At 40.9% G+C, this 144179-nt stretch overlaps 4 protein-coding genes, 1 non-coding gene and 1 pseudogene across 5 annotated transcripts in view; 2 read left to right on the forward strand and 4 right to left on the reverse strand.

The window, feature by feature from the left end:
• Window positions 1-13878, reverse strand: part of DNAH12 (dynein axonemal heavy chain 12) — a 260066-nt gene extending 246188 nt beyond the window's left edge. Inside the window, 6 exon segments of the mRNA XM_055135991.1 lie at window positions 1116-1188; window positions 2493-2682; window positions 9957-9983; window positions 10615-10696; window positions 12814-13016; window positions 13793-13878. Of these exon segments, the coding sequence (XP_054991966.1) occupies window positions 1116-1188; window positions 2493-2682; window positions 9957-9983; window positions 10615-10696; window positions 12814-12983 (542 nt within the window). The 5' untranslated portion in view covers window positions 12984-13016; window positions 13793-13878.
• Window positions 13879-20723: 6845 nt separating this feature from the next.
• On the reverse strand, window positions 20724-23948 carry LOC129404322 (Y-box-binding protein 1-like; annotated as a pseudogene).
• Window positions 22189-22322, forward strand: LOC129404696 (small nucleolar RNA SNORA51). The gene has a single exon (XR_008630064.1). It is a non-coding gene; the product is annotated as a small nucleolar RNA SNORA51 (small nucleolar RNA).
• A 167-nt stretch (window positions 23949-24115) lies between the features above and the next one.
• Window positions 24116-30839, forward strand: PDE12 (phosphodiesterase 12). Its single transcript, XM_004616487.2, has 3 exons — window positions 24116-25484; window positions 27133-27211; window positions 28387-30839. Exons 1-3 carry the CDS (start codon window positions 24201-24203, stop codon window positions 28827-28829), a joined length of 1806 nt encoding a protein of 601 aa, XP_004616544.2. The 5' UTR covers window positions 24116-24200; the 3' UTR covers window positions 28830-30839.
• A 15327-nt stretch (window positions 30840-46166) lies between these two features.
• On the reverse strand, window positions 46167-65268 carry ARF4 (ADP ribosylation factor 4). Its single transcript, XM_004616486.2, has 6 exons — window positions 64864-65268; window positions 56376-56456; window positions 55503-55612; window positions 51862-51933; window positions 48874-48999; window positions 46167-47101 (listed from the first exon to the last, which is right to left on the reverse strand). The coding sequence occupies exons 1-6, from the start codon at window positions 64928-64930 to the stop codon at window positions 47015-47017; spliced, it is 543 nt and encodes a 180-aa protein (XP_004616543.1). The 5' UTR covers window positions 64931-65268; the 3' UTR covers window positions 46167-47014.
• Window positions 65269-73789: 8521 nt separating this feature from the next.
• DENND6A (DENN domain containing 6A) lies at window positions 73790-120851 on the reverse strand. The gene is made up of 20 exons (XM_004616485.2): window positions 120536-120851; window positions 113422-113460; window positions 113284-113326; window positions 107004-107116; window positions 104018-104098; window positions 101909-102014; window positions 100694-100773; window positions 99557-99619; window positions 97997-98052; window positions 95393-95515; window positions 94815-94910; window positions 89474-89568; window positions 83092-83157; window positions 82943-83007; window positions 81821-81910; window positions 80404-80457; window positions 80183-80292; window positions 79484-79586; window positions 77613-77687; window positions 73790-77043 (listed from the first exon to the last, which is right to left on the reverse strand). Exons 1-20 carry the CDS (start codon window positions 120770-120772, stop codon window positions 76912-76914), a joined length of 1827 nt encoding a protein of 608 aa, XP_004616542.1. The 5' UTR covers window positions 120773-120851; the 3' UTR covers window positions 73790-76911.
• Window positions 120852-144179: the final 23328 nt, after the last annotated feature.

A 144179-nucleotide genomic window follows, 5' to 3' on the forward strand; every position in this document is an offset into this window, starting at 1 on the left:
TTATTTCATTTCATGCTCTTAGCTCCTTTGTCAAAAATTAGCTAAACTAGGGATTTATCTTTGGATATTAAATTCTGACCCATTGGTCAGAAAGTCTTTCTTTATTCAAATACCATGATGTTTTGATCACAATAACATAGATTCAAATTAGGTAGTGAGATGGTTCCCAGTTTCTTGTTTTTCCAGTATGGTTTTGGCTATGTGGGATCTTTTATGGTTGAACACAAACTTTATATTTGACTGTTCTAAGTCCTAGAAGAACATTGTCTAAATTTAGATGGGGACTGCATTGCATCTATGTAGTAGTTTAGGTAAGACAGTCATCTTAACAATGTTGATTCTTCCAATCCATGAGCATGGAATGCCTTTCCATTTCTTAAGTCTTAAATTTCTTTCTTGGGACTGGAGCAATAGCACAGCGGGTAGGGCGTTTGCCTTGCACGTGGCTGACCCAGGTTAATTCCCAGCATCCCATATGGTCCCCTGAGCACCGCCAGGAGTAATTTCTGAGTGCAGAGCCAGGAGTAACCCCTGTGCATCGCCGGGTGTGACCCAAAAAAGCAAAAAAATAAAATGTCTTTCTTGAGTGTATGACCTAAAATTTTTAAGTGAGAATACTTGGTATTGAAAAGATGAAATGTGATAGGCAATGGGGCTCTTGGGATATATATAGATATTTATACATATATATACATATATATGTAGTATAAACACAACCAAGATCTTGAAACTGCATTATCTTCAGAGAGATAATGAAAATAAAGTGATTGAGGCAGACTTAGAGACCAGGCATGAATACCCTAATAACTTCCCAAGTGTTCTTCTCCAATTAATATGGCTAGAAATAAACAAATGTAGGATTCCTTACAATTGGGAAATGGAAAATCCTATCTGGAATATACAAAAGGTCACTTAAGGCAAAGTTGAAATATAAATCTTAAAAAAAAATTGGGGTAGAGGGTAAGCTGCAGAGAAAATAACAGTGGTACTATTTTTTTATAGCTATGTTCAAAATAACTCTATGCTTTAATATTTTATTTGAATATATGATTGTTTATTTTTAAGTCTGTCATAATCACCTAGGTATAATGCTATTTTAAAAGTAATATACTCACAGCGGGGATTCAGGTAAAGGACCTCCTTCATCTTCAAGCCATTTAACTTTCGGTCTCACAAGCACACTCTGTACTAAGATACATATCTATATTAATACTTCTTGAAAACCTAAGACCTACTAATATCAAATTTTTTAACTTTAATATTTGATGGTATACCTTACTGTGGATTAAATTTTTTTAATTATATGAAATAAAATCACACTTCTATTTTTTTTGTTTTGTTTGGGTGGTACACCCGCAGTGTCCAGTGCTTATTCCTGGCTCTATGCTCAGCCAGGGGCAATGCTTGGGGGACCACGCGGGGGTGCCAAGAATCAGAATCAGAAGAATCAGAGGGATATTGACAGTTGATGGTAAGAGTAGTAACACAGTAACCCTAAAACACATAAAGTCAACAAAAAATTAAGTAAAATTTAAAATTAAGTAAAATCTTTAATAAATCTTTCCCAATACATTAAAATTTTCTTACAGTCCTGTAAATAGTACAGTGACAACTGTAAAGACAAAATAAAAAATGTATTAATTATTAAGCACATAAAATTTACAAACTTGGGCCAGAGAGAGTACAGCAAGTAGGGTGCTTGCTTTGCCCACTGCCGATTCAGGTTCCATCCTCAGCACTGCAAGCAGTCACCCAAGGACCTCTAGGAGTGATACCTATCTCAACACAAAGCCAGGAGGAAACCCTGGGCACAGGCAAGTGTGGCCATAAAAAAAAAAATTACAAATATGCTCTTAAATTACAATAATTTTTATTATTAGATTATAGGCTCAAAATAAGGAGCTTTGGGGCTGTAGCAATAGCACAGTGTGTAGGGAGTTTGCCTTGCACGCCAAAAACCAGGGTTCGATTCCCAGCATCCCATATGGTCCCCTGAGCACTGCCAGGAGTAATTTCTGAGTGTAGAGCCAGGAGTAACCCCTGAGCATCGCTGGGTGTGGCAAAAAAAACACACAAAAAAAATAAAATAAAATAAAATAAATAGACCCTAGGGGCTGGAGTGATACCACAGCGGGTAGGGCGTTTGCCTTGCACGCGGCCAACCCGGGTTCAAATCCCAGCATCCCATATGGTCCCCCGAGCACCACCAGGAGTAATTCCTGAGTGCATGAGCCAGGAGTGACCCCTGTGCATAGCCGGGTGTGACCCAAAAAGAAATAAATAAATAAATAAACCCTTAAAAAATATAAATAAGGAGCTTAAGTAAAAGGAATAGAAGGCTGGAATTTCAGACCTCAGAACCAAAACAAGCATATCAAAAAATACAGATAGTGTGATTGCCATCAAAAATTTTCTACTTTTGATTGAGAGGACCAGATAAGCAGATTGCCCAGCAAATGGCATTGTGCTCATTTTAATTCAATGCTACTTACCCATATATCTCTTCATACTATTTTCAAAGTCACTTGATACTTCATTTATTAGACTTTCAATGAGTTTTTCTCTTTCTTTCCCTTCCTTTAGAGACTCAGGTATAAGATTCAGCATATGTTTCAACCATTCTGGCTGAATAGGTACTATGGGACTACTTTCTACACTTTTCTTCAAATAAAGATAGTTGAGCTGAGAACATGATAAAAAAAAATTTAAATACTTTAATGGGTATCATTCCAATATAACTGCTGATCCCTGTCTTCTCAATACAACATTTTTAGAATTAAAATACTCTGACAATGTTTTCAGAATTAAAACATGCAATCCAAAAATATGACCTATATAGAAACCAGTTTATATTTTTATGAGTTCTCCCCAAATTAGTGCCATTAGTATATGTTTTACTTTCTAAAATCAAAATAAATATTCATTGGGGCTGGAGTGATAGCACAACAGGTAGGGCATTTGCCTTGCATGCGGGTTCGACCCGGGTTCGGTTCCAAGCATCCCATATGGTCCCCTGAGCACCACCAGGAGTAATTCCTGAGTGCAGAGCCAGGAGTAACCCCTGTGCATCACCAGGTGTGACCCAAAAAGCAAATAAATAAATAAATAAATATTCATTAATTTATCCTTTATTCAACAAACATTCATTAATTCAACAAATATCCATGTTTACTTAACAAAGTATTTAACAAAAAATACAAAGCCCTTACTCCCTTGGAGATTATTTTCAGCACTGTAGCAAAATAATTTCATAAATTGTTATAATATAATTTATAATAATGAGTTCTGTAACAAAAATTGACATAATAAAATGAAAAAATACTATCTTGGTAAAAACATCTCAACATTGTAAAAAATTTCAATTTATCTCAAAATTAACTGATGTAATGTCAATAAAAACATTTATATATTTTCATAAATCTGAACAAGTTTATCCTAAAGTTCATGGGGAAAAACTAACATACATTATTGCATCACTGTTCACAAAAGCCAAAATCTGGAAATAACCCAAATGCCCAAGAACAGACAATTGGTTAAATAAAGTTTTGTACATCTACACAAGGGAATACTATGCAGCTGTTAGGGGAAAAAATGAAGTCATGAAATGTGCTTATAAGCAGATGTACAAGGAGAGTATCATGCTAAATGAAATGAGTCAAAGAGAGGGACAAACATAGAATGACTGCATTCATTTTTGGAATATAAAATAACATAGTATGAGACTACCACCCAAGGACAGTAGAGACAAGGGCCAGGAGGATTGGTCCATGATTGGAAGCCTGCCTCAAGTGCTGGGGGAGAAGGCAGTTGGGATAGTGAAGAGACCCCCTCAGTCAGTGATGGTTGGAGGGATCGCTTGGGATGGGAGATGTAGGAGATGTATGCTGAAAGTAAATAAAGGAACAAACATGATGGCCTCTCAGTATCTGTATTGCAAACCATAATGCCCAAAAGCAGAGAGAAAGAAGGAAACTGCCTTCAATAGAGACAGAAGGTGGGGTGGAATGGGGTGACAGGAGGGATACTGGGGATTGGTGGTGGAAAAGTTACACTGGTAGAAGGACGGGTGTTCAATCATTGCATGACTGAAACTCAATCATGTAAGCTTTGTAACTGTATCTCACAGTGATTCAATAAAAAAAAATTTTAATTAATGTACAAGATTGCAAAGGAGCAACTAGGTGGCCCTGATACTGAAAACCATCACCAGGGTAGCCCTCATGACCCCCAGCACCTGAACAAATCCACATCACTAAGGCCTAGCATTGAAGCATATGACCTGATTGTCCAAGCATATGGCTAGGAATAATCCCGTAGCTCCATGAGCACCCACAAAAAAATTTTGCATTGAAAAAATTTATAAATTCAGTAGCAAGTCTCACAATAGAGACGTTACTGATGCCCACTCGAGCAAATTGATGAGCAAGGGGATGACAGTGATAGTGACAGTGACAATGTAAAAATTAAGATGTTTGGATGGCGGGGCTGGAGCAATAGCACAGCGGATAGGGCGTTTGCCTTGCACACGGCCAACCCGGGTTTGATTCCCAGCATCCCATATGGTCCCCTGAGCACTGCCAGGAGTAATTTCTGAGTGCAGAGCCAGGAGTAACCCCTGTGCATCGCAGGGTGTGACCCAAAAAGAAAAAAAAAAGGATGTTTGGATGGCATAAAATCCTAACTTTTTAAAGTTCTAATAAAATTAAAGACAACTGCAATTTATATTCAAATAAAGTTAGATATTGTTTAAAAGTTTTAGGGAGTGGGATCAGGAATATGGCATAAAGGGGTGGAGAAATTACCTGGCAGGTGAAAAACCCTGAGTTCTATCCTAAGTACCTCATGCACCCCCCAACCCCAGGACTGCTGTGTATAGCCCTACTACACCTTGAGCACTGCTGGGGTGATCTTAGTGGCCCTTAGTACAACCAGGCTCAAGTACCAATGTACTGGCCAAAACACACTGAACCATGATAGAAGGGAGCTACAAACATGGAAAACAAAATTAGAATTAAATCCTGTCATGTAGATTCGAAAAGAAAGTATTGCAATCATAATAGTTTTTGAGAGAGATAATTCAACAGAATGATCACATACTTTGTATGCAAGAGACCCAACTTTAATCCCTGGCACTGGTACTGATTGCTAGGTTTTCTTTTTTTTTTTTTCTTTTTGGGTCACACCCAGCGATGCTCAGGGGTTACTCCTGGCTTTGCACTCAGGAATTACTCCTGGCGGCGCTTGGGAGACCATATGGGATGCCGGGGATCGAACCCGGGTCGGCCGCGTGCAAGGCAAACGCCCTACCCACTGTGCTATCGCTCCGGCCCCAGATTGCATAGGTTTTCAAACACAGATCTGAGAATAGCCTCCAAGCACTGCCAAGTATGTCCCCAAAACAAAACAAAACAAAGCAAAATACCCCCTGCACACACACACACACACATACACACACACACACACACACACACACATACACACACAAAACTTCTAAAAATTGCAACTAAAAAATTGAAGGAATTTTTTTAATGTCTATTTGGAAACTACTACAGTAATTACTCCATATAAGAAAATCAACATTATGAAACAGGTCAAGATATAGAGGAAGTCTCTGAACTTTATTTTTTTTTTTCAGTGAAGTAACAGACTTTATTTAGAAGGTCCTAGGGAAGGAGGAAGGGATAAGTGGAAAAGGAAAACCAGTAGGAGTAACGCGCTCAAGAAAGAACGCGGGCTCCTCCAAAGATGGAGAGAGCTCTACACACACCCTAGCACTGGACACGAAAGCATGAAAGTACACATCTCAAGGGGGGAGATGCGGGCGACACATGTGCTCGGCCACATGGCACAAGCAGCACATGGGCTCAGGCAGCATATGCGCGAAGTCTCTGAACTTTAAAACAATATTTTTGTAAGTCTGGAATTACTTGAAAATAAAAATGTGGGTTTGAAGAGATGGAGTGGTTAAGGCACTTGCCTTACATCTGGGTCACCCCAGTCAAATCTTTAGCACCATATGCTCCCCAAACGCTTCCAGAGCCAAGAATAGCCTCTACACACTACAGGGACCCAAAACAACAACAACAACAAAATGTTTAAATGTTATAGTTTTGTGTTTTTACTATGGTTCCTTCAAAAGATCTCTAATAGTTTTATGTTTTTAATTTTATAACCTATTTTGGTTAATTTTTATATAAAGTTTAAAACTTACGTTTGATTAAAAAACTTATTTATTTTAGTTTTTATTTTATTTTATTTCTAGTTACTTCACTTGTTGAAATACTATCCTTTTATTGAATTGATCTTTAAGCCTCGGTGATAATTGGATGTACTCGTGTGTGTCTATTTAACAGAAATCATCTGTCCCACTGATCCAGGTGTACAATTATTTTAATTTTGTTTCTGGTTTTTTGGCGCCACACCTGGCGATGTTGAAAGGTTACTTCTAGCTGTACACTCAGGAATCACTCCTGGCAGTGCTCAGGGGACCAGAGGAAATGCCATAAATCGAACGCAGATCAGCCACATGCAAGGCAAGCGCCTTACTCACAGCCCTATCTCTCAGGCCTCCGGGGTCCAATTATTTTAACGAGTCTATTATGTCTATTAAGCCAGGGAGATGGCTTTAAGGGCTAAAGCACATGCTCTGCATGCTGAAGTTCAGGATTCTTACCTCATGGTACCTTGAGCAGAGTAATCCTTAGCACTAGGCCAGGAATAGATTCGAGCATCCCAAAATGACCTCCCAAAGAAAGTCAGCTATAGAAGTCTAGTAAGAGAATGCTGAAAAAAATCTTTGAATTTGGCAATTACTGATCACCGGTGACATTAACGACAAAGTAGTGGAGATCCTAGAGATCAAATTTCAAAAGCAGTGAGTTCCGAAGTAATTTACTATTTTCATGCCAGGTTCCCTTCTTAAGATTGTAAGACACTGGGGCTGGAGCAATAGCACACAGGATAGGGTGTTTGCCTTGCACAAGGCCGACCTGGGTTTGATTCTCAGCATCCCATGTGGTACCTTGAACACCACCAAGAGCGATTCCTGAGTGCAGAGCCAGGAGTAACCTCTGTGCATCTCTGGGTGTGACCCAAAAAGCAAAAAAAAAAAAAAAAAAAAAAGATTGTAAGACACTTAAAAGGCAAAAATCTTGCATGTGCAGACATGCAAGATTACTAAATTCATAGACAAATTAGTCTTCCAACACAGTCAATCTTGAGTTAAATATTCTAATGTTTTAGGATTGTCTTGCATCAGTTCCCATACACAGTAAATAGGCAAGTCTGTCTCAAATATATGATCACTTAATCTTTGACAAAGGAGCAAGAAATGTGAAGTGGAGCAAGAAAAGCCTTTTCAACAAGTGGTGCTGGGAAAACAGGGAAAAACTGGACTGCTACCTACAAAAAAATGAACTCTGACCTCTGTCTAACGCCAGGCACAAAAGTCAGATCAAAGTGGACTAAAGAGCTCAATATCAGACCTGAATCTATAAGGTGCATAGAGGGAAATGTAGGCAGAACTCTCCACGACATTGAAGCTAAAAGCATCTTTATGGATGAAACACCACTGACCACGCTAGTGGAAACAAACATAAACAAATGGGACTACATTAAACCAGGAGGCTTCCGAACCTCAAAAGGAACAGAGACTGGGGCTGGAGTGATAGCACAGCGGATAGGGCGTTTGCCTTGCACGTTTGCCAGGCCGACCTGGGTTCAATTCCCAGCATCCCATATGGTCCCCTGAGCACCGCCAAGGGTAATTCCTGAGTGCAGAGCCAGGAGTAATGCCTGTGCATTGCCAGGTATGACCCAAAAAGCAAAAAAAAAAAAAAAAAAAAAAAGAACAGTGACCAAAATACAGAGAGCCCACAGAATGGGAAGGAATATTTACCCAATTCCTATCTGATAAAAGATTAATATTCAGAATATACAAGACACTAGTAGAATTGTTCAAGAAAAAACCTCCAACCCCATCAAAAATTGGAAAGAAGAAATGAACAGAAGCTTCCTCAAAAAAGAAATACAGGGGCTGGAATGATAGCACAATGAGTAGGGCATTTGCCTTGCACGCGGCCGAACCGGGTTCGGTTCCCAGCACCCCATATGGTCCCCCGAGCACCCCCAGGAGTAATTCCTGAGTGCATGAGCCAGGAGTAACCCTGTGCAATGCCAGGTGTGATCCAAAGAGAAAAAAAAAAAGAAATACAAATGGCCAAAGACACACACTAAAAAATGCTCCACATCAATAATCTTCAGAGAGTTGCAAATCAAAACAACAATGAGTTATTATCTCACACCACAGAGACTGGCAGACATTCAAAAGAACAAAAGCAACCAGTGTGAATGTGGGGAAAAGGGACGTTCTTTCACTGCTGGTGGGAATGTCGATTAGTCCAGCTGTTTTGGAAAACAATATAGACATTCCTTCAAAAACTAGAAATTGAGCTTCCTGTATGACCCCACTATACCACTTCTGGGAATATACCCTGAGGGTGCAAAAAAGCACAGTAGAAATAACATCTGCACCTGTATGTTAGTTGCAGCACTGTTCACAATAGCCAGAATCTGGAAACAACCCAAGTGCCCAAGAACAGACAACTGGTTAAAGAAAATGGAATAGTATGCAGCTGTTAGGAGAGATGAAGTCATGAAATTTGCTTTTAGGTGAATGGACATGGGGAGTATCATGCTAAATGAAATGAGTCAGAAAGAGAAGGACAGACATAGGAGGACTGCACTCATTTGTGGAGTATAAAATAACATATAATATGAGACTAACACCCACAGACAGTAGACACAAGGGCTACTGTCATATGGAACTGATTACACAAAAGAGGAAATGGCATAGTATGTTCCCAGATGTGTGTCTGCTCTCTCTCACTCTCACTCTCTCTCTCTCTTCCCTCCTCTCTTTTCTCTCTCTCGCTCAGGGGATACTCCTGGGGTACCGTATGGGATGGCGGTTGTGGAACCCGGATTGACTGAGTTCAAGGAAAACACATTACCTGTGGTACTATCGCTCTAACCCCTCTCCATCTCTTTTTTTTTCTTTTTGGGTCACATCCAGCGATGCACAGGGGTTACTCCTAGCTCTGCACTCAGGAATTACTCCTGGCAGTGCTCAGGGGACCATATGGGATTCTGGGAATCGAACCTGGGTCGGCCGCGTGCAAGGCAAACACCCTACCCGCTGTGCTATTGCTCCAGTCCCGTCATTTAAAAAAATTTTTTTTGGTTTTTGGGTCACACCTGGCGATGCACAGGGCTTACTCCCGACTCTGCATTCAGGTTTTACTCCTGCCAGTGCTCACAGAACCATATGGGCATTGAATTCAGGTCAAGGATGTGCAAGGCAGGTGCTTTACCCACTATACTCTCTCTCTCTCAGGCCCCCAGAATCTTTCATTTAAATCTCTAGCATTTAGAGACTGGAGCAATAGCACAGTGGGTAGGTCATTTGCCTTACACGCGGCCAACCTGGGTTCGACTCCAGCATCCACTATGGTCCCCCGAACACCGCCAGGAGTAACCCCTGTGCATCAGGGTGTGACCCAAATGGGAAAAAAATCTCTAGCATCTAGCCTGTGACTAGCATACAATATATTATAAATAATTATAATATCAATATTAGGAAAATTCATTATTTCATTAATTATAAATTAGATACATTTCCTATGTGAGTCACTTTTGATTTTTCTTTTGTTTTCAGAATAAGAACTGACATATTTATAAATAATACTGAAATAATAAACGGTATCAAAAGTAAAATTCAAATATTAGGGTCATATGCATTTTCCATTGTCAGAAAATACTAAAATCTGTTCCAAGTTTCTTTTTTTGTCTACAAATAAAATTATCTTCTCCATCTGCATTTTGACTTCTCAGAAAGAAGCACTTTGTAATAATTTTTTGAAGATTTTCAAACAAGAAATACGAAAAATCTAACTCACCCCTCTCTTTTTAAGGTCACTGTACATCTGTCAAAAGCAAACAGACATAATTAAATCAAGATAAAAAATTTTTAAGCAATTAAATATTTTTAATTTTTAAACTTTTAAGCAGTTTAAAACACTTTTCTGAAAATATTTGCTATCTTGAAACATTCAAAATAATTAAAAATTGGGGCCGGAGCGATAGCACAGCAGGTAGAGCGTTTGCCTTGCACACGGCCGATCCGAGTTCGATCCTCGGCATCCCATGTGGTCCCCCAAGCACCGCCAGGAGTAATTCCTGAGTGCAAAGCCAGGAGTAACCCCTGAGCATCGCTGGGTGTGACCCAAAAAGCAAAAAAAAACAAAAAAAATTAAAAATTAAGATAGTATAAGGATAAACCTGTTCCCCTGCCACACTTTGGAAGCTTCAAAGATGAAGTCTAAGGCCTTATGCATGTAAATCTGCCTACTAAGTGATATTCCCAATCCTTAAGAATAAATTTTAAGCACCAAAAGAATGACTCAAAGGCTGAAATGTATGCTTTTGGTGTGGGAAGACCACTCCCACTCCACCTCACCTCAGTCAGCAATTCTCTGCTAGGAGAGACTTCCAAGTACTGTGGGCCATATACCTACACCCCCCAAAATAAACTTTTTAGAGAAAACATGAACTTACAGTTGCAGGATACTCTGGCTCTGGTGTTGGAGATCTTCTTCTATCTAGTGTCTTATCTAAATTTACTTTGGCTTGTTCAACTCTGAAATTTATAGTTAGAAAATATATGATGCTCTCGAAGTGAATATACCAACATATCAAAACATTACCACCAGTGGAGCTGGAGAGATAGCACAGAAGGTAAAGCACTTACCTTGCATGTGCCTGACCTGGATTCAATTACAGGAACCTCATATGGTCCCTCGAGCCCCATCAGGAATTATCCCTGAACACAGAGCCAGGTGCAGCCCAAAATCCAAAATTAATTAAGTAATTAATTAAGCAACCCACCATATAGGGTTACTGTGAAGAAGGTAATGTGACCTAAAATAATGCTTAAAGTAAGCACTGATTAAAGTACTATAAAACATTTACAAACACTATTTTTCCATTTTTTTAAATAATGTAGGAGTACTGCTATTTATTCAGCCATTGATTAAGCTGATTGAATTGGGCATGAACTCCACATTACTTTTTTTAAATTCTATTCTGAATGTTAACTTTATTTTATTATTTTATTATTATTTCTCCCCACTTTTTTTTTATTCACCACGAGATACAGCTACAAAGCTTTCATGTTTGAGCTTCGGTCATATAATCATCAAACAACCATCCCTTCACCATTTCACACTTCCCACGACCAAAATCCCCAGTATTATCCCCCCAACCCCATTTCAAACCTTCCCCTGCTTGTGTGGCAGACAATTTCACCCATACTCTCTACTTTGGTTACATTCGATATTTCAACACCAGTCTCACCACCACTCAAACCTGCCAAAAAGGCAATGCTAGATAATTTGTTTTGTATTGCTTGTTATGGATGGAATATACATCATCATCATCATCATCATCATCATCATCATCCCGTTGATTGTTGATTTTCTTGAGCAGTCTCAGTAACATCTCCATTCATCCCAGGCCTGAGATTTTAGAAGCCTCTCATTACTCATCCTTCCCAATGGTGCTGCATTGGAGGCTCTTTCAGGGTCAGGGGAATAAAATCCATCATTGTTACTGGTTTTGGCATATGAATACACCACAGGGAGCTTTCCAGGCTCTCCCATGTGGGCAGAAAACTCTTGGTAGCTTGCCAGGTTCCTCAAGAGAGAGAACTAGGCTATAAGATGTTGTTTTCAGGAGTTTGGTTTTATAGTCTCCGGATGTTGGCCATTGATGGGATTACACGGGTGCCAGGGGCAGTTTCTGGGCTTGGCTGCCTAGCTACTAGAAAATGAGGGATCTGGGCGGAAGAGTCCTGATCCAAGCAGGCTTAGAGATCTCAGCCCCAGGTCCCGCACACCTGGGTTCCTGGACCGGTTCCTTCATGCCTGAGGTTTGTCCGAATGCACAGAGAGGGGCCCAGAGCATGACTGTGGCTAGGTTCCAGTGGTCTTCGGCTGCCGGGGCTCTGCTCAGGGCAGGGATGGAAACTCAACCCACCCCGTCTGAGGGGCCCCGGTGAGGACAGCCAGGCGCGGGGGCAAGAGACTCCATATAGAATACTCTATTCTATATGGATAGAATATAATGTCCAAAAAGTTCTGTGTCATTCTCTTCTGGGAGCTTTAGTTTATAGTCTCTGGGTCTTGGCCATTGATGAGATTACATGGCGCCGGGGGCAGTTTGTGGGTGTGACTGCCAAGCTACTGAAAAACTGGATACCTTTGGGGAGGAGGCCGAGTCCTGATCCAAGCGAGCCTGGGGCTCTCAGTCATGGGTTCCCACCTACCTCTGCGCTACAGGCCCTATCTGCATCTTTTGATCTCTTTTGAAATTTGAAGGTCTCTGAAATAAGGACAATAAATGAGCTTATATAGCTGCGTCAGAGGTGGTTTGTGGGTGTGTCTCCCATATACCTAACTTTTGGCCATTTAATTCTTGGTAAACTTGGCCCCAAGTTGTTGGGGTCTGGCCAAAGGCACAGCAGCAATTTTGGGGTATCTGGAAGTCTGAAGGCATCATCAAACTGCTGATGCACTCACCCCACAGGTACAGGTTTATCTGCTGGCGGCACCATATCCCCTATTTTTCCATTTTTTATAATTTATTTGAACATGGTCTTTTGCCTATGAACAATCTACCAAGTTAGTTTTTTATAAGAATATAAACACAAATTTATTCAAATTTCAAAAAAGACTTGTTTACTAATTTTCTACTTACACTAGCTGATTAACTGTCTTCACTTGCTCCTTGGATTTTCTGTAATTCAGCAGCTTACTCTGTGCAGGTGTGTCAACACCTATGTTTTCAGGAGGGTGAACAATGGGAGGTAATTTCAAGTTCAGAGCCGTCTTTTCTGCTGCAATGGCAGTTTTGCTTGGATCTGACATTTTGGAGCCCTAAACATAAAAATATGATATACTCTAAAGAGAAAAAGTTAACAAAGTCATGGTTATAAATCATCAATATATTCATAACTTATTTTACATATCAATACTAAAATTAAATTCTTAACCTTTCTAGATATTCCTCGTAAGAGTAATATATTAGTCTTAAGAATAGCAGATGAGACAATGAGATAAGTGTTCCTTTAGAATTTGTCCAATCACTTGATATTAAGAAATGAAGCTAGGGGCTAGAGTGATAGTACAGCAGGTAGGATGCTTGCCTTGCAAGCAGCAGACCAAGTTCGATCCCCAGCACCCCATATGATTTCCTAAGCATTGACTGAATGCGCAGTCAGTAGCAATCCCTGAACTTTAATGGGTGTAGCCTCAAAATAAACAAACATAAAGAAAAAACAAGAAACAAGAAAAATTAAGGAACTAAATGAGCCACTCTCTGAATATACTTAGTTTCAAAATTCTGAATTCAAATTTTTCCCTAAAATGCAACAGCAGCTAAAATAGTTTTTGAGGTATAATCCCTCATGTCAGGCAAAAACCCATATTTAACACCACTGATATTTTTAAACATCCATATTAACTATTTTAGTTAGCCTTCCTGCCTTTCTACAAAGTGATTATGATCAGCAAAAACAGGTACCTTTGATGAAATAGCTAAATGTAAATGCCATATAAATGTTAAACCAGCAACATTTGCAGCAGTTGTCCATAGCATTTGGGTATTTTGAAAAGAGTGTTTGTTCAATTCAGTTCTACCATGAAAAGCACAGGAAATGGCAGAAGACGAGAAATACCTGTCTGATGGCTTTTCACTACTTCCTGGCTTCAAAGAAAGGAGGCATAATTGAGATTCTCCTCAAGTGAAGAAGGGAAATGAGGCACAAACCCTCCAAAACCCACTGGTTTCAGCTAGAGGAAAGGGGCAGCCTCCTAATGCGACTTTTTCAACTTCTGTAGAAACAAAGTTGTCGTCATGTAAACTGTTGGGGCAACTGTAGAGACTAGAGGAAGGTTGCCTGGAGAAGCAGTTGCTGAGCTGCCACAGACTAGGATTATCTGTCACAACAATTCATTACACAACTGAGCAGCAAAATTGAGTAACACAGTGCTTTGCCTAACTGCCTTTCCCTTGGCACAGGGAATCCAGATCTTCAAATTGTGGGAAACTGCAAAGTCTGGACATTTGGATCTGTGAGGAAACAGATTTTTGTAAACACTTCTCAAGGAAGGATCAAGTCTTCAAATATCATAATTAGTGACTTCCTGTTCATATTGTCACTAATCAGCAATATAATTTATCTTGTAATTATATTTGGCATTTGTTTGACAATGTAATATTTTCCTTTGGTAAATCTTTTGACAAGATCAAAGAATAAGGTGCAAAATTTTGTGAGTATACTTATAGAGAGAAATGTGAGACTTGATATTTAAGGTGGTACAATGCATACTCTAAACAATACTAGTCTACACAAATAGGTGTGCATCTGTACAAGTGAAAGCATCAGCAAAATGAAAAAATTCCCTACAGAATGAGAGAAAATAAAATCATAGAAATGACAACGGTTTAATACTCAAAAATATATTAAGAACTGATATAATACAGTAGCAAAATAATAATTGCTTATTTTGAACCTATAATAAACATAGGTTCTAAACAGTTTTCCAAAAATAAACAAATCGTCAACAGGTACTTTAAGAACTGCTCAAATTCAGGGCTGGAGTGATAGCAGAGCGGGTACGGCATTTGCCTTGCATGCGGCCGACCTGGGTTTGATTCCCAGCATCCCATATGGCAGCCTGAGCACCACCAGGAGTAATTCCTGAGTGCAGAGCCAGGAGTAATCCCTAAGCATCACTGGGTGTGACCCAAAAAACAAACAAACAAAAAAAAAGAACTTATCAAATTTTCTGATAAGAGAGATATAAATCAAACCACAATGTGATATCACTTCACATTAGTTACAATGGCTTTTATCAAAATGACAAGAAATAATAATTGGTTGGAAAAGAGCGGAATATCCCTACACACAATCCCAAATGTATGATCATCTAATCTTTGATAAGGGGGCAAGAAATGTGAAGAGGAGCAAGGAAAGCCTCTTCAACAAATGGTGCTGGCATAACTGGACAACCACATGCAAATGAATGGACTTAGAGCTTGACTTGACACCATGCACAAAAATCAGATCAAAATGGATTAAAGACCTCAACATCAGACCACAATCCATAAGGTATATCGAAGACAAGGTCGGCAAAACCCTTCACGATATTGAAGCTAAAGGTATCTTCAAAGAGGACACAGAACTAAGCAATCAAGTAGAAACAGAGATAAACAAATGTGACTATATTAAACTAAAAAGCTTCTGTACCACAAAAGACACAGTGACCAGAATACAAAGGCAATCTACAGAAGGGAAAGGATATTCACCCAATACCCATCCGATAAAGGATTGATATCAAGGGTATATAAAGCACTGGTTGAACTCTACAAGAAAAAAACATCCAACCCCATCAGAGAATGGGCCAAAGAAATGAACAGAAACTTTTCCAAGGAAGAGATATGAATGACCAAAAGGCACATGAAAAAATGCTCAGCATCACTAATCATCAGGGAGATGCAGATCAAAACTACCATGAGATACCACCTCACACCACAGAGAATGGCACATATCCAAAAGAACAAAAGCAACCGCTGTTGGAGAGGATGTGGGGAGAAAGGGACCCTTCTACACTGCTGGTGGGAATGCTGACTGGTCCAGCCCCTTTGGAAAACAATATGGACACTACTCAAAAAAATTAGAAATTGAGCTTCCATTTGATCAGCAATACCACTTCTGGGAATATATCCCGGAGAAACAAAAAAGTGTAGTCGAAATGACATCTGCACTTATATGTTCATCGCAGCACTGTTTACAATAGCCAGAATCTGGAAAAAAAACCCGAGTGCCCTAGAACAGATGACTGGCTAAAGAAACTTTGGTACACCTATACAGTGGAATACTATGCAGCTGTTAGAAAGGATGAAGTCATGAACTTTGCATATAAGTGGATCAACATGGAAAGTATCATGCTAAGTGAAATGATCCAGAAAGAGGGACAGACATAGAAAGAATGCACTCATCTGTGGAATATAGAACAACAGAGTAGGAAACTAACAGCCAAGAATAGTAGTATATAATACCAGGAGGTTGGCTCCATAGCTTGAAGCTGGCCTCACACGCTGGGGGAAAGTCATCCCAGATAGAGAAGGGAACACCAAGTAATATGTGATTGGAGATCCTGCGCGGGAAGGGAAATGTGTGTTGAAAGTAGACTAAAGACTGAACAGGATGACCACTCAGTGCCCCTACAACAAACCACAACACCCAAAAGGAAAGAGAGATATCAAGTTGGAATACCCCGCTACAGAGGCGGGGTGGGGTAGGGGGGTAGGATTGGGGGGGTGGGAGGGATACTGGGTTCATTGGAGGTGGAGAATGGACACTGGTGGAGGGATGGGTTCTCAAACATTGCATGAGGGAAAAACAAGCACGAAAATGTGTGAATCTATAACTGTACCCTCACTGTGACTCACTAATTAAAAAATAAATTAAATAAATAAATAAATAAAATATCACTTGAAAACCAAAAAAAAAAATATTTGAAGTCTGATAACTAAGATTCCTTATCATAGAATTCTTGGCAAAGTAAAAAAAAGAAAAAAAAGAAAAAATAATTGGTCAGGTGTTGGAGAAAAGAGAACCCTAGTAGTATCTGTTGCCAGAATGTAAACTGATATATCAACTATGGAAAACAGTAGAGGTTCCTCAAAAAAATTAAAGTAGAATACCATAAGATTTAGCAATACAACTTCTGGATATATATGCCACAAAAGAAAAACACCCTGTAATTTTATGATAATTAAAATGAACCAAAGCATATACCATATGATCTCACTTACATCTGAAGTCAAAAAAAAGAGAAAATGTGCTTTTAAAAACTTTTTAGAAATAAAATAAACTTCGGAGCCGGAGAAAGAGTACAATGGGTAAAGTGATTGCCTTGCATATTGCCTACTTAGATTTAATGCCCAACACCACAAACAGTCCCCTGAGCCCCGCTAGTAGTGATCCCTGAGCACATATTCAGGTGTAAGCACTGAGCATTGCGTAATGAGACCCCTAAACTAAAAAGCAATAAAATAAACTTTTGAAAGTAGAAGAAATGAATGAAGGAGATCAAAAGATACAAACTTCCACTTATGAGTAAATAAGTTGTAGGAATATAGTATTCATCATGGTGATTGTAATTAACAATACTATACCATATATTTGAGAGTTGTTAAGAAAGTCTTAACAAATCATCAAATTAAAAATTATAACTGTGAGGGGCTGGAGCGATAGTACAGCAGGTAGGGCGTTTGCCTTGCACGCGGCCAACCCAGGTTCTATTCCCAGCATCCCATATGGTCCCCTGAGCACCGCCAGGAGTAATTCCTGAGTGCATGGACCAGGAGTAATCCCCGACCATCGCCAGGTGTGACCCAAAAAGAAAAAAAAATTATAACTGTGAGATGATAGATATTAAACATACTGGTAACTATTTGCAAATATGAACACATAACATTATGCTGCATACTGTATACCAATATAGTATATGTCCATGTCTCAAAAAAACTGAAAAAAATTAAATTTTCAAAACAAATAAATAGAAGTTCCCTGAGCAGTCCTAAGAGTGACTCCTAAGTATAGAGTTGTGAGTAGTTGACCCCAATCTCCTACTCCCTACAAAAAGCAAATAAATCTGGAGATTATTTAAGAAGTAGTTTGAACAACTGGATCCTACTTTGAAGTAAGAAACATGAGATTTTCAAATGTTCACTTAAGTTATAAATTCATATGATAGGGTTTTGGGCCACACCCAGCTGTCCTGGCTCTGTGCTCAGGGATCACTCCTGATGCGGCTCGGGGAACCATATGGGCTACTAGGGACTGAACGTGAGCCACCCATTACATGCAAAGCAAGTACCCTTCCTGCTGTACTATCTCTCCAGCCTCAAGATTAATTTTTTGGGGGGTCACACCCGGCGATGCTCAGGGGTTACTCCTGTTTCTGCACTCAGGAATCACTCCTGGCGACGTTCAGGGGACCATATGGAATGCTGGGAATAGAACCTGGATCAGTCGCATGCAAGTCAAACGCCCTACCTGTTGTGTTATCGCTCCAGCCCCCTCAAGATAAATTTTTATTAGTGTTATATATACTGTGTTGTCAGGCCAATGAAAACATCTATTTTTTTAAAGAAAGAAATAGAAGAAATAGTTTGCTTGAGGAAAAATAAGCATATGGAAATGATTGAATTTGAACACACGAATATATAGCAGATAACCCTGAGGAGTTATATCATGAGGCACTGCTCAAAATTCTGAGTGCTACCACTGAAAACTACAATATCATTGGTATCACATTGACCTTAAGCTAAAGAAAAAAGTCTTTTGAGAATTTAGCTAAGGGTTAGAGCAATTGCCTTTCATGTGTGAGGCCCTGAGTTTGATTTCTAGCACCAAATGGTCCCTTGTAGCCCCTCTCAGAGAAAACCCAGAGCATAGTTGGATATGACCCCAAATATAAAATTTTTATGTTTACTTGCTGCCAATTCTATCAACCAAAGTGAAGTTCATCACAAGAAACTGCACTGTAGCACTGTCATCCCGTTATTAATTGATTTACTCAAGCAGGCACCAGTAATGTCTCCATTGTGAGACTTGTTGTTACTGTTTTGGGCATATCAAATACACCATGGGTAGCTTGCCAGGCTCTGCCGTGTGGGTGGGATACTCTCGGTAGTTGCCGGGCTCTCCAAGAGGGATAGAGGAATCAAACCCGGGTGGGCCGAGTGCAAGGCAAATGCCCTACCCGCTGTGCTATCACTCCAGTCTACGGCCATACCACTCGCTCAATCTTGTCTGATCACAAGAAAATAGCCCTTAAATACTAATAATTGTAGCACAGTGGGTACAGAGTTTGCCTTGCACGTGGCCGACCCGGGTTCGAGTTCTCTGTCCCTCTCGAAGAGCCTGGCAAGCTATTGAGAGTATCCCACCCACATGCAGAGCCTGGCAAGCTCCCCGTGGCATATTCGATATGCCAAAATCAGTAAAACCAGTCTCAAAGTGGAGATGTTACTGGTACCCACTCAAGCAAACTGATGAACAATGTGACAATAGTGTCACAGATAAGTGTATAAGCAACAAGAATAACTCCACCAACCATACTTTTTTGATTATGAAAATTGACTGGTGTTTCTTGGTATGGGCTAAAACCTCTTTTATTAGTATCAGGAAATCAGTGCTGGCTCAGTCTTCCAATCTCAAATTTCAATAAAATGTAGATTATAAAGTAATAACAGCCTCATTAAAATATAGCTTTGGGAGCAAGAATTTGAATCAGTAGTAGATAACATGAATAAGGCTTATAATTAAATCCTTGGCATACTCCCTCTTTTAAAATATATAACTATAAAGATAATTAAATACACCATTTATTATATATTATTTTTTGAGGAGTAATAGCACAGCGGGTAGGGCATTCATTCGCCTTGCATGCGGCCGACCCAGGTTCGATTCCTCCACCCCTCTCAGAGAACCCGGCAAGCTACCGAGAGTATCTCGCCCGCACGGCAGAGCCTGGCAAGTTACCCATGATGTATTCGATATGCTAAAAACAGTAACAAGTCTCACAACGGAGATGTTACTGGTGCCCACTCCAGCAAATCGATGAACAAGGGGATGACAATGCTACAGTGCTACTGAGTTCAAAGTGAACATTTTATGGGAAGTTGTGACACTTTTAGGATACCTCTTTAAAGGGCTGGGAGGGGGGAAATAGTAAGACAAGGAAGATACAAGCATGGATATACAACAAAGTGTTACTTTGAAAAGGGTGAGGGGAGATAACTTAAAGGGCTGAGCACATACTTCAGACAGGCAGCCAGATTTAAATCTCTGGCACCAAGTGGTACCTGGGCATTGAGGTAGAAATTTCCCATGAGCACAGCTGGATCTGGCTCCAATTTAAAAAAATAAATAAAATGAGTGGGAATAAGAGCATATGGTCATAATTGTTTGCTATGCACAAAAGTCATTGTTGAAAGATAGTCATTTTTATTCTGGGCAATTTTACTTTTTTTTAAAAAAAAGATCTTTTTCACAGGTGCTTGAAGTTTAACCTTTTTAAAATTATTAAGTTGTAAACTTTTTATTACAAACTAAAAATGAGGGGCCGGAGCGATAGCACAGCGGGTAGGGCGTTTGCCTTGCACGCGGCCGACCTGGGTTCGATCCCCGGCATCCCATATGGTCCCCCAAGCACCACCAGGAGTGATTCCTGAGTGCAAAGCCAGGAGTAACCCCTGAGCATCGGTGGGTGTGACCAAAAAAGCAAAAAAAAAAAAAATGAGGTTCTTAAAAATCTCGACCAGATATGAAACAATTTAAAAATCTTCGAAGGTATGTTGGTTTTCCCCACTAAAAACATGCATATTAACCAAAAAGAGTCATGTTTAGGTAAAAAGTAATAAAATCCCATGCTGCATAGATAATGCAGATAGTTCTGGTTATCTGGTCAATGGGAAAAAGCAAGCACTTCAGGTCTTCAGCTCCAATCTTTTGTTCATTTCTTATTTCTGGACTTCCATATTTATTTCTTCTTGTAGGGTGAGTAAACCTATAAACCAAAACCAGATGATCATTTCATGGACGAATTCTCAGCTAGTGAATCGGCTGCTTTTGTCTCTTTGCCATCTTGTGACTTAGCATTTTCTGGGCACTTGTGTGGATAATTGAAGAAGTGGCTGCTGACCTTGGGTCTCATTGCCTTGATTTCCCTTATCTTCATTTCCTTATCTTCTCTGAGAGGCTGTCTTTGGTGAGGAGGGCCCCTTTGGCAACAACCTCAATACATATACTGCTTCACTGATTGACCTTGCTCTTTTGCACCCCGGTTGTTAGCTCCTCCATCACTTCTCCCTGTACAGGAGAGTTGGAATACTGTGGTCGATGCCCCTAGGGTCTCTGCATGAAGTAAGACTGGGAACAGAACCTTTGGATGGGCCTTTGCTACTGAGTCCGAGAGCTGCTGGTAATTAAGTGGAAGACCACTGCGATGTGAACAGTGTCTATAATGGTTACAATCTACAAGTTCCTGCCTTGCATTGGAACTCCACCAGGACCAGTAATATTTTCTGCCTCCGTCCCCTTTTCTCCTTCAAAAACATCAAACTCCACAGCCTCTCTCCATCTCCTACACTGCAAAGATACTTCCTGAAGCTATTCTTTATAGCACTGTCACTGTCATGTCATCCCGTTGCTCATCGATTTGTTTGAGCGGGCACCAGTAACGTCTCTCATTGAGAGACTTAATGTTACTGTTTTTGGCATATCCAATATGCACGGGTAGCTTGCCAGGCTCTGCCCTGGGGCTCCATACTCTCGGTAGCTTGCCAGGCTCTCCGATAGGGGCGGAGGAATTGAATTCGGGTCGGCTGCGTGAAAGGCGAATGCCTAACTGCTGTGCTATCGCTCCAGCCTGGTAAATAAATACATCTTCCATGGTTTCATTACTGTTGATGAATCCACAACTGTTCCTTACATGGAACCATTTTACTGTTCCCCAAACTTTCCTTCTCCCAGCGCTGCTGCCTGTGGTATGGCCTTGGTGTCTGCAGCACTGAGGGCGAGGCCGGCTGCGTCTTGGCCCTGCTGTTCATAGTTGCAGTGATGGTGACTGGCCGGCTCCTCCCCAGGTGTGATGGTAACTGGACCAGCTCAGTGGTTTCTGGGGTTTGCTCTCCCCTCCCCATCAAACTTATCTTTTTCTTTTTGTTTGGGAACCACATCCAGCAATGCTCGGGGGTTACTCCTGGTTCTGTATCCAGGTTTCATTCCTGGCAGTGATCTTGGGACCATATGGGATGCTGGAAATAGCATCTGGGTTGGTTGTATGCAAGGCAAGCACTTTATTTGCTATAGCCTCTTTCCAGCCCCAACCCTTATTTAAAAAAAAAAAAAAGTCACAATACTTTAAAGCATCTCCCTCAAAACTGGATTGTCTGCTTACAGGGTTAAAGTAGTTAATTTTGCCAAAAGAGAAGTCACATTTCCAATCATAACTTTTATGTTTTTTTCAAGTAGCTGATTTTGAAGCGAGTTGGAGACTCCCAGTGCTTACCAGAGGCTGTGTTAACACTGACTGACTGTATAGAAAAAGGAGGCACAGTAAAATCACTCCATATACATCTCAGCCCAGGCTCTTTGCCTGGTCTATATTATTAGTGGGAGCAAAAGGAAAAATAAATAAATAAAATTGAGTTGGGCCTGGGGTATAGCTCTGCCTAGCAATTGTGCTTGCCTAGCAATTGTGAAGCCAAGTTCAATCCCCAGCAGCACAAACATAAATTAATTAAATAATAAAATTGAACTAATCAACTTCTAGGGAGAATGAAAACTTCATTTTAAAATTTGCTTTTTGGTACTTCAAACTGAAGTTCTCTTCTTTTGTGTGTGTCAGCTGAAATAATAATATGCTTTTTACTCTTAGACTTTTTGCTCCTGACATCCTGGACTAGATATTTATCATCAGTGACCAGGCACATGGTGAACTGTTTGGTGGGGGGTTGGAGCGATAGCACAGCCTTGCACGCTGCTGACCCGGGTTCGATTCCAAGCATCCCATATGGTCCCTGGAGCACCGCCAGGAGTAATTCCTTGAGTGCATGAGTCAGGAGTAACCCCTGTGCAACGCCCAGTGTGACCCAAAAAGCAAAAAAAAAAAAAAAAAAAAAAAAAAGTTTGATGGATGGGGCAGAAGAAGATAGAAATAGGGGGAAATACTCTCAGTGGTCTACAAAATTTATCCTTTTTAGAACACAGTTTAAAAGACTTGTTTACATTCCAGGTAGCAGCCAGGGGAGATAGTCGAAGGTACTCGAGCCTGCGGGTTAGACTTCCACAACTGCAAAAAGAGTACCAGCAAGCACCAGAAGGAGTACCCCACTTGGCCCTGAATACCATTGAAGGACCAACCCACAGACTGTCTAAACAACCCAGAAGAATAAGGAAACCAAGGATTTAAATAAATACTTGTTGAAAATTTGTTCTTTACATCTTCAAGTTCCCTTCTTTCTTCTTATCTTTAGGTTTTGGAGCCACACCCAGAAGTACTTGGGGAACATGTGGTGCCCTGATGAAACTGGGCTCTCATATGCAAAGCATGTGCTCCACCCCATTGCACAATCTCCCCCATCCTGGATTTTTCCCCTTTTAATCACAGAATTCTAATTATGCTCTCCCCAAAGTCACTTTTACCTTTGGGATCCAACCAATGTGGTGCTGAAGGAAATACTAATTTCCTCTTACTATTTCTTCTCAATCGCCAGCCCTGTTTTCAGCACTTCGGCACCCTGATCTTTTCAGCAGTGCTTATTTGGGGCCGGGATCTAGCCCAGGGGTCTCCTAAACACGCAGCTTGTGCTCTACGGGGCTACATCCCTGCCCCGATAAATTGAACTCTGAGTCCCACACTGTAAAAAGCTTAAAAAAAAAAAAAGTCATAGGTGACAAAGAGGAAGTTATGATACTTGGCTCATTATTAGTCACTACCAAAACGGCGGAGTTCCACACGTCAGCACGAACACTACCTAGGGCGAAACCAGCTAGTCTCGGAAGAGGGCGAGAGTGCCTGGAAAGCGGACTTGGGAAACTCCGGGAAGCAGATGCCTAAGACCTCGCCCACCTCAGCCCGAGGCAGCGAGAGGAAACGGTAGGCGTTTCTCGTCAGGGCAACGCGCCGACTCGTTTTCCGGAGCCAATCAAAGCGCTTCCGGCTGGGCGGACTGGCCTTTCCTCCCCGCAACTGCACTTTCGATAAAGCCGTGCGGTTGAATATTTTCCGCTGGCACGCCTGTATTTTCATTTACTCCTCTTTCTGACTCTTATTGAAAAAATAAAAGTGAGGTCAGACGCCGTGAGATTCGGGCGCGGCTGAGGAGAGGAGGGGCCGCCGAGCCGGTGTGGCGAAAGTGCGGGAGGGGGAGAGCCTGGCGGAACCCCGCCTCGCTAACCGGAAGTTGCGAGTCTGAATGGGGCCGGAGCCGGCGGCCGCGGCTCTTTTCTGCACTTGACGTCTGACCGCGGCTCGGCTGCGGAGCTGGTCGGCCCCGGGTACATGTGGAGGCTCTCGGGCGTCCGCGCCGTGCTTCGTGGAGTGCGCACGGCGGTGGAGCGGCGCAGCCAGGCGGAGGCGCCGGCCGAGGGGCCCGCGATGGAGCGTGCGGTGGTCCGCTGCGTGCCCTCGGAGCCGAAGCTCAGCCTGTCGTTCGCCTTGGCCGACGGCAGCCACAAGAACATGCAGCGCGACCAGAGCGAGCCGCTGGGTCGGGCCCTCAGCCGCATCGCCACCAACGCCCTCAAAGGCCACGCGAAGGCATCTGCCGCCAAGAGGAGGAAGAACCGGCCCGCTGCGAGCGGCGCCGGAGCCGGAGCCGAGCCGACGGCCCCCAGCGAGCCGGTGGTGAAGCTGTACTACCGAGAGGAGGCCGTGGCGGAGGACGTGCTCAACGTGGACGCCTGGCAGGACGGGGCGGTGCTGCAGATCGGCGACGTCAAGTACAAGGTGGAACGCAACCCGCCCACCTTCACCGAGCTGCAGTTGCCGCGTTACCTCATGGCCGGCTTCCCCGTGTGCCCCAAGCTCAGCCTGGAGTTCGGGGATCCCGCCAACTCCCTCTTCCGCTGGTACAAGGAAGCCAAACCCGGAGCTGCGGAGTCGGAGGGCGGGGGACCCTCGCCCTTGTCTCCCTCTTCGCCCTCTCCTGTTTGGACGGAGACGGGTGTAGATGCACGCGTCTACACCCCGTCTAACGCCGACATCGGTCTCCGGCTCAAGCTGCACTGCACCCCCGGCAACGGGCAGCGCTTCGGGCCAAGCAGGGAGCTGGAAAGTTGCCCCGTGGAGGCCGGGCCCGGCACCTGCACCTTTGACCACCGGCATCTCTACACCAAGAAGGTGGCGGACGATGCGCTCATCCGCACCGTCTCCTACAACATCCTGGCCGACTCGTATGCCCAGACAGAGTTCTCGCGGACGGTCTTGTATCCGTATTGTGCCCCTTACGCCCTGGAGCTCGACTACCGCCAAAATCTTATCCAGAAGGAACTCACGGGCTACAATGCCGACCTCATCTGTCTGCAGGAGGTTGACCGTGGCGTGTTCACTGACAGCTTGATGCCTGCCCTGGACGCGTTCGGGCTGGAGGGTGTGTTTCGAATCAAGCAACATGAAGGCCTGGCCACTTTCTACCGAAAATCCAAGTTTAATCTCCTGAGCCAGCATGATATTTCCTTCCATGATGCCCTGGAGTCTGACCCACTGCACAAAGAACTGGTGGAAAAACTCGTTTTGAACCCATTGGCGCATGAGCGGGTTCTCCAGAGATCTTCCGTCCTTCAGGTCTAGTAGCTCCACCAGGCTCCTTCCCTCCTACACTTTTCAGGTGTCTCAGGCGCGGTGCCTATAGTTGAGAAGAAACCATCCCAGCCTACTGAAAGGTGTCTGTTCGTATATCTTCAGCCCAAAGTTTGGCAGTCATTCATTCATTGAGTACGTACTTGTTGAGCACCTACAGTGTGCCTGGCATACTGCAGGTTGCCTTGAACAAGACCAGCGGGGATCTAGTGCTTACAGTCTGGTAGGAATGCACATGCTAAAATGCAAGGATAAGAGGAATGACTAGTATTCTCCGTTCTTGTCAATCACTGGACTGACCCTTTATTTGTTTTTTGTTTTTTGTTTTTTGCGGGGGTGGGAGGTGCATACTGGCAGCATTCAGAACTTTAATCCAGGCTCTGCACTCAGGAATCACCCCTGGTGGGCTGAAGAGACCATAGTCGGTGGTTGGTCAAACCTGAGTACTGCTTGTAGGGCAAGCACCTTACCGCTGTAATATCTTTCCAGCTATAGCCTACACATTTTTGAAATATGTATAATAGTAACTGGCATGTTTTAAAGGTGTTCCATAAGTATTTTGCAGTGGAATGTTGCTGTTCTCATTTTATAAATACTACTCTTCCTAATTTATAAGTAGAGAAGTGTACTAGCTTACTTACCCAGGTTCACAGGAGTGTGGGGCCAGGATCTTAACTGGTGTAGTTGTATTTTCTATCATCACTGGTCAGAGAGTTAAACTGCTATTTAGTTTAAGTTTAACCTTCATTTTTAGAAGTAAGTTCATTGGAGGGGTAGCAAGATAGTACATCAATTTAGGTGCTTGCCTTGCATGCTGATTAGGATACTGGCATAGACAAAATGTCTCTTCAAGTCACACTCCCATATAGTAGAGTGGGCATTCAGACCTAGTGGTCCCTGACTCCAAAACCTGCAATGGTTTGTTAATATGTTTTATTCACACTCAAAGATACATATAATATATAAATATATATATATAAAATAAATGTGTGTATGTGTGTATATGTGTCAGGGCCACACCTGACTAAGTTTAGAGAAAATGTTTTTTAAGTGCATAAATATAGCATTGGTCTTCCTGACTCTGGAGTCCTGGAGTCAGCACTTAAGAACAGTCTCCAAGCTGGAGAGACAGCTCAAAGGGCTAAGATCTTGATTTGTATGTAGGAGACCCAATTGGATATTGGATTTCCTGGTTCCTCAGACACCCTCTGGGCACCACTGGTGTGGCCTGAAAAACCAAAACTTCAGACACTGCCCAGCCAGAGAAATAGCTAAAATGTTCCACTGATTCCTGTCCATGTAGTATAGTCTAAAACTTGTAAGAAAAAATTAGGATTTTGTTGTTGTTGTTTTATTTTGAAGGTGACACCTGACTTTGATCAGGATTTACTCCTGGCTCTGTTCTCAGGGATCACTCTTGGCAGGCTCAGGAAACCATATTGCTGCACTACCTGATATGGTGCAAATTTAAGATTTAAGGCCCCCAAATTTAAGGCCCCCCAAATTAAGATTTCTTAATTGCAGTCATCTTATGAGCAAGAAAAGGCAGTTCTTAATATCCCTCAGATTAAAAGTCAAATATATTCAGGATTGGCAGATACTAACTGAATGCTACGCTTTCTGTTTATTTCAGGTTTCTGTCCTTCAGTCTACAAAAGATCCTTCTAAAAAGATATGTGTTGCTAATACCCATCTGTATTGGCATCCAAAAGGTTAGTTTCATTTGTTTTTATGCATAGCATTACCATGGTTAACTAGGGTCTTAAGATGGTTTAAAGCTGTTTCACATGGATATATATATATTTAATGTCATATGTATATATTTTTTCTTAAGAGTTTTGATAGAACCATAAGTTTAAGGTGTATAGTATAATGACAATATATTATCTAAAATAATTATTAGATTTAGTTGACATCCATTACCTCATATAAATACCAAAATTTGGTTGTTGGAGAGATAATACAGGGGCAAAGTCCTCCTTTATATGTGACCAACCACATTTGACGTCAGGCCATGGGAACATAAGTGACCCTCCAAGCCAGACCTGGGAGTAGCCTCCAGCCCCAATTTTTATTATTTTGGTTTGATGTAACCCCAAAACCAAAATAATAAATAGAAAAAAAAACTAAAAGTTTTAAAAATGTTATTACTGAATCACTGAAAAATATATTTTTTTTTTGCAGGGAGGCGGGGGGACTTTTGTAGTCACATCTGGCAATGCACAGGGGTTACTCCTGGCTCTGCACTGAGGAATTACTCCTGGCATTGCTTGGGGGACCATATGGGATGGCAGGGATCAAACTTGGGTCGGCCACATGCAAGGCAAAGACCCTACACACTGTACTGTTGCTCCGGCCCCCTGAATTACTGAATTACAAAGTTTCTCATGATTATGTTTCAGGTGTACAATGTTCCAACACCAATCCCTTCACCAATTTTCACTTCTCTCCACCAAAGTTCCAGTTTCTCTCCCCTCCCCCAACCTGCCTCTATGACAGGCATTTTTAAATTGTTCTTTTTAAAAATGTATTTATTTTTGGTTTGGGGGCCAGACCCAGCAATGCTGAGGGGGCTACTCCTGTCTCTGAATTCAAGAAATACTACTGGCGGTGCACAGGGGACTATCTCTTAGGTCCCTATTTTTCCTCTTTTCCTTTTAGACACAGTGTAGTACTGTTAACAGTAGGGTATCGTGCATATTACTTTACCTCTTTTCAGCACCCAATCCTTGTCCAGAGAAAATCTGGAGGTTTTATTTTTGATCACTTTCATGTAATTCCCTCACCCTACACCACAAATAGTATCTTACTTATCACCCAGATACCACAATTTGTTATCTTTCTTCCTTTTTCTTTTAACTTTAAAAAAAAATTTTTGTGTTCACAGGTGGGTACATTCGTCTCATTCAAGTGGCGGTAGCCTTGGCTCACATTAAACACGTCTCATGTGATCTGTATCCTGGCATACCAGTTATATTTTGTGGGGACTTTAACAGTACCCCATCAACAGGAATGTATCATTTTGTCATCAATGGCAGTATTTCGGAGAACCATGAAGACTGGGCCTCCAACGGGGAGGAAGAACGTTGCAACATGTCTCTTACCCATTTCTTCAAACTGAAAAGTGCATGTGGTGAACCTGCGTACACAAATTATGTTGGTGGCTTTCATGGATGTCTGGATTACATTTTTATTGACTTAAATGCTTTAGAGGTTGAACAGGTGATTCCATTACCTAGTCATGAAGAAGTTACCACCCACCAGGCCTTACCTAGTGTTTCCCATCCTTCTGATCACATAGCACTGGTATGTGACTTAAAGTGGAAATAGAATTACATTTAATTGATTTTTTAAGATGTCTTTAATAGGAAATTAATATAAATCAAACCTTACATGTAACTTTCAAAAAGGAAAACTAGACACTAAGCTCAAATGTTCTTGCCCTACTTGTAATGTCCCAGTATCTTCATTACATGACTGTTCATGTTTGCGTAGATAGTTTCTCTGACTTTTTTTTTCTACACTTAGACAAAAAACTTATATTTATGACTATCAGGAAGAAAACTGAATTATTGTGTATCTTTTATAAGTACTTTTTATTTAGCTAGTAAATAATTTTAAGTGCCATATGAATGAGTCTACCATTTTTCTGTCACGATACCTTTCCAATTGAATCATGTTCGTACAGAGGGAAAGTACATACAAACTGGAGTGAGAGGCCTAAGTTGTGATCCCTGGAAGGAATAACATTAGGATCTACCTCTACCTCAATTTGATTAACAATTTAAAACACCTTCAAAGCTTTAACAAAAGATTAAAGTATACTATCAAAATTGTTACTGCTTCTTTTTTTCAATTAGCATAAATTGTCTGTTTTTAGGAGTTTAACTTTTAATGGATGGTATAGAAGAACTTATATTTCCATTCTTACTGCAGCTCATTTTAAATTTTGGAATATAATCAATTTAAAATTCAGTTGATAGCAGTGAAGTTAGCTTGATCCCATTGTTTTCAATTACGCTCACCTGTAAAAAACAAGTCAGTAGGGCCTAGACCATTTGATATTAGATAAAACATACAGCACAATACATTACTTACTGAGAAATTGACCTACTGAAATTTTTGATGAACTATTGATCATATCTTTCTATACTACAAATATTTTCAAAATTGTTTATGAATAGAAATGAAAGTAGGGCTTCTGAACATCTCAAAATTTCAAATAAAATATATATATACTTGGAGCATTTTAGGTTAGTTAGGAGGAATCACTATATACATAAAATCTATATACTGTAAGAAACAGTAATATATATTAGAAGTCAAACTTGTGCTAGTCTTGAGTGGTAACCACTTTTTTGACTCGGTATCACCATACTTTATTTAACTGTTGGTTTGTTGATATTCAAGATAGCTGTAACTTATCACATTTCTGCAATTCCTGATTTAGGTATTAAAAACCCACTAACCTTGGCTTTGCTTTTTCTTGTGGGGGGCCGTATTGGTGGTGCTAGGGGTTACTCCTAACTCTGTGCTTAGGAATCACTCCTAGAGTGCCTAGGGGACCATATGGGATGCCAGGGATCAAACCTGGATCAGCAGTGTACAAGGCAAGCACCCTACCTGCTGTCCTATCACCCCCGTCCAAAGCCCACTAACCTTGGAAGAAACTTTGATTTTTCCATTCACGAAAGCCTCTGTTCTAAATTCTTTTATCTTTAAACCCAGTCTCATAAGAACTTTGCTCCTTTGATAGTACTCTGTACTTTTCATATTTTGTCTAATGTATTGTTAACTCTTAGTTTAACAAGTTTGACAAACAGAGGACTTTGCTTGCACTTCTAAATCAAACCTTGAAGACTTAAAATACTTTTTTTTTCTTTTTTTTTAATTTAATAGTTTATTTTTAATTAGTGAGTCAACGTGAGGGTACAGTTACAGATTTATACATTTTTGTGCTCATGTTTCTCCCTTACAAAGTTTGATAACCCATCCCTTCACCAGTGCCCATTCTCCACCACCAGTAAACCCAACATCCCTCCCCCCCCTCCCCAGTCCTGTCTCCCCCCACCCCACACTGCCACTATGGCAGGGTATTCCCTTTTGTTCACTCTGATTAGGTGTTGTGGTTTGCAATAAAGGTGTTGAGTGGCCATTGTGTTCAGGAAGACTTAAAATACTTGAAAAGAAAATTAAGGTGAACAATTTGGGGATTGAGGATCTTGTTTAGAAAAAACTATAAATGAAAATTTGATGCTACCAAATTGTGCCTTCTTAAAAATAAGATCATTTTTATATCATTTACAAATATATACATAATCTATTAAAGTCATAATCTGATTATTTTGCAAGATATTTTCTTCCTTTCTGAAATTTGTCTCCAGTATTTTTTCAGACTTGTTGACAGGACTTTTAAAATAACTTGAAAAATCAAAAACCTTATAAGCAAAATGTTACAAAAAATTCTAACTTGTCATGCTCATACTCGTAATTGCTTGCAGGTCCTTTACTAAAATCATGACTGGTTATGTTGAACTCTGATCAGAAAAACTCTTAAGTTTAATAAAATATGAAAGTGTGGCAACTGATGGACCACATTTCATACTGAAGGATTTGACATTCAAACATTTTATGTTTTAAAAAGTGTTATAAGACACATTATGATTTAACAAACTCATTGTCAACAGACATACATTTACAGTAGTCCATAGCTCATTACAAACATCATTTCTAGTTATAATATAACATCCTAAAATCCTGAGAATTATTTGCAGTTTCAAAGAATTCCACTGGGTGGCAACTCTTCTAAGAATTAATGCCTCCTTTCATCAAAATGATCTAACTTCAATTTAGAGATAGGTCTCTGAAGAACATAATTCAAGGGAGGAAGGGCCAAAAAAATAACTGTGGAAAGATCTGTAGAAATTGACACCTTTAGATTTTAGTCTCTGACTATGAAGAGCATGTAGAGGTTCCTTGCAAACTAGTTTGAGACAAAACCAAAATCCATATATAAGGTCAAAGCTTGCACAAACTCACGTGATTCTTAGTAAAATATTTTATTTCCTCTAGGAAATTATAGCCAACAATTATCAGGTATTTTGTTTTCCCCCATATGGGAACCATATTGGGTGCCAAGGATCAAACCTGAGTCAGCCACATACAAGGTAAACGTCCTTCCCACTGTACTATCTCTCCAGCCTCCTTTAGTCATCAATTTTCTAAATAATTCTGATGGAATATTTGGAGAACCCAAAGAAATATGCCCCTAGAACTAAGATGATATTTTTTGTTTTTGTTTTTGCTTTTTGGGTCACACCCGGCCATGCTCAGGGGTTACTCCTGGCTTTGCACTCAGGAATTACTCCTGGTGGTGCTCAGGGGACCATATGGGATGCTGGGAATCAAATTCAGGTCCGCGACGTGCAAGGCAAACGCCCTACCTGCTGTGCTATCGCTCCATCCCTGTACTAAGATGATCTTTGCTGGTCTTAAGAGAGACAAGATATTGCGTATTTGAGACAGATAACATTTTAATGAAATGCTCTTGCAAATTAAAAAATAGTTCTAAACCAAAGCTGCCCATGTCAAATACTCATGTTTAAAGAAATTATATTTGATCTTTCTTGATCAGGTTGTAATTAAATATTTATAAATAGAAAAAAATTTTAAATATAAAATGCCAAAGCAGACTATAATATAGCTTAGTGATAAGAGCATGTGCTTTGCATATATGATGCCACATCAACAACAAAAAGGTCATTTTAAAGTCAGCTGGATTAAAGAATTGAATGTTAGACCTCCCAAACCATAAAATACTAAAAAAAAAAAAAACAAAAAAAACTGGGCAAGAGTGATTGTACAACAGGGAAAGTGATTGCCTTGCATGCAGTCAACCTAGGTTCAATCCCCAGCCTCCCATATGGTCCCCAAGCACTGCTAGGAGTGATTCCTGAGTACAGAGCGAGGAATAACCCCTGAGTATTGCTGGGTGTGACACAAAAAGAAAAAAAAAAAAAGAAAGAAAACCTTTATGGTCTCACCCAAGGGATGTGGTCAGGGGTGGAGTACCTGCCTTGCCCATCCATTGGAGGCTGCAAGTTGAATCCCTGGCTCTGCCTACCTTGATAAGTGTGATCCTCTGTATTCTGCAGCAACAAACAAAGCTTTGACACCAAGTGGGCAAGCAGCAGCATCACATAAGTGTCCAAACCATGGCTATCGCAACAAGAAAAGGAATAGGGGAAAGGTAAATTTAAATGGGGGTGGAGGGGTGGGGAGGAGAAGCTCCATGATATTAGCTTCAATGATGTCTTTAGGAATTAAATTCCAAAGCAAGGGAAATAAAAGTAAAAAATAAACTATGGGCTTATTTGATTTAATCAAGCTAAAAACCCACAGCAGGTCCCAGAGAAATAATGGACAGGGGCACATGCTTAGCATGTAGGTTAGAGTTCGATCAGATCCCCAATCACCACCAAGAGCAACCCCTGCTACTCCAAGCAAAGAGCTGGGAGTAGCCCCAAGCATCATTATAGCCCCAAAATTTAAAAGATAGTAATTAAAAAAGTAATTTTTATAAGTAGGGGCCATGGGCTAAAGAAAGTACAGCAGGTAAAGTGCTTGTCTTACATATGGCCAACTTGGATTTAATCCCCAGCACCCACATATGATCCCCCAATCTCCTCCAGGAGTGATTCCTGAGCACAGAGCAAGGAGTAAAATAAAACAGTACAAAAACATGAAACTGGGTCCATATCTCACACCATACATAAAAAGTGGATTAAAGATTTGATTTGACCAGAATCCATAAGTTTTGTTTGGTTTTGTTTTTTGCTTTTCGGGTCACACCTGGCGATGCACAGGGGTTATTCCTGGTTCATGCAGTCAGGAATTACTCCTGGCGGTGCTCAGGGGACCATATGGGATGCTGGGAATCGAACCCGGGTTGGCCGCGTGCAAGGCAAGCGCCCTACCCGCTGTGCTATCACTCCAGCCCCCAGAATCCATAAGTATAATGAAAACAAGCAAAAGTCTCCAAATATACAGACCTCAGAGGTGACTTCTGTGACAAGATTCCACTGCTAAAGTTAACAAAACCAAAAATAAACAAGTGTGACTTTATCAAATTGAAGTTTTCCTATGATACTAGAAACTCAAAGCATATAACCCATAGTTTTAAAAATAAACTTCTATTCGCTTTCTTGTAATGTAAAATGAAAGTCAGGATCTCACAGCCACTGCCATGTAAATTCATTCATCGGCTCAGTTTTACAGATTCACAACTAAATCTCTGAGGAGATGCAAGCCTAGCCACTAAAATTTATGGGTATACTGGTCCAGCTGAAAAATCTGTGGTGCCTTCACCCACACCACACAGCTGCCACCATGCAAATGGTCCAACTCCACCACTTCATGACTTACCTCTTCAGAGACACCAAACCGAACATTTCAGATACACCAGTTTCCAGGCTGAGGATACCAGGGTTTTCCTCCACTCCATCTCTCATAAACTTCCTTCTGAAAGCCCTGGCAGCAACATCCCTTGTAAATTCACCAGCCTAGTTCTATAAATCCTAAAATTTCTGGAGTGAGTGGCCACATATGCAGCCATGAAACACTTCCAAATTCAACAATACTAACATTCAAGTAGGAACAGACCAAATTAAGATAGAAAGTAACATAGAAGCCAACTAAGCTCAATAAACAAAATTTTAACAGAGGACTCAACTAGCAACAGAATGACTTAGTAAACCCTCAGACAAGTACTTAATGACCCCAAGGTGAGATATAACAACTTTCACAAAGTTTCTTTTACTAAAGTATTTTTTGATAATTCCATTAACCATTTACTTGTAACAAGCAATATAAAATAAATTAGTTTGTACCTGCTAAGGGGGTAGGTTGAAGGGGACAAAGGAAATGGGGACAATGGTGGAACTGCATTACGAACAACTTATGGTAGCTCAACCATAACAAAATTAATAATCCCATCCAAAAATGGGGAAATGGGATTGGAGAGATAGTATAACAGGTGCATAACTTGCCTGCCTTGTACAAAGCCAAGAGTAAACTCTGAGCACAGCAGAGTGTGGCCCAAATCTTCCCAAACCCCCAAACACACAGTGTGAGTTTCCAAGAAAGGCAGGGGCACGAGGGACTCAAGCATTCAGTGGCCAAGAACTGTTCCCCTGGCTGGCCCACAGCGACGAACGACAAAAGACTTGAGGAACAGAGAAACAAGGCCTGGGCCCCAGGATGATCGGTAGTCAGTTTATTTCTCTCTCCTTCCCAGTGTAGTCGGATCTCTCCCCTTACAGCACAATCATAGCCGTAGTTTGGGTCGTAGTCCCAGTCATCATAGTTCCATCATCCTAGTCTCCTCGTAGACCTCAAAGTCCTTGCTTCCTAGTCCCTCTTTCTAGCTGCCATAGTTCTCATCTTCTAGTGCCCTCTTACTCCTTACAGCATAGTTATATAGAAATCATGAAGGATGAGGGTACACATAGGTGTGGTTGAACATTATCATAACAACAAACAGATGTAAAGCCACTCCTTCAGGGGAAGTTCTAGGAAATTAACTCAAGAACAAGATCTCATTTGAGGGTTCAGCTCTCCAGATTATTAGGAGAACCACTCAAAGACGGAATTCCATCTAGGGTGTATTGCTTTCTGCTTTCCTCAGCAAGTAATCCATTTAACCAATCATAGTAAATTTACTTCTTATAATATTTCTAGTCACTTTGTATGAACACAGTAAGAGATATATTAAGCTTAAAGGTTGGCTCTTTCGAGGGTCATCTCGCTGTGTATCCCAGACCACAGTCCTCAGGCCAGGTTAGTCTTTCCTAACACCAGCAGGATGCTTATGCAATTATTTCTTTTTGGGTCGTAACAGAGTTTGTCCCATGACCATGCTCTTAAGTTATTATACTTATGGTGCTTAGCTTGTCCCCTTTCGATACCATGATAGCTTACAGCTTGCCCTGGGTTCATCCAGTCCCATGTCGGGATACTGCTTTTGAAGTGCTAGGAACTCAGCACAACTGACGCTTAAGTCAAGGAAATATGGATGCCCAGGAGTAAATATTATTTTAGAGTCAATTAACTCCCATGTTGCAAAAGCATAGAACAAACTGTCTTCCTCTGTTTATACAAAAAGGCCATTGCTAAACCATGCAAATGACATATAGAGAAAAGCAAATGGGGGGGGGCTGGAGCGATAGCACAGCGGGTAGGGCGTTTGCCTTGCACGCGGTCAACCCGGGTTCGAATCCCAGCATCCCATATGGTCCCCTGAGCATTGCCAGAGGTAATTCCTGAGTGCAAAGCCAGGAGTAACCTGTGTGCATTGCTGGGTGTGACCCAAAAAGAAAAAAAAAAAAGAAAAGCAAATGGGGCAGGAGTCATAGCGGGTGGGGCGTTTGCCTTGCACACGGCCAACCCAGGTTCGATCCCCGGCACCCCATATGGTCCCCCAGGCACCGCCAGGAGTAATTCCTGAATGCAGAGCTAGGAGTAACCCCTGAGCATCGCTGGATGTGACCCAAAAAAGAAAAATAAAGCAATATAGGATTATTAGTGTTTGATAGAAGTGGGTGTGCCTCGGGGCCCTGTTGTGGGAGTAGCACAATAAATCTAAGCTCCCTGGGGGAGGAGCAAGGACTACCCAATGCTATCCAACAACACAGAATTGGGAGATAAGATGAAACAGACACTTCTTTGAAGAGGACATATGTTTGTTTGTTTATTTGTTTTGCTTTTTGGGTCACACCCGGCGATGCCCAGGGGTTACTCCTGGCTCTGCACTCAGGAATTACCCCTGGCGGTGCTCAGGGGACCATATGGGATGCTGGGATTCGAACCCGGGTCGGCCGCGTGCAAGGCAAACGCCCTACCCGCTGTGCTATCTCTCCAGTCACCTGAAGAGGACATATGAATGGCCAGTGAGTTTAACATAAAAAGTTCATTGTTTTTCAAAGGTGACACGGAACTAAGCAATCTAGTAAAAACAGAGATCAACAAATGGGACTACATTAAACTAAAAAGCTTCTGCACCGCAAGAGATACAGTGACCAGAATACAAAGACTATCCACAGAATGGGAAAGGATATTTACACAATACCCATCAGATAAGGGGTTGATATCAATGGTATATAAAGCACTGGTTGAACTCTACAAGAAGAAAACATCCAACCCCATCAAAAAATGGGGCGAAGAAATGAACAGAAACTTTACCAAGGAAGAAATACGAATGGCCAAAAGGCACATGAAAAAGTGCTCTACATCACTAATCATCAGAGAGATGCAGATCAAAACAACCATGAGATACCACCTCACACCACAGAGACTAGCACACATCCAAAAGAACAAAAGCAACTGCTGTTGGAGAGGATGTGGGGAGAAAGGGACCCTTCTTCACTGCTGGTGGGAATGCCGACTGGTTCAGCCCTTCTGGAAAACAATTTGGACGACTCTCAAAAAATTAGATATTGAATTCCCATTTGACCCAGCAATACCACTGCTGGGAATATATCCCAGAGAGGCAAAAAAGTACAATCGAAACAACATCTGCACATGTATGTTCATCGCAGCACTGTTTACAATAGCCAGAATCTGGAAAAAACCCGAATGCCCCAGAACGGATGACTGGTTGAGGAAACTTTGGGACATCTATACAATGGAATACTATGCAGCTGTTAGAAAAAAGGAGGTCAAGAATTTTGTAGTCAAGTGGATGGGCATGAAAAGTTTCATGCTGAGTGAAATGAGTCAGAAAGAGAGAGACAGACATAGAAAGATTGCACTCATCTATGGTATATAGAATAACAGAGTGGGAGACTAACACCCAAGAACTGTAGAAATAAGTACCAGGAGGTTGACTCCATGGCTTCGAGGCTGGCCTCACGTTCCGGGGAAAGGTCAACTCAGAGAAGCGATCACCAACTACATTGTAGTCGAAGGCCATGTGGGGGAAGGGAGTTGCGGGCTGAATGAGGGCTAGAGACTGAGCACAGCGGCCACTCAACACCTTTATTGCAAACCACAACAGCTAATTAGAGAGAGAAAACAGAAGGGAATGCCTTGCCACAGTGGCAGGGTGGGGTGGGGGGGGAGATGGGATTGGGGAGGGTGGGAGGGACACTGGGTTTACGGGTGGTGGAGAATGGGCACTGGTGAAGGGATGGGTTCCCAAACTTTGTATGAGGGAAGTATAAGCACAAAAGTGTATAAATCTGTAACTGTACCCTCACGGTGATTCTCTAATTAAAAATAAATAAATTAAAAAAAAAGTTCATTGTTATTTATTATTAGGGAAATCCAAATCAAATTGATAATGGGTTAACATCTCAAACCAGTGAGAATGACATTTAAAACAGTGGAGGCATCTAAGAGATAGTACAGAGATTAAGGTGTTTACCTTACATGAGGCTGATCCAGGTTCGATTCCCAGAATACATTTGGTCCCCTAAGCAACAGCAAGAGTAATCCTTGAGCACAGCTAGCTACACTCCCAAACCATGAACAAAATTACTGGAAAACATTGGTGTTGATGGTGATGTGATGGAAAAGGAACCTTCTTCATTCACTGGTGATGTGAATGTCCTCTGCTTTAGTCTCTATAGAAAACAGTATGTGGAAAAAAGTATTCAATAAAGTATTTCCTTGTGGAAATGCAAAAATAGTACAGTCACTCTGAAAACAGCTGGGTTTTTAATTTTTTTTTTACAAAACCAAATATACTTTTATGTGCATAGTAACCATATCCCTTGGTATTTACCCAAAGTTAAAAACTAATTTGCTTTTGTTTGGGGGTCACACCCTGCAATGCTGAGGAGTTACTCCTGGTTCTGTATTTGGAATTACTCCTAGCAGTGCTCAGGGATGTAATTACTTGTGGTGTTCATGGAATAAATGTCAGGGATCAAAGCTGAGTCAGTCACATACAAGGCAAGCGTCCTGTATGCTGTACTAATGCTCTAGCTCCAGAAGCCAAAAATTTATGTACATACAAAAATCTATACATGGAAATATGGTGCCACCAGCAGTTCAACATGTACCTACGGGCTAAGTATATCAGCAGCCTAATGGTGCCTTCAGACTTTCTGTCATCCCAAAACTGTCACTGTGCCTCTGGCCGGACCCCAACCACTCTAGACCAAGTTTCCCCGCCAAGTTAGGCATTTGGGAGCCATACTCACAAACCACCTCTGGTTCAGCTATACAATCTCATTTATCAGCCTTGCTTCAGAAATCCATAAATGAATCTTGAAGGAGATCATAAGCCGCAGTTAATCATCTCAGAACAGACCTCACCGAGATATTACCTGCTGAAAATTCAGATATGCAGGTTTTGTGACTGAAATCTCCAGGCTTTCTCAGGGTTGGGGTGGGCAACCTCTCCCCACTTTCCTGCACTCCTGAGAGCACCAGCAATCACCCCTATAAACCAACTTCAGCGCCACCATATAAGCTCTTCTACTGGCTTTGCTTCAGAGAGCCATAAATAAATCTCAAAAGAGATCAAAAGCCGCAGTTAATCTCAGATTCTCACAAGGCTGAACAGACCAGGAAAATTGGAGGGGGTTGCGGGTTTGCCTGGTGCTACCCAAGCAGAGCTCACCTGGCAACCACCTGCTCCCACAACCCAAAATCACTGCCATGCCTCCGCTAGAGTCTACCTTTTCGGGTCAGACCACCGAGATAAAAACTGAAAATTCAGATATATATGGGGTTTGTGACTAAAATCTCCAGGCTTTCTCGGGGGTCAGGATGGGCTACCTCCGCCCACCTCCCTGTACTTTCTGAAGCCCTGGCAATCACGTCCATACTCCAAAGCTGCCACCCAGTTAAAAAACTACTCCAGCCTTACCTTCCCAATAAAAATACTTAATGCCTTGAATAAACATGATGACTTCTTAGTACTTGTATTGCAAACCGTAATGCACAAAAGGAAAGAAAGAAAAGTGCCTGCCATAAAGGCAGGCTAGGGGTGGAGGTAACTGGGGGATGGTAGGAGGGAAATGGGGACATGGGTGGTGGGAAATATACACTGGTGGGATGGGTGTTGGATCATTAAATAACTGAAACTCAATCATGAACAGCTTTGTAATGGTCTCTCTCACAGATATTTTATTAAAAAATGTTTAAAGGGGGCTGGAGGGGCCGGAGCGATAGCACAGCGGGTAGGGCGTTTGCCTTGCACGCGGCCGACCCGGGTTCGATCCCCGGCATCCCATATGGTCCCCCAAGCACCGCCAGGAGTAGTTCCTGAGTGCAAACCCAGGAGTAACCCCTGAGCATCGCTGGGTGTGACCCAAAAAGCAAAAAAAAAAATAAAAATAAAAAAAAATAAAGGGGGCTGGAGCAATAGCACAGTGGGTAGGGCGTTTGCCTTGCATGTGACTGACCCGGGTTCAATCCCCAGCATCCCATATGGCCCTCAAGCACCGTCAGGAGTGATTCCTGAGTGCAGAGCCAGAAGTAGCCCCTGTACATCGCCTGTACATTGCCGGGTGTGACCCCAAAACAAAACAAATTTTTCTTTAGAAAAAGATGGGGCTGGAGCTATAGTACAGCAGGTAGGGCATTTGCCTTGCATGCACGGACAACCCGGATTCGATCCCCAGCATTCCATACGGTCCCCCAAGCACTGCCAGGAGTGATTCCTGAGTGCAGAGCCAGGAGTAACCCCTGAGCACCACCGGGTGTGACCCCCAAAAAAACCCAAACCCATACATAGGGAGTACATAGGGGTTAAGACACTTGACTTGCACACAGTCAGCCCCCGTTTGACTCTCAGCACTGTCTGTAGTTCCCTGAGCACTTTCCAGAGTGGCTTCTGAGCACAGAGAGATCTTTGTGGTGGGGGCGGTGGGGAGGCCCCAGAGGGGCATGCCTGACAGCTCAGGGCTTACTTCTGCTCTAAGTTCAGGAATAACTGGGCAGAGTTTAGGGGACTAAATGTAATGCTAGAGATGTAAACTGGGACAATTATTTGCAAGGCAATTTCCTCACCTGCTCCACTCTGACTCTAGCAGCATTATTTTCAATTGCCAAAACTTAGAAACACCATTCAGAAGATGAATAAATCAAGGTTCACGAGCTATCATAACTTGAAAAGACATGAACACATACTATTGACTAAAAGATACATTTTGTATGACTCCAAATACATTATATTCTGGAAAAAAGCAAAAGTATGGAAAGTGAAAACAGTGGTTTCCAGAAAGTATAATTGGAGAAGAGGAATAGGTAGAAGACATGTTTTGTAGTGCAACAATGCCCTAATGTATTCTCTAACAGTGGGTGTATGTCATTCATCCATTTGCCAAACCCATAAAATATACACCAAGATATAATATAAACTATGAATTTTACACGATGATATGACATCATTTGGAATAATCTTACCGCTCTAGTAGATGATTGATAGTTGGAGTTGGCCTTTAGTGGTGTATGGGAAATCTCTTTACCTTCATTCAATTTTTTTGGTGAGTTTTTGTCTATACTTTTTTTTTTTTTTTTTGCTTTTTGGGTCACACCCAGCAATGCTCAGGGGTTACTCCTGGGTTTGCAATTATTCCTAGCGGTGCTTGGGGGACCATATGGGATGCCAGGCATCGAACCCAGGTCGGCCACAAGCAAGGCAAACGTCCTACCCTCTGTGCTATCATTCTGGCCCCATACTTTAAAAATATCCTTTAAAAATGCAAAAATGGGGCCAGAGGGGCTGGAGTGATAGCACAGCGGGTAGGGTATTTGCCTTGCACACGGCCAACCCAGGTTCGATTCCGCATCCCATATGGTCCCCCGAGCACCACCAGGAGTAATTCCTGAGTGCATATAACAATAATAATAATAATAATAATAATAATAATAATAATAATAATAAGGCCAAAAAGATAGTCTAGGAATTAGATGCTTGCCTTGCATCAGGCCAACCTTTTTTTTTTTTTGGCTTTTTGGGTCACACCTGGCAATGCACAGGGGTTACTCCTGGCTCTGCACTCAGGAATTACCCCTGGTAGCGCTCAGGGGACTATATGGGATGCTGGGAATAGAACCCGGGTCGGCCGCATGCAAGGCAAACGCCCTCCCCGCTGTGCTATCGCTCCAGCCCCCAGGCCAACCCTTTTTGAAATCACCAGCACTACATATAATCCAGGAGAACTGCCAGATATGGCTTCTAAGCGCCCCCCCCCCACAAAAAAACACACATATTTGGAAAGGGAAGATAAAAAAAGGGTTAAGGTGCTCACCTTGCATTCACGCATTCACTTTCGCTGGCACCATATGTGGTCCCCAAGTGCCACCAGGGTAGATCCACCAGGGTAGATCCTCGAGCAGTCAGGAGTAAAAAAAAAATAAACCCTGAGCACTATCAGGTGTGGCCCCCACACACAAAACAAGCAGATTAACTGTAGTAATTTCCGATAAAGCAGACTTTAAAATGTGACCAGGGATTTCATGATGAAGGGAAGGAGCCAGCATTCCAAGAAGACCACTGCCACATACATATACATACATATATGTGTATATATATGCATATATATATACATACACACATTCACACATGTATAATGAAAATATCAAATTATTTGAAGCAAGAATTACCAATAGAAAAAAATAAAATGGTTAAATCAATCTAAGCAGAGGGAAGAAACAATATAAAATAGAAACAAATGAAATTGCAAACAGTAAAATAATAGATAAAAATCATATAAAACAAAAGCTGTTTTCCTGAAAAGAATAAAATTGATGAGCCTCTAGACTGGCTGAGTCACAGATTACTAATATCAGAAAGGAAACAAAAAGGTGGGTTGCTATCTCTAGAGTCCATGGGCTTTAAAAAGCCTGACCCTAGTCAATGTCAAAGCAATTACTATTACACCTAAGATAATTTTGCACATAGGCTGAATTCTCCATTAAGAAACTCATAGTCTGGAAAATAAAAGTCGCATATTTCAATTATTATAGTGCCAATAAGGTGAATGGAAAAAATAAACACACAGAAACTGGCAGCAAAATGTCCAGATTACTGAAAAGCAACTCAGACAAAAGACAATGGGAAACATTGTGCACTCAAATTCAAAATAAAAAGCTTAAGGGACATAAGGATAAACAACAGCGTTGTCTCTAACTCTGATTCTGTTAGACAATTCCTCTTCAGTTTCTGTTAACATACTTAAGAATTATTTGATGGAATACATTTTAATCTAGGGTATAATCAACTGTTATGTATACTTGGGAACGCCACAGAGACCTCTTATTGATCGATCAACACTAAGCTCAATTATTGTATAACAGTAAGCATTGGATCTTGATAGTGTCAAACATTTTATGAGCATTGAGCACGCTGATTAGGTCAGACAGTGATTTTGTTTGAATACCTTGCAAACTGCTTTAGCAAATAATACAAAAATCTCAAGTTGGGGAGAACAACAAAACACATTTCAGGCCATGGAGGAGGGAGGCGGGGTATAGTGCAAAAACAAAGGAGAAAATGAATGTTTACATGTTTGAAGCTGTATTAGATCTCTGCCACAACCTTCAAAAACCTATCATCAGTAGCACTGAAGAAAAAAGTGTTTTGTTTTGTTAATGGGTCATACCCGGCAATGCTCAGGAATTACTTCTGACGGTAATTGGGAACCATATGGAATTGAACTGGGTGAGCCTCGTGTAAGGCAAATGGCAGCCCTACTATTGGCTCTACTTCTGGCTCCTGTAGAAAAAGTATTTTTTAAAGACTACATAAAGTAGCTTACTGAGGTAGGAGTGGGAAGAATCCCCAGCAGTGGTGGAAACTGTATCTGGGGCCCTGTGTGCATAGCAGGTATGTGTTCCAACCCTCTGCGTGATCTCCCTAGCCCAATGCTTCCTTGGAAAAAGAAAAAAAATATTGTAACACTTTGACCCATTTTGTGCACATTAGGCAATTTTAATTTTGCTTTCTCAGGGGAGGGGGGTGGTGGCTTGTGCCACACCCAGTAGTACTCAGGGAGAACACCTGTCAGTGCTTGGGAGGACTACTGTGTGGGGATCAAACTGGGTGGCTCCTTGCACAATTTTGTTTTGAGGTTACGTCCAGTGATGCTCTGGGCTTAACTCCTGGCTCTGCACTCAATCATTCCTGGCAGGGCTCAAGGGACCATATGAGGTGTCAGGGACGAAACCCAAGTTAGCCACTTGCAAGAGTACCAAAGTACCCTGTCTGCTGTACTATCATAGCGCTGCCCCCATAGTGTTCTGTCTAGAAAGAACTGGAGGCAGGGAAGAGAGAACTCATCCAAGGGGCTTATCAAGCAACTTAAATATACATGTTGTCTATTTTGATAACATACTAATTCCAAATTCCCTTTCACTTGATACAGCAGTTTTTTTTTTTTTTTTTTTTTTTTTGCTTTTTGGGTCACACCTGGCGATGCACAGGGGTTATTCCTGGCTCATGCACTCAGGAATTACTCCTGGCAGTGCTCAGGGGACCATATGGGGTGCTGGGGAATCGAACCTGGCTCGGCCGAGTGCAAGGCAAATGCCCTACCCACTGTGCTATCGCTCCAGCCCCTACAGCAGTTACTTTTTGAGGTAAAATCCACATGCCTTATTTTTACCCTCCTCTCTGTCCCCAACACATTTTACACACATTAAAAAAAAAAGAGACGAGACCCCAAATGGCCCCACACAACTGCTTCCTCTGCTCCTGAACAACCATGATCCCCAAGGCCCACTACTTTCAGTACCCAGCGGCTTCTTGCAGAAATGCCTCTAGACTGTGAATTAAGCTAAGACCCCATTCCGCCCCAGGAGGGTAAAGGTTTTTCTCTCTCGGCCTTTCCTTATAGCGGCAGCCGCGGAGTGGTGACCGCCATCTTTTAGAGCCCACTAAACAAAGGTATGAGCTTGCGGTCATGAGACTTCTGAGAGAAATTTCTCTGGACTTAATTACTGAAACACCAGAAATGCGGTCGTGCGAACTCATATGCTCTTTATTCCCAGCAATGGAAAACAAATTATCAAATGATGCCTTTTCGGCAGGTCTGATTGTTGGGGGAAAATTCCAAATAATAGTGTTTTTTGTTTAAATATTAAATGTAATCAGAGTAAAGTGAAAATCATCAGCCACACAGTCGATGGGCGGGGTGGGGAGAATTGGGAAGTATACTGGGGTTCTTGGTTGTGGAACATGTGCACTGGTGAAGGGATGGGTGTTTGATCATTGTGTGACTTGGACTTAAACGTGTAAGCTTTATAACTTTTCTCATGGTGATTCAACAACAACAACAAAAAAAGCAAAAATAACTCCAACCTTATTCCCGTTCTGTAATTTTGTTGTTGAAATGCCTGGGAGTCATACACACTTATTTGTGGTGTACCAGGTTTAACCTAGCAACATCAGCCTGATACAATACTTCCTATAACTGAATTATCTTTTGGTTAATTATATTTTAGTTAATAAAATTATATTAACCTTATTATAAGGTTATCAAGTTAAGTCCCTAGCAACTTAATAGCTATAGTCAAGTAAAAGCTTTTATTACTTTGATAAATGTAAAAGACTTAACAGTAACAAAAAAATGTAAAAACTAGTCACATGCAGCTTTCTGCTTTTTTTAAGGTAAGACGAAAAGTGCTTATGACAAGCTGGAGAGATAGTGCAGCAGATAGGACTCTTGGTTTGCACATTGCCAACCCAGGTTTAATCCCCAGCACCCCATATGGTTCCCTAAGTCCGGCCAGAGCCAAAAGTCCTGAGCGCCACCAGCTGTGACCAATAAACCAAAAACACCTTTGCACCTTATCTGCTATTTCTCTGGCTCCTCAACTTTGTCCTTCTATGAGGAACAGCAGCACACTAAACATCGAGGCAATTCATCAGCATTTAGCTTAGTAATAGCATTACTATGAACATACATATGCATTTTGGCATTTCATGTTATTACTGCTTTTTACTTCTGATTTAATTTTAGAAATGTATATAGAGGGGCTGGAGCCATAGCACAGCAAGCAGGGCATTTGCCTTGCATGTGGCCAACTCGGGTTTGATCCCCTGCATCCCATACAGTCCCCCCGAGCACCACCAGGAGTAATTCCTAAGTGCAGAGCAAGGAGTATCCCCTGTGTATTGCTGGTGTGACCCAAAAAGAAAAGTATATCAAACATTGGGGCCAAGGAAATAGCATAGATGTTCGGGAGTCATTACATACCCAAATTCTGGTTTGATTACTAGCACTGCATATTGAGCCCCAAGCACCACCAGGTCTATCCCTAGAGTTCCCCTAAGCAAGGCTGAGGTGGCCCTGATGGACCATGGATCATCAGAACTACTGGTCAGAGCAGAGCTGCATCCTTGGGTCTTCAAATTGTCTGGCCCAGTTGTCACTGGGCATGGCCCCCAGAGCTCCTAAACATTGCTTGGGAGCTCCAACTCCCCCACTCCAAAGAAAAAACATGGCATAAAAGTAGTATTTTATCAAAGAAAACCAGTAATTTGAAATGTTTCCCCATTACTATAAACATGTATGATAGCATTCCATACTTTATTTCCAATTAAAACAGTATATAAATTCTCTGGAAGTCTGCTTAGAATAAAAACTATGTAGATCAACTTTTCTAATAAAATTAACTTCAATCAGCTTCAAGACACAAAAAGAACATACACAATTACATGTTTTATCATTTTATTAGGAATAATTTCAAATGGGTTATGAAGAAAACTTACTGAGTTTAATGAGTTTTCCAAAAACTCTTTAAGGAAGATATGTTCACCAATAAACAATAAAACATCAGCAGAACTATCATACTGGGCAAAGAGTCAGGCTGATACCAAAAGCAACATGCAACATAAAAAAGATACAATATAAAGACAATCTGCTGATAATTAAAAATCATCTCAATATGAACTCTTTGCAACCAGCCCAGGACTAATAAACTATCAAATCCAAACCACACCAAGCTTGAGTGAGGAAGTCAGGAGTCAATAATGGGGGGCAAAATAAGTTCCTCAGTGCAAGAGATCTAGTGTTTTGGTGAATTTCCTTGGCTGGTACAAGCAGTATTAGAAAATCTTTTTGGCAAGGGAGAAAAATAAATACAAATGGAATGCTACATTTTTTAAATCAGCAGACTGTCCCAGGAATGATAAAGGTATCAGTAGAGTAGCAAGGGAATAACTTTAAAACATTATTTGTTGTGGGCTCAAAAACATTCAAAACAGATTTATTTGAAGTTGTCACAATAGCTATGTCCAGGCATTTAGGTTTAAGGATAGGTAAATTAAAAGAGGATACTTTTTCCCAAGTTAAGGAGAATTTCTTAAAACCAAGTATATTGCTAAATAGTAGCATTATACGTGGTAAACAATAATTGGCAACAAAATAAGTTTAAACGTTGTAATATTCTGCCCAAACCAGTCCCAGATACTGTTTAATAACCAAGATGCAACTAATTTTGTTGTAACAAGCCTAGACCAATTCTATCAATCATGTCCTTGGTTAGATATCCAGCTTCATTTAACGTTTTGAAAGTTCATTTGACAGCCAGTCAAGTCCTTCGTACAGACCAGTTCCTTGTGTAGCACAAGTGGCTTGAACATACCACTGCGAACAAAGGATAAGAAAATACTTGATTAATAAAAGACTATAACCTTGGTTTTTTAATTAGAAAAAGTAGCTCTTGATATTTTAGATATTTCACTATTTTTAGTTTTATGCATCTTAACAAACAAATTCTACCTCATAAAATAATGTATAGTTAACTTTATGGGGAAAAAATTGTAAAAGTAACTAGTACCCCCCCACACACACACGCGTGTGTGTGTGTGTGTGTGTGTGTGTGTATATATATATATATATATATATATATATATGTAAAAAACAATGTAATTACCTCTAAGACATTTAAAAAAAATTGTTTCAGGAGCCACTACAGCTAGTGCTAGGGGGGGGGGGGTCCCACCAGTCATACCTAGAGGTGACTGGGGATGATTTAAGTCAAAATTTTGTATATACAAAATCTGTGGTTCTATCACATCCCCAGCACAGTATTAATTTTCTTAATGTCACAGAGTCATGGCAAGTATATAATGCTACCGATTTCTGTTTGAATACAAACACCCAAATAACACCAAACTGTAAAAAGGCATGAATTCCTATCTTCAGAACACGGAAAATTGGTATCATTTCATTTACTTTTTATAACATGCATGGGACATCCCAAACAGTTAATAGTTATTGTCACTGCATAGTACTCTGCCCTTGTTCACTAACAGTTAAGCTTGACAAGAAAAACTACAATAAAATACAAGACATGTTAACAGTTTATGGTATCTATTTAAACAACTGATCTAAAGTGATAAGCTAAATTCAAAATCTATGTAACAGCTATAGGTCCTTTGATAAACTTTGGATTTTAACTTTGGGTTTAAAATATTATATTAAATGTTAGGTAGGGCTGGGGAGATAGCACTGAGGTTAATGGTTGTCTTGTGCATGTACAGGAACTCATTTCAGTCCCTGGCACCACATGTCCTCCCAGCATCCTGGAGAGCCCAGGACACTGCCAAGGGGGCCTTCAAGATTCTATTAAAAGAAAAAAAATAAAAAAGAAGGATGGTGCCAGAACGATAGTAAACTGGATAGAGCATTTGCCTTGCACATGGCAAACCCAGGTTTAAGCCCCGTAACCCCAATGGTTCCCTGAGCACCACTACAAGTAAATCCTGAGTGTAGAATCAGGAGGAACCCCTGAGCACTTCAGATGTAGCCAAAAAATCTAAACAAAACAAAAAGAGCTAAATCCTGGGGGAGTTTCATTAGACGAGAAAATCCAACTATAATGTATTTGCTACAAAGCAACTTAAAAGATATTAAGAGGACCAGGGAGACAGTCCAAATGGTCAGAGCACATGCCTACCAAGTACAAGGCTTACTCCCCCAAACCAGATGCTGCTGGAGCATCGGGGGCTACTGCCCCAGCAGCCTCCAGCACAGCTCAAGCTAAATAAGAAACGACAAAATTTGTAAGACCCTATTAAAAAGTATCAATAAAATCTGGTTACAGTAATTTTTTACATTCATCACTACACTTTGAGAATAAAATTAAGGGTTAATTTACATGGTGCTAGAGATTGAGAGGCTTGGCTATATGCTAGGTAAGTCTGCTAACCCCTGCACTCTCTCCATTCCCTCAACATGCTGAAAGTCAATTTTTACAGAAGTCTGAAATAAATCCTGAAAGGACTCTATATATGAAAAGCGTTTATTTATTTTAATGCTGTGTTCGTCTGTTCAAAGGGACAATCAATCAATGCTTCAATAGCTTTAACAATCCCTCCAATAATTCTAATAGACAATAACCTCCAAATACTTACTGTTCTGTTACGAAGAGACTGAAGACCTAATTTATCTGTCATTTCACTGATGGCCATGGCATTTGGCAAATCTTGTTTGTTTGCAAAAAGCAGTAATACTGCGTCTTGCAACTCATCTTCCTGAAGCTGGAAATAAAGACATCAAAAGTCAGCAAAATGGAATCAAATCATTATTAACAAATCAGGTTATATACAATCTTCTTAAATATTATACACATTTTACATGCATTTTAATCACATTATATTATATAAATCTTTATCTACATCAGTTTTTAAGTCCAGAGCAAACTAAAATTACATATATGCCTTCATGTAAAGCAATAATGTTTTCAAGTATTGTTTGAAATATCAAATATTCCATCCAGGTTGGCCTTCCATGATCAACTAATTGTCAGAAATGTCAAGGACAAACACATACAGAAGTACACATTTACAGCTGGATCCTATGGTACCTATCTACTTACCCATAGTAGTTTAAAAAACGGGTTCTGGGGGGCCCAATCCATATTATAGCAGGTAGGGTGCTTGCCTTGCATTCATTGACCCAGCTTTAATCCCAGGAACCTCATAAGATCCCCTGAAAATTACCAGGCCTAATTTCTGGGTGCAGAGACAGAAGTAACCCCTGAGCACTGCGAGGTGGATGACCAAAATAAACATATATATTAAAAAAATGTTTCTCCAAGTGAAATGGAGAAACAAAGTACTCCAAAATTGGGGGCAAAAGTCTCTAAAATTCAATTTTGGTGATGCCTGTACAATTCTGTGTATTAAAAAACTTTCGCAAAGGAACCATGGGGAGGGGGTGGGGGGAGGAAGAGTGGGTTTAAGTTAGTTGCCATATATGCGATCAACCACAGTACTGTACATGGTCTCTGGAGCACTGTCAGGAGTGAACTCTGAGCACCATCAGATATATCCTTCAAACCAAGATAAATACATAAAAAGCATTCGATCTTTCAATTTTGGGGACCGCACACAATTATGTTTAGGGAACCACTCAGTGCCAGGGATCAAACCTAGAACTCCTATATGCTCTAATCTTTTAGGACTATCTCCCTGGCATTGGTTGGTTTCTACATTTTTAATGAGTAAAGATTATAGTATATGAAGTATATCTTGCTTCAAGCAATTTATTGAAAAAGTGAAGTGTTGAAATTAAAATATTTAAAAAGAAAACAAAGCATAAGTGACTTTTACTTACATACTGGCCTAATAGTTTTACAAATGGCAAAAACTGCACTCTAGCATTAGGAGCAATAAATGGTAAAGTTTTATCTCTCAAAAGGACATATGCACATCATTATTCACTGCTGCACTCAGTACAATAGCTAAGATATGGAATCAAGCTATGTGTTCAACTACAGAGGAATGGATTATGAAGATGTGGTATTTATACACAATGGGATAGTATGCAGCTGCAAGAAACAATGAAATCATGCAATTTGTTGGAACTGGAAGATACATCGAGTGAATTAAGTCAGAAGAAGAAAAGAAACACAGGATGATCTAATCTATCTAGGTATAAAAAATACTGGATGAGGAAATTTACTGTAGTAAAAGAGGGATGCCTAGATCACCCCAGTGTTAAGAGAGGAAAAAACGAAGAAGGAGAGGCAGTCTGGTGAGCAACGCGGCCGGAGAAATGCTCCGGACCCGAATCCGGGCCAACAACACCAGGGATCCAGACGGAGGAGGTACAGCAGGCACACCTTCTCCGGATGGAGCCCTGGCGACACTGAGAAGCAACTAACACGGCTCCAGGTTGCGGGGACTGGAACACATCCGAGCCGCGCGGCCGCTGATGCGGCCGCGCAACCTTTTCTAAAAACTGAAAACATACAATCTTTTAATGACAAACCAATTATCAAATGCTTCCTTAGTAGGGCTGTCTTCATGGGGGGGAAACTCCAACAACAATAGTGAGTTTTGTTTTGCAATATGGAATGTAAGCAAGGTAGAGAGAAAATGGAGTGAAATTCATCAGTTATACAGTTGGGGGGGCTGTGGCGGGGGGTATACTGGGGATTTTGGTGGTGGAATATGGGCACTGGTGAAGGGATGGTGTTTGAATATTGTATAACTGAGACATAAACCTGAAAACTTTGTAATTTTCCACATGGTGATATAATAAAAATTAAAAATATAAAAAAAAAAAACGAAGAAGGAAGGAAAGAAAACAAGGGGGGGCAGAAGATAACAGGAAGTTAATAGATGAATTAGTATCAGGGCTTGAATTATACTGGGGGACTGAGTCATATATCCAAAACATTACAACCACTGAAACTTTCGAATGTGCCTGTCAAGTTGACAGGCAGAAATATGGTCGGGATTGGGGTGGAAAGGAAATAAGGGAACACTGATGGAGGGAAGTGGACACTGGTGGTCGACTGATGTTTAAATTTATATGCCTAAAACTCAACTATCAGTAACTTTGTAAATCACAATTCTTTAATTAAAAAAATAGGTAAGGGTTTTGTTTTAGGATACATTTTTAAATTTGTTGCTATACAAGGTTCCTCTAATAAGGATCTCAATAATTCCTAACCCCACCAGGATTTTTATTAACATATGAAAGCATTAATCCATCAACCCACAATCAAATGCTTCTACTTTCCAGTGAACTTTCCTTATGATTACTATTGCAAAACATTTCAAAGTAATTATAAACACTCCGTAGAGAAAACAGCATCTGACCTTGGCAAAAAAGGAATATGAACCAGGATTCCTATGCATAAGGTTTCAAAACTATAGATTTCTATTTTAAAATTACAAATGGACTAAGTAGACATCCCCTCCACAGATGTGCATCAAAATAACCTGAAGAGAATTCTAAATGCAAGCTGTGCCCTCTTTCCACTATGTAATTTCATCAGTTAAAATGTACTAATTGATCCTATCAATATACCAACCAATACTATCACAACTACATGCCAAAAGATTTTTATTTAAAATATTTTAAATAAAATTAAAATACATGATTCATACCATTTTCCGCAGCTCTTCTGCTCCTTCCTGAATTCGTTCACGATCATTGCTATCTACCACAAAAATAAGACCCTAGAAAAAAATTTTTATAAATTTTAAGTTAGATTTAAAGATCACATTAACTCTGAAACTAAGCATAGGTGTTTTGTAAAAACCACATCAAGAGCTAGGTGTTAGGAAGAAAACATCATATATATATATATATATATATATATATATATATATATATAACTGGGCTCTAAATACTAAAAATTTTTTTTAAAAAACCCAAATTGTAGGGCCGGAGCGATAGCACAGCGGGTAGGGCGTTTGCCTTGCACGCGGCCGACCCGGGTTCGATCCCCGGCATCCCATGTGGTCCCCCAAGCACTGCCAGAAGTAATTCCTGAGTGCAAAGCCAGGAGTAACCCCTGTGCATCGCTGGGTGTGACCCAAAAAAGCAAAAAAAAAAAAAAAAACCCAAATTGTATAATAGTATTTCTAATTTTATCACATTTATTTCAAATTAAAAAAAATTTTGATAGCCTCAAGTATGTTTAGAATAAATTTATCTTTTGCTCTCACATTTATGTGTTGGCATGTATAAGTAAAGGCATAGACACACATGATTTTTAAGCGGGGATGGCAAAGAAATAGTTGAGTGTACGCTTTGCATCCAGGAGCCCATTTCTGATCCGAAAGACAAGTTCTGAGCATTACATGGCCCTTAAGAGAGTCAGGAGTCAGGACTGTCAGGCGTTTACCCTCCAAAAAAGGAGGGGGAGGCAGGTGCACAAGTGAGAAAGGGGCCTACTACAGTTCTTCATATGCAAGATTAAGTGCCTACATCTCAATACTATCTCTTTGGTCTAGATAAGCAAATTTTAAAAATATAAGCAAAATTTCAGAACACAGCCAGCACAGGGCTGACTCAGCTCCACACTCAGGGATTATTCCTGGTGGGCTGAAGGGACCATATGAAGGGTATTGGGCATCAAGCCCATGTTGACCACATGCAAGGTAAATGTCCCACCTGCTGTACTATCTCTCTAGGCCCAGAAGTAATTCTTAAAACTCTTCGTGAAAAATACAAGGTCCACTTGAAAAATTCTTAAAGGGGCTAGAATGATAGTATAGTGGATTGGACGCTTGCCTTGCACATGGCCAACCTGGGTTTGATCCCCAGCACCCCTACGGTCTCCTGAGCACTGCCATGAGTGATTTTTCTAATTTTGGAGCCAGGAGTAATCCCTGAGCATCATCTGAGGTGTAGCCCCAAAACAAAACAAAATAAAAAACCCAAAGAATCTTGGAAGAAAGCAATAATCTGCAAACATATATAGAATTAGAATTCTATGCTACCAGAAATGAGTGAAAAAAATTTTTTCCAAACTTTCAAATGAGGAAGAATAAAATTTCCAACTAGAGAGCAAGTTAAATTTATCACTAAAATTTACTTCTATCATACAAACATTATACTATAAAGATAAATTCAGCTACTGTTAAGAAATGACTTGAAAAAAAAAAGATTAATTGAAAGGACAAGAATTTACTTGTTTGTATTTACTTGCAATTTTTGAGACTGGCAAAATAATAAAAAATATCTATGAGGGAAGAGACAAATACTACAAAAAGCACCGTGTACTGGATTATTAAATAAATTAGAAAAGAAGTTGAAATTGTATAACTAGCTTATTTTAAATTTTATAACCAAAAGAATTGATTGCAAATTCTGGAAAAGCTGGCTGAAGATCTAGCAGTGATTTTATCAGATAACAACCTAAAGCTTTCTCGGAACAGGTATGAATGCTCCAAGGAAGAAATGCCTGTTTCCAAAATGATAACACGGATCTTCCCCCCTCACTCACCACCATGATTTTAAATTAAATTAAACTTTTAAGTGTAGGGAGTTGGAGCAATAGCACAGCGGGTAGGGCGTTTGCTTTGCACAAGTACGACATGGGTTGATTCCCAGCATCCCATATGGTCCCCTGAGCACTGCCAGGGGTGATTCCTGAGTGCAGAGCCAGGAGTAACCCAAGCATCGCTGGGTGTGATCCAAAAAGCAAAAAAAAAAATTAAAGGTTATTATAGAGCATTCTAAACAACTCTAGGAATATGACTATTAAGACTTAGTCAAGAATTGCAAGGCTTAGGATCAGTCAAGTTTCACCTCCATAGCTAATTTTATTCAATTTCAAAAGTTATGTTACTTAAATGAAATTCCTTTGGCTTAATTTTTTACAGTAAATTTTTAAATATGCGACTCATTTCAAAATCTCTTTCCAGGCTGGGAAGAGAGCTCAAAGGGCTAATGCACATGATCTACATGCAGGAGACCTGGACTGGATCCCTGGCACTGTACTGTTCCCCAAGTACCACTAGGGAACAAATGCTCAACAAAGCACCAGTAGCCCAAACACAAAAACAAAATAAAAACTGCAGTAGTAACAAAAACTTTTTTTTTTTTTGGTTTTGCTTTTTGGGTCACACCCGGTGATGCACAGGGGTTACTCCTGGTTTTACACTCAGGAATTACTCCTAGTGGTGCTCAGGGGATCATATGGGATGCTGGGATTCGAGCCCGGGTTGGCCGCGTGCAAGGCAAACGCCCTACCCGCTGTGCTATCACTCCAGCCCCCAGTAACAAAAACTTTTAAGAAACTGAATACCCTGTACTGAAGATCTGCTACTGAAAGGTCCCAAGTCAGTATCAACTATTAACATGCTAGAAATGCAGAACGGAAAGACAGAATGTTGGGTCTTATTCAGTCAGGCCCTGCTGTTCAACATATTTTAACAAATTCCTCAGGTGATTCATATACACAATGAAGTTTGAGAAGCACTACTGTTCCCTAGCATATATCAGAGTCCAGGTTTTGATCAGGTATGTGGGATTAGTAAAGCTCTCCAGGAGGTTCTAATGTGAAACCAAATTTGAAGACTGTTACTCTGAAGAATCACTAAAGACCTTTCCATGCCAATAGTCTACACATGATACTATAAAGTATCTTCATATCAATAAACACATCTTTTCTCCTTAATGTGTGTGTGTATATATGTATATATATATAAATAATGTAGGAGTACTGCAATTTGTTCATAATGTATTTTTAATAAACACTAACTGGACCAGAGAAAGTATACTAGTGGACTGGTGAGAGAGTACAGTGGGTAAGGCACTTGTCTTGCTGTGGCTGACCTGGGTTCCATTCCAGGCATCCCGTATAGTCCCCTAAGCACCACCAGGAGTGATCCTGAGAGCACAGCCAGGTGTGGTCCCCCAACAAAAAAACAACAAAAGAGGCTGTTGGCTTACAGGCATTAAAAACTACAATAACATAAACTTAGAGAAATCTCCCTTTCTAAAATAAGAATGAAATCAATACAACTAAGATATTTAACTCAATCTTGAGAATCAAGCTCACCCATCCCCCAACCAATCTTACAAGATATTACTCTGATGACTATTAAACTCTTCTACCTTAAGAAATTTCATCTCCAAACTCATAAGCAAGAGTTCACTGAAGAATATGGCAGTAGTGATAAGAAGAATGCTAACTCATAGTAAATGGCAGCATTCAAGTAAACAGCAGATAGGAACATAAACCTTAGAGCATAAAATACATAAAGCTATGAAAAAAAAATTTAGTACTCCTTACCTGGGTATTTTGGAAGTAATGCCTCCAGAGAGGTCTAATTTTATCTTGACCACCAACATCCCACACCGTGAAACAAATGTTCTTATATTCGACTGTTTCCACATTAAAACCTACAGGAAAAATAAGTATGACTGCTTTGCACAATGGCAAGAAAATGAACCTCTAATTTTCTCAGAATAGCTTTTTAAAAATACTGCTAGTGGGTCCAAGAGTTAGACTCAACAGGCCTGCCCAATGCAGGGGGTCCAGCACTGCTAAGATTACCCCATAATACAGAGAAGCAGTATTAGTCCCAGAGCACCACCAGAGATGTGGCCCCCCAAAACAAGGGCTGAAGAAACTCGAGTTAAGTTATGCCTCAGAAGTGGCTAACTATGGTCTTATCACCAGCACCATATATAGCTCCCCGTCCCCTCCCCCAACTGCCAGGAGTGACCCCTGAGTTCTGTTAATATCCACAGAATACCAAGAGAGTGATCTCTAAGGTAAGCCAGCCAGCCAGCCACACACGCATGCATGCATGCACAGATGCACGCAGCACACTGCCACATCTATAGAACATTTATTTCACTAAGAATGAGTCCTTAGGTAAACTATGGACTTTGATTATGAAGTGGCAATAAACTTCATCAGCTGTAACAAATTTACCACTCTGAAAGTAACATCAACAATGTGGAAACTATGGGAAGAGGGAGGAAAGGTGTAAGGCAAATCTCTGCATTATCCTCAATTCTTGTCTCTTAGTACTACTCTAACTAGAAGTAAAAAAATTAAAAAGGAAAAAGAAAAAGTAAAAACCAAAGCTTCAAAAGTAAACAATTTTATTTCAATTAGGAAAAATACAATACAGATTAAAACCACCTGCAAACTTACCAATGGTAGGAATGGTGGTGACTATCTCCCCTAACTTCAGTTTATACAGAATGGTCGTCTTGCCAGCAGCATCCAATCCAACTAGAAGAAAATTTTTTAGATTTTAAATATGGAACAAAAGCACACATTAATAATTTATCTTTTAAAAAATTGACAAATTTTAAAATCAAAGCACAAGCTGGACTAGTCAAGGTAAAAATGAAATGAAAGGACCAAATATCTAAGTAAATAAGAAGACCAATCATTACATTATTTTTTGGATCTAGGGAGAAATAATGTAGTAGTAAAAAAAGAAGACTAAATGACCAAATGACGTTATAATCTTTAGGTCTATTTTGCCAGTTAAGCAAGTCACTTTAGGAAACTGAAGTAAGATACACATTAATATAAAAACAAGGGTCTCATTTACATACCCTAACATCTCCGCCAATTCCTTCTTAATTCTATCTACTATCCCTTTTTAAAAATGACAAATTTGGGGCTAGAAAAATACAAGGTTTAAAACCCTTGCCTTGGAGGTGCATCCACACTCCACAGTCCCCTTGAGCACTTTCAGAATGTGGCCTAAACCATGCCCTACCCTATAAATAAAAACACAAATTCGGGGGCTGGAGGGATAGCACAGCGAGTAAGGCATTTGCCTTGCACGCAGCCGACCTGGGTTCGATTCCCAGCATCCCATGTGGTCCCCTAAGCACCACCAAGAGTAATTCCTGAATGAATGAGCCAGGAGTTAACCCCTGTGCATCACCGGGTATGACCTAAAAAGGTGGAAAAAAAAATTCAAAGTCGAATCAGAACTAAAATATTTTGCACCTTTTACGTAAGCATAAATTTTAGGTAAAAGTCATGTTGCAAACAAAAAAAGTCATGTTACAGGAATTTACTATGCACTAGGCTCCTTTTATGAAAATGAAGATCAGACCAGTTTTATAGCTTATATTTTAATTAGTTTTACTAGATTAAATATGCAGAAAAAAGGATTAATTTGGGTTGAAAACTGGCCTAATCATTTATCTCATATCTAATGTCTATATTTTAAAATAATCCTTTGAAGCAGATACAAGTAGGGAAGAATATTCCAGTTTTGTCAGGGGTGAGGGGAGACTATTCATAGTAATCAAGTATAACCTTTGTTCTAATGAAAGTGAAGAGCAAATTAAATGCTTATTCAAACTGTGAATCTCTCAAAAGCTAAAGCTTCCGTAAATGAAAGATCACCAGTAACCTCACTGAACCATTGTTCTCAGGACATCCATCATATTTGACCACTAGATCCACATTACTAAGGATTTTTAAAATCAACTGAAACAGTAAAAGATGCTTTTTTAAATATGTAACTGAAAGCATGACTTGAAAGGAGAACTAATGTTACAAAGTTTACATAAATTACCTTTTCCCAAAGGCTAGAGGCAATTCTTCCTGTTACTTACTAGGGGTAGTTTTAAAATCTCAGGGGAGGGAGCAACTGCAGAAACAGACCTGTGGGTGGGAGTGCATTCATTTCATACAATAAGCCTGGGTAAAATCTCCAACGTCACATGGTGTATATACACCCCAGCACCTCAGGAGTGAATCCTTAACATCAATCTGGAAACAGACTGTGAGCTGCTGAATGTGGATATGGCTCATAAGTTTTTAAAAATATAAAATATCTCAGAAAATCAATTATGTTATATTTTGATTTTGTTTCTGGGCTACACTAGGCAGTGCTCAGGGCCCACTCCTGGCTCTGCACTCAGGAATCAATCGTGGGATGGCTGTGTGCAAGGCAAGTGCCCTACCAGCTGTACCATCTCTCTGGCCCCAGTACTATGTTTATCAAGTCCTCTAACAAAATGTTTTCCACTTCTTCATACAAAATTGAGGTTTTATTCTTTCCAAAATACTGAGACATTAAGTGATCATTCCGTTCTAAACCCTCATCCATGGATAAAAGAAACAGGAAATGTTTTCGAGCCTCAGTATCAAAAGATCAGAAAACATAATCCTAAAAAAAGAATTACACAAAGAGCAACCTTAAAATGTGCATCTTCAGTAAAATTAACGCAAATGAGAAGGAAAAACATTAGTAAAATAAACAAGTATATTTACTTTCACTTAAAAAGAATAAAATTACCCAAGCAGAGTTTTTGGATTTGGGGTCACTCCCAGCTATGCTCAGGGCTCTGTGCTCGGGAATGATTTCTAGGGTGTTGGGAAATCATATGAGGTGCCAGGGATTAAACCTGGGTCAGCACTATACTATCAGTATAGTCCAGATTCCATTTTTAATTAAAATGCCAGGCTAAGCCTTGGTTGTGGCTTAAGTGGTAGAGCGCATGCCTTTGAACTCATGTGTTGCGTTTGATCCTTGGCACTGCACACCTCCCATCCCCCCAGCAGATGTGGTCCTGGTGGTCACTAAGGACCTCTAGGTATGTCCCTAACAACAATAAACAAATGTTAAGCTGGTTATATGTCCTGATTATCAAGATGACTGCTGGCCTGTAATACATTCTACAGACTGATTTTTATTGTTTTGGGGTGGGAAAATGTTTACAAAACAACAACTGTAAATTGGAGCCAGGGATGCAGCTCTAAAGCAGCCTACAGATTTGCCCAGCAGATGTGAGACCCTGGGTTGGATCTCCAACATACCCAAAAACACTTAAGACCAAAAAAAAAAAAAAAAATCTGACAATAACACAGTATGCATAATTATTTTTCACAGTTGTCTTGGTTTTAGTCCACATCCGGGATACAAAGGTGCTGCTCCCAGCTTGGTGTTCAGAATAGCACACAGTGCCAGGGACTGAATCAAGGCCTACTACATGCAAAGCATGTGCTCTAGCCAATTGAATTATTCCTCCAATCCCCAGAAACTAGTTTTAAAAATTAAGGGTCAATGGGCTGGAGTGATAGCACAGCAGGAAGGGCATTTGCCTTGCACACAGCCGACCTAGGTTCGATTCTCAGCATCTCATATGGTCCCCCGAAAACAGCCAGGAGTAAGCCTGAGTGGATGAGCCAGGAGTAATTCCTGTGCATCACCAGGTGTGACCCAAAAAGAAAAAAAAAATTAAGGGTCATGGGCCAGAGAGATAGTACAGCTGGAAGGGCATTTGCCTTGCATGTATTATCCTGGGTTAAATCATCAGTATGTAGTACCCCAGTACCACTAAATAAATGCAAATCAGACATTTTCTTTCCAACAGATATTTTGTACTAAGAGATTCAAGATTCACAAATTAATGAATAACATCAAGACTTGTTACATACTTATTAAAACATGTTGTCCTAATAATCCTTTTCTAAGTTTTGAATGTTACAATATTTGGCAGTGAGATTTAGTCTCCAAACTATAGCTCTCAACTACCCGAGATAAGACTCTAATCTAAATTGTCCAGTAATGTACCCTCCCCGACCTTCCACCCCGGTAAACAAGTCACTACACTGAACGATATGCTGGAATTACTTGTTTGCATTAACTAGAAGTACACTTTGACCAAACTGTCAAAAGTAGAACCCCCAAAATATTTGCCAATCATCAGATGTGTACCACCAATTTATGGCAGCAAGATATATTTACAGTTTGAATGAAGAAAACTTGATTCCAATGATCTCAACTCTAGGTTGTTACAAATAAATTAAGAACCCTCATCCACTGGGGTTGGAGAACAAAACAACAGCCAGAGGGAGCTTGCCTTGCACAAGGTTGAACTGGGTTCATTCTCCAGTATCCCATATGGTTCCCGAGCCCCACCAAGAGTGATCCCTACCTCATAGTCAGAAATAAGCCCTAAACACCAGAGTGTTGCTCAAACAACAAACCACAAACACAAAGAAAACCCTCATACACAGATGAAGGGAAATAGTGTAGCTACTTTGAAATACTATGTAAGTTCTTCTCAAATTAAAATAATTCACATCTCCCAGTAATTCGTAATAATTCCCAACAATTCCATTTGTAGGCATTTACATTTTTTAGAACACAATTTGTTCCGTGAATATTCATAGAATTACTATTTGAAGACAAAAAATGTAAACAATCAGAACTTCATCAACTGATAAATGGATAAAAATATGATAGATCCACACAAGAGAATTACTATTCAGCCATAAAGGGGATTAAATGCAGATACATGTTATAAAATAGGAATAAACCTTAACATTATGCAAAGCAAAAGATAAATAATATGAAAGGTCATGTACTATGATTCCTTTATATAAATAGTCTCAAGAAACAAGTTTATGAGAATAGTAACTACTGAGCCAGAGAAGGAGACTCAATAGGGCTTTGTGTGTGGATGGTCTGGGTGTGCTCCCCAACACCTCATCTCTCCCTGAACACTACCATCAGCACTGCCGGGTGTGGTCCACAAACGTAACAAAAAACTGTGATTACAAGAAAACTGAGGAAGACTAGAGGTACAGAGTACAAAAAAAAAAGTTACCCTTAATGATAGAAGGTTTCTTTCCGGGATTACAAAAATGTCCTACTATTAAGACATATATATGAAATTATAGTTACACAACTTGTGACTATAATGAAAAAAAGTCACTGAATTACACACCTTAAAAGGATGAATTTTATGCTAAATTATATCTTAATTTTAAAGAAGGGGAGGGGGCAGGAAGATGGCTCATAGAGCCCCGAGAGCCTGTCTTTCGCATAAAAAAGCCCTGGGAGGGGGCTGGAGGGATAGCACAGCTGGTAGGGCGTTTGCCTTGCACGAGGCCGACCCGTTCGATTCCCAGCATCCCATATGGTCCCCTGAGCACCGCCAGGAGTAATTCCTGAGTGCAGAGCCAGGAATAACCCCTGTGCATCGCTGGGTGTGACCCAAAAAGGAAAAAAAAAAAAAAAAAAGCCCTGGGAGTCTATTCCCAGAACATCACCACTCTGACCCCAAACAATGTATACCTGATGCAAGAATGTCATACCCCCATCCTGGTTAAATTTCTTCTTGAAAACACAATGGGGGGGGAAGGGCACAGCCAGAAGTGCTCAGGGTTTACTCCTGGAAAGGGTTACTATAGGTGGTTCTGGGAATCAAACTTAGGTCAAGATTGTACAAAGTAAATACCCTACCCTATATATCTCTCCAGCCCCAAAACATAATGTTTATTTTATCTAATATCTTAGAAACTGACCACCGAAACTAAAAATGAAGTTGTATAGTAAAATGATAATGACCTTATACTTTTCTTTTACTCAACACAACAGGAGTATTTGTGTTTTGATCAGTGTATCAGCAAATTATCATCTCTGAAAGGCACGCTTTGTAACAATGCAGGAGGATGCATCTAAGAATGAAGGTTATATCTAACCTTTTATCTTCATTCTGGCACTAGAATGAAACTTCTAATGTCAGACACTAAAGATTTCTCTCTCTTCTACTATTTTTCTGTATTTGCATGACTAAGAAGAATGAACTTTTAAAAGGCTGGCAATATATTTTCAACTAGTGACCTAGGAAAATGTTCATAAAAAGTTAATTTAAAAAGAAAGCACACAACACTATATTACAACTACAATTTTAAAGGAAAAAAACTTCCTCTTATGGATGAGTAAATAGAATAAAATATTAATACTGTGGGATGATAAGTTCCAGGCAAACACTTTATTCCTTTTCGTGATTACTGAATTTAACAGAAAGGACATGTGTTATTTTTAGATTAAAAAAAACTTAAGAAATGTATTTACAAAATATGGCAAATAAGAACAGCACTCTTTAGTTTGAAGCCTCTCGTAAAAAAAATTATTAGTAATATTTTCTAAATTGGCAAACAAGAAGTTTCTAGTGAATCTCTTTCGGTCTCCAAATAACATTCTGCAGAGGTGACACAGAACTATACTATTCTGGAACTACTCTCTTACGAACATTTTTTTCCCCAGCTTTCAAACATTACACAGGACGGGGTGGGTGGGTGTCAATCCCCAGTATTCCTTATGTTCAGAACCTGTCAAGAGTAATTCTTGAGTGCAGAGGCAGGAGTAACCCGAACACCATCGGGTGCAACAACAACAACAAAAAAAATTAAGGACTCTGTGACAAAAATTACACATCTTATCATAGATCAAAATATGGACAGTGAAGAAAAATGTAAATGCAGGGCCAAATGAGAAAACTGAGACAAAAACTAATGTCTGGATTTTAAGCCAACAAATGCCCACAAGTGATTTGTTTTTAAATCACAATCATTTGTTTTTAAATTCATTAACTATACTGAGGTGTAACTCTAAACACCTCAACATAATTTGATCTTTTAGCAGAGTATAGAAATTAAAGCTTCGTCCAGCTCCTTGGCTTGCTCTTAATCTGAATATACTTAATACCACTTTAAAATGGCAAAACTCAGGGGCTAAGAAGTAGTAGAGCAGGTATGGTGTTTTCTTTGCACAAAGTCTGCTAGGTTCAATCCCCAGCAGTCCATATGGTCCCGAAAGATGTCATAAAGGAATATCAGCACACATACCTGCCAGAAAACATTAATATGGTAAAAACTATTTACTGATTCTGCTAACTATATTATTTGAATGAGGGTAGACACCTTATGAATGATCTACTGTTTATCCTGTCAAAGTGGTCAGAAACTTTTTAAAAAATCTAAGAAATATCAAGCTTTTGGATTCCCTTCCCTTTGTATGTATAGATCCTTTTGTATGGTTCTACTTCATTTAAGAAGTTAGCATAAGGACTGACCTTGTGACTCTTAAATTGTAGTTTAGCTAACATGGTAACAATAACGTTTATGCCTATGATACTGATGAACAAAGTTATTGCACATTCAGCACACCAGTGCCCAAGATCCTCCACCACTGTACTCAGTCACTTCTAGTCTGCCTCTTATTCTCCCCTCCAAGGCTACTGATAATCTGTTTTGTAATCAGAGGCCAAGGACTTGTCATCATTTGGTATTATTTCCCTAGAAGTGTTTTTAACAAGAAAATCTTACCCGAAATTAAAGTATAAAACAAGAAAAGCAAATCTGGGTGATATTTTGAACATAAAATCACTTATTTCAAAAATGACTTCTGTCCCTAGCTCAGATGCAAAAATGTATATACTGTCGCCTTGCTTTCCTTCCATGATTTACAGTGTAGGAGAAATAATTGCTCCCTTAATACGGCAAATGCAGAATACTTTCTTCCTGTGGAACTTTCAGCCATCACAGAAGACTAAAGAAATGAATAAAATAATTACTTGCAATCAATAAAAGAAACGACTACTTCGAACAGGCTGTAAATTTACTTAGCACATACTCAAAAGTCCTCCCGCTGAATCCAAATTTTACCCGTGCCAATTTTCAGTCACTTTAAAGACTAAATATTAAGCTTGCGCTTAAAACATGACACTAGAACGAGACAAAAACATGACTCTTGTAAAAGAATCATGCACAATTGTTTCCAGAACTCAAGCTGCATTAACAGGAAAGTGAAAATAGAACCAACTGCGTCCGCATTTCACCTTCACACATCCTGCACTACCTCTGAACCTTGCTTAGGAAAACTTCCGACGGTGCAAGGACTCTCCCCTAGAGGGAGAGAGTCTTCCTTTAAAAATTCCTTAAGTTCGGTGCGCCAAGCTTGGGTGCAGGGACTGATTCACAGTACAATGGGGTAGGCGGTGCTCACATCCCCCAGATGACGACCACTAGCCCCAGAGTGCAAACACCGCCGCCCAAATGCAACTTTCCAACCGCCCGCGTCCTGAACGAGCGGGCAGCAACTGAACAGCTCTGCAATCAGCAAGGCTATCCTGAAAGTCAAGCGACACGACATTCGGTCACTGAAAGCGTGTTCCCGACTGGGGAGGGAAAATTTAAAAAGTTCCCCCACTTTTGTTTTGTATTAGACCGCAGTCAGCTGGCCGAGGGAAGGGAACAAATACGAGTTTTTGAGAGGGGCCCAAGAAAGGCAGAGCTCCGCGATCAACGCGGTTCTCGGGGACGCTGAATTCGAAAGAGAACAAACAAACGAACAAACTAACCAGAAAAATAAAAACCAAACACACCAACTTTCGGAGCTGACTTCGGCGAGGCCAAGCGCGGAGGCCGCGGGGCTGCCGCCGGTCACTTCCTGCGCGGCCCCGCTCACTGGGCGGAGACCGCAGGAGGAAGCCGCGGCCGCCTGCTGCCCAGCGCCGGGGAGGGGGGCCCGAGTGGACCCTCACGACGGGCCTCGCCGCCGTGCCTGGGCCCCGGCGAGCCCAGCAGAAGGTGCTCGTCCTCCTCCGCGCCCGTCGCACCGGGCTCTTCCGAGGGTCGCCGAAAGCGAAGCCAAGCCCGGAGGAAGAGGAGAAGGAGGAGGAAGCTGTGCCCAGAACCCGGTCCGGCCTCTCCCGGCCGGTGGGGCCGAGCGCCCCTCCCGCACACACCATTGTTCCCCGCAAGAATTCTCCCCTGCGACCCCCGGCCCGCCGCCCCTCCCCCACCCAGGGGCGGCGGCGAACAGGCCCCGGAGACCGCTCCGAGTCCCGGCCTCGGCGGCGCCTCCACTCACCCATCAAAATGCGCATCTGCTTCTTGCCAAAGAGGCGCGAGAAGAGTGAAGAGATCGTGAGGCCCATGGCGGTGGGTCGGGGCACCAGCGACCGGCAGAAAGTGTTGTGCGGGGCGTCCCCGGGGCCTCTCCTTTCCCGCTCCCGGCAAACGGCGCCGAGGTACCGCCGCTGAGGAAAAGAGCGCGGCCGAGGAAGCTCGAGGGCTGGGCGCGGCGGCACGAAGCTCCAGAACCCGAAGGCAGCGGGGCGACGACCTGCTCGGCGACTGGCGGGGCAGCTCCGGCTCTCGGCGTTAAGGCTTCGGCTGTGCCACGTCACGCGGCAGCCGCGGCGACTCCGGCGGAGGCCCAGCCCCTCCAACGCGGACAGAATCGCGTCACCGCCGTCCCATCCCCCTGCGCTTCCGGTCCTGCTCGCACCACTGCGCCTGCGCGCGCCGGGGAGCCGCCCCTTTCCCTGACGTGCCTCTCAGGCCGCCGTCACCTCCCGGACGTGGCTCCAGGAACCGAGAGGCCACCCCGCACATGCGCACGACGGCAAGGCTTAAGCTCCCACAATGCTTCGCTTCGTCTCTGCCAATCAGACCGAAGACGAGAGCCCTTCCGCCCGGAAACCCGGGCCAGGAAGGTGTCGTTCTTGCTTCCGGAAAGGCGGATTGTGTATTGTGGGTTACGTGGTGTACCTCCGGTGTCTCTGCCCTTTGGGCGCACTAACTGCAGTTGCTGTGCCTATTCGGGAATTCCCCGGTCCCGAGAACGTACACATTTCACGCACGGGACGTCCGGGACGAGTGCGCCCTCCTGGAGGGGTGGAGACCGCGGCTCTACCTTCCTACTGGATACGTTTTTAAAAATTCAAGTTGCTTTTCTGTTACCCAAAAGGTTCTCTCATACTCCTTTGTAGTCAACCTCTTCCCTAAACCACAGCCCCTAACCCAGTAGTGAACTGCTGTCATTATAGCTTTCCTATTATATAAGCGATGTAGTTTTTTAATGTATAACTTCTAGCATAATTTTGAGATTCGGCCATATAATCACTGTCACTGTCACTATCTTCGCGTTGCTCATCTATTTGCTCGTGCGGGCACCAGTAACGTCTCCATTGTGAGACTTGTTAACTGTTTTTGGCATATCAAATACACCACGGGTAGCTTGCCAGGCTCTGCCATGAGGGGGAGAAAATTCTTGGTAGCTTGCCGGGCTCTCCGAGAGGGATGGAGGAATCTAACCCCGGTCAGCAGCATGCAAGGCAAAGGCCTTACCCGCTGTGCTATGACTCCAGCCCAGTCAATACCTTTAGAAAAACTTATTTGTATTTGGGCTATACTCTGCGGTGCTCAGGATACTGGGTGGGAACAGGGATTGAAGCTTGGCCTGGCAGGCAAAGCATTTGCTTAGCACATAACCCATGTAGCTATCTCTGGCCTACAATAATTGCTTTATATGACATCATGTGAACTTACCATAATTTATTTTTTTTTATTGAGGGAGTTTTAGGGCCACATTTTTACAGTATTTGGCTACACCCAAGCTCGTTGCTTGGGGAAGGGAGTATCTTCTGGTCATGGTTGGGAGACTTGCAGTGCTGGGAATCAAACCCCAAATTCCACATACAACAAATGTGTGCCAGCCCATTGAGCCAGTTCTCCAGTCTGACCATCTTTACTTTTTCCATTACCTATTGATGACCTTGCTAGTGTTTAAAGTTTTGGGCTTTCAAGAACAAAAGTGAACATTTGAGTGTATTTTTTCTAACGTTTGAAACTTTAAACACCATGAGTTACAAAGTTGTTTATAAAACAATTGTTTTATATATTCAGTGTTCCAGCACCGATACCCCACCAGTGTGATCTTACCACCATCATTGCCCCCATTTTCCTGCTTCCCACCCCAAGCATGCCGCCTTAGTAAGCACAAAATATTTTGTGTCAAATTACAACATGTATCTCCCAATTGTATTGCTGAAGTCATTGAGGATTTACTGAGCTGTTAGGTGCTGCCTGGGCCTTCTGTGTTATTGTTTCATTCATTCAGTTTAGTGGGTTCTATGCAATTTCCCCATCTGATTTGCTGTGCTCCTACTGGGCTCTACAGCCACGTGCTCCAGGCAGGAGCTGTGGAACTGGGATGAATCAGCAACTTAGATCTCTCTGAGATTAGTTGTGAAGCTGGGTTGTTTGTAGGCCAGAGGAGGTTCAGTATGGGTGGGGTGCTGGGCCTTCTGACAAGAGATTGATTGCCCGGTCTGATGAAGGCACCAGAGATGTCAGCCAGAAGACTTACAACACAGCTGCATCATCTATTTTGTTATTTTTTAAAATTTATTTAACTTTGGGGCTACACCCAACAATGCTCAGGGGTTACTTCTGGCTCTGCATTCGGGAATCACTCCTGAAAGGCGTAAGACCATATGGGATGCCCAGGATTGAACAACAGGCCAACCACATGCAAGGCAAGCATCCTATCCACTGTACTATATCTCTGCCCATTTATATATTGGTTTTTGGACCACAACCTGTGATGTTCAGAGGCTACTCCTGGCTTTGCACTTAGGAGTCACTGCTGGTGTTCCTTGGAGGACAATTTAAGATGTTGGGGATTGAACCTAGTTCAGGTGTGCACAAGGCAAGCATACTACCCACTGTACTATTTCTCCAGCAGCATTTTATTTTATTTTGCTTTTTAGGTCACACCCGGTAATGCAGAGGGGTTACTCCTGGCTCATGCACTCAGGAATAACTCCTGGCGGTGCTCAGAGGACCATATGGGATGCTGGGAATTGAACCCGGGTCGGCTGCGTGAAAAGCAAACACCCTACCCACTCTGCTATGGCTCCAGCCCCGTATTTTGTTATTTCTTAAATAAGATGCCCTGCTTATAATTTGTTTTGGCTTTTTGGGTCACACCTGGAGATGCTTAAAGATTACTTCTGTCTTTGCACTCAGGAGTTACTACTGGCGGTGCTCATGGGACCATACAGGATGCCAGGATCCAGCCCAGGTCAGCCGTGTGCAAGGCAGATGCCCTACTTGCTGTACTATTATATTAATTTTAAGAGTAATCTGACTTTAGTTTATTAACCATTGTTTTAGATATATTTCACAATTTCCTGTCTGGAGTACTAAATTCCTAATAAGTCCTAGTAGGATATTTATTCAATACCTATTTGGGAGGCCTGGGGGTGTGTGATTTTATTGTTCTCTCTGTGCTCAAGGATCACTCCTGGCAGTGCTTGGAACATACGGTGCGCCAGGGATAGAACCAAGTTGGCTGTGTGTGTGTGCAAGGCAAGTGCCCTACTGTCTATATTACCTCTCTGGTCCCCCAACACCTTTTTTTATTTAATAAATACTTTGTGCTTTCTTTTTTTTTTTGCTTTGTTTTTGAGTCATACCTGGCCATTCTCAAGAGTTACTCCTGGCTCTGCTGTCAAGAATCTCCAGGCAGTGTTCTGGGGACCACATGGGATGCCGGAGATTGAACCCAGGTCAGCCACATGCAAGGAAAATGTCCTACCTGCTGTACTATGGCTTTGGTCCCAAATTTTGCCTTTTCTTTGTATCTCTTCAGCCCCAGTTTTTTTAAATCCTTTTTATTAATGCAATGTGATTTACAAGGTTATTCATAGTGAAGGAAGAGCAATAGTACAGCAGATAGGATGCTTGCCTGGCATACAGCCAACCCAGGCTGGATCCCTGGAACCCCATATGCCCCCTGAGCATGTGTTTGGAGCCAGAAGTAAGCCCTTCTGGGTGTGGCCCCCAAACAAAACAAAGTAATTCATAGCTGAGTATCAGGCATACAGTATTCTAACACCAACCCTACCACCAGTAACAGCTTCCCTCCACCAGTGTCCCGTTTCCTTCCCACCCCTCAGCCTGCCTCTTTGACAGCCTTGTTTATTATAATTTAGATGTCATATTTCAATTTTGTTGGACCTATGGCACAGCTCTACACAGCCAACGTGTCTGAGAACCTGCCCTCTGTCCCTCTTATCTCCTATCCACCTCTCTCACTTCCTCTTTTGATTTCTTTCCTTCCCTGTCCTGTACAGTTTACAGTTCTGTAATTTAGGGCCAGGGTGATCTAGGTATTCCCCTTTGATGTCATGTATATCACAGATAAGTGAGATCATCAGAATTTTTCTTCTTCTAATTTATTTTGCTTAATTAAGTTAGAAGAGATCCTCCAGCCAGGAGGACTGACCCATGGTTGGAAGCTTGTCACAAGTCAGAAGAGATAGTTAGAATAGAGAAGGAACCACTATGACAATGATAGTAGGGAATTTTTCAGAACCTATACTGAAAACCATAATGCAGAGAGAGACAGAGAGAGACTGAGACAGAGAGGGGCCTGTCATAGAGGCAGATGGGGGCAGTGGGTTGGGATGTAGAGGGAGGGAAACTGGGATATTGGTGGTGGGAAATACACACTGTGAAGGGATGGGTGTTGGAACATTGTATGACTGAAACCAATCATGAATAACTTTGTAACTATATCTCACTGATTCAATTTTTAAAAAATGATACTCCTCTAGTTCCATCCAAATTGTACTGAATTGTATAATTTCATCATTCCTTGAAGCTTCATAGGATTCCATTGTGTATATATGTCACACCTTCATGATCCACTCATCTGGGTTGGCCATCTGTGTTGACTATCTTGGCTCTTGTACTAAGTGCTGCAGTGAATAATGGTGTGCATATGTCCTTTTGCATGTATGTTTTTGTGTCTTGTGGGTAGATACCAAGCAGTGGGATTGACAGATCAGACAGTAGCGTTATTCTTAGTTTATTGAAGAATCTCCACGAAGTTTTGCATAAGGGCTGAACTAGATAACATTCCCACCAACAGTGCATGAGTTTCCTTTTCATCACATCCCTGCGGTTGTTCTATCCTCCTTTCTGAGATATATATATATGTATATATATACATACACGTAATGTATATATATACACACATATATACATATATATATCTCACCGGTGTGAAGTGATGACTCATTGTCATCTTAATTTGGGCTTCCCTTTGTAAGTGCCAACATTTTTTTTAAAAAAATGCCTACTGGACATTGTTTTCTTCATTTCCTCCCCCCATCCCCTTTTTGCTTTTGGGCCACACACTGTGGTGTTCAGGGCTGACTCCTGGCTCTGCACTCAGGACGTACTCTTGGCAGTGCTCAGGGGACCATATGGGATGCCAGAGATGCCCAAGCACCACCAGGAATCACTCCCAAGAACCAGGAATAGTCCTCAGACATAGCTGGGTTTGACTTCAAACTCACCCACCTCCACCAAAAAATAATAATAAAAATAAAAATTGGGGCCTTGTGCATGGCAGGCATGCGCTTTCGTCCTTTGAGATATTTCTGTGCCTAAGACAATCATATTTTTAGATAAAATTTTTTTTTCTATCCCCTCCCCGTTTCTATGTTGCTGATGTTGTGGTCACTGACGGTCACACACATGCTTGGCCACAATGCTCATTGAGGGTTGCACACATACTTGCCAGAGAGCCAGGTTCTTAAGTTATGGTGGTCACACACACACACACACACACACACACACACTCTGGTTGTAGTGCCTCCTAACAATCATTGCAGTTATCCCATGATTTGCTTGCCAGGGGTTACACGCCTGGTCATAGTGACTACACATCCTTTTATTTATTTAGTTTTGGGGCTACTCTTGACTCTGCTCAAGGATCACTTTGGGTGATGCTCAGGGAACCACATGGGGTGGTTAGGATTGAACTGGGGTCTATCATGTGCAAGGCAAACACTTTACCAACTGTCCTGTCTCTCCAGCCAAACATATATTTTTAGTCATCATGTTCAACAGACATTTCTCCCCTCTAGTTGTAGTCCTTGCATACACTCGGCTGCAGTGTAGCTGGAAATCACTTGTAACACAGCCAGTAATGCTGCCAGGCTCAAATAAAAGAGCTGCCAGGATTGTACTTGGCACCTGTGGTGGCGCAAAAATTGAACTTATGACCATATACTTTCAAGGCAAGGGCTCCAACAGAGACATTTCTGTGGGCCCAGAAGTTATCACTATTTTGGGGGATGGGAGGGGTAAAGGAGGGTGAGGGGGTCCACACCTGGCTGGGCTCAGGGCTTACCCCTGGCTCTGCTCTCCTGGTGGGGTTTGGGAGACCATATGGGGTGCTATGGATATTGAACCAAGTTGGCTAAATGCAAGGCAAATGCCCCATACAACTGTACTATTGCTCTAGTTCATGGTTTTTTTTTCCCTTGGGGGTAGAGAGAGGTTACATTCTTTTATTGCTTTGGTTTGTTTGGGGGCTGTAGGATTATTAGATTCCCAAAAGCAGGGTCCGAATGAGGGACTGGATGGACCCAGGGCAAGTGGTGAACTATGAGCTACCCTGGCGTCAAAATGGGCATGGAAAAAGTGCCCTAATGCCTAACTATAAGAATTTGGTCATGGACAAATTCTGTCATGATCCAAAAAGTATCACTTGTATCACTTGTCATCCCGTTGCTCATCGATTTGCTTGAGCGGGCACCAGTAACATCTCCATTCATCCCTTTTGAATGCTAGTGTAGCCCAGTGGCATCTGATCGCTCCAGGAACATGAAAAGCCTCAAACCGTTCATTCAGTCTTGATGAAGTCTGATAATCTCATAGGTAGGTGGCTAGGTGTTCTTTTGATGTCCTGTGGAATCCAATCAGTAACAGCTCTAGTCCAGCTGTCATGATCCAAAAAGTCATAACTAGATTTGGACCCTAGTGGGGCTAGGAATGATTAACCCAGCCTGAGCACTGTAGTCTGAGTCTGTGGTGAGATGTCCCTAGGAGAGTCACCCTGCAAGTCTAAAAGTGTCTATTACTGTGTCCATAAAGAATGGTAAATACTAGGAAGTAGAATTAAGATGTTAATCAAGCTGCAGGTCTAAGGAGAGACTTGCGCACCTTAAGGGCTGTTTTGCCCTCATGGGCTACAGGTGGTCAGGAAGACTGGAAAAACATTCTGATTGCGCTTCCCGTGTGGAGGTGTGGCTTCGGAGAGAAAGGCGGGGATTGAGATGAGAGAAGAAGGGACACAGAGTTAAAGGAGAAGGTTGAAGTTAGAGAGAAGGCTGAGAGCTCAGAGTAAGAGTTGGTAGGGGAGATTGGAGAGGAGTCATGGAGAGCATTGTAGATCGAGTTAGAGAGGGTTGGATAGAGCTGGGAGAGATGAGAGATTGAATAAATGGCAACTAATCAGCAACCAGCGTGGCCCTCATTCTTCTTTCATCCGTTCAAGGCAACAGCTGTCCCCGGTGGAGAAGCAGCTGAAGAGCGAGCACCAAATGAGGATGGCAAGAGAGAGCCGCCTGGAGAGCCCATGAACATCCTTTAACGTGTAATCCCTGAGCAAAGGAGTTTACACAGCTTCGTGCGTGAGGGGTTTTCACAGCCTGAAAGTGAGGGGCTTAACACGGGGCCACACACAGCAGTGCTCAGAACTTACTTCTGGCCCTGGGGTCCGTGATCACTCCTTGTAGGCTCAGGGGACTATATCGGATGCCAGAGCTCGAACCCAGGTTTGCTGCATGCAAGGCAAACACCCTAACCATTGTGCTATCATTCTGGCCCTTCTCTCCAACTTTTTAAATGTTATTTATTTATAATTAGAGAAACTGTTTTTGTCTTCTTCGACTGTTTTTAGATTAATATTAGAAATCTACTATTTTAATTTCCCCCACAGGGCTGGAGGGATAATACAGCTTGTGAAGCACCTGCCTTCCTCACCAACCCCAGTTTATTCCCTGGCATCCAATATGGTCCCCAATTTCCACTAGGAGTGATCCCTGAGTGTAGAGCCAGAAGTAAGCCCTGAGCACTTCTGGGTGTGGCCCCCAAACCAAATAACAGAAGGAGAAAGTAAAATTTGATATTTAAAAATAAAGTAATAAATAGAAAAGAAGGATAATTTCCAATGTTATTGCTGAAATGAACTGAAATATTTCATATTTGTTGAAGGATATTACTCAATAGCTGCAAAAAGGATAGTATTCAATATGTTTAGGGTTTTTTGGGGGGTGGGCACACCCACCGATGCTCAGGAATTACTCATGGCTATGCACTATGCACTCAGGATTTGTTCCTGTTGGTGTTGAGGGGACCATATGAGATGCTGGGGATCAAATGTGGGTCAGCCATATGCAGGGCAAGTAAGTCCCCCACCCTCTGTGCAATATATTGCTTAAGCCCCCTCAATGCTTGTAATGAATAAATTAATATCTGAACAACAGTATCATATAATCATCACCTTCATAAAGAGAAATAATTTGAAAAAAATTGTTCTTGTTTTTTGGGTCATACCCAGTGATGCTCTGGCTCTGTACTAACGGGACCATATTGGGTGCTAGGGATTGAACCCAGGTTAGCCACATGCAAGGTAAGCATCCTACCCCCTGTACTTATCTCTCCAGTCTCAGTAATTTGAAATTCTATGGGCTGAAGCAATAGCATAGCAGGTAGGGTGTTTGCCTTGCACACGGCCGACCCGGGTTTGATTCCCAGCATCCCATATGGTCCCCTGAGCACCGCCAGGAGTAATTCCTGAGTGCATGAGCCAGGAGTAACCCCTGTGACCCAAAAAAAAAAAAACTGAAATTCTAGATTAGGAAAAAAAAAGCAAATTAAGGAGAATCTACCAATTCCTAGATTAATTAAAAATTATAAAAATCAATAAAAATTTATATACAGTTAAGAAGCATATGAAATCAATTTCAGTGTTCTGTTACTAAATTTAAGTATTTATTCATAGTAAAATATGTAGAGAAAGATTTGCAATTAAATTAAGAAGTAGGAAGAGGAATTCCATAAGCACAAATTCATTTACTACATGCACCCTTCCCCCCACGCCCCCACAGCGTTCTAATCCTCCTTAAATAAAACAAAATAGCCAAAGCTTTAAAATCCAAGGCCTTTAATTCAATTTTTGGTAATGACCATAAATGCCTTCACAAAACTTCTTTTCACTGAAAACAGAAGGCAGTAGACATTACATTATACCCTGAAAGCAGTGATTCCTTCTGATGCTGGTGGAGATAAACATTAAGTGGCAGGTTTTAACAGATCTTCTCAAAAGAAAACAAAAAAAAAAAAAAAAAAGGGGGGGGGGAAGAAGAGAACTCTGCAAACCACATAAAAACATTGTTACCAGTCATACTTTCCCAGGTTTCCAAAATAATTTTCAGTTAGTTACCTTTTCTTAGTACATAATTTGAAATTACTAAATTGGGAAAGTATGAAATGGTTTCCAATATGCGTCAGGGAGTGTGTGTGTGTGTGTGTAATGTGTGTATGAAATTGTGTGTGTGTGTGTATGGTTTCCAATATGCGTCAGGGAGGGGTGTGTGTGTGTGTGTAATGTGTGTATGAAATTGTGTATGGTTTCCAATATGTGTCAAGGAGGGGTGTGTGTGTGTGTGTGTGTGTGTGTAACGTGTGTGGGTATGAAATAGTTTCCAATATGCATCAGGGTGTGTGTGTGTGTGTGTGTGAGTGTGTGTGTGTATATGAAATGGTTTCCAATATGCATCAGGGAGTATGTGTGTGTGTGTAATATGTGTATGAAATTGTGTGTGTGTATGGTTTCCAATATGCGTCAGGGAGGGGGGAGTGTGTGTGTGTATGAGGGAGGGTGTGTGTGTAATGTGTGTGGGTATGAAATAGTTTCCAATATGCGTCAGGGTGTGTGTGTGTGTGTGTGTGTGTGTGAGAGTGTGTGTATGAAGTGGTTTCCAATATGCATCAGGGAGTGTGTGTGTGTGTGTGTGTGTGTGTGTGTGTGTGTATGAAGTGGTTTCCAATATGCATCAGGGAGTGTGTGTGTGTGTGTGTGTGTGTATGAAATGGTTTCCAATATGCGTCAGGGTGTGTGTGTGTGTGAGAGTGTGTGTATGAAGTGGTTTCCAATATGCATCAGGGAGTGTGTGTGTGTGTGTGTGTGTGAGTGTGTGTATGAAGTGGTTTCCAATATGCATCAGGGAGTGTGTGTGTGTGAGTGTATGAAATGGTTTCCAATATGCGTCAGGGTGTGTGTGTGTATGTGTGTGTGTGTGTGTGTGAGAGAGTGTGTGTGTATGAAATGGTTTCCAATATGCGTCAGGGAGGGTGTGTGTGTGTGTGTGTTTGTCACACCTGGCAGTGCTCAGGGTTACTCCTGGCTCTATACTCAGGGGACCATATGTAGTGCCACAGATCGAACCAGGATTGGCTGTGTGCAAAGCTAATGCCTTAACCACTGTACTATCTCTCAGCTCTAGTATGTGTTAAGTTTTAGTTAAAGACAGTAAATATGAAGGTACTATTATTAAACTGCCATCTTTGCTACCTTTAGCAGTGCATAATAAAATTGAAATTAATACTTCCTGTAGTGGTATAATTGAAAATATCCTTGATATGACACTAACAACTTTCAAATTCTGGTCACAAACTGCATATAAATTGTAAGATTATTAAAATACACCTTTTAAAAAAATAATAAGATGACCATTTATATCTAAATACGGTTTCCCAGAGAGATATGAAATACTTTATCATATAAAAGTAGCTGTCTCTTTTCCATTGGGACAACTCTGCTGCTTCACAAAATAACTCATGATCCAAGGCAAAGATTTCTTTCAAATGCCCTATTCTATGACTTTGAGGTATGCTTCAAGAGACTATATTCATATAAAAAAAAAAGTCAAACAAAAAACAAGGGAACATTTGGGTATAAGACCACAGTCAAAAACACAAGGAGTTTTTCTTGGGTCAGGAATGCCCTTAAAAGTTATATTAACAGAAAATGAGAGAGGGATTCTGAAAGCCATTTCTCTGACAAATACAAACTAGATTTGGTTACTTCAAGGGTGATTCAAGACACAGCTATTTACATGTGTGCTATATCATGTGTGCCTATTTATACAGTGGCTTCTGCAGGACACTAATGCAAACTTAAACCCAATAGCCTTGCTCAACCAAACCACAGTCCTCTTTTTTTGGCAAAGTAGTATATAGTTTAAATAAAACAAAACAAAAACAAACACAGTTAACTACCACACAAACTAGTTATAACAGTGATTCAGGCAAAAAATTCCCATGTCAAACAATAGCAAAGTGTTTTGAGAAATAATTTAGGGGAAAATCCCCTACTCAAAAAATAATATTTGAAACCAATCCTATACTCAAATGACTGTAATATCAATTGTTTTTAAAATAAGAATAGTTCAGTTTTAAAAATAGCTGATTATGAGGTTAATAAGCAGAATGTCTTGAAAAATATCCACGTTAATTAAATAGGCCCAATTAGTATAAAGTCATAATTAATACTAGATGCCTTCCTTCGTGCTTCTGGAAAAACTGATAGGATTAAATATGAAAATGATACAGAAAATAATGAAATAAAACCTATATGACAATAGAAAAGAAAGCACCATACTATTAATAGACACAATGAGTGTTAATGGTGTTTTTTTAAGCAATGATTACTCAAAAGAATGTCAAGATTACATGTCATAATCAAGTTAAAAAGCTTCAAGACTAGCAGCTGCATTTGTGAAACATGTAGGGCAACGGAAGGCACTACAAAAGCATTAACTACTTTAATAACTGTAGTTAGACAGTTCAGTCTTTTCCTCCTTCTTAAGAAGACAGCCAGTGTGAATGCTATTTTTATATCACCCTGAGGTTTAACATGATTGGGCAAAGCAGCACCAATTTAAAAAATATATCTGCAATGCCAGCACTGCAGCTTGGAATCACGTATATTGATGGCCCCACAGGTCTCCCATAAGAGCACTTTAGAACATGATTAAAAATATACAAAATCCCTTTCGGTGTTTCAGAATTAGAGTGGAATCACCACAGATGCACATTTTAAAAAATAATGCACTAAAAATGTCTATATATACAATATAGTCTTTCCATCCTCTGTCTAGGATTCACGGCTATTTTTCATTCTAAGCCACCACCTTTGTGCATCTTGTTGAAATGTCACTATACTTCATTGGTGTACAATCCGTTTTGGCTGGAAAATCCGGAATTATCAAGTCATGGCTGTTTTGAGCAGTATTCCTTGTAAGTCCTCTGGTAACGCTAAGATAATTGCATCTATGTGTGTCCGTAACTTTTCCAGCGTATCAGGTTTCACAGGTAAATGATCTCGATTCGCCTGCAACTAAATAAGAAACATTTGGAAGAATTTATCTAGAAAAAAATGATTGGACCAGAATTTACAGAAACTGAGGAAAAGCAAAAAATCATGCCATTTAAATACAACATTACTGAGCTCAAGAAAGCTTCCACATATGGGCCTAAGAGATAATACAAGGGGTTAGGTGCTTTCCTTGTATGCAGTCAATCCAGATTTGATCCTGAGCACTTCTGGTCCCCTGAGAACCTCTAGGAGCACAGAGCCAGGAGCAGCATCCCCCAGGCACCATCAGGTATATCCTCACACAGCACCCCCTGCCTCCCACAAATACTTTTATATAATAATGCCTACACAATAATGGGTTTCTCTGTAAATTCACATTTGACCATCAGCACCCATGCTGCTGACGATACACCTATGCATCGCCAGGAGTAAACCTGGTGCTGGTACCTACCACTCCAGGGCATGAGTATTATTTGGGACCCACCATCCTTCCAAGTGGAAAACAATGGAAGTCTATTATACATTCTTCTCGCCTCAAAGGAAAAGAAAAGCTCTTAATAGGTAAGTCAATTTAATGCTTGGTCACATACCAGTTTATTTTTCAGCTTCAATACAAGGTCCACTGTTTCTACTTCTGTATGTTTCTGGGTCCAGAGAAGCAAGTCCTAAAAAAAACAGACCAGTCCCCAATCAGTAAATAATCAAAATAATATTCAAACCCTCTACTTCATTAGAATACACTATTGAGAAGGATGGACTGGAAAGAGTGTATTAAACCTAAATAAGCATTACAGCACAAAAACAATTCTGTACACAATTTTTTGGGTACATGGTATTTTAACATCATCCATTAAATATAAGCCTGACGGGCCAGAGCAATAGCACAGCGGGTAGGGCATTTGCCTTGCACACAGCTGACCTGGGTTTGATCTCTGGCATCCCATATGGTCTCCCCAGCACCGACAGGAGTAATTCCTGAGTGCATGAGCCAGGAGTAACTCCTGTGCATGGCCAGGTGTGACCCAAAAAGAAAAATAAAATTAAAAAAAAATAAATATAAGCCTGAATGGTTGTCTAATATTTGGGAAAAAATGTAAAAAATTACTAATAATCAATTAAGAAAAACAAAACTATCTGTACAATACTAATCCTCACCCCACAAGCATACTTTATTTATTTTGGGAAAGGGGATACCACATATGGCAATGCTTAGAGGCTACTTTTGGCTCTGCTCTGAAGGAATCACTCCTGGTGGGTTTGGGGACCATATGGGGTGCTGAGAATCAAACTCAGGTTGGGTATGAGCAAGGTAGGTGCCATACCCACCATACTATCTATTCAGCCCCCAAAAGTAGTACTTTAATTATAAGAAACATTAGTTAACAAATCAAAACAGCTGAACAAAAATAAATACTTGAATGTAAGCTTTGTACCTCCAATCAAGCTCTTTATGTACGCATTTGTAGTTGCCTTTGCATTTCTTCTTTCAAAATCAGTCACTGAGTTTCGAAAGTTAACACTGAGGCTAGCCCACCTCAAGCTGAATACAAATGAAAATGAAACTATCTTTAACATATATATGAGTACTGGGCAACACCAGATGGTACTTAAGAGTATTTCCTCTTGACTACCTCTGTACTATCTTTCCAGCAATTGGTCTGATTCATAGTAGTATGAAAACACATCACAGCATATGACAAAATCAATTCAAATTAAATAAAATGTTAACAGAAATTTAAAAGGTGAGTAAGATATGCTGATCAAATCTGTAGTTAAGACTGCCTGAATTTGAATCTTGATTCTATTCTAGTAGGATGTTTGTATATATTAACAGATTCTCCAGGAAAAGTAGCACTTGCCAATTTCTGTGATGTAATACCCCACTGTAGTCAATGGCAAACTACCAACCTGAAATCACTTATTTCAAGAACAGAAAGAGAGGAACACAGTCCTTGTGAGCCAGAGCAACCTCAAACACACTGTTAGCTCTACTACTTAGAGATTACTTAACTTGTGTCAGGTATCTATTACACAGGTCATACACATGTAACCAGTTAAGATTAAAATTCATCATGCAAAGTTCAAAGAGACAACAGGTAGGTGCTTGCCTTGCACTCAGTCGACCTAGGTTCAATTCTCAGCACCACATATGGTTCCCCAAGCCTCTCAAGGAGTGATTCCCCAAGAGCAGAGCCAGGGGTAAGCCTAACCTCTGGAATGGTGTGCGCACCTCTGGTGTGGCTCCAAAATAACAACAAAAAAGGCATCATTCATATATATAAAGAAACAAACAACAATTAAAAAGAAATATATCATTCATATAAAGCACTTATTTTTAGCATATTGAACAGATCCAGAAAGTTATTTCTTATAAAGTAGTAACTACAGTAATTATAACCCAGACTCTAAAGATGACTGTTTACTTTCAGTACTTGTTACTCATCACAGAATCTTTTCTAACCTCTTCACAAAGAGCTTCGAGATGCAGTGCCTCCAATTTCTGGGTCATTTCCTTCCGCCGGGTCTTAAACCAACCATCAAAATTTGGAGATTTTAGAAAATGCCTATAAAAGTAAAAATTTAAAAAGCAAAGTTTGATCTTAATTATATCTGCTCCCCTATAACTTTCCTAATTATTGCTCAGTGAACTTTATAAAACAAATAATTATTTTAAAAGTATGTTTATGTCCAGATTTTTGTTTTACTTTTTATCTGTTGTATGTATATATATACATATACATACACACATACATCTTGTATGTTTATATATGTATGTACATATAACAAACACTTCGTCTGTGTGTGTTGTATGTGTCTGTGTGTGTGTGTGTTGAAGCTGGACTGAAGCCAGGGCCTCAATGCATAAGAAGCATGTGCTCCATCTCTGAGCCACAGCTCTAGCTCCCTTTGCTTTATGTCTTTATTTTTATAGGGGTCACACCGGGCAGTGCAGGTGTGACAGTTCAGTCCTTGGGCAGGTATTGCTTGCTGGTACTTGGAACAACCAAGGTTACAATCAGAGATACTGGAGAGCCATGCGGGGTCAGGGATTGAACTCAGGGTCTCACACATGCCCTGGGTTCTACCACTTGAGTTATCACCCCAGTCCTGCATTATTTTTAAATAAAGTTCAACAGATGAAAAGAGAAGCAAGACTAACCGGTAAAGCCCGATCCAATCCCCTTTTATCCTAGAAGTCAGCTGAGGTCCTGTTTTCTCAAGTGTTTTCATAAATTCTTCTGAAAGGAATTGTCTTAACTGAGGTGGACTCTACAAAATAGTACGTACTACATTTGAAAATTAGAAATGGATAATTCACGTAAGTTAACTACAATTAAAGAACTCTAGCTGGAATTTATTTACTCAAATAAGTATTTATACCTTCCATGGAGAAATACTTTTCTTTAAAGGCATCAAGCCTGCCACATATCTTTCCTAAAACCAAGAAAAGAAATGTTAATCGAAGATGTCCTTACCCAGAGAATCCTAAAAAATATTTAACAGACCTACTTCAAAGAAATTGGTTTCCAACTTTTTCATCCTATATTCTTTCAATGGACATCAGTTATGTCATCACTCCCCATAAGAGATAATTAAAGTGTAGGTTGAACTGAGAAGTCATATTTTCAATAAAAAAACTGAACTAAATCTTAAGCTAATTTAGAAGACTACATGTATTTTTATAATTAAAAATAAAACTTCCCAAGTAACTAATGTGCCAGAAAATATATTCAACATCTTACATGCCTGATTTTTTTTTTAATTGTTTTTAGGTCGAACCTGGCTGCTCAGAGCTTATGCCTGACTCTGCATTCAGGAATTATTCCTGGGGGGATCAGGGGACCATATGGGGGTGCCAGGGATTGAACCCTGGTAGGCTGCAGGCAAAGCCTTACCCACTGTACTATTGTTCCAACTACCATTCGACCCCTTTAAATATGTCATCTAAGTGATGGTATCATTGGGAAATAAGCTTCAAAAGACTAAATAACTTCCCCTATGTCACATACTTTGAACTTGAATTCAGATCTATTTGTTTTCAGCCCATGTACTCACATGCTAGAGTTAAACAGATTTTTGGGGGGAAGGGCTGGGCCACACCTGGAATGCTCAGTGCTTACTCCTAGCTCTATGCTCAGGTGAGGCTCAGGGAATGATATGCGATGTCAGGGATCAAACTCGGGTCTGCTTTGTGCAAGGTAAACACCCTACCAACTGATTATCATTCCGGTACCTATACTTAAACAGATTTAAATGGGACACAATTAATTGATATTCACAAACTAAGAAAAAGCTCCCCAAAGCATAGTATCCAAGATTTCTAGGTTGCTCCTATGTAATATACTGAGAAATCACATTTCACTGGTAACTATAGGTAATCCTCTCTAATATACACTCCAGATTTAAACCACATCACTGCCTAAACACTGTCAGGCATCTTTTAGTATTTTAAATATGTCATCCTACTGACATAAGTGAATAACTATATTTTATTAAATGCTATCATATAACAGACTGGGAAAAAGATAATAAATAGGACAGTTAAGGCCTTTATCACTTATGACAAGCCAGGATAAAGAAAATACCAGAAATAGAACCTCCAGCATAACTTTTTTAAAGGTACGAAATACAAAAATATTCTTTCACAAGGATAATTTAAGGTTCAAAAAACAAGAAAGAAAAGTTTCACAACACTAAAAGTTATTTAACAAATATTTAACACAATGGCAAAACAATTTAAAATTAGGCATAAACCCTTCAACAAATCATTACATTAACAAAAAATGTGTTAACTTACTAATGGAATGATGAAACTTTGTGTCAGTTCCAAAAAATAGCGTCGGAGAATAACACTTTGAGCCTCAGAAGGACGCTTCTGTTGTACACCCTTAAAAGAGGAAATAATGAGAATTTATGTTCTAGTGATAGGGCATATAAAACAATGAACAATTATAAAGTTCAACTGATATGTAAATATATGTTTTTACTGCTAGAGAGATAGTACAGAGGTTAAAGCACTTGGATTGTATGTGACCAACCTGGGTTCAACTCACATTGGAGTCCTGGCACTATATTCGGTCCCTTGATCCCCAAGAGGAGTGATCCCTGGGCACAGAGCCAAAACTAAGTCCTGAGCACAGCTGAGTATAGCCAAAAACTGAAAACCAAAGGGGGAAAAAATCCCTCAAACGAAACAAAACAAAAATGTACGGCTGGCAAGGTATAAGAGGTAAGGCGCTTGCCTTGCATACAACTTCATCAGCTGTGATCCCAGGTTCAAATCTCTTGCACCACATACACATTAGGGTGTGGCCCAGAACAAAACCAAAAACCTCTAGAACTTAAAGAAGCAGTGTGTTTCTTTTTAATCCTTTTCCTCTTCCTGTCTCAGGCATTCTTATTGATGTTACTGTTACAGGCTGTGGGTGTTGGGGTGTCTGGGTCATACTTCAGGAAGTGCTCACACACTTAGCTGTGAAGACCACTGAGATCTGCACTCCTCAAGCTTCAGTGCTTGCATATGTAGTCAGTGTGGGGGGCTCACCTTTTCTTTGTGGGGCTTACACATACCTAGCTACAGTGCACTCAGAAATGTTTGTGGCTCCAAGGATCATAGATAACTGAGCTGTGAGGACTGTGCCCAGTGCATGAGGGACACCGGAGAGCTGAACTCACTATCACAGGCACGGAGCAGGTCCTCTAAGCCCCTGCACTATTTTTCTGACCCAGTTATTATGAAGTTTTGGTTCATAAATAAGACAGGGCTTATTTTATATTATGATGAAGTACATGTCATCTAACTGGATGTGGCATACCAGAGATATTTAAGTTAATATATTAATTCATTATATTATTAATATTAATTTAACATATTATGTTGTTAATATATTAAGATAGTTAAGTTAATATAAGTAATTACCTTCTGTAATTGTTTGATGATCTCTTCATCTCTACTTAGATACGGCTTATAGGAAGTATAAACTCCTAAGAAGAAAAGAAATAAGGTAATCAGTAGGTACTTATAAGTACCCTATAAGTATATATTTAAAAATTAATAAAAGTCAATACCAGGTTTAGAATCCAATGTCTTCAGGTTCTTCAATTTTTTCACTTTTACTTGTTTAGGAATTTCACCTGAAGGAAACATAAAGATTCATAAAATTCTTCAAATTTCATCTTTTGTCTTATAAAAACTAAGATTTTCTAAGAATAATCTGTTAACATTATTACTTAAGGGACGTTGCAGTATAAGTCTTAATGTAAGGGAAAGGCAAAGAACTCATGTTCTTCAGGCAACAGGATGAGGCTCTTTCTATCCCGGCACTGAGGAGTCCCCCACGCACCACCAGGAGCAGCTCCAGAACACCATGAGGCGTGGCCCAAAACTGAACAAAAAAATTAAGTGACAGGACAGTAGGTAAGGCACTTGTCTTGCACAAAGCCTGCCTGGGTTAAATCCCCAACATCACATATAGTCCCCTAAGCACTTCCAGGGCTGGTTCCTGAGCACAGAACTAGGAGCACATCCTGAACACTGCCAAGAGCAGAAATCAAATGTTGACTGAAGTATTCTCAACATCAATTAACAATATTTTTTGCTTTGCTTTTTGGGTCATACCCGGCTATACACTCAGGAATTACCCCTGGTGGTGCTCGGGGGACCATATGGGATGCTGGGAATCGAGCCCTGGTCGGCCACGTGCATGGCAAATGGCCTACCAACTGTGCTATCACTCCAGCACCCATCAATTAACATTTAAGAGTTTCTTCCTGCTTTTGAACTGAAGAAAGGGAGGTCTGGAGAGATAAAACAGGGGTCAAGGTGCTTGCCTTGCATGTGGCAGATCCAGGTTGGATCCCTGGCACTGCACTGTTCCCAGAGCATCACTGGGAGTGACCCTTGAATCTAGGGCTGGAAGTAGCTCCTGAGGATAACCTGGTGTGCCCAAATACCCCCCAAAGAAAACTAGATAAAATAGTTCTGTAGTAGACTGCTTGGCCTGCACATAGCTGACCCATGTTTGATCGCCAGCACTCCATTAAGTCCCCATAACACTACCCAGAGTGATCTCTGTGCAGGGCCACAAGTAAGTGCTCAGCACCCAAAACAAAAAACAAAGTAAGTGAATAGAGGGAAGCTGGATTCTTAAAGCATTATAGAAGAATTTGTGCAAATTTTATAAAATGGATTATTTCAGGGGCTGGAGCGATAGCATAGCAGGTAGGGTGTTTGCCTTGCACACGGCCGACCCAGGTTCAATTCCCAGCATCTCATGTGGTCCCCTGAGCACTGCTAGTGGTGACTCCCTCGTGCAGAGCCAAGAGTAACCCCTGTGCATCACCAGGTGTGATCAAAAAAAAAAAAAAATGGATATTTCATCTTTTAGCAATACTGTTCACTCAAAACCCCCTATGTCTCAACATACAATTTAAAATACTTGTTATGTACAAGAAACTGACATTTCCTATGGAAAATATGAATAAAATACCAAATACCCTTTAAGAGTGAGCAGAATTGAAAGCAACTCCAATTTAAAGGCTTTTCCCTGGCATCTCTCAAAATTGCATTTTACTTGCAGAAGCTCCCACTGCCACTAGGTGGTGGTAGTGTATGACATGGCCTCAGACCTGACCTAGAGAGGGCCAGGGCTCTGAATAACTTCCTTCTTCTTCTTTCCTTTTTCTGGTGTTTGGGGTGGGGGTAGTAAACACATACCAAACAGTTCAGTGCTCAGGGACAACTCTAGGCTCAGTGCTTCAAGGGTCACTCCTGAATGTGCCCAGAGGACCATGTGGTGCTGGGGAGTAAACCCGTGCTCCTCTGGTTGCAAAGGATATGCTCGGTCCTTCCAACTCCCCCACCAAGAACTTCTGTAGCATGTACATGCCTTGGTCTTGAGGTGGAGTGAGACAAACAACCATCCCTATTAGCAGAAAAATACCTCAAGATGAAGATCTAGAAGCATCAGCAGGTTTTTCAAGCTGGTATTTGTCCTTTTGTAATTTTGTCATGTGTAATTACAAAGTTACTCATTATTGGATTTCAGGCATACAAATTTTTACCACTCAAGGAGAAGCCTGTGTTCTCTCTGGAACATGTACTTCCTCTCTCCCCTCACATCTTTCTAAATAAGTTTCAATAAAAACTACCCCCCTCTCTCTCTCTCTCTCTCTCTCTCTCTCTCTCTCTCTCTCTCACACACACACACACACACACACACACACACACACACACACACACAAATAGAAGCATATTACACAAATTCAAGATTTTAATTTTTCTGTTTCTTTCTCCACCCTCTCCCTGCATAAGGGAAACTAAGAACAGAAATAATCTAGAAATTAGAAAATCAAGACTCAAAAATATTTCTGCTTAGATCATTTCAAAGATCAGATTGCTAACTACAGTTACCACAGGTATGGAATTCTAGGAACAGAGAGCTTTTTTTGTTGTTGTTTTTTGCTTTTTGGGTCACACCCAGTGATGCACAGGGGTTATTCCTGGCTCATGCACTCAGGAATTACTCCTGGCGGTGCTTGGGGGACCATATGGGATGCTGGGAATCGAACCCGGATTGGCCGCATGCAAGACAAACGCCCTACCCGCTGTGCTATTGCTCCAGCCCGAACTTTTTGTTTTTTTCTGGCTTTGGGGCCACACCTGGCAATACTCAGAGGTTACTCCTGGCTCTGCACTGAGAAATTACTCCCAATGATGCTCAGGGGCCCATATGGAATGCCGGGGATCTAACCTGGGTTGGCTACACTTAGAGAGCATGCTAAGAAGGCCAGGAGATGAATGATTAAACATTCAATAAATGCCTATCAAAATCTCAGTAGCCTGGGCTGCAGAGATAGTACAGTAGGTAGGGTGCCTGCCTAGTATGTGGCCAACCCAGATTAGATCTTCAGTACATCTGGTCCCCCAAGTCTCACCATGAGTGAGCACAAAGCTGGAGAAAGTAAATCCTGAGCTCTGCTGGTGTGGAGCCCTTTCCCTCCAAAAATTTTAGCTGGTTTTCCTTTTTTTGCAGAAACTGACAAGGTGATATGAGAGCTTATATAAAAAATATTAAGACCCAAAACAGACAAAATTTTTTTTTTTTTAGCTTTTGTGCCATATCTGGCTTATTCCAAGTTCTGTACGAAGGAATCACTTTTGATGCTAGGCATTGAACCAGGATTAGCCATAAGATGGCAAGCACCATAACCCCTTTTATCTCTCTGGCCCCCAAATTAATTTTTGATTAAGAAAAAAGTTGGAAGATTTACATTTTCTGATTTCAAAAATTACTATAAAAACTATAGTGACTGGGTCAGAACAATAGTACAGTGGGTAGGGCATTTGCCTTGTATGTGGCCAACATGGATTGGATGCCTAGCACCACATATGGTCCCCTGAATTCTGCCACGCGTGATCCCTGAGTGCAGAGCCAGGAGTTAGCAGAGCACTGCCATATGTGGCAAAACAACAACAACAATAACAACAAATACCCAAAACAAAACAAACAACCCCCCCAAAAATGTAATGATTCAGAGAGCTGGAACATATTACTCGTAATTTCAAGACCCCAAGTTCAACTCCTGAGCACCCAATTAAAAAAAAAATAAAAGAATGTACTAGTAGCTGAGGTCCTTGTTTTGCACATGGATGACTGGGTTCAATCCCCAACACCCCATATAGTCCCGAGTCTGCCAGGAGTGATCCTTGAGCACAGAGAGCCAGGAGTGAGCCTTGAACACCTCCAGATGTGGCCCCCAAACAAACAAAAAGTATGCACAATGGCAAACCACTTTGAGAAACACTGCGATAGACATGTTAAATGTTAAATAGACATTCTAATTCATGCTACTTTACTAATGATTTTACGTAAAAAGAATCACAACAGATCTTTTTTTAATGAAAAAAAGAAACAGCAATCCACTTGTAATATTAATTAGTTCAGATTAACAGCAAGAATGCTTATAAGTAAATGTCAAAGTTAATTAAGCTTAAAGAAGTCTTTTCAGGCTGGGGATGTAGCTCAGTAATAGAATGCATTCTTTGCATGCCTGAGAACCTGGATTTGGTCCTGGCATCACTGAAAACCAAAAGCAAAAAAAAAAAAAAAAAAAAAAAACCCACAACTTTCATATCTTCTCACGGCTAAGGCTCTGGTAACAGTTGTGCTCTGAAATGTCATCAGTAATCACTAATGCAATGGCAGGGGTTCAGATCATGACATTTACAGAGTGTCATGAGTCAGTCACTGTGTTTAATCCTTTCACCAAGCAAAGAATTTGTGGTTCTGAGTCTGTTCTGTCTAAGAGGGCGTAAGTCTAACTGCCAAAGTAAAGCCCTCTGCTTTGAAGGACTTCAGTGTAAGAGTGAATCTAGAACCTATAAATAATATAGCACTGTAGCACTGTTGTCCCAAATCATCAGATTTGCTCGAGCAGGCACCAGTAACATCTCCATTGTGAGGTGCTGGAGAGATAGCACAGCGGGTAGGGCGTTTGCCTTGCACACGGCCGACCCGGGTTCAAATCCCAGCATCCCATATGGTCCCCTGAGCACGGCCAGGGGTAATTCCTGAGTGCAGAGCCAGGAGTAACCCCTGTGCATCGCAAGGTGTGACCCAAAAAGCAACAAAACAAAACAAAAAACAAAAAAAAATCTCCATTGTGAGACTTGTTATTACTGTTTTTGGCATATTGAGTACACCACGAGGAGCTTGCTAGGCTCTACCATGTGGGTGGGCTACTCTCAGTAGCTTGCCGGGCTCTCCGAGAGGGACAGAGGAATATAATTGCCACATGCAAGGCAAATGCCTAACCGCTGTGCTATTGCTCCAGTCCATAAATAATTAAAATATTGTTCCTTAAGTCTTTTTAGGTTTTTATATATAGTAGTATATATAAGTTTTTATAATTTCTATCATTATTTAATGATTTTTAATATTAAAAATAATGCTTTTTAAATATTAAATAATGCTTTTTAATATTCCAGTGTGTAATAGAGTAAGTCTTTAAAATATAGTTATTAAATATTTCTGTTGTCTCAACAGTTCAACCAATTCAATGAAAAATTCAGAAATGTCAGAGATACCACTGTCATCTAGCTTGACATTACGTCCATCATTTACTCATTAAAAATATTTTATGTAAGTACCATCAAGAGTGATCCCTGTTACTTGATCATTGTATAATCGAAACATAAGCATGAAAGTTTGTAAGTCTGTAACTTTACCTCACGAAGAGTCATGTAAAAATTTTTAAAAATTAAAAAAAAAAAGGAGTGATAACTGAGCACAGAGTCAGGCGCAAGCCCTGAACTCAGATGTGTGTCCCTCCCTGCAATTTTTTTTAAAATGGTGGGGCTGGAGAGATACCTCAATGAGGGCCAGGTTCAATTCCTGGCACTGCACCATCCCTTGGGCAGTGCTGGAAATGACCCCCACGTACTGAGCTGGGAATAGCCCCAATGTGCACTGGATACCACCCAAAAACAAAAATGAATTTACTGGATAGGGGAGATAGCTCAAAGGGCTAAACCATATGCTTCTCATTTGGGAGCCCTTGTTCAATTGCTGCCATCACATGGTCTCCCAAACACTAAGCCAGGAATATCTACTGAATGCTGCTGGGTGTGGTCCAAAATACAAAAGGGGAAACAAATTATTAAGCAGCTACCACGAGCAAAAACTATACTGTTTTTTCCTCAAAGAAAGTGCAATCTTTAGATTACTTCCTTATTACCAGTGATACAGAAATGTATAATAATTGTTTTAAGATCTTGCTAAAAAATGTTCTGCCAAGCCCAGTAACTTAAAACTTTTTAAATTTTGGGCCAACCTCAGCTATGCTAAGGGCTTACTCCTGACTCTGCACTCAGGGATCTCTCCTGGAGAAGTCGGGGGACCACATGAGGGTGCGGGGGATCAAACCAGGGTTGGTGGCATGCAAAGCAAATGCCCTACTGGCAGTGCTATTGCGGTAGCCTTGAATGAATTAAAACTTCTGTAAGATTTTTTTTCAAGCAGCCTTAGAAATTCCCTTCTAATTTGGCATATCCTTATTTAAAGGATATATACCCAATTAAATCATACGTGTGTGTGTGTGTGTGTGTGTGTGTGTGTGTGTGTGTGTGTGTGTGTATTTGTATATACCAGCTTTTTGAGGTTTTATTTTGTTGTCAAAATTTTGATTCAGTCAGTATTTGTAATGCTGAGTTTTTTGGTAATATGATGTAATGAGTTACACATATAAGAACCTGTTTAATTTCGTGAAAAGTTAGGCTCTTCTCCAAAGATACTTATTCATGTTGTCTTGGAGAACACTGCTATCAACATAACTAAAAAAGTGACAAAAGAGAAAATAAACCCTGCTCCATTACATTATACTTAAAAACAATACCAACCCTGCTCCATTACATTATACTTAAAAACAGGACACCAAGTTTATACTTTACCTGCAGGTTTAATGTCTCCTATTCGAATAATGTGTGGCCAGTGTTGAAGCGTTTTGGCAAAAAAAGGATTGGTTACTCCTAATATGACTGAGGGCCTACGTAAAGAGAAAACATAAACAGGATGAGAAAAAAATGAATTTCCATCAGTATAGGATAGTTTATAAATTTATTTTTTTTAGTTGAATTACTGTGAGATAGACCCTTATAAAGCTGTTCATGATTAAGTTTCAGTCATACAATAGAATAGTTTATAAATTTCTAATGAATAATAGAGTCTCTTTTCTTACTCTCACTGTGTTAAATGTCAACCACATGCCAGGCATCATTTTTTTTGACTTTTAATTTTTATTGTAGCTTAGGTAACATGATTATAAACTAGAGTAACAGCACATAGTTTTGAAGTACAAAGTTACTATACCTTGGGGGTAGGGGGTATGTGTAGCAGTAGGCATAAGAAGATGAGAAGACACAGTTCTTCTAAAAGCATTCAGGAAAATACATAAATATATATATGTGTATATTTATATACACACACCACACACACATATATACACACATCTACTGCCAGAAATGATGGCAGAAACTAGAAACAATGAGGGTGATATAAAATGTACAATAATGATACAGAAGAAATTGTGTATCTATAAAATACGAAGTGAAGAGCTTCATCAAGAGATCTATTTGCATAAAGATGTAAAAGATTTCCTAATTAGGATTTCTAAGAAGGTAAAAGAATTAAAGACAATGAGGGAAAATAAATATTATACACAAAGCAATAAAGTAGAATCATAATTTGTACAATTACATACAGTTCAGTATTTTTAAAGCAAAACAGTAGAATGAATCATCTGAAATAAGAATAGATGGAAAGATGCTTCCCAGATAATTAAGGACCAAACTATGTACCAATATGTAAGAAGTTCAGAGGAGAATACCTTTGTAACTTCGTAACATCTTTGCGTATCTTTGTAACTGTGTTATCTTATGTTTTGAAACTAAGTGGAAAGCAATTATCATTCATGAAAATAGGAAAATAGGAGTAGTGATTCAATTAAAAATAAAAAACTCTGAAAAGAAAAAACACAAAACCAAACAAACAAAAAGTCCAGATATTATTTTGTAGGCAAAAAGGAAGTTTCTAAAGAACTGAGCAGAGGGATGCCACATGAGTGAGAATGTACTTCTTAGAAGGAGAGAGAGAGGAAGAGAGAGGAAGGAGAGAAAGAGAGAGGAAGGAGAGAAAAAGAGGAAGGAGGGAAAGAGAGAGAGGAAGGAGAGAGAGAGGGAGGAGAGAGAAAGAAAAGTGCCTGCCACAGAGGCAGGCAGGGGGTGGGGTATGTAGGTAGAAGAGGGAAGCTGGGGACACTGATGGTGGGAAACATACACTGGTGAAGGGATGGGTTTTAGAACATTATACAACTGAAACCCAATCATGAATAATCTTCCAACTGTATATCTCACTATGGTTCAATAAAAAACGTACAAAAAAGCGTTCCGCTGCTACTGCTGCACGAGCACGATCCCGGAGACCAACTGAACTACTTTGGACATGAGCAGCTCCCAGAAATGCCTCCCGACTGTGAACTGAGCCACTGCCCCACGTGGCGCCAGCGGGGAAGGGTTTCTCTCTCTAAACCCTTCCTTCCAGGGCACAGCATGGCGGTCGCCGCTTTTTGAGCACAAAATGGAGGTACCAGCCCGGCTGCCGAGGGACACGAGGGAGATCCCAGGGGGTGGGGGGTACCGGCCCCGCCCTCTGCCAATATTTAAGCGCAGCGGCCACACGTGTGCGGCCTTTCCGCTGCTGCTGCTGCTACAGGAGCACGATCCCAGAGGTCAACTGAACTACCTTGGACACGAGCAGCTCACAAAAATGCCTCCAGACTGTGAACTGAGCCACTGCCCCATGCGGCGCCAGCGGGGAAGGGTTTCTCTCTCCAGGCTTTTCCATCTTATGAGCACCACAAAAGGGAAGTAAAAGCTTGCAGTGATGCAATTTCTGGCAGAATTTTCTCTGGACTTTATACAGAAATCCAAAACCTAGTATCTCTTAGTTGTCAGCAATGTGAAATGGTTCCTTTTTAGCAGGTCTGACTTTGGGGGGAAACTCTAAACAATAATAGTGAGTTTTTTGTTGAAATATTGAAGGTAATCAAGGTAGCAGACATTTCTTTAGACTGTGAACTAAGCCATAGCCCCATGCCGGCTGAGGAGAGGAAATATCCTTCTTTCTCGGTTCTTTTCCCTTTTTGGGGAGAAACTCGGCGTGGCGTCCGCCATATTATGAGGTCTATTAAGCAGGCACGAACTTGGTGGCTCAGGAAGGGGGAAAAAAAATTACATACTTGGAACAGCGGGACGCTTGGGCAGTCTCGGGCCGGGGCCGATACCGGCACACACTACGCTGAGACTCCACCCGGCTGGCCACACTTTTGTTCGGCCACTTTGCTGCTGATCGACAGCAAAAATTGCCAGAATCTGAAGGCCAACTAGACTATTTTTGGTTCCATAAACTGCTCACAGCCATGTCTCTAGAATGTGAACTAAGTTATAGCCCCATGCTGGCCGAGGACGGGAAATATCCTACTTTCTTGGTTTTTTTTCCCCTTGTTGGGCGGTGTGGCATCAGCCATACTATGAGGACTATTAAGCAGGCACGAATTTGGTGGCGCGGGAAGAAGGAAACAAAAAAAGAGTTATGTACTTGGAACAGCAGAACTTCATATCTCTTCATTCTCGGCAATGGAAAACTAATTATCAAATGCTTCCTTCGCAGTAGGGCTGTCTTCTTTGGGGGGAAATTCCAATAACAATAGTGAGTTTTGTATTGAAATATGGAATGAAATCAAGGTAAAGAGAAAATGAAGTGAAATTTATCAGTTACGCAGGCGGGGGTGGGAGGTATACTGGGCTTTTTGGTGGTGGAATATGGGCACTGGTGAAGGGATGGGTGTTTGAGTATTGTAAAATTGAGACATAAGCCTGAGTACTTTGTAACTTTCCATATGGTGATTCAATAAAATAAATTTTTAAAAAATGTAAAAAAAAAAGATTATTTGAGGGTGGGGGTGAGGGGCACAGAATTTAAAAGACCTCCTATAAGGGAAAGAAAGCAATAGAAGAAAGACTAGAGGTGTAAGTCTCACATGGAGAGTATCATGCTAAGTGAAATGAATCAGAAAGAGAGGGACGGACACAGAAGGACTGCACTCATTTGTGGAGTATAGAATAATATAACATGAGGCTGACAACTAAGAACAATAGATACAAGGGCCAGGAGGATTGCCCCATAGCTGGAGGCCTGCTTCATGAACTGAGAGGAGAAGGCAGATTGAAGAGAGAAGGGATCACTAAGAAAATGATGGCTGGAGGAATCAGTTGGGATGGGAGATGTGTGCCGAAAGTAGATAATGGACCAAACATGATGACCTCCCAGTATCTGTGTTGCAAGCTGTAATTCCCAAAAGTAGAGAGAGAGTATGGGGAATATTGTCTGCCATGGAGGCAGGGGGAGGGTGGGAAAGGGGGGTATACCAGGGATACTGGTGGTGGGGAATGTGCACTGGTGGAGGGATCGGCGTTTGATCATTGTGTGATTGTAACCCAAACATGAACGCTTGTAACTATATCACAGTGATTCAATAAAATTAAAAAAAAAAAAAAGCAGTGTAAGTCTCAGAAAACAGATTTGGGAAAATGATTAGCTAATGTTATCGGAGATATTTTAAAATACTGAATTGACAGAATTCAGCAAAACTTGATGGGGGTAACTAATAAGGAGAAACCAGGGCTTGAGATGTGGGCTCAGTGGTAGAATGCATGTCTTTGCATGTGTCAATCCCAGGGGTTCAGTATTTGCATCATCAAAAACATAAAAAATTAAGAAATTAATAATTTATGCTTTTGATAACTAAGTCAAAAGCGATTATCATTCATGAAAATAGAAAGAGGCATGGGATTAACAGACAGAAGAAGCTAAAAGAATTCTGTTAGAACATGTTGAATTTGGAGTGTCATTAAAATGTTTCAATGGCAATATGTTTTGTGTGTTTATTCATTATTCGTTATTTATTATTGTTTGTGAGGTGGGGTTTGGGTCATACCCGGTGATGTTCAGGGTTAATCCTAGCTCTGCACTCAGAGATCACTTCTGGAGGGTTCAGGAGACCATGTGGGATGCCAGGGACCAACCAAACCCAGGTCAGCCGGGTGTAAAGCAAGCACCTTATCCACTGTACTTATCTGTTTGATCCCTGTTTTTTTTTTTTTTTAAGGATTAGCAGAAAACGAAAAGCATTACTGATCCTTGAACACCACTGGGAGTAGCTCTGGTGATCCCTGCTACTGCAGGCTTGAGCACATGGGCCCGCACATTGAACCATCCTGCCTGGTTGGACGAGCACTGTCTGGAGAGGCCTCAAGATGCCCTGGACCCTGCTTGATGGTCACTCCCCAAACCACTCCCCCCACCCCCACCAAAAAAATTCTATACTGAATTTTGTAAAGATGTGGGTTAAAACAACAAATTTTCATTCACAATTTATGCTAATAGTTGAACAGAAGTATAGATAAGATTATACAGAAAAATATCAGCCTGAATCAGAACCCAAAACACAATACTAGAGAAAACCAACATTTAAGGGTTTGGCAGAAAAATAAAAGAAACATCTGCACAGGAGACTGAAGATGCCCCACTTGTTTAGTGAAATAAAAATAAAAATATTTCCAAGGTGTAACAGCTTAAAAATAGGAAAAAAAAATATGGCAATAATATGTTTCAGGCAATGAGAAAAGTCTCGATGAATTTAGCAAAAAACAAATTGTGGTAGAGAAAAAGATGTAGTGTAAGAAGCAAAGAGAAAACCAAAACGTGAGACAAAAATGTTTATTTCTGTTGTTATACTAGAAAATTGTCTATGAAAAGGTGACTAATGGGGCAAGACCTAAAAAAGAAAAGATAATTTTTTTCCTTTCACAGTTTGGGAATAATTTTCATGTTCAAACACTGGATCAATGCAAAGGATGAAGAAAAAGAAGGTCATAGTATAAAGAGATCACTGGTGTGGTAAGAAAGAGTAAAGCAAAGGAGAAAAGAATTCAAAATACAGTCAGATAGCTATTGTAATGACAATACAGTTTCAATTAATAAAATCATTCAAACAAAATAAAATACTGACTCTGGAAGCATGAAATTTTTACCAGCAGTATCTCAAACGTTCTTTATAAAATCAAACGGCCGTTAAGTTCAAAATTTAAACTTTAAAAAAATTAACAAAAAGAATTCTATATAATTTTGGTTATAAAGAGAAAATAGGGTCAATAAAAAGTATTGTGTACTCACGGGGCTTGTGTACGAGTAGTGTATTCTTTGAACTCACTATCATGAATAGTGAAATAAGGTCGGAAATCACTGAAGTACTTCAATGGAGAAATACAGCTGTGGAGCAAGAAGAATGTGTAAAACAAAGGACACAGAGATTAAAGTCCTGCTCAATAACTGTAAAACATCTATTCACTCTCATGGGCATAACTTGTTTCCATAAACGGTACTCTTTTAAATAGAAATGGAAATATGGAATATGGAATAGAATATTGAAAGACCATGGACCTGAGTCAGAAGTTGGAGTAAAAGTCTGAACCTATCACTGACTAGTAATATGCCTTTATTAGACACTGACCATTCACACAACTAATACCAGTAGCCAACTTTGATTAAGAATGTGCTCGTTGCTTAGAAAAAACAAAATTAAGGCTCCAGCCCTCAAAGAGTGTGAATTAATTTTCTCACACATAAAATGGTGCTATAATAGGTACCACCTTCCAACAGGGTTACAATTATGTTTAGATGCAATGAATGTGCAAACATCCACAGACAGGGAAAGTGCTGCATATATCACCAAAGAAATGGAATATACTCACTTAACAAGTGCCAGAACAGTCTCTGATGACTCTGAGGGTGACGGCGCCATGACCACGAGGGGCTCCCCCAACAGCACCAGCTCCCAAAGCATTTGACTATGGAGGAAAACTGGGCAGAAACACCTAAAAGGGGTTTACATAGTAGAAATACTGTTAGCTACCCATATATATTTTTAAATACCTATAAAATTATTGTAATAGCAGCACGTGGGGCCAAGGAGATGGCTAAAAGGGCCCTTGGTCTGCAAGCATGCACAGTGCTCTGGCTTTGCTCTTCAGCACCATCTGGTCTCACGAGAGCTTCTGGGTAAAGCACTGGTAGCCTCTAGGATCAGTGCTACATCCAGAAGTGTATTTATTTTGGGGCGGTTCCCTCCAAAATAAGTAAATATACAAATAAAAACTACACGTGATAAAAATTTTTTCCAGCTTGGGCTTGAGTGATGGTACAGGGATAGCTACTTGCCTTGAACACGGCCAACCCAGGCTTGAATCAATGACCAGGTTCAAAGCCCCAGCATCACATATGGTGCTCTTTATATAATACCAGGAGTGATCCTTGAGCACCAGCAGATGTGACCAAAAACCCCCAAGCAAAAATTCGTCAGCTGTTTGTAACTTTGTCAGACGTACAAATCAATGGGCTGGAGCGATAGCACAGCGCATAGGGCATTTGCCTTGCAGATGGCCGACCTGGATTTGATTCCTCCGCCCCTCTCAGAGAGCTGGCAAGCTACCGAGAGTATCTCGCCCGCATGGTAGAGCCTGGCAAGCTACCTGTGGTGTATTCGATATGCCAAAAACAGTAACAACAAGTCTCATAGAAAGAGGTTACTGGTGCCCGCTCAAGCAAATTGATGAGCAATGGGATGACAGTGACAAATTCATTTAGAATATTGTGATGTATGTGATATATATAAATCCTTTTTATCCACATAAAAGCAAATAACAACTGACTCACTCCAATAATGACATGACTAAATAGAAAATGATATGCAAAGTATCTAGAAAACAATAAAAGCATATAAAATAACTGTACTATGTGGGAGATATTAATGTTTTTGCTACATTTGACTTTCTATTTTAAATATTTTAAGGGAAACAAAAATTAATTTTCAAACAATATCTACTAGATGTGATCAAAGCACAGTGGGTAGGGCGTTTGCCTTGCATGCGGCTGACTGAGGTTCAATACCTCAATCCCTCTTGGAGAGCCCAGCAAGCTACGTATGGCAGAGTCTGGCAAGCTACCAGTGGCATATGCCAAAAACAGCAGCAACAAGTCTCACAATGGAGACGTTACTGGTGCCCGCTCGAGCAAACTGATGAACAACAGGATGACATAGTTACAGTGCTATGCTATAAAAAATTGGGAGGGGGATTGCTTTGCTCAAGGACTATTTCTGACTGTGCTCAAATGATCACTCCTGGTAGTGCTCAGGGGACATGGAATTGTTGCATATGTACAGTTATTTTTTCTGAGCCACACATAGTGTTTGGGTTTCTTTTGACTCTATGGTTGCAGATGCTAGGAATCAAACTGGGGTCGACTCACATACAGGCAGTGCCTTAAATGTTATACTAATTTTCCTGCTCACTTATGAAATATTTTATTAGTGACAAAAAACAAGTACCACAAAATCAAAGTTAATCAGTAACAGAAGTGTTAAGACATCCAGTAGTTTAGAGACATGTACAGTAATTAAAATTGACTTTATAAGATTGTATGCCAATTCTTCAATTATTCTTTAATGAATATAGTACCAGAACAATGACACTGGGGCCAGAGACATAGTACAGTGGCTAAGGCATTTGTCCTGTGTCACAGCTGACCTGGGTTCGATCCTTGGCACTGCATATCACTCCAAGCACGCAGTGCCAGGAGTGATCCTTGAGCACACAGCTAAGAATAAACCTGGAGCACTTATCCCCCCCACGTCCCCCGCCAAATGCATTTACTTTCTTTTTATAGGAGCCATACTGAACACAGAGGCCTCGCATATGCAAGGCATGTACTCAACCCTCTATCCACTGAGTGGCATCCTTGAATATTTCCATTTTCTTACATTATTATATTAAGCTCACACCAAATCAAACTTTAGAAAAGTTTCTGCAGGAGCAATAGTACCGAGTTAGGTAAGGCACTTTTCTTGCACGTGGCTGACCTGAGTTTGATCCCTGGCAGCCCATTATGGTCCCCTGAGTCCTCTGGACTGAGCACAGAGCCAGAAGTAAGCCCTGAGTACTGCCAGGTCTGCCTCCCCATACAAAAACAACAGCAACAAAAAGGGTTTCTGTCTATATAGTTTCCAATCTAAATGCATCATATTTTCTTAAACCGTATTATTGCTCCCATACTACATCAAACCAAACCCAAAATTGTTTATATCACACAATTCCCAATCTACATTCAAGTTTCCCTAATTGTCAAAACTCATAATATGCAGCCAAGGAATTAATGTATAAGGAGAATGAGTACTCTTCTAGATTTTCCCATATCTTATATAAGAACGTTCATTTTGTAAAATAAAATTGATAACACTATCACAAAGCAAAAAAAAAAATAAAAAGGAAGAGCTATTTACGAAGCTTTTTACTATTTACCTGAAAAGATCCACCTCATGAACAGTGGGTAAAACAACAGATATATGTTTGTCTGTCTAAAAGAAAAAACAGAAATGTCAAAATGTGTAAGTTAATTTAAAAAATTTACTGCTGGAGCTGAGAGATGGTAAAGTGGACAGGATACTTGCCTTGCACACAGCCAACCCAGATTCAATCCCAGAACCTCATATGGTGCCCAAGGCCCACTAGGAGTGATCCCTGAGCACAGAGCCTTGAGCACTACAGAGGTGCCCACAAACCAAATATCAACAAATTAAAAAAATTAAAAATACTATTACCAAATAGCTAAATGTTGCTCTACCTTTGTGGGAGTGTGGGAAGCACATTTAGTAGTGCTTTGGAGTGACTCCTAACTCTGTGCTCAAGAGTTGCTCTCTGCAGTGCTCATGGACCATGTGGTGCTGGGGACTGAATCCAAGCCCTGCATGCAAACCATACACGCAGCCTGTTGACCGCTCTCCAACTCTACTCTATCTTTTAAAAGTATTTTTCTCCAAGGGCAGCCAAAGAAAGGTCTTTGTAAACTTCTGCTTAAAAGAAACACCTTGAAAAAGGAGTATATAATTATGATTCCCTAATATTTTTTGCTAAGCCGCTATAGGTGTTCACAGGCGGTGGTAGAGTTTTTCATTTGGAATTTAAGTTGAATGGAAGCATTCCCTATGAGCATAAGTTTGCTAAGACTTTTCTAAAATAAAAGAGAGTATTTATTTTCCTTGTGCACTCACAATTATAGCATAATCTCAGTATCTGACATAGATTTTCTTAATTTTTAATTTTTTTTTTTTTTTGGTTTTTAGGCAATCCCAGCTTCCTCTTCCCCAGCAGAGATCACAGCTGGCTGTGCCCAGGGGAGCATATGGGGTACTGGGGACTGAACCCAGGTTGGCTGCACACACGGCACACACCCTACCCACTGAACAATCACTCCAGCCCACAGAAAGAATATTTTAAAACTCAAAGAAACTGGAAGTGTATTATCAGTTAATTAAAACTTACTCAATGGACTATTTCAGAAACAGTCACAACCAAATTAAAAACTCAAGGAACTCTGCATTTGCTAGTTTAAAAATTCTGTTGAAGAGACAATACAGGGCCGGAGCAATAGTACAGCAGGTAGGGCATTTGCCTTGCATGTAGCCGACCCGGGTTCGATCCCTGGCATCCCATATGGTCCCCCAGCACTGACAGGAATAGTTTCTGAGTACAGAGCCAGGAGTAACCCCTGAGCATACTGGTTGTGACCCCAAAATTAAAAAAAAATACATAAAACAAGACAATACATGGGAGGCCTGGGTTGATCCATGGCACTGCATGGTTGCTCCACAGCACCACCTGGCCTCCTGAGCATCGACAGGTGTGGCCCCGAGCAGCACCAAATCCTTAGGCCCTTGCACTGAAGCACTGGCCTGTCTGGCTAAGTATCACTGGGAGTGGCCACATTTCTCTGGGTACTGCTTGGAGATTCCCCCCGCACCCCCTTCCAAAAATCAAAGAGAGAGAAACTATTTGTGTTGAGTTATCCTATTACCACACTACCTGCTGAGTTAACTGCGCTATTTGAGTCGTCCCATGCTTGTCATTACATGTGGGAATCCGTACCTTAAACAGAAAAGAGAGAAATGAATTTCGGCTATAAATGAATATCCTTTCTATCATCTGTAAATCCCACTACAATGAGGAATCAGAAAACACAATTCTGATTCCAAAAGGCACACCTCATTAGGACTAAAAAGCAAAACAAGCAAAAACAAAACCCAAAATAATTACAGCAGATTAAAAATATAGAGCACTTCTTTTTAGTCATGGCAGAAGGTAAGAGAGCCAAGTTGTCCATAGTCCCAGACATATAGAAATCATCAGTCTACTGAGAAGCAAATGTGCTGAAAAACAGAGAAAGGACAATCAGCCTTCAACTGCTTGCTTACTGTCCCCACCTTTGCTTCATTACGATACACAAACACCCCAACACACCCTCCCAAACAGATAAATTTTACAGAAAACCATCAGAATGCTAACCCAGAGTTACTAGTACTACTTTTAAAGATTTCCTAGGGAAAACTGGGAGGGGTAAAGTTCTTTGCAAAAAAAATAAATAAATAAAGAGAAAATATGACAAAAAATAAATATAATTTGAACTGTAAAAACATTTGGAACACTCACAGAAAGACTTATGTTTCTAAAACAGAAAAAAACTTAATGGGTTGAGTGCATACTTTGCATTCAGGAGGCCCGAGCTCTACAAGAGGCACCACTGAGAGCAACCCCTGAGCACAAAGCCAGAGGTGGCCCCCAAGACTTGCTGGGTGTGGCTCAGAAAACAAACAGAAAGTCCAATAGTGAAAAACACCGTGGGACACCGTGGTCTCATATTGCATGTTAAAGAAGAATATAAGGCCTAAAACCCAAAGGCTTTTCAAATTTCTTTTAATTTGTACTGATTTATGCTCTGTTTCTGCATGATGTGCATCTTGGGAGTGCCACGGGTTACAGAACTTGAAGACAGAGCATTAATGTTCACGTGCATTTCATGAGGATAGCACCCTCACTACAGGATGAAAAGGGACGCATGGCCACCAGATTGGGTGAACAGTGGTCCTGTGCAGTAGACTGAATTGTGATAGCTCTGTAAATCCTCACATCTATCAACTGAGAGAAGCAGTAATAAACTATTACCTTCATTACTACTCCCATAATCGGCAGGTATAATGTTTTCCCGGGTACTGGGGAGGGCCATCGATCAATATCATTGCAAGCTGAAAATACCAAAAATTATTTCCTTAGAGCAATGGAAATGTTAAAATATGGAAGAGAAACATTAGAAATCACAAATCTTTTTCTACAGAGCATAAAGAAATATTAAGAATGGAGGACAAAAAGAGTGAAACTATCTTATATTTCAACAGAAATTTACCTAAATTCTAAGAAATAAACTGGTTAATGATTTTTTTTTTTAATAGAAGGTTTAAAGAGACTTTTCCTGGGGCCAAAGAGAAAGTATAGTGTATAAGACACTTGCCTTGCACACAGCTGACCCGGGTCCAATCCCTGGACCCCATATGGTCTCCTGAGCACTGCCAGAAGTGATTCCTGATTGTAAAGCTGGGAGTAAGCCTCAGCATCACCAGTTGTGACCCCAAGATCAAAGTAAATAAAGTGATGAAACTTCTCCTACTCACCTCTTTTTGTTTATTTCTGGTTTGGGGGCTATACCTGGCAGTGCTCAGGAATCACTCCTGGCTGAACTATCACTCTGGCCCCGTATTTTACTTAGCAATATTTTATTAATAAAACTATTAATAAAACTCCATATTTTATTTAGTAATATTCACTTTGTATTACTAAAGTTAACTGCAAAAGCACACAGAGGTCTTCCCACTGCACTAATATAAGGATTTCTGTTCAACTGTCCTTTATTAGAAATGCCAACTCAATGTTTGTTCATGACTATCAAAATAAATAGAAATCATCTGTAATAACAAAGGACACCATCTTTATTGTACATGGTAAAAGATTCATATGCTTTCCCTGTCTCTCTTAGTATCCTAATACTTAATTTCTTTTTTTCTTTTTGCAGGGGTTTCTTCTCAGTGGTACTCCTGGAGGGCCACCAGAGTTGAAACACAGGCCTCTGTGTGCTGAGCAAAAGCTCCAGCTCTATGAGCTATTTACCTGGCCCAAGCCTTGAACTATCTTTCTTCTTAAATGTCAATTTCTGTCTTTCACGTATGTGTGTAAGGTACCAGAGTTCATACCCAGGGCCTTACACATGCAAGGCATGTGTTCCGCCATTCAGCACATCCCCAGTTCTTAAACTCCATTTTTATTACCAAAATTTTTAAAAAGTCCTTCATAAAGCTATCTTAATGCACACAATTCTTTTAAACTTACCTGCTTCCAAGTATGGTTCACTCTTTTGAAAATACTCCGGTGCTATCTGTTTCAGCACAGTGTGAAAAAAGTGAATATATGGTAGTTTACTGATCAGAACTAAGGACTAGAAGGAAAAAAAAAGGTTTTTTAAGACCCTAATTGTTATAATTAAAATTTATCATTTCTTACATAATCAATTACAAATCATCTAAATTTAGCAAAAAGCATGAATTTTAAAATTAATTATTTTTTTCTTTTTGGGGTTACACCTGGTGATACACAGGGGTTACTCCTGGCTCTGCACTCAGGAGTTACTCCTGGTGGTGCTCAGGGGACCACATGGGATGCTGGGAATTGAACACGCATCAGCTAGGTGCAAGGCAAACACCCTACCCACTGTGCTATCATTCCAACCCTTTTTTTTTTCTTTTTTTTTTGGGAGGTCACACCCGGCAATGCACAGGGGTTACTCCTGGGTCTGCACTCAGGAATTACTCCTGGCAGTGCTCAGGGGACCATATGGGATGCTGGAAATCGAACCTGGGTTGGCCGAGTTTAAGGTAAATGCCCTACCCTCTGTGCTATCACTCCAGCCCCAGAATTTTTAAATTTAAAGAAAGCTTTTATAGTGTATACTTAAAAGAAAACAAAGCTACCACTGTAAAAACTTTCATATTACTACACATAAAAGCATATTCATAGTTTCCTCCTCTCCAGAAAAAATTTTCTATACACAGACTATCATGGACAATTTTCCAAAACTTAGCTACTATTGTCGTTAGCAGCCTCAGAAATTAGCCAGATGAACCTTTCCTACTAAGAACAAAACTGTGATGTTTTTTCAAACTAACACCTATGACTTTACAATCTAGAGTTCAACTATCATAGTCACAAACTTAAAAACTGTAACTACATAGTCTGATCACTTCAGAGGGATTGTTAACTCAGTTTTTTTTTTCCTTGAAAATTACTTTCTACCTTTCTATCCCACATCAATTAGTAATCAGGACACATTCTGCCTACTAGAAGTAAAGATGCACCCATGGAGGCCAGGAGTTAGTACACTGGTTAGGGTGCATAACGAGACTCAATTCCTAGTACCACCTGGTTCCCCAAATATCCTTGGTTGCAGCCCTAAAGGCCACACCAGGCTGCAATCCAGGCATGGTCCTGAATTCCCCCAGCACTGCTGGGGTGGCCCCGGGATTCTCTGGCACTACCGTAGGGCCTAAGCAGCATCCTCCAACAGTGTCTGAGCCTGGTTAGCCAAAAATGCAGATAGGGCCTCGGGACACTCTGAGCACTGCTTGGCAGGCACACACTCCTGCTCCACTTCAAAAAAGGATGAGTCTCTCACAGGTCACAGGTCTATTTAACTGAAACAAAGAAACAAAAAAACCACACACACACACAAAAAAACCGAACCAGGAATCAAATCTAGGGTCTCACACATGCCGGGTATGAGTTCCACGGCTCAGTCATACGCCAGGTCTCCAACTGCTCTTTCAGCTTTTTTTTTTTTTTAAAGAAAAGATTATATATTTAGAGCAGGAAATAATGGTTGATATTGTTATAGTTAAAGTTGCCTTTTTAACACAGTAGACAGTGCATCAGTCTCATAAGATATTGGTAGAGTATATTCACTGGTTCTTTAGAAAAGATACTATAGAACATTTATTTGTTATAACAACTTATAAACTGTTTATCCTCTCCCTTGTTCTAAAATATAAAAACTAAGTGGATTCTTCTGGTTTTTTGGTTCTGAGACCAAACCTGGCAGCAGTGCTCAGAAATTTTGTCCAAGCTCTGTGCTCAGGTAACGATATGTGGTGCCGGGGATCTGGGATTAAAATGGGATCAGCAACATTCAAGGTAAGAGCCTTAACCCCTGTACTATCCCTACAAACTAATTCTTCTGGTTTCTGACAGTCTCATACAATAACTGCAAAGTATTGTCAGGAATCTAGCACAGAGATAAAAGAAAGGCAAAACCCAATAGCAGTTAAAAATCAGGTATCTATAATTCTAGTATGTTTAGTAATAAAATATCAAAGACTATTTGAACAGTATCTCATCTAGCCATAATACATAAAATATTTTATTTTTATTATTGTAGATAAAAATTACCTTCTGAAAATAGCCTCTTTTTAGAGTTTTATCTCGAACTTGACGGAAATACACATATCCATAAAAATAAGCAGGATCCTTCTATGAAAGTGACAAATAAAAAATAAATATTTATTGCCATTCTTTAATATTAACATCAATTTTTTGCTAAAACAAAAGTGAGATGTAAGTTTACACAAAGGAACTAAGTTAGACTTTTCCTTCAATAAAACAATAATAATGATAATGAATACCAGAAAAAACTTGCTAACATGCCCAAAACAAAATAATAATGGAAATACTTGAGTCAGATTCATTTCTCTTATGACTTACTCAACTTATATCCTATTTCTGGGGGCTGCGGAGGAGTCACACATGGCTGTGCTCAGCGCTGACTCCTGGCTCTGTACTCAGATATCACGCCTGATGGGGTTCAGGGACCATATGGGGTGCTGGAGATCAAATCCGGGTTAGCTGCATGCAAGGTAAGGACCACTGTACTGTTACTATGACCACTCTTTCTCTCTCTCTCTCTCTATATATATATATATGTGTGTGTGTGTGTATGTGTGTATGTGTATATATAGGTATACATACATATGTATACATATGTATACATATGTGTATATGTGTGTGTGTGTGTATATATATATATATACATATATATATAATTCTGCCCACAACTTTGAGTTTATAGTATTAGGGGTCAGTTTTAACAGAATGAGGTGACCTAATATATAATTTCACAAGTAAGATTTTAGAAAATTAAATTCCATTCTGAATCTACATAATTTGAAGCAGCAGGTACATAAATCCTAAGTTTTTCCATCTTAATGGAATGGATTAGGCTCAGTTCTTTTACTTCTATTCTTTAAACAAGCACTTAATAACACTACTTTGAATAAGCATTGTGCTAGAGAGGGTAAAAAGAAGTGTCAGACATCATTCTTTAAGGAGATCAGAGTCTGAAAGGGATAGGAAAAGTACAAAAATGACTATGTTAAAGGAGAGCGGACAGTATGAAAAAAGCACCGTGTCACAAAACAGTCCAAAGGGAGATTGCCTCTGTCCATGGAGATCAATCAAGATTTCATGGAAACCATTTTTTTTAATCGGGTATTGAGGACTGAATAGGAATTACACAAAGATGAGCTACTCTAGGGTTAGAGGTCAGGAGTGAGAGCAGGGGTCAAGGAGCGTAGCTCAGTTGTTCAGAACATCTTCACTTGTACAAGGTCATGGGTTCATTCCCCCCACCTAAAAGATCATGAGTTAAGCCTCAGACAGAAACACACAAGTTACCTCAGGGAGCAAAACACAGCTCAATCTGGCTAAATGACAACACGTGTATAGAAAGAAGGTAAAACTGTAAATCAGAAGTTAAACATCTTACTGGGGAAAGCAAAAGGAAAATAGCACCAAAGTCAGTAACACTACCATTAAAATTCTACTCAATAAACAAGAGGTAGTGATTTCAGATTCTAATATTTATTTATATGATACAGATGCACACTTTAGCTCACTTTGCAAGATATACTATATTGGAAATTCAAGAGCTGGGACAATTCTGGAAAAATTTCTTTTCCTCAATAAGCCCCACAATATTGTATCTGCAAAAGGAACTCTCAGGATATTGTAAAGAAAACTAATGAAATAATATATGCTATGAATACAGTGAAAAATATAAACATTTTTTATAAATAGTAGTTCTAAATAGTTGAAAGAATTTGTTAATAGTGTAGTAAAAAGACATGGAAAGGAATATATGATTATAAGATACATATAAAGAGAGGGTATCTATCAGTAGTGAAGCCAGAAAGGTAAACCATAAATGCTGATTTTAAGCAAACTGTCAAGTCCAGGGCCAGAGCAATAGTGGGCGCTTACTTTGCACATGTCCAACCCAGGTTCAATCCCCAGCACCCTATATGTTCCCTAAGCCCACCAGAAGTGGCTTAAGTAAGCCCTGAGCAACCTCTAGGTGTGGCCCCAAAACAAAAATAAAAACAAAACAAAAAAATCCAATATCACATCCATATGGAATGTACTAACAGAACATCCTAATGGAAATAAATGTTCTCCGTGCAATTAAAAATTAAGTGTCTAATGCCAAACATAAACCTATACTGTCAAATTATCTAAATTATTAAATGTTTTAATTTTTTTGTGTTTCATTTGGTTTTGGGCCACACCACTGGGTGTGGCCTTAAGAGTTAAGGCTAACTTGTGGCAGTGTACTCAAGAATCACTTCTAGCAGGGCTCAGGGGGCGATATGAAGATGCCCAGACACAAACCTTGGTTGGTCTGCGAGGCCAACAGCCTTACTTGGAATACTAAAGCTCTGGTCCCCAAATTAAAAAATTTTAATTAACAATAGCTATAAATAAATATGATTAAAAATAAGCAATAACTGTAACTGTGTCATAAGGCAGAATGGGATTACCTCTAGAAATCTTCAACCCTAAATACCACCCCACTTCCACTGAAATTATTACTAAAAGAAATGTTCTAATGAGTTTTTATAATTCATACTGGCATTACATTTCAAAAATAGCAATTTCATAAAGTCTCTTTCAAATATGTCCTGAATCCTCATGAATCAGTCACTTAGAAAATCAAGTTGTATAATATGGTTATAAAAAGAAAATATTCCCTGGAGCTGGAGCGATAGCATAGCGGGTAGTGCATTTGCCATGCATGGGGCCAACCCAGGTTCAATTCCCAGCATCCCATTTGGTCCCCTGAGCACCGCCAGGAGTAATTCCTGAGTGCAGAGCCAGGAGTAACCCCTGAACATCACCGGGTATGACCCAAAAAGCAAAATAAATAAATAAATAATTAAATAAAATATCCCCAAGTGCTATAAGAGATAACTGGAAAATTACCAACTGAGGGCCTCATATATGCAAGGCAAGTGCCCTACCACTGAGCTACATCCTTGATTCCTGAATAATTGAATTCTAAAGTTTCCTCTCACATTCTGTATTCTATTACTACTTTTCCAACCTTTAAGAAAACTGGTAAATCTTTGTCAAATTGATCCAGGAGACAATGCAGTGACACCCTTCTCCCAGAAGACTGCCGAAATCTAAAACAAAACTGGGTATCTCCAAGACAACCTAATAAAAAGAAAGACAGAAAGAAATTAAAGATAGCATAATATAACATTTAATCATCCAGTTTTACCAAATGCTGAAAGCTGAAGGAAAGTCCTAGCAATCATTTTAAACCAGTCTGTCATGTTTCAGAGAACAAAAAGATCTTGACAGTTCAGCTGACTTGCTCAAAGCCACCTCTGCTAGCTAGAGGCAAATGCATCAGTAAAACATGCACCTTAACTCTTTAATCCCCTTACTATTTCTCCATTTCCATTTTCTTCATGTAATTATATATTTTTGGAAATATAAAATGAAATGAGTCAAATACTGACTCAAAACATAATGAGAAATATAAAATGAAAAGCATGAAATACTGACTCAAATCATAATGAGCAAAGAAGTCAAATGTAAAAGAACACATTGTTTTAACCCTTTTAAACAGCTGATTTGGTTTTGGAGCCACAGTCAGGTGCTTGTGGGAACCATACAGTGCTAGGGATCAAAACCAGTCCTTTTCATGCAAAACAAATACTTGGCTCACTGAGACTTTTTTTTGACAAATAAGTAAAACAACTAAAAAAGTAGTAATTACTGAGCGTTAAGACAGATTACAGGCAGGGTGTAGAAATAGTACTTGGGAGGACATGACAAGGCTTTTGAAGTGCTAGAAAAATTCTATTAAACTTGCGTGTGTTTTCTGTTTCACAATATGAAATTTCTTTGGGGTGGAGTGGGGAAAGGGGTGCCACACCTGGCAGTGCTCAGCCTTAATTCCTGCCTCTGCACCAAGGAATTATTCCTGGCGGTGCTTGGGGGACCATGTTTGCTGGGGATGGAAATCAGGTAGGCCGTGTGCAAGGGAAGTCAGATTTTGAGGTTTGTGTTCTTCTTTTTTTTTTTTCTTTGCTTTTTGGGTCACACCTGGCAATGCACAGGGGTTACTCCTGGCTCTACACTCAGGAATCACTCCTGGCCGTGCTCAGGGGACCATATGGGATGCTGGGAATTGAACCTGGATCGGCCTCGTGCAAGGCAAACGTCCTGCCCTCTGTGCTATCACTCCAGTCCATTGAGGTTTATGTTCTTGGCCACTACAACACACTGACTTTTTCAAGTAAAAATAAACTTCAAAGGCACTTCTTTCACTGCAGTGAAACATCCAAAACAGGTATCTCCTAGAAACAAAAAGTAGATAAGAATTGCCTAAGGCTTGGAGAGGGAGGAATTAACTGAGCAATCTTTTCTGAAACTAAGTGTGATGATAGTTGTACAACTCTCTGAATACACTAAAAATCATGTAACTGGGTAGGCACTTTTCCTAATTAACTGCATCTTCATTAAGCTATTGGAGCCAGGGTTGTCCCACATCCTGCAAAGGCTCAGGGGAACATTCCTGTTTCTGTGCTCTGGAATGACCCCTGGCAGTGCTCAGGGGACCACACTTAATGCTGCGGATAGGAACTGGGATCAAGCAAGCACCTTACCTCCTATCTGTATTTCCAGACCCCCATGAAACTTTTTTCTTTTCTTTTCCTTTTTCTTGGTTTCTGGGCCACACTCAGCTATGCTCAGGGCTCACCCAGGCTCTATGCTAAGGTATTATTCCTGGTGGGGCTTAGGAGATCATTTACGGTGTTAGGGATTGAACCCAGATAGTCTGCATGTAAGGCAAGCACCTTACCTGCTGTCTCTCCGCCCCCTATAAAACTATTTGAAATGCTTCTTCGCTATCATTTGGAGCAGACATTGAAGGTTGTTTTTCTTTACTCAAAAAGAAAAGGCCCATGCCCAACTGACAGTATAGTGGGCAGAGTATTTGCCTGGCATGCAGGCAACTCCAGTTTAATCCCCCAAACTTCGTATGTCCCCCACATTTGCCAGGAGTGATCTCTGAATTCAGAGTCAGGAGTAAGCCCTGAGCACTGCCCGATGTGGCCCTCAAACAAAGCAAAATAAAAACAAAAGTCCTGTGCCAGCGGGAGAGTTGACTTGGCCTTGCCAACAGCTGACCTAGGTTTGATTCCCAGCACTCCAAATCATACCGAGTTCCACCAGGAGGCCTGTCTGAACAGAGAGCCAGGAGTAGGCACTGAACAACACCAGGTATGGGCCAAAAAAACATACGCAAAAATATAAATTAAAAAAAAAAAACCAAAAAACAGAGAACAACTTTAAAGATTATTTAATAGCACAAAAATTGACAAAACAAATCAGAATGCATAAGAACAAGGTAAAACCTGAGACTTCAGAAGACAGACCCCTTCCTTGGCCTTGGGCGCTGTGGAGTCTCTGTGCTCAGCGCGGCGGACCTGGAATTGCTGAGGCAGGCTTTGGACCAGTTTCCCACAGTCCATAAACTGATGGATACTTAGTGTACAAACTCTTGTTACTGATCCTTATCAAAATAAATACATAGGGCCAGAGAGATAAAGGTGCTTGACTGGCTTGTGGCTGTAACCATGACCCTGATTCAAATCCTTGCAATGCCTGAGCACCAAGCCAGGTGTGGGCCTGAGCACAGTCCCAGGTATAGTTAGTCCCTGAGCACTGCCTGGTGTGGCCCAAATGAAATAAATAAGACAAAAAAAAAGTACTTAGAAAATCATATGACACTTTGATATCATTGCAATAAATTTGTTCTTTTGCATTTTTTCCCCTCTTTCTCATGCTTCTAATTCATTTAAATTGCATTTTATAAAAGCATGATTCACACATAGGTTTTTGTAATATTTTGTGGAGAGTGGCTCGGGGACCATATAGGGTGCTTGGGATTGAAACTGGGTCAGTCGCATGTGAGGCAAGCAGTTTGTACCTGCTGTACTATCACTCCAGGCCTTAGATTTAAAATTTTTTAAAACCCAGGCTGGAGTGATAGCACAGCGGGTACGGCATTTGCTTTGCACGTGGCCGACCTGGGTGCGATTCCCAGCATTCCATATGGACGCCCAAGCACCGCCAGGGGTGATTCTGAGTACAGAGCCAGGAGTAACCCCTGAGCATTGCCAGCTATGACCCAAAAAGCAAAATAAATAAATAAATTTTTTTTAAACCCAACTGGGCTCAGACCTGGAATGTGGCTCAGTGACAGTTCTGGGTTCAATCCCTGACACACTGTGGTACCTTTGTGGTGACAAAGAGTACAAGAAGCACTGATTTAGTACATGATGATGCCTCTGCCACTTATGGAGAAATCTGTTGAGACAAATATTTTCTATGTATCACATCAGCCCAAGACAAAGACTAATCTTTCTATGTTTTCATCAATGCTTGAAACTCTATTATGCTAAATTTTCTCTCTGGACATGCTTAAAATAGTGATTATAGTCCTTGGACTTATGTCTCAAGAATACCTATACTAGGTGTTGTAAATGGAAAACAATAAAACATTTATCAGAAAAAAGGCATAATTTAAAGTTAGTCTCCTAAAGATAAAACCATTCAAATCAAACAATAAATGGCTATAATAACAAACCAAACAACATCAGCTCTCTTTAAAGTCACCAAGCCTAAACTATATTTAGGCTGGGAGGGGAAAAGGTGAAGAATTTTGTAAATCATTCCCTTGGGAATCCCACTCATTCTCTACAGATCTTACCACACACTATATACAATACAGTGGGCAGGGCATTCGATTTACATGGACCTTATCCAGGTCAATCCCAGCATCTGCTGAGCACACTCAGGGGTCATTCCTGAGCGCAGAACCAGGAGATGCCTTAATAATCACCGGCCTGGCCCCAACATAAAACAAAACAAAACCTAGATTATGACTCTTTCCTCCATCCCTCTCGGAGAGCCCAGCAAGCTACTGAGAGTATCCCACCCGCATGGCAGAGCCTGGCAAGCTCCCTGTGGCGTATTTGATATGCCAAAAACAGTAACAAGAAGTCTCACAATGGAGACATTTCTGGTGCCCATTCGAGCAAATCTATGAACAACGGGACGACAGTGCTACAGTGCCTAATGAGTTCTCTACTGAACCTGGATTTCATTGCGTAACAACAGGAGCTACTTTGGGAAAAATCAAATTCATTTCAAAGTAGGCACAGTAATTTCAACTTCCATATAATTTGTAAGCAAAACAAATTATTTGGATAATCAATGATTTCAAATACAAAAAATGTACAGTCTCCTGCTACCTAGATTCATATTCATGTTAAAATGGCAAGACGACTTCTTTACAATCTTCCGTGGATTGTACTTGAAAGTTACCAACTCTACTTTGAATAATAACGGTACTTGATTTGATGTGCAGCATATAAAAATAGGCATTACGGGGCTGAGGACAGTGCGTGTGCAGCATATATGCCACTCTGTTTGAGACCCTGACTGCCATATTTGGTATGGCGCCTAATCTAGAAGCATGAGGCCGTTAAGTTTGGTAGTGCCACCACAAGCACCAACAACAGCCATGGTGGGCCTGCTGTTTCTGCCCATCAGCTCTGCAAGCTGAGATCCCGAGTGCCACAAGAGATTTCTTGTACACAAAACAAGATATACAGGGCTTTGTCCCCTTCTGGTGAAGCCCATGATCTTGAACACACATCTCTTTTTTCCTCTCCCTTCACATTTCTCTAACCAAATTTCCATAAATGAAATTATTCTACTTCATGCACAAGCACAGCTACCAAGAGTACGGTCCCCAGCAAGCAGATGCGTGAGCACCACAGCAACCCGTGGGTGAGCCCTCAACTAGGATGTGTGCAACTCCTGATGAGTGCCACAAGTGTGACCACATGGTAACTGTAAGAATATCAACAGAGGAAAGGGGGAGAATTTTTAAATGACATTATGATGAACCTAACTTAAAAACTAGAAATAGGGCCACAGAAATAGTATAGCAGGTAAGGCACTTGCCTTGCATGGGCCTGACCGGGGTCCCCCAACAGTCCACATGGTCCTCCAAGCACCACTAGGAGTAATTCCAGAATGAAGAGCCAGGGGTAACCCCTGTGCATGGCCATGTGTGGGCCCCCAACCCTCCAAAAATAGTCAAAATTAGAAATTAAAAAAGCTATCCAAACACCAACAATTATCTTTATAGCCTTAAAATCCTGTAGCCAACGTGGGGAGAAAAGAGAGCCACGAAAACCAGCTCTGATCTGAAAGACGAAAGTCAGTTCATACTGCAATCCAAACAACTCAAGTTTACCCTACATTCTGGAAGTCCGATCCCACGCTCATTAACATTAACTAATGCATGCTCAGACTTCGTAAGGAAAACATTAACTGAAATGAGGATAGATCCTGTAAGATGTCTGACATTATTTCACTACTAGGCAAAATGTGCTAAAAAATTCCAATAATTCCAATTTAGAATGAGAGTCCTACTGAAATCTCTTAATATCCTTTTACTTTAAAATGTAGATATCACTTCTATTTTACTTACTTTATGAATGCTGGGTTTCAAATGGCTAAGAAAAAACTCTAGAACTACATATAATGCTTTTAAAAATGCTTTTAAAAATTAAAATGTCAAATCTTCCCATAAGTCGAATTAAACAGATGTTAGAAATAACCACAAAAAAGAAAGAATTGAAGTGTTTTTGTTTCTAAAGGTCTGACAGTGTGTGGTCTGAGAGGCTGAAAACTCTGGTCACTATAGGCTTAAAAAACTGTTTTGAAAGTGAAATAAAGGGGTATCCCGAAAGATTTCAACAATTAAGACCACACACAGTGAGAGTTGAAGAAGACCAGAAAAATCAAGGTTAATAATTGTAAACACTTATATGGTGTCTCACATCCACTAAGCAGTATTCCAAGTGTTTTACATATACTGACTCATATAAATACTTGCAAATAATTGGTAGCCATAATGCATAATCAGATTTATGCTGTTGCTACTTGTTTTCCTAACTGACTGCTTTTACAGAGTTTTTGGTGAAATTCCAAATTAAAAGTGAACTACTTACCATAAATCTCCAGACATACCATTGTGACTGACTTCCAATCGCTATCCATTTTCAAATGTTTAATACTCATTGATGCTTTACACCATTCAAAATAGCTTTTCAAAAGCTAAACTAACTTAAAACACGACATGACTACGTATCATTAAATTAGGAACCAAAATCACCTGTTACTCTGAAATTGAGTCTGCGTTCTAATATGCTATTTCAATCGATTTTTATATACTAAAGATAACGTTGAATAGGAAATTTAACAAACACTATATGAAAAATAGTTACCTGAATTTGAATCTGGAAAAGACAAATAGCAAATATTGGTTTTCTGAAAAAGAAAACAAAAGCTATATATGCTGACACACACACACCAAAAAAAAACAAACAAAACAGCTGAGCATGCAGAGCAGCATTTTCACTTACTTCTTTATCAGTAAGTTTGGAATGTTGAGGATAAATTACCTGGAAGAAAGGGAGCTGCATTAGACAAATATATTGAGTATATATTATAAACATTAGTAAACACTTTTAAAATGGTGGGTATGTTGGCTATGATCAAAGGGTAAAATTGTAAGAGTTATTTTTGTCTGCCTGTTTGTTTGTTTATGCGTCACACCTAGCAATGCTCAGAGGTTACTTCTGGTTTGCTTCTAGGAATTACTGGGGTACTCAGGAGACCATATGGATGCTGGGGATGGAACGCAGGTCAACCACATGCCAAGCAAGAGCCCTACCCACTGTCCTATTGCTCTGGCCTCAGAGCTTTAAGAACCATTACTTAAAATGTAAGCGTAAAAAAGTTAAGAGGTGGAGCCAGAGAGATAGTTAACCCGGGGAGGCATCTTCGTGCATACAGCTGACCCAGGTTCTATCCCTGGCACCACATGTGGTCACCTAAGCCTCAACAGGAGTGATCCCTGATCAAAGCCAGGAGTAAGCCCTGAGCATTTCCAGGTGTAGCCCCCAAACCAAACCAAAAGATGAAAATAAATAAATGTTTATAAAGGGCAAACTACTGAAAGGGAAAACATATTCAAATTATTTTTCTGATAAGGAGTAAATATCTGGGCCAGAGAGACAGTACAGCAGATAAAGTACTTGCCCTGCAAGCAGTCCACCTGGGCTTAATCCCCAGCACCTCACATGGTCCCTGCCGGGAGTGATCCCTGAGCACAGAGCCAGTAGTAAGCCCTCACCACCAAAAAGGTTCCAAAACAAACAAACCACAACCCCAAATACCTACAAGGAGTCCAAAGGAGCTAGTGCAAGTGGTAGAGCAACACATCTGTGTGTGCACCCCCACCCTTAGCCCCAGTGCTGCCAGCCGTAGCCCTGTGACCCCCTGAACATAGCTTGACTGGATGCTGGGGATGGTTCCTGAGTATGCAGCTCAGAGGCTGAGCTCTGTTGGAAGAGGCTCTATGTTTCTGAGCACTGGTGGGTGTGAACCCTATAAAGCAAATAAATAGGTAAAAGCTCTGCTAGAGTGGCCCCAGGTTGTTGCTCAGTGGCAAAAGTCTGAGGCTGTGAGGTCAAATTCCTCCTGAATTCCACATGAGCCAAGTACTGTTACGCAGCTCTGCTGTTTGGACTCCCAGGATTACAATAGCATGTGCAAGTACCACAATTACAGTGTGTCACCCCTGGTAAGCTCTAGAACTAAAAACAAATGTTTGACCACCACAGCATATGCGAGACCCCCAGTGAGCACTACAGATTTTTCCCCGAGCATCACAATTAAAGAGTACAACTCCCTGCAAACACATAAGCACAGTAAATTAAAGTGTGTGAGCCTCTGGGAACACCACAGTCAAATGTGTGAGCACTACAATCAAACATGTGTGACCACCCCCTCCCCCAATCATTACAACCACAGCAGCAAAGAGAAGGAAGGGGAGGGGGGGAAATTCCAATATACTATCAAGCAATATTCTAAAATTGTTAATATATTCTGTTAAGACTTTATTCAATATTTTGAGATATATTAAAATATTCTGTCATATACGCTATAGATGGTCAGATGTCCACACTGTACCCAAGATCAGAAAAGATGAGTAAATTCATACTTACTCTTAAAGCCTCAATTAAACTATTTAAACAACAAAAGAAGGACTGGAGAGATAGTACAGTGGATAGGGCGGCCAAATCAAGTTAGGTCCTCTGGACCCCATATGGTCCTAGAGTGTGGGGTGTGAACCACAAACCAAAATAACAACACCTCCGTCTCCCAATCAAGTAACAACAACAAAAGACCATTGCCAAGTATCTTAACCTGTTCTCTGTTTTTGTTGTTGTTGTTTTGTTTTATTTGCGGGCCCTACCTGGTGATACTTAGATGTTTTTCCTGGCTCTGTACTCAGGAATTACTCATGGTAGTGCGTGGGATGGGAGGATCAAACGTGGGAAGGCCACATGCAAGGCAAATGCTCTACCTGCTGTATTATCATTGTCCTACTAACTTGACTACTCAAATTGCTAGGTACTAGACTAAATTTATTATCTATCCACATTATTTCACTTTATTAAAAAAAAAGTTTAAGGATAGAAATGTGTTTCAGCAATAGTGCATGCCCTTTACTGGGTTCAATTCTCAGCACTCCCCTCCCCGCCCCCGCCACACACACGTTTAAATATAAATTTGGGTAACCACTGTTAATTAGCTCCTTGTCCCCATATGGGAACCAAATGTGGTCTGGTACCAATACCTGGAGACATCTCTAGCTTGAAGATCCTCCTCTCCACAACAGAGAATCCAAGCATCTTCCTGACCCTAAGCCACAGGCACTGCTGAGGTGTACCAAAGGGGGATGGTGAGTATGAGCTAAAGCCATTCTGATTCTTGTATCAGTATCAAACCTCCCATGTTAAAAGAAGTGAGAGGAGGCTAGAAGCTAACAAGTTTTATTTTATATAATTGTTAATTCTAAAATTGATTACATAGCATAAATATTACATAAGATCACAAGATAGGGGGTAAGTGCTTCATTAAAATATTAATGTTAAGTAAAATGATTTATTATTAACAGAATAAGCAGTAGATGTATATTAATATAAACAGCATTACAAAGTGTTGGGTTTTTTTCTTTGCTATGTTTTTGTTTTTGGGTCACACCCAGCAGTGCTTAGGGCTTACTCCTGACTCTGCACTCAAGGATTCCATATGTTACTGGAACATATGGGATGCCAGGGATCAAACCCAGGTAGGCCAAGTGCAAGGCACCCACAAAATGTTTTAAATGAACTATCCTTTTCAAAGGTAAGTCTAGTTGCCACTCATCACTGCATATTCCAATATTTCCACCTCAATGTGGAAAAAAATGTGGTCCCAGAAGGAGGAATTCCAGTTAATTTACTGCTAGTATCACTTGCACATGGGGAAAATTCATGACTGACATGCAGTCCAAGTTGAGTGTAACTGACTCAGTTTGTCTCCATTGTACAATTTTACTAGTAACCCAGGCCCAACAGATAGATTTTCTTACAAAGATTCATCTTTATCTCTGACATAAGCATTTACTAACAGAGGGCTGCAGCAACAGCACAGCAGGTAGGGTGTTCGTCTTGCACACGGCTGACCTGGGTTCGATTCCCAGCATCCCATATGGTCCCCAAGCACCGCCAGGAGATAATTCCTGAGTGCATGAGCCAGGAGTAACCCCTGTGCACCGCCAGGTGTGACCCAAAAAAAAAAAAAAAATCAGAACTGGGGCTGGAGCGATAGCACATTGGGGAGGGCGTTTGCTTTGCAAGCAGCCAACCTGGTTTTGATTCCCAGTATCCCATATGGTCCCCCAAGCACCGCCAGGAATAATTCCTGAGTGCATGAGCTACGAGTAACCCCTGTGCATTGCTGCGTGTGACCCAAAAAGCAAAAAAAAAAAAAAGGTTAAGAACTATTAACCTAAGGAAAATGATACACAGGGCTAGGGATACAGCTAAGTGGTAGAGCATATGCTTTGCATGTGTGAGATTTTGAATTCTACCCGTGGCACCCTCCAAAAGAAAGAATACATTATACAGTAGCGTTTTAAACATATATTTTCAAATATATATTTAAAGCATTGCTGATATACTGTTTACAATAGCCAGAATCTGGAAAAAACCCGAATGCCCCAGAACGGATGACTGGTTGAGGAAACTTTGGTACATCTATACAATGGAATACTATGCAGCTGTCAGAAAAAAGGAGGTCAAGAATTTTGTAGTCAAGTGGATGGGCATGAAAAGTTTCATGCTGAGTGAAATGAGTCAGAAAGAGAGAGACAGACATAGAAAGACTGCACTCATCTATGGTATATAGAATAACAGAGTGGGAGACTAACACCCAAGAACTGTAGAAATAAGTACCAGGAGGTTGACTCCATGGCTTCGAGGCTGGCCTCACGTTCCGGGGAAAGGTCAACTCAGAGAAGCGATCACCAACTACATTGTAGTCGAAGGCCATGTGGGGGAAGGGAGTTGCGGGCTGAATGAGGGCTAGAGACTGAGCACAGCGGCCACCCAACACCTTTATTGCAAACCACAACAGCTAATTAGAGAGAGAGGACAGAAGGGAATGCCTTGCCACAGTGGCAGGGTGGGGTGGGGGGGAGATGGGTTTGGGGAGGGTGGGAGGGACACTGGGTTTACGGGTGGTGGAGAATGGGCACTGGTGAAGGGATGGGTTCCCAAACTTTGTATGAGGGAAGTATAAGCACAAAAGTGTATAAATCTGTAACTGTACCCTCACGGTGATTCTCTAATTAAAAATAAATAAATTTAATAATAAAAAAAATAAATAAAGCATTGCTGATATGACCCAAAAACAAACAAGAAAATTTAAAATTCTTTAATAATTTAGTTTTGTGGCACCTTAATTATGCTGGTATTTAACTGGTTCCCCCCAAAAAATATAGTACGGCGGTGCCTTGCACTGTGCTAACCCAGGTACAATCCTCAGCACCGTGTGGTCCCTTGAACCCCACCAAGAGTGATCACTTTGCACAGAGCCAGGAGTATGACCTGAGCACCACTGGGTGTGGCCTGAAAATAAAATTACATTAAACAAATTATCATCGATAAGCTCAAAGGGTTGAAGTGCATGCTCCACACTCAGGAACACCAAGTTTAACCTTCAGCACTGCACCTAGCCTCTAGCACTGACAGGTGTGGCCCTGACCGTACCATGTCACCTATCCCTGCATGCACCTTGCCAGTTATTTCTGAGAGTGGAATTCCAGCGCTCCTGAACACTACTGAGGAGGCCACAAAGAAAACAAAATAAATAGACACTAGTAAAGAACATTCCAAATGATGACAGTTCAAAATGACCTATCTTTGGGGTTGGAGTGATAGCACAGCGGAGAGGGTATTTGCGTTGCAAGTGGCTGACCCAGGTTCGATTCCCAGCATCCCATGTGGTCCCCCGAGACCACCAGGTGTAATTCCTGAGTGCAGAGCCAGGAGTAACCCCTGTGCATTGCTGGGTGTGACCCAAAAGAAAAAAAAAATGACCTGTCTTTAATTTTAGTTATTAAAAATGCAATTAAGTCCAACAATCCTATGCCTTATGGTAAAATTCTATTTTACGCAGAACTTCAGAATAGCATGTAAATAAGAGATAGCTTATAAATATCTTAAAAGTCTTTGGGAACTGTTTCTAACGCAATGAGATTAAAAAAAAAAAAAAGCTCAAGTTTACTAGCCCTGTAACTAGAATTTACTGACCACTATGTGCTATACACTGCATTTGTCCCTATCTGTTACACTAATTCTTGGTTTTCTCCTAAATTATAGACACAATTTAGAGCATCTCGCTAATAATGGTGTGCCAGTCACCAACATAACGTCTAGCACTTACTGGAAACTTGACGTGTTCCAAAGTACCCGAAACAGAGAAGACAGGGTAAATACAGAGCAGTATTCTCTGCATTAAAGAAAATACTCAAGGGGCTGGAGTGATAGCACAGTGGGTAGGGCGTTTGCCTTGCACTCGGCCAACCCAGGTTCAGTTCCCAGCATCCCATATGGTCCCCTGAGCACCGCCAGGGGTAATTCCTGAGTGCAGAGCCAGGATCGACCCCTGTGCATCGCCGGGTGTGATCCAAAAATCAAAAAAAAAAAAAAAAAAAAAAGAAGAAAAGAAAAAAGAAAATACTCCCTGGCCAATTACCAGTCAACTCATGCCACAAAAATCAGAATGAGGGTCAGAGATAATACAGTGGGTAGAAAGCTTGCCTTGAACGAAGTCGACCCAGGTTGGATTTCTGGCACCACATATGGTCCTGACCAAGCCTTACCAGTAGTGATCCCTGAGCGCAGAGTGAGGAATAATCCCTGAGCATCGTTGGATGTGGGTCCCCCCCACCCCCCAAATATAGTTCATTAAAACCTGGAGACTGGGGGGGGGGGGTAGCTTGAGATAGTACAGGGGTTAAGGCACTGGCCTTGCAAACAGGATGCACATTCTGTCCTCCCACACCACATATGGTTCCCGGAGCTGCCAGGAGTGATTCCTGAGCACAGAGCCAGGAGTAAACAAACAAACAAAAAAAAACAAGGGGCAGGGTGCAGCTCAGCAGTGGTGCGTTTACCTTGCTGCCCTGATACTGCGCGTTCAAGTCCAGGTATCCCTCCTAGAAGGCTCAGTTTGGGATCCTAGCTGTCAAGTGTATGTCCGCACCTGGATTTAGTGTGCAAGTACTACAACCAAGTGCAGGATCCTCAGAGAGTACCACAACTAAAATACGTGCAAGCACCGCGACCAAAAGTGCAAGCCCCGTATTGTACAGCAAATTCAAGTGTGTGCAAGAACCAGAAATCATAACAGAGGGAGTGGGGTGTTTTAAACAAAAACCGCACAACCACCTGTCATCGTTGCGAAAACAGTTTTCTTGGATACACAGAGGCGACCTATCACTATGTTACTAAAAGCATAAACAAACCCTAAACAACGTTAAGAGTAGATAAGGCTTCCAATGAAGTACATTCACAAGCAAATGATTTCCCCTATTGTCATCTTGGTCACAATTTCTGGAAGGAACAGCAAGAAATTAAGACACGAGGAACAAAAGGGGAAAACAACACATGCTGATTTATGCATTTCGAGTGACTTGAGTGGAATGCTCTACAGAGTTATTGCAAACGACCAAAATAATCTTACAAGTCTAAAAAAGTTGGTTCATCAAGTTTGCCCATTTCCAGTTCACCATATGTCGGGGGCATTGTTCCCTCCTTGAAAGATCCAAACATCCCGCGGGCTGCCCTCTCCGGGTACCGCTAGCCATTCTTGTTATTTCCCATGACTCCGGTTAAAAAAAGAAAAAGAACATCAACAAGTATTTAGGAGGGGCCTAGAGAACTTTTCACCCCAAACCGCAGCCCTCGCTCGATCCTCCCACGGGAACAGCGGGCGGAGCGCAGCCCGGTCGACCGGCTCGGGGGCCGCCTGCCACGCCCGGATGCGCGGCGACCGGGGGTCCAGCGGCCCCACCTGCTCGAGCCACTAGGCGTGGGGGGTCGTGGACGGGGCGCGGGGCAAGGTGCGGCCGGGCCTCACCTCCACGGCTTGGCCCAGCTCCAGGTCGAAGCCCACCACACACACGCAGTGCAGCCAGGCCGAGAAGCCATCCCAGCGCAGCAGGCCCCGGCTTCGGCCTCCGTCCTCCTCCTCGTCCTCGGGCGTGGCTCCAGCCGCCACCACGGCCGGCGCCTCGCGCTCCTCGGCCGCCGCCACCGCTTCGTCTAACGGCTCGTGGGAGCTGGGCCCCGAGCCGGCCAGGCCCAGCAGAGCCATCCGCCGCCCCCTCGCCGCTCGCGCCGCCTCCACTGCGGACCGCGCCGCAGAGCGCGCTCGGGCCCGCGCAGGCGCAGCAGGCCCCGCCGCAGCCCGGGCGGCCGGCTCGGCTGGGGCGGGGCCTTCGCTCACGTGACCCTGGGAGTCCAGGGGTGGGGCCTTGAGGGACCCGGGGACGTCACGCTAAGGGCTTCGCCGGGATTGTCAACCCCGCCCCTAGTCGTCTTACCTTCGAGACTTTTAGAAGAACGACGGAAACCGTAGCTTTTTTTTTTTTAAATAAATACTTGCCTTCCCCGTCCTGCGGCCAGTTGGAATGACACATTTAATAATTACAAGATATTATTACATTTTTAAGATATTAAGAGAACCAGGGAGCTGACTTAAAGGGGCTTGAGCACATGCTTTGCGCTTGACTTGATCCCAAGACCCCGGTACCCGGAGCACTGCCGGGCGTGGTCCCCCAAACCAAGCAAAAACATTATGGTAATAGTTGGCAGCACCCAAGCAAGTACTTTACAAATGTGACCTCACTGAATCATCACGGCGTGGCTAACAGACATCATTATTGCTCTCTCTTTATAACTCAGGAAACTGGCTTTCCGAGAGGTTATGTAATTAGCCAACAAGTATTACAACTCGGATCGTGGCTCATACTGCATCAGGCTGATTCAGAGACCTGTGCTTTTACTCAGCTGTTATCTCCACCAAAGTCCCACCATTTGTCATGGCCTGTCTGCCTGTGACGACAACACACACACACACACACACACACACACACACACACTACACACCTCGACCTCCAGACCTTTTTGGACACCAGATTGTTAATACTACAAAAACCTGTGCATCACTTCTCAGCATGGACTTACACAGAAAAGACATTGTATTCTCAGATGTCAACACCGGCCTGGGCACCCAGAAGACACTGTCTTTTTTTGCTAATTTTTGACCCAGATTGCCACTACTGGCTAGAATTTATTCAGCACCCCAGAATAAAAATAAATTTATAAACCCAGAGTAAAATAGTAAACAGGAAATACACAATATTACATCAATAGAAAAAGGACTAAAAGACAATGGAAAATAATACATAATAAGAGATAAGTATCAGAAATTGAGGCACTTGTCTTATATATGGCACCACAAAATGCCTGAACACAAAGCCAGGAGTAATTTCTAAGCGTTGCCACACCAAGGCCCCAAAGGTGTCACTCCCGAACCAAAATAAACAGATGCATTTTATTCAAGTATTTTTGTTTATTTTGGGACTACACACAGGACTTCTTCCTGGCTCTGTGATCAGGTCTCACTCCTGATAGTGTTCAGGGATCCTTATGTGGTGCTGAGGATCAAACCAAGGTTGATTACATGCAATATAAATACCTTACTCCCCTATATTATCTCACCGGACCCAATAAACATATTTTTTCCCAAAAAACAAGAGCACAGGATTTACGCTTCTCCACATATGATCTTTTTCTGATTTTCTTAAAAGTCCAAAACAGGTCCTATAGTTATTCCCATTTTACAGATAAAGGACTGGAGTGTTAGTACAGCGGGTAAGGCGTTTGCCTTGCACACGGCTGACCTGGGTTTGATTTCTCCGTCCCTCTCAGAGAGCCCAGCAAGCTACCGAGAGTATCCTGCCCGCACGACATAGCCTGGCAAACTACCTGTGATGTATTTGATATGCCAAAAACAGTAACAAATCTCACAATGGAGACATTACTGGTGCCCACTTGAGCAAATAGATTAACAACTGGATGACAGTGCTTACAGTGCAGTGCTTACAGAAAAAGACCCAAGGCTCTGTGAGAGGACAATTACATTATAATCACAATCAGTAAATGACAGAACAAAGATCTAAGCCCAAGTGTCTAACTTAACCTTAACTCCGGAGCATTTTGCTGTACTACCTAATCAAATTCACTTCATTGGTTAAACACAGACTCTCCACATTCTTAGGATTTTGAGTGAGAAGTTTGGGTCACATCCGTGGAAAGTTGTGTGGTGAGGGAAGGGTGTCTGCTACTCCTGGGCTCTGTGCTGGGGGGAGGGGTGCTCCTTAAAGTGTTCATGGGACCATGCAATGCTGGTTCAGAATATCTACCAGGGCCTCCCGCATGCAAACCATGCACTCCACCTTTGAGTTATATCTCCAGTCCCAGACACTTCAGGAGATAAAACAAAGTACAGCATTAAAGGTTAAAGGCAAACTCTTTGGCCCAATGCAGTTTGCCTAGAAAGAAAAAAATTTTTTAGAAAAAAATATTCTGCAATTAATGTGTCTACACCCACCACTACAGGAAAAAAGATAGCCTATAGTATTAAAAAGTTTTAGAGAAAGCAGTTCAATTTCTAGTACCAGCTCCAGCCATAATCATGATAGGCAATAGACTCCAAAATATAGTTTTAGCATTGGTAAGTAGGATTGATCATTACTTGTATTTATTGGATTGTCAGGAATAGCCAGATTGTCCCAATGCACACATTTTACTGGATGCTACCTTATTAGTAATGATTAATGGACGTTAAGCAGAAGTTCTTCCACAAGGGTAGTGCTTTGACATATGGACATAGATGATCATTCTCAAAAAGGTTGCCTTATTATTTTTTGTTTTGTTTTTGTTTGGGGGCCATACTCAGCTGTGCTCAGAGCTTACTCCTGGCTCTGCACTCAGGGATCACTCATGGTGGGCTCAGGGGACAATATGAAGTTCAGGGATTAAATCCAGATTGGCTGCATGCAAAGCAAGCACCCTTCCTGCAGTACTATTTCTCCAGTACCAATTATTTCAGATTAAGAATAATATTCCAGCATAGCTATGCTGGGAATATCATGTCTCACTCAAGTGAGAGAAGGAATCCGGAGTTTTGTCTCATTTGCCAAGGCATCAAAAATCAGATGGGCCGGTCATGTAATGTGATTCAGAGACGACCGTTGGACTAGAGCTGTTACAGACTGGATTCCACAGGACGTCAGACGACCTCGTGGCCGCCCACCAACTAGATGGTCAGATTTCTTCGTCAAATCTCTGAGTGAATGATTTGAGGCTCTTTCTGTTCCTGGAGCGAGCAGGTATCATTGGGCTACAGTAGCTCGCAACAGGGACAAATGGAGATGTTACTGGCGCCCGCTCGCAAATCAAAGATCAATGGGACTGCAAGTGATACAAGTGAAGAATAATATTGTTTGGTCTCCTGAATATTGTATGGTCCCCTGACTATTTTAACAGTCTCTTTAGTTAATTCTAGTATGGGAGGTTTCTTTCTTTCTTTTTTTAAAATTGCATCACCATGAGAACAGTTACAAAGCTTTCAAGTTTAAGTCTCAGTTATACAATGATCAAACACCCATCCCTTCATCAGTGCACATGTTCCACCACCAAGAACCCCAGTATGCCTCCCATCCCACCCCCCAACCTGCCTGTGTGGCAGATGATTTTTCACTTTACTCTCTCTTCACTTTGATTACATTCAATTTTTTGACAAAAGACCCATCATTCTTTGGAATTCTCTCGCAATAATCAGACCTGCCAAAAAGGCATCATTAGATAATTTGTTTTCTGTTGCTGATAATGAAGAGCATATGATGTCTCGCGGCCACTGTTGCAGCTGTGCAATTTGGGATTTCTGGTATTTTAGTAATTAAATCCAGAGGGATTTCTGCCAGAAGCAGCTGGGTTCTGAGATTGGTTTGTGTGCCTCTGGCATCATGGCCGTTCAGGAGTGGCCACACAGGGTCTTGTGAAGGGGGGGAGCGGGGTCGGTTCTGCTCTCCCATCTTGTATGGGAGTTCCTTCCTTCCTTCCTTCCTTCCTTCCTTCCTTCCTTCCTTCCTTCCTTCCTTCCTTCCTTCCTTCCTTTTTTTTGCTTCTTGGGTCACACCTGGCAATACACAGGGGTTACTCCTGGCTCTGCACTCAGGAATTACCCCTGGCGGTGCTCAGGGGACCATATGGGATGCTGGGAATCAAACCCGGGTCGGCTGCATGCAAGGCAAACGTCCTACCCACTGTGCTATTGCTCCAGCCCCTCTTTCTTTCTTTCTTTCTTTCTTTCTTTCTTTCTTTCTTTCTTTCTTTCTTTCTTTCTTTCTTTCTTTCTTTCTTTCTTTCTTTCTTCCTTCCTTCCTTCCTTCCTTCCTTCCTTCCTTCCTTCCTTTCTTTCTTTCTTTCTTTCTTTCTTTCTTTCCTCCTTCCTTCCTTCCTTCCTTCCTTCCTTCCTTCCTTCCTTCCTTTCTTTCTTCCTTTCTTTCTTTACATTTTTGGCGACACTCAACAGTGCTAAAGGCTTACTCCTAGCTCTGTGCTCAGGGATCACTTCTAGCAGTGTTCAGGACAATATGGGGTGCTAGAGATTGAACCCAGGTTGGCTATGTGCAAGATACGTGCCCTACCTGCTGTACTATAGCTCCAGCCCATGGGAAGGTCCTTTCTTGGAGTTCTGGGATTTGAATCCGAACACACATTTGCTAAGGTCATCTCTCCAAATTTCTCGTTGAATTTTCTGATGTCTGTCAGCCAGCCGTCATCCTAACACACTTATTAATGTCACTATTTTAAAAATATTATTTTCTGAATGTTTATAAGGTATAAGGTAGTAGGAGAGCTGTGAAGCTTGCCAGAAGTCAAATTCTTGATTATAATGCTGGTAACGGTGGTAACTGGGGATTACTGCTCTGGGGATTTTCACCACAGTGTTGGGTGTTGCACTTGGCAATGTGGGGCAGTGTGAGAGATAAAAGGAAAGTGCGCCCTTTGGATCCGGCTGCGGAGCGAGCATGATGGAAGAGCCCAAGGGAGCGCCCTTGGACTCCAGGCAGCCCACTGAACTAATTCCGGCATGGGACCAGAGACCCCACGGTGCGCTGAAACAGTGGGAACCGGGCATCCCCCAATTCTTTTAACCTGTCTCTCTCTCTCAACTCCTCCCTCCTGAGCACAGCGCAGGATCCGCGGTTTTCCTGAGCGCAAAATGGAGCCGGCGATCCAGCTGAAACAGGACGATTTCGCGCGCTTGCGGGAGACCCCAGGGGGCGGGGGCGGCGACCCCCGCCCACCGCAGATAGATATTTAAACCCACCTCCCCCACGTGGGCTTCCCTTTGGATCCAGCTGCGGAGCGAGCATGATGGAAGAGCCCAAGGGAGCGCCCTTGGACTCCAGGCAGCCCACTGAACTAATTCCGGCATGGGACCAGAGACCCCACGGTGCGCTGAAACAGTGGGAACCGGGCATCCCCCAATTCTTTTAACCTGTCTCTCTCTCTCAACTCCTCCCTCCTGAACACAGCGCAGGACTTCTCCATCTTATCAGCACCATAAAAGGGTAAAAGTTTGTAGTGATGTTATTTCTGGTTGTACTTTCCCTGGACTTTATACAGAAACCCAAAACCGCGACCTAATGTCATCTTAGCATCAGCAATATGTAATGGTTCGCTTTTAATGGGTCGGACTTTTGTGGGAGATCCTAACAAGAATAGTAAGTCTGTTGCTGAAATATTGAAGGCAATCAAAACGGTAGCCATCTCTCTAGACTAAACTAAGCTATATCCCCACGCCAGCTGAGAAGAAATTTTCTTCTTTCTCGGGAAGAAACGCGGCGTGTCGTCAACTACAGTGTGATGTCCATTAAGCAAACAGACCTGGTGGCGTGGGAATGGGATATAAGGGGAAAAATTATGTACATGGAACAGTGGGACGCTGGTGGAATCTCGAGCCAGAGCTGATACCAGCGCAAGACCTTCGGTTCCAGAAACTGCTTGCAGACACTCTACTAGTCTATCAACTAAGCCAGAGCCCCACGCCTGCTGATGATGGGAAATAACCATCCTTTTCGGTTTTTTTTTTCCCTTGTCAGGCAGCGTGGCGATTACTAAACAGGCGTGAACTCGGTGGCGCGGGGCAAGGGGGAAAAAGAAAAGTTATGTAACAAACAGCGGGACTTAATATCTCTATATTCTTAGTAGTGGAGAACTATCAAATGCCTCCTTGGCAATAGGACTGCTTTTCTTTTTGGGGGGAAACCCCAACAACGGTAGTGAGTTGTGTGTTGAAACATGGAATGTAATCGAGATAAGGCATAAACGAAGTGAAACTTATCAAGTACAAGGGTGGGGACTGGGGAGGTGGGAGGGGGCGGCAGGCATACTGGGGGGGTTGGTGATGGAAGATGGGCACTGGTGAAGAGAAGGGTGTTTGAGAATTGTATAACCGACATAATCCTGAGAACTATGTAACCCTCCACATGGTGATTCAATAAAATTAAAAAAAAATAAAAAATAAATAAAAAGTCTAAAAAAAATAAATAAATAAAATAAAATAAAATATAGGCGCTGGAGCTATAGTACAATGGGTAGAGCGTTTGCCTTGCACGAGGCTGAGCCGGGTTTGATTCCCAGCATCCCATATGGTCCCTTGAGCACCACCAGGAATAATCCCTGAGTGCAGAGCCAGGACTAACCCCTGTGCATCGCCGGTGTGACCCCCAAAGCAAATATATATATATATATATATATATATATGTGTGTGTGTGTGTGTATTTTCCATCATTATAATTGTTCAATTGATGTGCCTTTATTGAAGCAAAGTTTTGTCAATCTGAAAAATAAAAATTTAATAAAACATTTGAAATTATTATAAAATAATTTAGAAAAATTAAAGAGTAAAATACTATTAAGCATTAGTTTTTTCTTGCTATCCCACACTTTTTTCTTTGATAAACTATTTCACAATATTTGATTATATTTAATATTCAAACACCAACCAATCCACCTTTGCATCACCATGTTTTGGATGTTTCCATCCTGAACACCACTATAAAAAAAAAAAAAAAGGAAAGTGCTCTGTCTTTGAGCCACATTTCCAGGTCCAGAAAAATTCTTGTTTTTATTAAGACAAGATCAAGCATGTTGTAATGCACACAACCTGGGTCTATGTTGTGCTTTCTGGGATTACACAAAAGAGTCCAACTCTACTACATGATAGCCCTGTGAATATTTGAGAATGGTTCTCCCACATTCTAATGCCTTCTAGTTTTCAGGGTAAACTATCACTGTTCCCCCAACTATTTCTCAAAGGATGTTGTTTCTAAGCCATTTGTCATCCTATTGCCCAACTTGGGCAGACTTCAACTTGTCAAAGTCACTCTTTAAATGTATTGCCCAGGAAGAAACATCATCCTTCAGGTGTGATCTGACCTCTGAGTTGTGTTTTCTGGGCCTGTTAGCTTACTTGTTTTAGCTACCAGCCTTCTTTTGATACCAGTTCAGATCACATTTGGTTGTTTTGGCAGCAGGGTCACACCATAGATTCAAGATGTTTTTGTTGTCAATGAAACCACAGATTCAAGATGGTGTGTGTGTGTGCGTGTGTGTGTGTGTGTGTGTGTGTGTGTGTGTGTGTGTGTGATGTGAGGAGCATTAAAGTCAAGGTAGGTTGTTTTAGCCAAAAGTGTGATTGGATTCATGACCTTTCTGGTCTTCTAATATTACCAGCAACACTGAGCACAGGATTAAAAACATTCCAAACTTCCCTAATCACCTGTAATCAAACTCTTGGCATTCCAGCAATTTTCATAGATTAAAAATAACAAGAGGAAGAGGGGAAAAAAAAGAAAGCATGAACTTTAGATAATGGTGTGGATTGCTATGCCAGGTCTCTGGATTTAGTTTTCTCAATAGGGTCTGAAGAGAGCACGAGTTTTAGAATTTTATGTCCTAGATATAACTCTCTTGGGGAATTAGAAGACCTCTCTTGCTCTCGAGCTATGTACAATGGCAGCTGCTGGGCACAGTAATACTTGTGGTGGCAAGAAAATACAGAGGTTCAAATGCTGTTGTTTTACTAAGTTAATGGCTACTGTCTCTCTTTGAGAGACAAAAAGCTCAGATAGAGAGGTTGAATGAGGGACTCAGGCAAAGAAGACAATAAAAATATATTATTAAATAAATAATGTCTGTGAAAATTTTTTTAAGCTTTCAGGTTTTTAATCTTTGTTTTACTAATATCTACACAATGCCTGGCATGGGAGAGGCTCTCAGTAAATATTTAATGAATGAATCAATGCACATACATGCATGTGCATGCTTGCATACACACACATACACACAGCCCTATAACCACTGTTGTTCTAGTTTACAGAATTTTTCTTCCATTATCAATTGTCTAAAGATAGAAATTTAACATAAAATATTTCCTAATGTAGTTCACTCCTACATCTGTGGAAAATAAAGGAAGTAACACTCATTTGACAAAGGAAAGACAAGTAACTTTCACTCATTTGAAATTGCTTTTCCAACTGACTCAAGTTGGAAACAGGAGGCAGGTTTGATAACACTACTAGTAGGTAACATACAAAAGAGAAAAGGTAACCAATGTAATTTAGTCATACATTATTTTGGGTAAATTTACACATAATTCTAATAGATAGGATGTGGGGTTTCCCAGACTTTATTTCCCCAAATAAGGAGAATGAAGAGCCTGAAAACAGAAGGTTATAGGTTAAAAGAGTGGAAATCTTCGATGAGGGGTGAAGTTTGGGAGGAATCAAAAGCGGTTTCAGAGGGATACATAGTAAACCATGAGCAATGATTGTTCATGGGGAATCAAAATATTGGGAAACAAAAGTGGTAAATAAAATTAGGAAACTTTGCTTTTTATTTCACACAACTCTGTATTGTTTGTTTTGAGGAAACACATCTTGTTTTTGTAGTTAAACAAGATAATAAAGTTGCTTCAAGAGTGACTAATTGGAAACCACCCGAAATATGTAATGCTAGGGAATTTACTACAAAAGATCACATATCTGTTTCAATAGACCAATGGTTTGCAACCTTTTTACACTTGAAGACTGTTTGAAATAGGAAAAATATTTTAAGGGCCATAAGGCAGAAATAAAATACATTATGTATAATAGTATTTTGCATATAAGATTTCTATTTTTTCACTTGTTTAATTTTGACAACACCCCAAAGTGCTCAAGGGCTACTTCCAGCTTTGTGTTTGGGATTTCTCCTGGTGGTCCTGGAGAATCATGTAGTGCTTCTACATGAATCAAGCCCAGGTCTTCAGCATGTAATGTGTCTACTCAGCATGGTAAATTGTCGCTCTGGCCATGTATGTGTATATTAGGTTTTAAATCTAATATTGTAATGCAAAAACTGAGGCAATAACTTTTTCACAGACTTTTAGAAAGTTGTGCAGACCAACATAAGTCTTCAGAACAGTGGTTGAAAATGACAGTAGTGACAGAAGTTCACTTATTTAAAATGTCATACAAAAATATTTGTAGCAGGAAAATGTTCAAAGTGTATATTTGAATTTAAAAAGGCAGGTTATGATGTGAGATATAATTAATAATCCTGATTTTATAGATTTATGCAAAAATAAAGAGGATACCAGAATAGATTTAAAAATTGTGACAGAATGGTTCCATGGTAAAAAATTTGACCCTGTGGGAGCAAGGGGATAGATCAGGGAAAGGACCACCAAGACAATGATAGAGGGAAGTAGCCTGGACAGGGCTTAGTTCTGAAAGGAGGAAAAGTGATATGCTTGAAACTCTGTCAGTAACAGTTTTGTAAATCACAGAACCAAGATGGAGAAAGAAAGAAAAAAAAATGTCTACCACAGAGGCAGGCTGGGGAGCAGGAGGGAAGTTGGGGACATTGGTTGAAGGAAGTGAGCACTGGTGAAGAGATTGGTGCTCGAATATTTGTACCCCAGAACTCAATCGTGAATAATTTTGAAATTTTGTAATTCATGGCAATTCAATAAGTTATTTTTAAAAGGAAGCCTCATCTCCCCCCAAAAGCATTTCTGACAAAGGAGAAATTTTTTTGGAATTAAAGATTTTCCTTTTTGAGGGGGCATAGTCAACAGTCAACCATATGCAAGACAAATGCCTTAACTCTTGTACTATCTCTTCATTTCTTAAATATTTCTTTTATTTTTGTCCAGTAATACATAAGAAACTAAAAATTTGAGACATTTTTGTTCATTTGTTGTTTGGTTATAGAGCCATACCTAATAGTGCTCAAGAGCTACTCCCAGCACAGTGCTCAAGGGTTCCCCCTGCAGATACCTGGGGACCATGTGATGCAAAACATGTGCTCCAGTTCTTTAAGATAGCACCCAGTGTAGGGGGGGCCTAGGGTGGGGGGGGCTAGGGGTGTGGGGGGGTTGGGGTGTGAGGGGGCGGGGTGGAGCTATACTGGGATTCTTGGTGGTGGAATATGAGCACTGGTGAAGGGATGGGTATTCGAGCATTGTATAACTGAGATTTAAACCTGAAAACTTTGTAACTTTGTAACTTTCCACAATAAAAAATTAAAAAAAAAAAAAGATAGCACCCAGTGTAAAATTTTTTAAACAACAGAAAAACACCCCTGGGTACCACCAAATGTAGCATCCAAACCAAGAGCCCAAACCAAATAAAGTAAAATCAGTTAAAATAGAGGAGAAAATAACCGATCATAATGTTTTCACCAATATTTCACAGAAATGTTATGCCACTGTGATGGTAAATTTTATGTATCAACTTGACTGGGACATGAAGTTCCCATATGCTTGGTTAAACATTACTCTGGGTGTGTAGGCAAGAGTGTTTACAGATGATATTACAGTGACTTGGTAGGCTAAGTGTAGCAGATTATCTTCCTCAGTGTGGATGGGCTTCAGTCAGTCTATTGGTGGTATAAGTAGAACAAGAGAGACTAAGGGAGAATTGACTCTGCCTGGACGTTCTCATTCAACAGTTTGGAAGATTGGAGGAAGATTGGAGTCTTCCTCACTTACACACAGACTTGAACGGGAACTTACTCTGTCAGCTCTTATGCATGTCAGACCTTTGGGTTCTTATAGAAATCTTATCAATGGCTCCTCTGCTCTCAGAGGAGAATGGGGCGCTTAGAAACAATTTTTTTTTAATTTAATTTCTTTTAAGGTAGGCGACAAAAGCCACAAACTGTTGATGCAGTTCTAGATTTGAAATTGATCACATAAAAATGAAATTGATTACATATCAATGTTCCAATATTAAAATAACTATGTACTAAAATAAAACCAGTTTTTATATGCAAACTCTTATCTCTGATCATAGGGTTGTTAAGTCCTCGTGTAAGAATTTATTAAGTTGTTTGTTGCTAGTTGAGCCATCTGTGTTACTGTTTTTTGTTTGTTGAATTCAGTTGACTTCTCTGTTACTTTCTCATGTAAGTAGGTGTGCTCCAGCTGGAATTTTTGTATTAGGAATTAGGAGCCACTGTCCAGAGACTTTAACATCTATGGTCCGGGGCAGTGAATTGACATGATGGCAGCTGTGGGAGGTGGGTGTGACTTCTGGGGCTTCCAGAAATGCAGAGTTGGGGAGAGATTGCCCATTCCTATTCCGAGAAAGATGCCAGGGTTCTATTCTGGGCCCTGGGGTAACTGAAATTATTGGCAAGTTGGCATCTCTGCAGGGAATACTCATGAAGTGGTGGAGTTGAGCCATTGGTGTGGCTGCAGTGTGGGGTGTGTGTGTGCGGCTGCTGGGGCTTCAACCGGCAAGAATTCAGTCTGCCCACCTCCCAAGTCCACCCCTGAGATTTCAGCCTTAAGGACCAGTGTTTCCAGGAATTTTAGCTGCTTGGTGTGCATTTCCTGGAGATTTAGTCCGCAATCAGTAGAGCAGAGCTGGTGGGTGAGTCAACATAGCAGTGGCTATGCACCAATAGGGTCCTATCATAAAGAACACCAAAAAAATCTGTACATAACTTTGGAATTGGATAAAGGTAGAGGGGACTTATATTGGAAACATTGTATTTTTATTGAAATAAGTATTGGAACATATATTAGGAATATTGCCTTTGAGGGCAATGGTACAAGGTAAGGACTTAGCAGATAAAGAGAAGAGCTATAGAGAAAATTGTCCTCTTTTTTTAATACTATACATACATAATCAAACAGATTATTAGTAAAACACAAACTTATAGAATTCATCCTCCTGAGGTCTCAGAAATAAGAAATTGAACAAAGGAGAATTGGTGATTCTTGCTAGAGAGTGGCAAAAAATAAATAAATAACTTGGCTGAATTAGATTCTAGTACTTTGTGAAATGAAAACTTGAAAGCAATGAAATTAGATACGTAAGAAATTTTCTAAGCAAAATGATGAAGGCACAATTTAGTTGCTCCAGTTTATTATAAAACACTATGAGAGAGACATGAATTTTAAAAAAAATGTTAGCTAAAGAGAACAAATGAGATCTTAATCTTAAAATTTGGGGAAATTATTGGTCTATTCATATTGCAAAAACAATAAATAAAGTTTGTTCCCAAGAGAACATTAAGGGTGTGATTGAACAACCATTTGATAAGGAGACTGCGTAAGAGTAAATATAGACCTAATCAGTTACTCTGGAAGTTTGAACCAGAGGGCAAAGACTGAACAAAATGAAAGAAGACTATTGGCTTTTCTAGATTCCACAGAACTGGACCGCTGAGCTCTGCAACTGCAAAGATATGCTGTTCTTTAAAACAGGAAAGATCCATGACACCAAATATAGAGACAACTTCAACGATTCAATCAATGCCAAGCAAATGGAAGCAAAGAAACAAATGGATTACATCAAATTAAGAAGTCTCTGTACCACAAAAGAAATGATGACTAAACAATGATTAAGAATAAAAAAAATAGTCCACAGATTCGAGAGAATATTTGCCCACCACTCTTCTGTAAAAGGGTTTATATCCAAGATATATAAGACACTCATAAGACTTATCAAGGAAAAAGCAAACCACCTCATCAGAAAATAGGGAGAAGAGTTGAATAGAAACTTCCTCAAAGAAGACACATGAGTGGCCAGTAGTTATGTGAAAAAGTGTTTACTACTTATCAGGAAAATGCAAAAAAATATGAGATAGTACCTCTAACTAGTGATATTGGCACACATCAAAACGAGTAGAAACAACCAGTGCTGGTGAGGATGTGGGGGGGGGGGGAACATCTCATCTCTAATTGTGCTGGTGAGAATGTGTGTGTGTGTGTGAGGGGGAAACCCCCATCTCTGGTTGTTGGGAATGTTGTCAGGATCAGTCTCTATGGATAACAGTATAGAGATTTCCCAAAATTTAAGAATTGTGCTGCAGGAGCAATAGTACAGAAGGTAGAGTGTTCGCGTTATATGCAACCAACCCTGGCATCCCATATGGTTCCCTGAGTGCCACTCCGAGTAATTCCTGAGTGCAAAGCCAGGAGTAACCAGTTCCTCAGCATCACTGGGTGTGGCAAAAAAAAAATTGAGTTTCCATATGACCTCTAATTCTACTTCTTGGCATCTACCCCCAAGGGCCCAAAAATTCTCTTAAGAAAAGATATTTGTACTCAAATGTTCATTGCAGCACTATTCATAATAGCCCCAAATCTGTAAGTAACCAAATTATACATGAATAGAAAGAATAGATGACTAGTTAAAGATATTATAGTATATACACACACAATGGAATACAACTTGTTTTTTTTAAAGGACAAAACCATGCAATTTATTGTTACATGGATGAAACTGAAGGGTATCATGCTGAATGAGGATAGCTAGAAAAGAGAAGGATCTCCGTCACATGTAGCGTATTAAAAGGCACAGAAGGGGAACAATAAACGATCAAAAGCAACAGTTTCTAAGAACTGGTCTACAGGGCTGAGCTCACCATGGCAGTAGTGAGGTGTGAAAAGGAACCAAGGGATTGTTGAGGTGGGGGTAGGGCATGAGGGAAGCCCTGGAGACAGTGGTGGAGAGAAATGGTGGGATAGTCTGGTATTGGGGCTGAAGCGGGTAGGGCATTTGCTTTGCACGCAGCCAACCTGGGTATGATTCCTCCACCCCTCTCAGAGATCCCAGCAAGCTACCGAGAGTATCTTGCCCGCACAGCAGAGCCTGGCAAGCTACCCGTGGCATATTCGATATGCTAAAAAACAGTAACAACTAGTCTTACAATGGAGACATTACTGGTGCCCACTCGAGCAAATTGATGAACAACAGGTTGACAGTGATACAGTCTGGTGTTGGAATGTTGTATTAATGAAACCCTGTCATTGACAGTGTTATAAAATTGTAAGTCACTGTAACTGAGAAAAAAAACCTCCAATGGTATTTCAACTGTCACAGTTGCCTTCGTAGATTTAAAGGGATTGGAAGTGAAGATTATTGCTTCAGATTTTATGGATTAGACAGGCACCATAAGCTTGGGGTGTGGAGCTTGGGATGGGGAGCACAGAGATCTGAGAATGTGACTTCCCTTCCGGTAAAACTATAAAAGCAGGATCACAGATCCAGAAGATTATTTTCCTGACATAAAAGCTAAGTGTAACTGGACTTTGGAACTACTTGGAAGCTGACATCCTCTCTTTCCTTCCAATCTTTACCTTGGGGTAAATATCAGAAGCATATCTTCCTCACAATAGTATTTTAGTGTTTCTTTTTCATAAGTGGGGGTAGTTCATAATGCTCAGGGGGCCTGAGAACCACTCCCAGTGATAGTCAGGCAACTGAGCCAGATGGTTCAAAGCTTGGGATTGATAATGCTATGCTGCTAGGGTCGAGTGGTACAAGGGGCCACCAGAACCACCACACAAGGGGCTCAAGGGCCTTCGGGGATATACCTGGCAGTGCTCGAAGGGCCATGTAGTGCTGGTAAACTTGAGGCCTTGAGCATACACACTAGCCCTTTGAGCTAGCTCCCTGCAATTTGTTTAATTTAGTAAGTTCATGGCTTCAGAGGAATTTTGACTCAAGATGAATCATACCCTGTGTCACCCAGATCTGATTTAGGTGACATTTAGACTGAACTTTGAACTTTATAACTGGTGCTAATGACATTTTAAGATACTGGTGGTTATTAGGATTTAATGAATATATAGCAAGTCATCATTTTACACAGCCTTTGGGAAAACTTGGACTTTAAGTCAAACAACTTAGTTCTCATTATGAAAAAATTACGTGGAACAAAACAACATTATTTGGTAATTACTCCATTTTTCATGCAAGAACATGAATCAGGAGGAGTGGAACTTATGAACTAAATATGCATGTTCTCCCATATTTATATATTGAATCCCCAGTGTAATGGTATTTGGAGCTAGGAGACAGTGAGGATGGTGGCCCTGTAACATGATTTGTACCCCTCAGAAGAAGAAGACAAACACTGGAGAGACAGTAAAAGGGTTAAGAGACTTGGGATTTGCTTTATAGCCCACTGAACCAAATTTAAATTTCTTGCACTGCATATGGTCCTGGAAAACTGCCACAGGTCACTCCTGACAACAGAATCAAGAATAGCCTTTAGCACAACCAGTTGTGGTCCAACACTCTCCTTCTTCACCCCACCTCCAAAAAAAGAGAGAAGAGTTGGAGAGAAAGTCCAAAGCGCTGAGTGTATGCAAAGCATGTAGGAAGTAGGAGTTTGATCCCTGGTACCACGTACTGCCAGAAGTAACTCCTGAGCATAGAGCCAGAGTTAGCCTCAAGTCCCAATAGGGTGTGGTCACAAAACAAAACAATAAAATGGAATGAGAGATCAGAATATGCCCCTACACTGCTCCCCACCTATTGCCATGTAAGGACACAAGGAAGCGGTTCTGTGGAAACCAGGAAAAAAATAGGACAAAACCGGGGCCGGAGCGATAGCACAGCGGGTAGGGCGTTTGCCTTGCACGCGGCCGACCTGGGTTCGATCCCCGGCATCCCATATGGTCCCCCAAGCACCGCCAGGAGTAATTCCTGAGTGCAAAGCCAGGAGTAACCCCTGAGCATCGCTGGGTGTGACCCAAAAAGCAAAAAAAAAAAAAAAAAAAAAAAAAATAGGACAAAACCATTTGAATTTCTTAAGAACTCAAACTAGCCCACACTTAAACTTGAACTTCCCAGAATAATAAAACATATATATCTATCATCTAAGTTACCAGGACTATGTACTTTTTATTTTAACCTATGCTGACTAAGACCACCCAATATCCATTATTTCCCTTTTACTTAGTATTATAGCTTGCTTTCATTTGAAGCAGCACTGAGTGCTACTGAAAAGTTGTATTTCTCAGTGTTCAAAGTGTGTGTGTGTGTGTGTGTGTGTGTGTGTGTGTTAACACAGAACGAATAAATTGCATGCAAAAGTGTTGACTGGAACTTTTGATTGTACTCTTTAAGTAGCACACAGGAAAAAAGTTAATAAAATAGTTCTCTCCCTTTTGCATTTCTCTGCTTTTTCTACTGCTAACCTAGCTATGATGGCCAAAATTCTTGAAGCTACCTTAGGATCATGAAAAAAAATATTAAGAGATTCACAACCAAATCAGTGCCAACAGCATCTGGCCTCATGACTTCTTAAAAAGTAATTCGTATCTATTAATCACTGTAGTTTGGTATGTCACTTGCAGCCAACACAGTGCATAAGTACCATGAGAGAGCTTTTACATTAAAAATTGCACAATGTGGGGCTGGAGAGATAGTACAGTGGCTAAGGCAGTTGCTTTGCTTGTGGCCAACCCAGGTTCAATACCTGACATCCATATGGTCTCCTGAGCTCAGCCAGGAGTGATCCCTGAGCAACAAGCCAGGAGTAAGCCTTTAGTACTGCTGGATGTGACCTAAAACAAAAAACAATTACACAATGAACAAAGGAAGCAGTATCAGAACATGACCCAGAGGAATAGTGCAGGCTTAGAGGGCTTTTCTTACAAGTATATGGTCATGAGTTCAAATCCCTGGCATCTCACATGCACTGATATCGATCCTAGCAGCTTCACTATTTGAGCACGTAGCTTTTCTGTCTGTAGTTCTTGTGATTTCCAGCCACAGAGCAGGAAACAGCATGAGCCCAGGGCTGGAGAGATACTACAGTGGGTAAGGTACTTATGCAAACAACTGAACTGGGTTTGATTCCCAGTACCCTACACAGTCCCCTGAGTCCTTCCAGGAATGATCTTTCTCTGAGGCTAGAGCCAGAAGTAAGCTCTGAGCACTAACAGATATGTCGCCCTCGGCCCCAGAAGCAATAAGCCTTAGCAAGCATCATAACTAAAATAGATATTCACGTGCCACGAGCAGGAAGTACAAGCCCTGGTGAGTACATGTGTAAGCATTACAGTGACCTTCAGTGATAACTATAACTTGAATGCTTTCACTAAGAGAATGACACCCAGTGACCAAATGTGCAAACACCACAACTAAAGGAATACAAACCTCAACGACCACCACTGCCAAGCGTGCATGCACCACACTTTGATACGCAACCCCAGATGAGAACCACAGCCATATATGTTTGCAAAAAACCCCTAGTTATCCCAAGAATAACAACATTAACAATAATCAAGGGTGTGAAGGGGAAAGAAATAAACAAGAAAATCAAGAAAGTTCTAATGGTAGGTGGGAGGAGGAAGCAAATTTGTGTTCAGTTGATTTCTCAGGGTTTTTTATTGAGGGGGGGTTCTCTCAAATATTGCTTAGGGTATCCACTCTGGTTGATCAGGGGTTACTCCTGGTGATCTCTGGCACCACTTAGGGGCCACCAGAGCCATATCCAGTGGTAAAGGGAAACCAGGCGATGCCAGGGATCAAGCTCAGGGCCTCTGCGCAGGGCATGCGCAAGCCCTTTGAGTCATACTCTTTGTCCTAAGTTAATAATTTTTATGGAAAAACTGATTTAAAAACTTTTGTTCTGGAAACTTGGAGACAATTTCAAGATCTGGAGCATATGTTTCAGATACAGAAATGTAACTTCCATCGCTGGTACCACATGGTCTCCCCAAACTCAATTGAGAGCAATCTGTGAGGACTGAGCTGAGGAAAAGCCTCTTGAATACTACCAAGAAAGCTCTCCCCCCAATAAAAACAAAACAAAATATTGTTCTGAAGAATTAGTATTTGCTTATATATATGTGTGTATATATACAATCACTATATAGAGAGAGTGATTCCCATAGTTCTTATTTGCCCAGCATCCATTGCACATTATTCTCAAGGTCCCAGTCTTCCAGCAGGGAGCCAGCCTCATCACCATCATTCATTGTCAGTGTATAAATTTATGAAGGTAAACACTACCTCAGGACCCCATCTGTGCACCTAACTCAGGCATAGCCAATATGTAATTCCTTTTGTGTGATGGAGCAGGATTGTAGGTTTAACCTTACCCTGAAGTGTCCCAGGACTATTCATCTGTATTCAGGAGTGACCTTTGGCAGAGCTTGGGGACCATATGCCATGCAGGGGATAGAACCAGTATCAGCCACATGCAAGACAAGTACTTACCTGTACTATCTCTCTAACCACACCCATCGGTGTATTCTATATAGCATAACATATAATGAGTACAGAAACAATGTCACCTGTCTTTTTGAATCATTAGACCCATTTCAAGAGAGGCACCAGAATTAATATCAGAATTTCTGAAAGAATGGGACTTAAGCTTGCAACTTATTACATATTTTCTAGTATCTTATAATTTAGCAGAGCAGAAAAATCATGAATGCAATAGTTATTCTCTGAGACTTAAGAAATTATAAGGAACAATATCTAAAGAAATCAAAAACAAAATCTGTAATATGAAAACTGCTAACAGTCTTTAGACATACAACAAAATTTTCAATACATGGCTGAAGAAATTGTAGCTCAGTGAGCCCATGACTTAGTTCCAAGAGCAAGTGAGTGGCAAAATCCAGCTAGGAACCAAAGTTCTGTAAGGAAAATCCAACATTCTTTCTTACTACCTCACCCTAACTCTGTTAGGATAAAAAAGAAATACTAAGAATTTCTCAAGCTCTGTACTCTTCACCACAACATAATGTAAAAAGAATCTCAAAGACTACACTAAAAAGAATTTGAATCTCTTTTTATGCTTTACAAAAGCAAAACAGCAAAGCTGTCACTTACCAATATTTGCCTTCAAGTTCAGTTTCAGTCCTGATTTTTCTCTCATTGACTTTTGTTTTTCATTAATCTAACCTTGAATGTGCAGGAACCCTGCTGGAGAAAAATTCCAAACAGCTTGTTTTGAACATGTTTGCTCTCTTCTATAATCTAGGCAAACCAACAGAGTATAACAGGTCAAACTAAAAGAGTTACCTAAATTAAACTTAATCCAGGAAGTCTTCCTTAAGTGATTTCCCAGCTGGATATGTCAGTTCGCACAAAAGATTAGAACATTGGAAATTCTAATTCTATTGTAATAGCTTTATATAAGGAAAATAAAGAAATTACAATCATTCCAAATGAAGTCTGCTATTTCTAGACTCTTTTTTGTCAGGAAATTACAAAGACTTGTTGTATTAGAATTATTGCTGTGGATTATGTGTTTTTACAGGTCCTTGAGATGGTAATACCTTACAAATAACTTGAGCAAGTAGATTTAAAAAAAATAGTTTGCAAAGGACAAAGTCAGCAGACTCAGACTCCTGATTTAAAATCTTTCTACAGCCATAGTTATCAAATCATATCTAGACCTGTGGAATGGAACTGAAGGCCCAGAATAAATAATTACCTACATAGTAAAATGATTGTTGATAGTGGTGCTGACCATTTTGTGGGGGGTAAGGATAATTTTCTCAACAACTATTATTAGAAAAACCAGATACCCAGATAACAAAAAATAAACTAAATTAGACCCTTAAATTGCATCATGTACATAAAATAACTCAAAGTTTATTAATGACCTAAACATGAGAAGTAAAAACATTAAGATTCCAGTTTTATAACATTGGATTTGGTAATGATTTCTTGAATGTGACATCAAAAGTACAGGCAACAAAATTCAAAATAGGCAAACTTACGACAACATTAAAATAAAAAACTTGGGGCTAGAAAGAAAACTCAAAGGGATGAGTGCATGCTGTGCAAAGGGGAGGCCTGCATTTGATCCCTGCACTGTATTGATACTCTGAGCACCACCAGGAATGATTGCCTGCATTTAATCCCTGGCCCCCTTATGGTCCCCCAAAGCACCACCAGGGGTCCTTGAGCACAGACCCAAGAGTAAGCTTTCAGTATACCACCAGGTATGGTCCCCAATTTTCTCTCCACTCAAAAATAAAAAAAAGATAAGAGGGGCTGGAGTGATAGCAGAGTGGGTAGGGCATTTGCCTTGCACTCGGCCAACCCGGGTTCGATTCCCAGCATCCCATATGGTCCCCCAAGCACCACCAGGAGTAATTCCTGAGTGCAGAGCCAGGAGTAATCTCTGTGCGTCACCGGATGTGACTCAAAAACAAATGAACAAACAAACAAAAAAGAGAATCTAGAATTGTCATGTTATTCAGCAATCTCACTTCTGCATATATATGTATATATGATATATATATTCACATATATGCATATATAATATATATTCACAAGAACCGGCAGCATGGATTCAAACAAATGCATGTACATCAGTGCTGATAGAAGTGTTGAGGAGGGAGAGATAGTACAGTAGTACACCCTTGCATGTGGCTGATCCCAATTTGAATCTCCGGCAACACATGCATCAACTAAGTACTATCAGGGTACACTCCGGAGAATGGAATCAGAAATAGCCTCTGCGTTGCTGGATGTGACCCCAAAGCAAAACAAGCAAATTATTATTCACAATAGCAAACAAGGTGAAAGCAACCCAAAATTCCATCTCAGGTGAATGCATGAATAAAATGTGGTACACACATACAATGAAAATTTTATTATTCAACCTTAAAATGAATAAAGTTCTTTCTCTAAATTTATTATTTTTCTTATTAGTGAATCATCGTGAGGGTAACAGTTACAGATTTACATATTTTCGTGCTTGTGTTTCAGTCATACAATGCTCGAGTACCCAGAAAATGAATAAAATTCTAGTACATGTTGCAATATGAATGAACTTTGAAGCTATACTAAACAAGCTAGACACAAAATGTTAAGTATTGTACGATTTTGTTCATTGAAGATGCCTACAGTGGCCAGACTCAGAGACAGAAAGTAGAAAGGAGGTTGCCAGAGACTGGGAGTTACTGTTTAGTTCTTCAGGCTTTCCTCTGATGTTCTAAGATAGACAGCATTGATTATTGCATAATGGTGTGAAAAGACATAATGCACTGATGTACATATATGCTTTAAGAAGATTGAGAGATAAATTTTATGTTATGCTTTATCATAATATACTATGATAAATCTTTTTGACTTCAGGTCCATGAATACACTGAAAATCATTTTCAAGAGCCAAGCTTGTTGATTGGATTTTTTGTCAAACATTAACATGCACTCTGGAGTTTCATTTATTCATTCTTAATGTGAGCTTTGAAGATCTACTCAAAAATATTCATTGACAACTTGCTGAATTTACAAACACAGGCAAAACAGTCCTGAGTACCATCACAGCAGAGTTTAAATAAATTATTTTGGGGGGTGGGGAAGTCCTACTTTAGGCATATCTGATAAATTCATGTTTTGGTTGGCTAGGGCTGAGTGATAGAATAAGAATAAATACTTGGCCTTTGTCCCAGCTTCCTGGCACACAGCTCCAAAGAACCTTGGAATCTCTGGAGTGATAAAAGTGTGACTGAGAGCCTTAGAATGCTTCTGGATGGAAGCTGCAGTTAGAAAGCTGAAGGCATTATAGAATAGCAATTTTCAGCCCTATTGACTGACTTCCAGAGAAGAGGGCCATTCTTGTGGAAGTGAATTCATTCATTAACCTGTGGCAGCTGAGGGTAACTTGATGTAGGTAAGTGTTACAACTGAATAGTTGAGCCTCTAGTTGGCATCCAGAGAGTTGGAAAATTGGTCGGTACCAGGAAAAGTTCATTCATTTGGTGTCAAACGTGTTGTGAGTAAAAACATTCCTGAGACTGTCATAACAAAATACCACAGGCTCGGTTACTTAAACAACAGAAAATTATTTTCTCTCTGTTCTGGAGGTTAGAAGCCCAAGATCAAAGTGCCATCACGGTGGATTTTTGGTGAGATCTGGTTTCTAGATAGCTGCCCTTTCATTGTTCCTCAAATGATTTTTCCTCTGTAATATGTGTTTGTTATACTGTTTGACAATATTGAGTTATGCTACAGAAGGAAAGAAAAACAAAAGGATAAAAGAAATTTATAAGATTGTTAAGTATGGGTAAGTTAGTGGATGAAATATGTATTAAAAACAATTAAGGGACCAGAATAATATTCAAGTGGCATTATATATGATTGTATATTCTGTATCACTGTGTCACTGTCGTCCCATTGCTCATCGATTTGCTCAAGCAGGTGCCAGTAACGTCTCCATTTGTCCTGTCACATTCAGGGTCAGGGGAATGAGACCCATTATTGTTACTGTTTTTGGCATATCAAATACACCATGGGTAGCTTGCCAGGCTATCCTATAATATATTCTATAATATATGATATATAATATATATCATTATATATTTACATATTAAATGTTTAGGCACTAAGCATTTAAGAAAAATTTTATGCCCAGGCTACATTGAATATCCATGAGCACTTACTATTTATGAGGTTATGGGTCCAGAGAGATAGTAAGAAGCTTGCCTTGCATGTAGTCTGACCCAGGTTCAGTCCCGGCACCACACATGCTTCCCTGAGCACTGTCAGGGTCACTCCTCAGCAGAGGCAGGAATGGCCCCCTGAGCACTGCTGGATGTGACCCAACCCCTTCCCCCACATATATTTTTGAAGCCTTCATCTAGTCACTTATTCATATAACTTTTCTCATCCATGGGTCCTCTGTTCAAAAGCATGTAAACCCATGGCCCAAACAAAACCCATAGCTATTCAATAACTTACCTGGCTGGAGAAAGCTGAAACAGCTGAGATATGAAGGACGGACAAATACTATATAACTCAGAATTTAGGCAGAATGATCCTTTCATGTCTCTGGCACACTCACCTAATAGAGTACGAACTTACTCCCCTTCATTCCCTTTGCTTTTTTGCTCTGCTCTAAGCTAATTTAATAAACTGTGATTTAAGCATTTGTATTTAATCTGTGAGCCTTTTTGTGCTGTGACCTTTGGGATAGTGTGATTGAAAGTGTAATTGGGGCCAGAGAGATAGTACAAAGTTTCAGGTGCTTGCCTTGCATGTTTGACTATAGTTGATACCCCCTAGAAAAAAAAAGAATGCATGATTGATGTTAACCACTGCATAGAGGTAATTTTCACACAAAAAAGATGTTAAGATGGGGAAGCTTGAATTGTTCTAGAACTACACTGCTCAAGGCAATATCCACTGGCTATATGCAATGTGTGACTATATAAACATAAATTAATGACAAAAACATTATTTAATTAGTTCTACTAGAAAAAAGAACTCTCCCCTGGGCTCCCGCCGGCTTCTCTTCTCCGGCTTCTTGGACTCATAGGCTCCCTGAGCCCATGTGCTGCTTGCGCCCATGAGGCCAAGAACATGTGGCGCCTGAGCACA

The sequence above is a fragment of the Sorex araneus genome, chromosome 4, assembly GCF_027595985.1.
Source record: "Sorex araneus isolate mSorAra2 chromosome 4, mSorAra2.pri, whole genome shotgun sequence".
In the NCBI taxonomy this organism is placed as follows: domain Eukaryota; kingdom Metazoa; phylum Chordata; class Mammalia; order Eulipotyphla; family Soricidae; genus Sorex; species Sorex araneus.

Coding starts and splice junctions, on each gene's coding strand:
- ARF4 (XM_004616486.2), bottom strand. CDS start 64,930: ATGGGCCTCACGATCTCTTCACTCTTCTCGCGCCTCTTTGGCAAGAAG. Junction 55,613..56,375: donor CACCACCATTCCTACCATTG/GTAAGTTTGCAG, acceptor TTTTTCCTGTAG/GTTTTAATGTGGAAACAGTC. Junction 47,102..48,873: donor AGTCTCTTCGTAACAGAACA/GTAAGTATTTGG, acceptor CTTTGTTCGCAG/TGGTATGTTCAAGCCACTTG.
- DENND6A (XM_004616485.2), bottom strand. CDS start 120,772: ATGGCTCTGCTGGGCCTGGCCGGCTCGGGGCCCAGCTCCCACGAGCCG. Junction 107,117..113,283: donor TTTTCCAGATTCAAATTCAG/GTAACTATTTTT, acceptor TCTTTTTATTAG/GTTGTCTTGGAGATACCCAG. Junction 104,099..107,003: donor ATTTACCAGTTTTCTTAAAG/GTTGGAAAAGTA, acceptor TCACTTTCATAG/AAGGATCCTGCTTATTTTTA.
- PDE12 (XM_004616487.2), top strand. CDS start 24,201: ATGTGGAGGCTCTCGGGCGTCCGCGCCGTGCTTCGTGGAGTGCGCACG. Junction 25,485..27,132: donor AGAGATCTTCCGTCCTTCAG/GTCTAGTAGCTC, acceptor TGTTTATTTCAG/GTTTCTGTCCTTCAGTCTAC. Junction 27,212..28,386: donor TCTGTATTGGCATCCAAAAG/GTTAGTTTCATT, acceptor TTGTGTTCACAG/GTGGGTACATTCGTCTCATT.